Source organism: Lynx rufus, unplaced genomic scaffold (assembly GCF_022079265.1).
Source record: "Lynx rufus isolate CCGP_SWC_20201006 ecotype Redwood Valley unplaced genomic scaffold, mLynRuf1.p SCAF_6, whole genome shotgun sequence".
Taxonomy (NCBI): Eukaryota; Metazoa; Chordata; class Mammalia; order Carnivora; family Felidae; genus Lynx; species Lynx rufus.
In genome coordinates this window covers 129,444,206-129,588,384 of record NW_025814878.1, presented here as the reverse complement: position 1 = coordinate 129,588,384, position 144,179 = coordinate 129,444,206, and the positions used below count along the sequence as shown (strand labels likewise).

Here is a 144,179-nt window from a genome sequence, read left to right as displayed (position 1 = left end):
TTCACTTTTGCTTTTAATTCCCTTGCCTTTGGGGATGTGTCGAGTAAGAGATTGCTACGGCTGAGGTCAGAGAGGTCTTTTCCTGCTTTCTCCTCTAGGGTTTTGATGGTTTCCTGTCTCACATTCAGGTCCTTTATCCATTTTGAGTTTATTTTTGTGAATGGTGTGAGAAAGTGGTCTAGTTTCAATCTTCTGCATGTTGCTGTCCAGTTCTCCCAGCACCATTTGTTAAAGAGACTGTCTTTTTTCCATTGGATGTTCTTTCCTGCTTTGTCAAAGATTAGTTGGCCATATGTTTGTGGGTCTAGTTCTGGGGTTTCTATTCTATTCCATTGGTCTATGTGTCTATTTTTGTGCCAATACCATGCTGTCTTGATGATGACAGCTTTGTAGTCGAGGCTAAAGTCTGCGATTGTGATGCCTCCTGCTTTGGTCTTCTTCTTCAAAATTACTTTGGCTATTTGGGGCGTTTTGTGGTTCCATATGAATTTTAGGATTGCTTGTTCTAGTTTCGAGAAGAATGCTGGTGCAATTTTGACTGGGATTGCATTGAATGTGTAGACAGCTTTGGGTAGTATTGACATTTTGACAATATTTATTCTTCCAATCCATGAGCATGGAATGTTTTTCCATTTCTTTATATCTTCTTTAATTTCCTTTATAAGCTTTCTATAGTTTTCAGCATACAGATCTTTTACATCTTTGGTTAGATTTATTCCTAGGTATTTTATGCTTCTTGGTGCAATTGATCACCTTCGATCATTTTGCCCACATTCCTACTTCTGGCAACCACCCATCACTTCTTTTTATCTGAGTTCAGGTGTTTGTTCTTTTTGGTTTTCAGATTCCACATTCTAAGTGAGATCATACAGTATTTGTCTTTCTCTCTGACTTGTTTCACTTAGCAGAATGCCCTCTGTTTTGTTTATCTCTTGAATGGAGTTGGAAAATTTTTGTTGCTAGAACCCTTTTTAAAAAATAAAGTGTTCATGTACAACATTTTGGGGGCTTTGACTGGCATTTTTTCTTCCAAGAGGGACATTTACAGATAAGGGAACCAAACCATAGACAGAAATGCCTTTACATTTAAGCTCAAGCACAATTCATACCCCACTTCGTGAATCAGATTTAACCACTATGTCTCAAATCTTTATGAAGAAGCATATCATCTTGAAAATACTCTAGTCTCAGGTTCTTGTCCCCAGAAGGTACTCAGTAAATGCTTCTTGATGTAGTCACTGGGGATTTAGCTCACAAGAAAACAACATAACTGAATTTACCTATTATCTGATTTCCCAACAAAAAATATAAAGTCAACCTCACCTTTGTTTTCGTCTATAGATTTCAAGAGCCTATCTACTTTGGAGTTTCAGGATCAGCTCTTGCTTCAATTGCTTTTCTTTTATGCTGAATATGCATTTATGGTTTTAAAAGATACCAAGCATATTCAAGCAATCATTCGACTTGACATTATAAGAAAAGAGTTATGCTCATGGAAGTGTTTTTCCTATTCACAGGATGCGAGGGCGGATTTTCTGCTAATTGTCTGGGTAACTAAGGTCAGTGAAATACATTAACTGTGCCATTGATTTCACATCACAGAAACGTGGATACTTGGGAACCGGTGTCCTACTTCCTATCTTTCTAGGAGTAAACAACTAATTTCCCAAACGGGTGTTATTTAACAGTTATATTCCTATTTTTAGGCGGATATTTTTTACATTGTTTTATTTTCAATTAGTTTAGATTAAGTGGATCTACTCCTTGAGTGGAAGATGAACGTCTGTGAGCCAATAAGAACGATGGCTGTCGGTTTAGTTTGAGAATTTACAAGGCAATCAACCATGAATCCCATGAAAATATATGCCATTGTGCCATGAGCCCCATGTCCCCTGCTGTTGTTCTTTCAAATGTCTCTTGCGGACATGCACCTGTATGCTAGCGGGTTTATATACGCCACTTTGCAGAAGGGGATGGCTCCCAAGAAGTGCTTGGTTTTGAACAGTTAGGGAAGCTGGAATGTAGATACCATTTTCTATTTGGGCACATCCATTTAGCAGTGTTGAATAGCTGCTATGCGAGTAATACAGACCAACCAAGGACAGAGGAGGTGTTGGGAACTGTGACACATCCTTCTGTGACCTCCTGCCACACGCAGAATGCTAGGTAAGCGGGGACCTCCAAGACACTTTCCCCTTTGTGTCAGCCACACCCGACCTTGGAGTAGAGGTCCTTGTCCTAATGTCTGCCTGGATGACAGAGATCATCAGCGGGACCCGGGCAAGGATAACTCAACTCAAAGCAGTCGAAAAAATCAGTTTACTGACCTTTCCAGACCATCAGCTCATACTCCACACCACCGATTCCACTGAACTACACAAGGACAGTGTCTTGCCCAGGACTGCATCCTTAACACCTGTACAATGCCTATTGCAGAACAGGCCTTCAGTAACCACATTTCAACTGGGTGAATCGCATGAGCTGTTGGGGTAGCAGTAAGGAAACTCCAGTATCTTATTTCCACAACTGCTAAAGTTCACAGTTGTCAGGCCCTTAAGCTCCAAGGTCAGCCAGGGAAGGGCAGCTGGTAGAGGCTACAGTATTTACCCAGGCTTATGCTTAATCTTTGGTCATTCCCTCTAAACCCACTGCTGAATGGAGCTCCTTCGGTATCTTCAGTAGATACCAATGCGACTAGAACTGCCCAGAGCTTTCTGCTAAAGCTAGCGTTCCTTGGCTCATGCTGGCCTGTACCTAGGCTTGGAAGGATGTCTGTGCCTAGTGTGATAATATGGCTAAATGTGGGCTCATGTTGTTGTTGTTTTTTTTCATATTAACAATACTCAGGCCCCTCTTGGGTGTTTACTATTCTGTGACTTTGTCAAAGTCAGTTGAATTTCCTCTCTCTTTCCTGCTATGTTCAGGGTGAATAGGAGATATTTGCCATTCACATCACCCAAGCCACACTAAATGCTTTTCTTTTTAAACATTTATTTATTTTTGAGAGAAAGAGAGCGCAAAAGGCAGAAGGGCAGAGAGAGATGGGAACAGAGGACCCCAAGAAGGCTTTGTGCTGACAGCAGAGAACCCAACGCAGGGCTCGAGCTCGCAAACCGCAAGATCACGACCTGAGCCGAAGTCAAACGCTTAACCGACTGAGCCACCCAGGTGCCCCCTAAATACTCACTTTTGATAGTATGTGAAGTTATACCATTAGTACAAATCCTGAAAGCAAAGTCAAATATGTCTTTAATATTATATAAAAGTATGTATGAGGAATTTATATGAAAGATACTATGGAGAATCTACCTCATGGTAAAATCAGAAACTATTAAGCATAGAAATCAGAGAATTACTCACTATGTCTATACGTACTACAATAGCCAGTTATCTTCCGCCAATCGACCAGACTTTCTGTCACTCTGATTTGTTGCAACGGTGACAAATCATTTAATCGTCCTTCTGGTTAGTAGACTAAGAATACCCCCTGCTCACCTCGGAGCTTTGCTCTGAAGAGATGCCATTGTTCTGGGTCCCAAAAGGGCCCTATGAAGACAAGGACACATCTGTCCTGTTGATTGGTGAGAACGTGGTGCCTTGCACGATGCCTGGCCTATAACAGATGGAAGGAATATTTGTTGAATCAATTAATGAATGCTTGAGGTGTTCAATATGCCTGACAAATCTTCCCTTACCCGAGATAAGAGTTACAGATTTTGTCCCTGCTCAAACAAACAAGCTTGTTATGGCTTCTGTGGGAAGAAAAAAAAAAAAGTCAGCCCAATAGGATTTTTTTTTTCCCCTTGTATATAAGAGCCATGGTTTCTCGCTTTGAAAATGGAATGCTTCCTAACTCGGTAGTCACTTTCAATACTTCAGAACACATTACTGGGTTGACAGAAAGAATCTTAGAGAAACGCATCTGGAAATTAAATAATTAAACACCGTCATGTCAAAATGACTTGAAGAGACGACATGTCTATCCGTTCCCACACTGCGCTCATTTACTATTCTAATCGACCAACGCGTGGCATTGAGCAAATATCCAATAGCTGCATGTGTCACAGGCTTCATTTTCCCCCACATGGACCTCGGATTAACCCCTCACCTTTCACTCTACAGCTAATTAGATCCAGCGATGGTTCCGTGGCACATTCTTTGCCGAGATATTTAATGAGAGGGTCTTAAATTCCTTCATGTGTGTCCCAATCGCTCTGCCCCCCTCCCCAGAGTACATCTGCTCCAGTGCCACAATATTTTGGCAAAAATTACAGGACTGCCATGGCAACAATCATAAACTCGTCCCTTGCCCAGCTCTTCAAGGAGTTTATAAAAACCCAGCTGTAAAAATTGGCCATAGACTGTAGGGGCTGGTTGTTTTATGTGTGGCTGTTAACCTTTCTCCCCCTTTCTTTCTCCATCACTCCTACTTGCAAAACCACTCATTTGAAAATATTTGCAAAGTAATTTAACATTTATGGAGCCATCAAAGGGGAAATGGGAGTTCAGCTCAGGTTGATTTTCCTTACTACCATGTGGCTTTCTAAGGTCAAAATTGTCACTTTGTTTCCTTCCTTTTTGCCATCTGGGTGATCTCAGCTAAAAACAGTTTTTCATCCGCCTATCATGTCCTCTGACTTGGACGTCTTCACTTCCCCGAGCTCCTTTTGAATCAGGGGGGAGCCCCCTATATAGGAAAAATGCACAATTATCCATGGGGTGGGCGAGGAGACAGGTATGGGGGGAGGGGGAACAGATCGCTCCAGGGTTAATCTCCATTTTACTGGAACCCATTTAACTCCACTCGAAATGGGGTGAAGTTGTTCCTTCTATTTTTTTCTTCAAAGATACGTTACATAAGGCTTCTGTTCTTCCATTATTCCTAATGGTTAGAGGGGCTTTTCCCCCCTTTTCTTTTCACTGATTTTGGGCACTTGTGCTAAAGTCCCATTTATCCTTCTCCTAAAGTTGTAGACAAGGTTGCGTGAGGTTACATGACTCACAGCGGGTAGAGTTGACACAGTGGAGTTCTGATGTCCCTGAGGAAAGGGCCATTTTGAATTTTTTTAAAATAAAATTAACTTTATTAGGCAAAAAGAGAGAAACAAAAACACTCTAAAAACAGTCAGCCAAAATCCACGGGAACTATTTTGAGTTAGAGCCTTTGAAAGAATATAAATATTCAAGTATACCCATGTTAATTATATGACACTTCCTAAATTAAGTGCCCTTGAGCAAAATTCGGTTAGAGCTTTCGACACAATTACCACTGAAGCGAATTTACCTCAGGACAAACATAGAGTCACGTAGCGAAATAGTTCCTGGTGACAGAAGCTTAAATGGTCAGAGTGACCTATCCCAGCCCAAACTGGGGTTTGGTTGTCCCAGAACAAACATGGGTCTGGGACTGTTCCGAGGTGGGCCAGCAAAGGTGTGTGTGGCCAAGATGCATCCAGAGTGATTCTGAGACAATTGGCAAGATTGTGACACTGAGAGGCTCAGGGAGCTTGCCTTCGGGATCCTCCCATCATCCTTTCTCCTTACCTGTCTCCCTCACTTATTCTCACAATACTCCATACCTTGTACTCAGCGCATGTGTTCTTTCTGAATGATTTGATTTTCTCTTTTTGTTTCTAGTTAGTAATAGTTAATAATGTATGATCTCACGAATGTATAATTACATCTAAAATCTAAAGAGCTGTAATATCTTGAAACTGTCCACCCTAGCCCAGCAAATGAAATCCCTCAGACTAAAAAAAATTCCCCTCTTCCTCCACTGGCAGGGTGTGGTAAGAGCATCAGAGCCCTTAATCATAAAATGACAGAGCCACGGAGTGTTTTCAATGTCGATGGTTATCAGTCAACTTTTAAAAATCATTTTCATGCATCCTGCAGCTTGGAATTCCCCCCCTCACCCTGTCACCTTGATGTCAAGGGGAGCTACACATGTGGGTTCTCTGTAAAGGGTGATACAAGTTCATTTGAGATTACCCTGGAAATTCCCTCCTATGGGTGTCATGGTACAATGCAATGGGAGGTGATTTTACAGATTAAATGTGTTTCAATACAACAACCATTCCGAACAGGGAGAAAAAAAAAAATTGCACTGTGTTTTGCTCGATGCCTGTTATATTCCAGGCAGGGCAAATACATGGCAAAGCACTGGTCTAAAGATTTTTTTTAAAAAACAAGTTTTTTTGTGTCTTAGTGAAAGAGAGCCATATGGAGAGATGACCTCATGTAGAAAGTGAGTATAGAGCAGGAAGGGAAGGACTTGAAAGGGAAGTTTGAAAATGTGACTCTGAGAAGTGGTCAGAAGGACAAACTAGGAGCCCATGGGCATGCAGAAAACCAGAGAAGAAAGGGTTTTAAGAAGATATGTATGGACAATCCTCTTGAATCCTCATATTAGGTCAAGTAAAATAAGCAAATGAGGAAATTATTTAGCTTGCTATGAACGGAATTATGTTCCCCCAAATGTTGAAGTCCAATGCCTTGTGTAACTGTTTTTGGATATGGAGCCTTCGAAGAGGTCGTAAGGTTAAATGAGGACATTGGGATGGGCCCTAATCCAGTATGACTGGTATCCTAAGAGGAAGCAGAGATAATAGGGGTGAACACACACAGAGGAAAGACCCCTGAGGACACAGGGAGAGCACAGCCATCTACAAGCCAAGAGAGAGTCCTCATGAGAAACCACCCTGGCCAGCACTGTCGTTTTGGACTTTCAGCCTTCAGAACTGGAAGAAAAGAAATTTCTGTTGGTGGAAGTCATGTAGGTCATGAATTTTGTTACAGTCTCCCTAGAAGACTAATGTAAGTAACAAGGGGTCAAAGATAACCTATGGTAACATTATTTGGGGGATGATGCAGGTAGAAAACTGGACTGGAGTATGTTGAGGAATGGGCACCAGGTGAGTAAATAAATGGCAACAGGGAACAGCGCTCTTTCACGAAACTTAAATTTGAAGAGAAAGAGAAAGAAAGAAAGAAAGAAAGAAAGAAAGAAAGAAAGAAAGAGAATTTGATTAGCCATGAGAAATGTGGGCTTTTAGGATTATGAGGATTAAACCCGAAAATTCACAAATAAGGAATGAGATCATCTGTGCAAAAGCCACCTTAAAAAGACAAACTATTTCTCAGATTAAACAGCAGAATTAGAATTCGATCATAAAGTCGATAATAATAAAAATGACGTGAAATCAATATCGCCATTGATTGACCAAATAAAATAACCCAAGTTGCAAGCATCTTGCTTCATATATTTTCTCTTCATAAAATAGTGCCTGGAACATGCCAGGTATTCGATCCATATTTACTGACTGAATACTGAATATTTATTGAATGACTGACCTTACAAAATAGATATTATTAGTATTCCCAACTTATTCCTAATGTATATATGAAGAAGTTAAGGCCTGCTAGTTTAAATACCTTGTCCAAGGTTTATGCAGTCCTAAATAATCCATAATGCAGACGCATTGAAAGAAAGAATTTGCTAACCAAAGGAAAATATGCTAAGTGAAAATTTTAAAAATGAGAGGTTAGGAAGGCAAAACCTTTATTTGCTGTCCAGAGGAGAGGAAGCGAGGTACTATTAGCCTTGGAGAGTCCAAGAAGCTCTTGGAAAAAAGTACAAAAGGTTTGAGGTTTCTAGTGATTAAAGTCATCGCAACACTCACTACCACCTGGGATCCGGAGACCAGACTATGGACCTCGTAGAAGATGGGAGATGGGAAGTTATTGGACGGTTTGAAGCAGAGGAATTTTATCACCTCATATATTGGTCTGTTAGGGATGCCATAACAAAACATCACAGACTGTGGGGGGGGGGCGGTTAAACAACAGAAATTTATTTTCTCACAGTTCTGGAGGTCAGAAATTCAAGATCAGGGTGTCAGTAAGGCTATTTTTTCTTGAGGCCTTTCTCCTCGGCGTGTAGACAGCTATCTTCTCCCTGTGTCTTCATGTGGCCTTCTTCTGTACATGTCTATGTCCTAACCTCCGCTTCTTATAAAGATTCCAGTTGTATTGGCTTAGGGCTCACCTTTACTGACCTCATTTTGATTTAATTACCTCTTTAAAGAGCCCGTCTCTAAATGTCACCACTTTCTGAGGTACGGGGGATAGGCCTTCAACATATGAATTTGGGGGTACAAATTAGCTCATAACAGCTCGCCTTAGATTTTTAACACGATCACTGGGGTGCTATGATGAGAACAGACTGTAAGGTTGTAGGGACGCATGAGCGTAAGAAGGGAGAACAATTAGGATTTGCAACAATTCAAGTGGCTCTGTCCGAGGTGACAAGATGGCTGAGGTGGTAAAAAGGGGTTGCACTTGGGAAATATTTTAAAAGTTGAGCTCAAATAAATTGCTTTTAAACTGAGTGCAGGCTATGAAAGAGAAACTCAAGAATAACTCCAGGGCTTTTGGCCTGAAGAGCTGAAACAATGGAGTTGCCATTACCAGAGATGAACAGATTGTGGGACAAGGAGACTCAGTGAGAAGTTTAGGAATTGTTTTAGGACGTATTCGATTCAAGATGCCTATCAAACATCCAAACAGAGACATCTGGTGCATACTTGAAACTGAGTGAAGTTTGAGTAGGATATGGGCTGCAGGTATAAATTTTGGAGTCATTATTCTGTAGATAGTAATGAAAAACAAGAGAATGTCTGAAATTGTTGAGGGGTTGGTGGGTATCAAGAGGAAAAATAGGCCACGAGTTATGTTCTGCAGCACTGCAATGACAAAGGGTCAAATGCAGGAGGAAGAATGAGCAAAAGAGGCTAAGAATGAACGGCCAAGGAGGAAACCCAAAAAGTATGGCCCTTAGAAACCAGGTGATGACATTGTTTCTGGAGCAGAAGGAGTGTTTGCCAAGTGTTAGTTCTGTAAGATGAAGACCATTAGATTTAGCAACATGGGGGTCACCAGTGGGTGACCTTAAATATAAATTTACTTAATGTGAATCAGTCTTAAGAATGAATCAACTCTCAGGCACTGAAAAGTTGAGTTTGTGGATCAAACTGCAGAGGGAACAATGCCAAGAAATACACATCCTTCATGGCCTGCCTACGTATCCAGCTGCCCTCTCTAGGTAATCTGCTGCCTCTTTGCTGACCAAATCACAATGCTCTCTTTGTGTCTCGATGATGAGGCTTAAAATGAAGTCAACATAACTTGGTCTTTGGGCTTCTGTAGACTTCAAGTTTTTGTTTCTGATGCCTTAATTGTTTCCACAATGCTTGGGATGTAGTAGATAACCAATAATTATCAAATGAATGTTGTTGGGCAAGTAGACATCAGCCAAGAACTGGTTTTCTTCCTCTATTCGGCATTAGCCTGGATCCTCCAAGAAAGAGACCTCAAGATGAGATTAGCGATGAAAGAGATTTATTAGGGGAAATGCCTTTGCAAGAAAGATAGGGAGGAGGCCATCAGACCTTAAAGAAGATACGGAAGGAAGGAAAGTTGGTTGAGTGGAGGCATCTTACACTAGAGTACAGTGAAGAAAGTATTGGCAATGCTTATGGGGGATGCTTAAGCCATGGAAGCCCATCAGGGGAATCCTTGTCTTCCAGGAAAGGACCTGCCTTACAACCCACACTCAGCCGTCGGCTGGAGGCAGTCCTAAGGAAGCATGGCCTTGGCATCAACGTGGTGGCATTTCTCAGAGTGGAATCGCTGGGGCTGTTGGTCAATCATACGACCCGGAGCCAAGATCGGAGAGGAACTTTTAACAGCCACCTTATTTCCCATCACGTAGCTGCCTACTCAATATTTGATATAAACGATTAAATGTAAATACGAATCCCAAAGGAAATCAGAAAAACTCTCTTTTTCAGACTCTCTAGCCAATTCCCTGAATACCCACAACGCTATTCAGTTAAGCAAGTCAATAAATGGCAACAAACCATAATTCAGGCAACTTAAACTGGTAGAAGATGAATCTTTTGTCATTATCACTCTCTCATAAAATGATTTCATAGCTTCTAACAGACAAGATAAATGGAAGAGATAAAGAACACTGTCTCTGTTCTGGCTTCCATTTATCCCTTTTGGTTACTAGCCTTGAGTCAGCCCAGACCCCAGCTTGCCTTCTCCTCTTCTGTTCTAGTTCTTTCTCGACACAGAAGTTCTTATCAAAGTTAGTCCTTAGACTGCTGCTTAGTTTCTATCCCAGAACGTCCAGCAAAACCTTTTGCCCTCAATCTATGTTTCAAAGGCACCCTTCCATCCCTGAATGCACACTTGTGCTTTTATCAAGATGTGACCCAACAATCATGTACTCAGAGCACACTTTTCGCAAGATGGGTATTGATGAGTCAAAAGTTGATGATTTTTTTCATAAAGCAAAATTCTGAAGGGGAACATCCGATAGATTTTTTCCAACCCTGTGACCTAAGAGTTTTGGAATATGATGTGTTCATTTTCAAAAGAAGTAAACCGAGTCACGAGATGAAGAGTGATTTTGTCTTTACACTTCCTTGTGAATGATGCGAAAGTCAGAAATCTGAGGTTCTGATCCTGCACCATACTCGACCACTACCTTGTGGCTGCGCTATTTCTGCAGGGCTGAGCACATCAATACGGGAGACCCATGTATTGTGTGTGCCCAAGAGTAAATGACTCTACCTTTGAAACTGAATATTGATTCTTCAGTAGTGTGTCTATAATAGACATACCATTTCATTTGAATGAAGCGATGTTCTTTCAGTATTGCAGAGGAAAATAAAATAACAGCCACAGGACAGATTTGCTTGCCTCCTGGTACATTAGTTACAGTTTTTAATTTACTAGTAACCATGTTAGTCCCTGCTTTTGTCATTCCCCCCAATAATATTTATGTGTTTAGGATTTAAAGTTGAGGACGGGTAGGTGGGAGAAGATCACAGATCAGGGGGAAAACTGAGTTTCTCTTTTCTTCCCCAGGGTGAAGGGAGCCAGGAATGCATAAGTACCTAACATCTTTTGTAATTGTTCTTTTTCTTCTGGGATTGAAGGTCAACTACCCCTGTCCATGTTGCACTGATACCAGCATCTTCCACGGTTTCTAAAGACGAAACAAAAACCTTATAGAACCTCACTTACCTTCACTTAAAGCATTCAGTCATTCGGAGGTTTAATTATTCCAAGCAAAGGAGTTGAGCAATTCAGAGGAATTACAACAGTATTCTCAGGTCTCCAAAAGGCCATTCCTATTTTAGAGCCTCAAGGTTATAGACTCACAGTCCCTGGAAGATCCCTAAGATGTGTCACCTACTGTTTTGTTCAATACAGAAATGGGAAAAACACAGCTTGGCGAAAGCAGTCAGACTTTTCTCGTGCAGCCCTCTGCAACAAGGGGGAAATGGCTGCTCTCAATTGTGGTGTGAGATGTAATACGATGTTTTTTAACAGACCTAGTATGAAACTACCACACGTATATATCAATTTTATTTCACACAATAAATTACTATTTTTTTTTTTTTAAATTTTTTTTTTTTTCAACGTTTATTTATTTTTGGGACAGAGAGAGAGACAGAGCATGAACGGGCGAGGGGCAGAGAGAGAGGGAGACACAGAATCGGAAACAGACTCCAGGCTCTGAGCCATCAGCCCAGAGCCCGACGCGGGGCTCGAACTCACGGAACGCGAGATCGTGACCTGGCTGAAGTCGGACGCTTAACCGACTGCGCCACCCAGGCGCCCCTAAATTACTATTTTTTAAGTGTGGCCTTTGGTCAGGAACACTAGTGAATTCTGGTTCCCATCCTTATTTAGGTTGGCCTCACTTCCTGGAATCCTATGGACGGAATTAAACTTAGACTTCCCGTACAGATGAAAATCTGTAAAATCTTTGGTCTAGTTTACAAAGACCTCAGAAAGACAGATTATGCAAGTTTTGTTCCAGAAAATTCTTTTCCTGTTTTTTTTCTTCTCTTCGTGATTCTTACTCCCTTAAAAATCTTTGTTCTTCTGCTTAAATCTTTGTTCTTCTGTTTGTGCTCCCTTAAAAATGTTTGCTCTTCTGTTTAAAAAATATATATATACCTGTGTACCATGATCAAGGATCTTTCTACCAACTCTCCAGGATAATCATTCTTGTCTTCTAATTCATTCAAAGCTCTTTTATCCCAGGGCCCCTGGGTGGCTCAGTCAATTAAGTAGCCAACCCTTGATTTCAGCTCAGGTCATCATCTCATGGGTTCTGGAGCCTGAGCCCCGCATGGGCTCTGTGCTGACAGTGTGGAGCCTGCTTCGGATCCTCTGTCTCCCTCTCTCTGCCTCTCCCCTGCTCTCATGTGTGCACTCTCTCTCCCTCTCTCTCAAAAATAAACATTAAAAAAAAATTAAGGAAAAAAGATCTTTTATCTCAGACTTAAATAACCTGAAAGGTTGTATTTTTTTTTTTTTTTAATTTTTCATGTTATGAAGTATTTGGGTGTCTGTCTTGGGCAAGGCCAACACTGAGTGCTCTGGAGAAGGTCTGCAGACGACCTAGATCTGGAGTGTCCCAGGGCAGTAGCACATGGCCCCAAACCATGCAGGATGTTCCTTCTGCGTGGATCTTTCAGTCTGTTGCACTTTTCTGTTTGCTTCATCATCACGTTGCCAGCAAAGTAGAGAAAGAATGGATGGGATGAGGGTTGCCTCTGCCTCGTTTTTGGTCCTTCTTTTATTTATTTCTCTTTTTTAGAAGCGAGAAAATTTTCCCTAGAAATCCTTCCTAGCTTTTCCCTAACCAAGATTTGGTTATAAGATCACTGCTAAAACGATCGCTAATAAAAGGATGGGATTATTATCTTTGGCTTATTATTATCTTTGGCTTATTATTATCTAACCATTTCGGATGGGGAAGATATTGGGAAGCCAACCAGAAAAGTGACGCAGGCACGTACCCAAGCCATAAAGTACACGATAGAGTGTTGAACCATAAAAGAAACATAACTAAAGTGTCTTGGGTGTGAAACCTGGAGAAACTTATTTCCAGCTGGGGATTTAGAAAGAACCGACTTCTCCATTGAAGACCGGAGTCAGGCACAGAAAGATGAAAAGCAACACTTTCATTTGCCAGTCAAGAAATCGCAGTGGGAAGGAAGGGGACGAGTATAGAGTTATGAGTTACATTTGGCCGAGATAGAGGTCTCCGAAGGTGTACCGATTAGCTTTTGCTTTGGTAAGACCCCCCACTTCTCAGAGGTTTATTGCCCCAATTAGTTTTGTACCACTCCTAGATCTGCTGGTTGTCTGCAGCTCTGTTTGGTCCTAAACCACATGTCTTTTTATTCCAGGGAACCAGGCTAAAGGAGCACTCTTTTTCTGGGATACGCTCCTCGTGGCACAGAGCGAAACCCACACCGATGATGAAGTTTCTAGGGGCCCAGTGGTCTGGGGAATGTTGAAGTATTCCTTTGGGATGAAAGCATAGTCACATCATCTTGCCTGTCCTACCACTAAGAAAGAGGCGCAGAGGATGGTGGGATTCATTAGATTCTGGAGGCAGCGACAGTCAGTTAAGTATACACTCTTCTACTTAAATCTACCAAGTAATCGTTAAGTCAGGGAGTTTTGCGAGGGGTTGAGAGGGCAACGGGTCCAGGCTACTATATAAGTACTTTACAATGTATGTGCTTTGACCTAGCAGACCAAAGGAGCAGAGGCTCTGGGAGCAGTTGTAGTGACACCAAGTTGGCAGAGGGACATGAAATTGGAAAGACAGATTGGGACTCAATCACGGAGAACCTTAAGTGTCATACGGAGGAAAAAAGCAACGGGGGGTCATTTAAGGTTTTAGGTAGAGGAGTGGCATCGTCAGGGATTTACTCTGAAGCTCATTCAAGTTCTCTGTAGGTAGGAAGGTCGCACAGGTGGACCCAACAGAGTCACGACACTTACCCCTTAACTGTGTTCCATTATTCCTAGCCCTGAAATACGTCCTTTCATTTAATCTTGTCGCTTAAATCCTTGTGACCCGTTACAGGTAGTCCTTCATATATTATCCTTGTGAGGGAGATTTTATCATCCCTATTTTTGACATAAGAAAACTGAGACTCAAAGAGGTTAAGGAATTTGCTCAACTCCCCCCAGCTAAGAAGGTGTAGGAGCTGGTACCTAGGTGGGTTTTCCCTCTCTCAGCATCCAAACACCCACTCTGTTAGACTGCCTCTCCCCACGAACAGAGATGAAAATCCAGGAGCCCCACAGCCAGAGGAGGCCCAGGTGGCATGCCAGTCTGAGGGGATGACATCTCCTCTTTGCATTTATTCATTCCTCCATTCAACACATCACGAGGGGCTAGAAGTCAGGCAATGCCGAGGAGAATTGAAGGGCACTATTTTAGCATGCCTTAAACTGCAGATCTTTAAATGTTGTGTTTAACTTGGGTCCCGGTGAATTCAACCCAATTATAATCGCCGATATAGTTGTCATCCTCTCCATTAGTCTAAACTCCAACAAGGTAGAACTATGTGTGTTTTGTAGCCCCGGTGTCTAGCACATAGTAAGTGCTCAGTAAAGACTTGAGTAAATGCTGGAGTGACTGAGGGATGGCTGAATGAATAAGAACCACATGGAATTTACTTCGATGGTGGTAGGCTTTCTCTCAATGATGGGACTGGCTTTTCAAGCCTGGAGCATGCGCTCTCCCTCACCCGTCCTCCAGACTAAGAGCTAATAGTCTGAGAACTCTTGTCCAACCTCAGTCTGACTTCCTGCTAATCCCTTGCCACGAGGGAAAGTGTCTAAAACAAACACTCCGTACATCATGGTATTCTCCCAGTGACAAACCTCCAAAGATCCTCCATTTGGCTCCAACGTTCAGCATGGCATCGAAATTGCCACCCAGAGTCTGTCTTCAGCCTGTCCTTCCAGCTTTCTTTCCATCTCTTACCGTAAGCTCCTCCATCCAATGCCCTAGATCCTACGCTCCGTCCAGGCGAGACTGTTCGCAGTTCGGTAAATACTCTGGTTCCTCCTTCACTTCTCCACTGGGACTCCAACGAGCCCTTCAAGATACAGCAGTTCAAAAGTTGTCTCGACTGTCCCATCTCCTTCAGGGTTACTCCCATTTGTCACTGAGATCAACGACGCTTGCTTTAGAACACTGCTGTGGCTCCTCCCATAGCGCATCCTGGTTATGAATTTCGGCGTCTCGCTCTCCCCAGACTGAGAGAGGGCTCAGCAGTGAGGCTGTATTTATCTTCGCATGGGTGGCTCCTAAAGAGGGGGCCAACAGGTCATAGGTGCTCAGGGAGTCGTGGTGGATGAACGAGCCTACCAGTGAGTGGTGGACAGGCTTCCAATGGGCCATGACACTTTGATCCGGGCTCCTCTTCTGGCTGTAGATAATTCCATGTCCTGTGTGTGCCACTACAAGTGAAGGAGGAACTTTCCACCACATGTCAGCGCTACACAGGTCGTGTCTCTTCGGTCACAAAAGCGTCCTCTGCTGGAAGCAGTATTCTGGGGTGGTGTGTCCTTGATCACGGAAGGTCCCGCAAGATCTTTCTCTGGAAGAGAGGAAGAAGTTTATGTACATATGTATGTATGTATGTATTTAATTTTGAGAAAGAGAGAGAGAGAGAGAGTGAGTGAGGGAGGGGCAGAGACAGAGGGAGACACAGAATCCGAAGCAGGCTCCAGGCTCTGAATTGTCAGCACAGAGCCCGAAGCGGGGCTCGAACCCACGAACCATGAGACCATGACCTGAGCTGAAGTCAGGCGATTAACCAACTGAGCCACCCGGGGAACCCACCCAGGCGCCCCAGAGACCTAGCGGTTTACACGTGAGGTGCTGACCTTTGGATCAGCCAGACCCACTTTCTTTTTTTTAATTTTTTACAATGTTTTTATTTATTTTTGAAGGAGAGAGAGACAGAGCAGGGGCGGGGGAGGAGCAGAGAGAGAGGGAGACACAGAATCTGAAGCAGGCTCCAGGGTTCGAGCGGTCAGCACAGAGCCCGAGGTGGGGCTCGAACTCACGAGCTGTGAGACCATGACCGGAGCCAAAGTCGGACGCTCAATCGACTGAGCCACCCAGGAGCCCCCGGCCAGACCCACTTTAAACCTGGCTTTGCTGCTCTAATTTGCCTTGCAGTACAGGCTAATTTATGACAAGAGAAAACACACAGTTAGTTGATGGTTTTGTCAAACTGTTGGCTTGTGTGCTATTCATCAAGGCACGTTCTCAAAAGGGGGTAGATGTAAGGTTGCCTTTTTTTTTTTTTTTTTTAAGTCCAGTAATGTTGAGGATAGGACCAGACGTGCTCCCTTTCAGCTGAGAAATATTCCCCTCTCCTTTGTGGCCGAGTATGAGAATGACAGCCAACTTTCATCTTCCCTGACAAGATAACTCAGACATTTTCCTCAGGGAAAGGCGATTGATCATTTGGTTCTGCTCAAGGATAACATGGAGTGTATGAAAGCACTCACAGGGCTCCATTCTTTATAGCCGCCTCCTTTGAACACATACGAGGACACACAGAATGTTCTTCATTAGACAAGGAGCCCACTTGTGATTTTTATTTCTGAAGGCTCTTAAGTACTGGGAGGTATGACAGGAGGCCATTTCTGCTTTATAATGCAGACCAAAAGAGCTCTCTGCTGGCCCCCAAACATGCCCCTCACCTAACTACTCCGGTCGACGTTCATTTCTCTACTCTCTGAACTCTTAAAAGCTCTTTCTGCCTGAAGTCCATTGCGGAACGTTTATTATAGATTATATTGGGTCATGTGTTCTCCTCTCATGTTTCATATTGTTTCAGGGAGATGTAAAACTTCTGAAGGACAGAGGACCCACCATATGCTTCTTCAGTAACCCTCAGAGTACCTCCCCCAATGCTGCGTTCGTAAATTGTGCTCAGCAAGTAATGCGGTTGATAAACTCCCAAGCACAGAGTGTGACGAAGATACGTGAGAGACGATGAGTTGTATGATGTCACCTTCTCTTTGGGGAACTTCATAAGCAGCCATCGCTAACTCATAACCGAACATTATTTTTTTTTGGAACCTGGATAACAGTTCTCCACGACCAATGACGCATATAGTTCCCCGTCAACATGAAGTTGCTCCTGCCAACATGGGGATGGTTTCTAGCAATAGAATTGAGGCAACATCACAGTGTCGAACCTAATCAGGATATACCTGCCTGAAGAATTCTGTGGACCATTCTGTTGTCAGACCTTAAACATGATAACTGAGAACTGCAGAAGCCCATGGGAAGGCATCCCAAGAGTAAAGCGATTGGATGAATTCTTTTAGGAAAAACAGTTGACATACTAGAATTTTTTTTATCTGGACCACAGAGAGGCTTACAAACTTACAAGCATTAAAACTTACAAAATCATGAAGATGAAAATAGAGTGACCGGAGCATTAACTACCAAATCCTATAATTCTACCACCTAAAGACACTTGGCAAACAACAGGCTTGGAGAATCCCTCATTTAGTGATCATATAACTAAAGATATAAAGAGATCTTAGAAGGATTGGAATCAATTCATGGTGAACAGAGCCAGAACATATTATTAAGGAAATCAGGAACACTTGGGGTTCTATAAATGACTGTGCCTTCCTTCAAAAAATGTACTTGATGGCCTTTTCAGACACGTAATACTGAAGAGATGAGCATATTGGCTTTCCCTGTATGTCTCAAATCGTTATTTCCAGTCTGAAATTATTTTTCGTTTCCCTGGATTCCCACAGAATTTTACCTGTACCAACGATGCAATCTGTATGCTTTCTGCCTCCTTTTGCAACTGTGTGCAGATTATTTATCCTGCTAGATTCAGAGGTTCTTAATAATGGAAATAATGATAAGGATGATGATGATGATGATAAGAGCTAACATTTATTATACTCTTCCTGTGTGCCACCCTTTAGTGGGCAATGTTGATTCCAACTCATTGAGCCACACTGTGTATTTATCTTTGTATGTCCATTAAGCCTAATAGCACTTGGAATAACATTATCTGTGAAATCAACAAATGGTAAGCGAGTTCAGCCGTTCATTTCCCCCTTGAGTAAACTGGGAACGTGGACACATTCGATCGAGATCTAAGTACATGGTTTTTCTCTCTGTTGATCACTTTTCAGAAGCCTCTTCTATCAGGCAAGAAGGGTCATGTCTTGTGATGACATATTTCCCTCCCAGTCCCTAGTGTGGTGGTAACTACCTAATACGTTGTCAGAAAATCCCCCTTGACTTATATATTCCACAGCACCAATTATGAAAAGCAATGATGATATGCATAGCAATGATAATAGCTTGGGGATATTGCCATAGGTCATATACAGGTAACAGTCTACTGTTTCAAATTTGCAACGAATCACCATTCAGTGTCCCATAAAAATCACGAGGTGTTGGATCTATACAAACATTGAGAGGGCCTTGTGTGTTTATAACTAATTTATCTACATTTTTGAAAGTGGGTGGGCTCTAAAATGCCTGGGCTTGAAACCTTTGAATACCATGAAGATAGTCAAAGAGAAACTGCAAGTGTCATTTTCAAGCTCTAAAAGGTTTAAAAATAAGTTACAAACATCCTCGAGAAACTCCCACTCTTGGGGAAATTATTAACTTGTGAGTAATGCGAAGACATTCTCAACAGATTCCCAGTTATGTATCCCATCGTCTTCATTGTTTACTCTTGAATTACAGGGAGACTGTCTCATACTTCTTATGGACTCCCAAATGCACGGAATGGCCCAACAAAAATAATTCCTCTTGCTACTCCCCTCTCTGGCATTTTCCAAGGGCTACAGTCTCCTGAGGGAACTTACCCTGGGCCAGTGGAGGTTGAGAGGAGAAGGGCCAGGGGATGTGAAAGTGGATAGCTATGGCAGCCTCGAGCTCCCTCACTACGCTGAAAAGTTCTGCAGTGGGTAGAATTTACCCCCAAAGAGGAAGTTCGATGCTATAGAGTTTTCTCTTTTCTGATTAGGGGAGTCTTTGCTGCTGGCACTCAGACTTTGCCTGTTTCTTTTTGGTGGTGGGCAGGAAGTCAAAATGGCTGAATTCCCAAGCTTTCTGGATCTATGTGAAAGTTCTCAGCCTCTGCCCAAGCCTCTTTTTTTTTTTTTTTTTTTTTTTGCTGCCAAGTGGTGTGATAAAACTTGTGAGAACAGGTTTTCCATGCGAGGTAGCTGATGCATCTGTATCTACTGTTGGCAGAAAAACCAAGAAAGAAAGGACTTGGAGAAACCTTAAAGAACATCATAAGGGGCTTAATATGAATGCGCTTTGGGAGTTGAATGATTATTCCCAAGGGATGTGATTTTTGTCTGACCTTTATTCAAGCAGCTTCTCCCTGTCATAATACTCACGCTTAGCTATAACCCAGCGAAACTAGCTGGGACCTAGGCAAGTCACTTTTATTTGGATGAATTATAAGACTTTTCCTGTTCAACATGATCAGCATGTGGCCTAAGAGATTTTTTTCAATGAGGAAGCTGCACTGTAATAGGGCCTTTGACCTGTTATAAGTGTCAGAGGTCTCAAAGGCTTATCACTTTTGATCCTAGGATAGAATTGCTCTATCTGTCCAATAAATCCAGTGATTTGAATTTCTCAGTGAAAGCAACATTTTTTTTTGTTTGTTTTCCACCCTTTCTCTTTCATAAGAAATAGAGTCAAAAGGAACGTATGTGGCCATGGCTTTTCATCAGAAACAAAGAGGGAACGCTGTTGCGTTCTCCCGGGGCTGAGGTCTCTCTCCACTGGCCTCCGATGGTGTCACCGTGATCAGTTTTAACTTTTGTTTACCTCTCCGCTCAGACCCAAGGAAGCAGCCGTGGGGACCGAGTTCTCAGCTCTTACCACAAAAACCCAGCAGCTGTTTCATACACGCTTGATGGAGATTCCAAGCCTCAAGGTCACCAGTGTAGATTTATAAAATGCTTTACTGGTTATCTCATTGAACTCTGAAGACGAAACGTTGGGGCAGATGTTATCACCTGTCATTTTAGAGATGAGGAATCAAGATTTTATTGAGATTAAGTCGCTTGCGTAAAGTCAGGTAGAAGGTGGATTGAACCCATGTCTTTTGACTCACTGACAATGGATTAAAGTCACTGCATCCTTGCTATGTTCAAAGCGTGCTCCGTGAACAAACAGCATCTGCATCAAGTCGGGAGGGAGTTTGCTAGAAATGGAGAATCTTAGGCACTCCCCAGACCTACAGAACCTGCATGTGACCCAGATCTCAAGTAAATTGTATGTGCGTTGAGATATGAGAAGTACTGTTCTACAACCTAACTATTGCCGGCCGAAGGGAAGTTCAGCTGAGGCCCCAAACGCAGAGCGACCTAAGGAGACGGGTGTTTCCCCAGGAGGAAACTTATCGCAAGCTCACTCTGATTTTGCATTATTTATTTGTGGTTAATCCTAAAAGTTAAATCCTGCTAGCTTTTCCAAGTCCAGTGAAACAGAATCTTAGCCTTTATGGGGCAGATGGGTCTTCGCTCAATACTCTCTTGGAGGGGGAAAGGCACTGTTTTCGTGTGAATCTTTTTGAAGGTCCCCAAATGGAAACATGTTTATTGCTCTGGTTAATGTTAGGGTCGTAGGTAATATGGCTTTTTTAAAAATATTTTTTTAATTTTTAATTTATTTATTTTGAGAGAGAGACAGAGAGAGTGAGCAGGGGAGGGGCAGACAGAGAGGGAGAGAGACAATCCCAAGCAGGTCAAAGCCTGATGCGAGGCTCGAACTCATGAACGTCGAGACTATGATTGGAGCCGAAACCAAGAGTTGGGCACTTAACTGACTGAGCCACCCTCAGGTGCCCCATTATGGCTCTTCTGAAAGCCCATGTAGTTTGAATATTTTTGGAGATATTCACAGATAAGCAATATTGATATTTGCTTGAACAAAAGATAACTGGTAGTGGGAGGGGAGGAGAAGGAGTTGGGAAGGAGAGGCTTATAAAGGTCCCCACCAAGCTGCCTCTGACTTCATTCCCCTACCTGAAAAGCATCTTTTACCAAAGAAGGCTGAATAAGCCACTCAAGGTCTGTCTTTAAGACGTCCTTATCTAATCTCATGGTTCGTGGGTTCGAGCCCCGCGTCTGGCTCTGTGCTGACAGCTCAGATCCTGGAGCCTGTTTCAGATTCTGTGTCTCCCTCTCTCTTTGCCCCTCCCCTGCTCATGCTCTGTCTCTCTTTCAAAAATAAATAAACATTAAAAAATGTTTTAAAGAGATGTCCTTATCTAAATAAACATATTTCTGGATTACTTTCACCTTCTATTCTTACGAATTGCCCATAAGAGTGGTCAGGAAACCAAACAGCACGATTTCAGATATTGTGAAAGTCCAGTTGTCCAAAAGGGATCCAATACCCTTGCCGCTATCTGCTGTCCTGCACCAGGAATTTCATCAATCAGTGAATCAGGGTTTTTGCTCAAGGAATACTCATTCATATTCTAGAAATCTCAGAGTGGTTGATTAAGGAGCCATAGGTCCTGGGGCACCTGGGTGCCTCAGTCATCTAAGCATCTGACTTCAGCTCAGGTCCTGATCTCACGGTTTTGGAGTTCAAGCCCCACATTGTGCTGTCCGCTGTCAGCACAGAGCCCACTTGGGATCCTCTGAACCCCCCTTTCTCTACCCCTCCCCCACTCACTCTCTCTTTCTCTCTCTGTTTCTTAAAACTAAATAAACATTAAAGAAAGAGGAAAGAAAGAAAGAAAGAAAGAAAGAAAGAAAGAAAGAGAAAAAGAAAGGAAGGAAGAGAAAGAAAGAAAGAAAGAAGAAAGAGAAAGAAAGAAAGAAAGAGAAAGAAAGAAAGAAGAAAGAGAAAGAAAGAAAGAAAGAAAGAAAGAAAGAAAGAAGAGAAAGAAAGAAAGAAAGAAAGAAAGAAAGAGAAAGAAAGAAAAAGAGCCACAGGTCCTACTGCACAAATGTGATGATTTTGGGAAAAGGTTTCAGGCCCCAAGCTTAACGTGTTTATTTGGGGACATTAGGACTCAGAAATCCAGACTCTGTGACAAAATGACTCCTCGTTTTTCTTTCCGTCTTGAGTGTCCTGGGTCCAAGCGAAAGCTGCCTTAGTGGACAGATGTGATTCTTCCCTTTCTGGGCAGGCTGCCACATCTGGGATGCATAGCATGATTCAGGCTGCTTGGATAACTCTGTATTGTTAGAGGACAAATGTGGGACAATTTTTAGCATGATCTTTCTCAGGCTGTGGCTTTTTCATTTGATCAACCGTATACGAGCTTGAGCCCCTTGTATATTATTTCATCTTTTTCTGTTCTAGGACAAATATAGTAGCTCTAACCACAATCTGTCTAGACTCTAGTTAACCCTGGCCTCTAAGAATCCAAATCCAATGTGCCCTACCCTATAATTCAAAACTCACTTCACCCCTCAAATTCTCCATAAACCTCTAGGTATTCTGAATCTTCTATGTTAACCTAAATATTAACTCTCTTGTGCCTTTTGATTTCTAGTTCTGTTTCTGGGATCGGTGACCTCGGCATCTACACAGTGATGATAATTTTGCTCTGTCAAATCTCTACTCCAAACAGCACGACTGTATTGGAAAATTGACCTTCAATTCAACATAAAAACCATTTATCAAAGTGAAGAGTTTATTATGTAATCAATGAGGAACATTTAGTTGTTTTTCAACGAGAAACTGATATGATTTAGTCTGTATTTTGGAAAACTCGCTCGTGAAGCAATGTGAAAAGGAAAGGTTTCAACCTCAGAATGAATGACACTTCTCTCCCTACCCAAACTGAGATTTACTGGAAATTGCCATGTAAGTAGTAAATATAAAGCTTAAGATACATGCAGTGTATAAGACTGGTTTCTTTTTTAAACAGTTCACACACACACACACACACACACACACACACAAAATCTAGGCAAAAAAATGAGGTCTTACAGGACCTATTTTGGCTATCCACAGCTGAGGGGCAAATTACCCCAGTACTTTGTGGATTACAAAGGTAAGGTCTTTCATTATTCTCGCAATTTGGGCAGTTCTCCTTTGCCTGATGTTGCGGGGGTGCTGGGACAGCTGGAAGGTTCACAATGGCCTCAGCCCCATGGCGGGTCGTTGGTGCTGGTGGCTGTCTGGGAACTCAGCTGGGAGCTTCGGTTCTTCTCCGTATGAGCCAGTCCACATGTCTGCTTGGGCTTCCTCCTAGAATGGTGGTTGGATTCCAAGAAGGAGCCTCCCAAGAAGTAAAGACAAAGTTAAGGCTTTGCCTTGGAGGTACACAGCATAATTCTGCAACATTATATTAGTCAAAAGAGGTCACTGGGCTGGCTTAGATGCAAGAGGGGTAGAGAGGAAATAGGCTGTACCTGTTTATGGCAGAATGGCCAGATCCTAGTTCAAAAGACCTATAGAATGAAAGACATTGTTGTAGATACCTTTGAAAATGGAGTGCACTTGTAATGAGCACCGGGTATGGTATGGAAGTGTTGAATATACACCTGAAACTCATGTTACATTGTGCATTAACTAAATGAAACTTAAAAATTTTTTTTGAAAAGAAAAGAAAATGGAGTCCGCCACAAGGTCATTTAAAATTCCTCTTGTTGGGGCGCCTGGGTGGCGCAGTCGGTTAAGCGTCCGACTTCAGCCAGGTCACGATCTCGCGGTCCGTGAGTTCGAGCCCCGCGTCGGGCTCTGGGCTGATGGCTCAGAGCCTGGAGCCTGTTTCCGATTCTGTGTCTCCCTCTCTCTCTGCCCCTCCCCCGTTCATGCTCTGTCTCTCTCTGTCCCAAAAATAAAATAAAAACTTTGAAAAAAAAAATTTTTTTTAAAAATAAAAAAAAATAAAATTCCTCTTGCATGGCACTTGAACTGTTCAGAGTAGCAGGAAAAATATTATGGCACTTTAAGAAAATAAAGGGTAGGATGCCTGAGCTTTTGATAGACCTCCTGCTCTAGAGGTATATTCTTATTCACTGGGTCCAATACATTCCTAACCAGTGTACAGGGTAGAGAAGGACCAGAGTTCATTTTCACCACTTGAACGAAAATATTAGTTAGCACTAACTAATGCAGCATCCCAACTGTATTAACTGATTGCAGTACATTTTACGTGTTCCCTGTTGCTAGCACTATACTAGGCATGGGGAGCTGCACAGGGCGAAATAGCCAGTCCTTGCCCTCCAGCACTTGCCCCCACGTCTTGCATACTTAGATGCACGCTTGAAATGAGAATTAATTCCATCAGGATGGAGCAGCCAAAAGTCTACCCAGCCATACGCTTCCGAGAGTCCTGGGAAGTTTGGTCAAACTTATCAAGAGTTTAATGGAAACAAAACTAAGGAATCATTTCTTGACTTGCTACAACGCTTTAAGAAGAAATGGTTGGTGGAATCTGGCCTAGGGTAAGATGCAGACCACTCTTCTGGGGGAACAAGTCATAGTAGCAAGTCAAATTAAAGTCAAATTAAAACTGGAGGCTCTCTGGGGAGTGCGGGAGGTTTGGAAGAAGGCGAAATCTGGTGCACGTTATCCAGGCACGTGGCTCCCAGTTGCCTGACCCCTTGTGGTCGCAGCTTAGTGTAGGATCGGAAGCTTTGTTAGATGACCTTAACCTGGACAGAAAGTCTCTTGCTGCAGTGAACTCTGGCAAGAGAGGAACTGGGCACTCCGTAAAATAATCTGGTTGTGTTATTGGAGTAAGAGACCATAACGTGATTTGTCTGTTGGCATGATACAAAGCTTATTCGTTTTGTATGATGAACACAAAGATGGGTCTCAACTTGCCCAGAATTTGTATGATGAATACAGAGTTGGGTCCTGACTTGCTCAGAAGTAGCAGATACGTAGTAGGCATTCAGCAACTGTCGAGTGGATAATTGCACGATTCGAACAGACAGATCAATTGAATTTCCAAGTCTCCCCATCTGCCCTCAGCTCCCACCACCATACACACATGCCTACCATTTGAGTTGCCTTCAAGGACCCAAGAGACTAGAAGCTGCTCCAGATTCTGAGGCATTTCAGACCAAAAGTTTAGTACATATTTCCTAACTCAAAACCACACAGACTGCATTCATTCAGTCCTACTACTTGGGAACAGTTGCTTTCCATAGCAAGACACTCAGCAGTTGTAAGTAAGAAACAGGGCTCAAGTGGAAAATATTTGTATAGGGAACAAAAGCAAATGGTGTTGTGTTTGCCAACGACATCTTGGAAAACCAGTGGGTAGTAAGAGAGAGAAAACAAAGAAGCCTGATATTATAATATGCCTTTCTTTCAAGCACACACATACACAAAACCAAAATAAGGCAAGCCCCTGTAAGGGGGAATATTTCTGGCAGAAATAATTACTCTATACTTATTGCTGTTGGAGTTGTGGCCCAACAGGGGAATAAGAAGTGCAAGGCAATGGAGTAGAGCAGCAAGGGGGGACCAACGGGCATTGAGCAATTTATAAAGGGCTCAGTTTGTTCTACCTGGAGAAGGGAGTGTATATTTTAAAATATCACATTTAATTAACACTTGAAGAGAGGAACCTAATGGCTCACACAGTGATTCTAGGCAGCTTTTGTATGAAACAGATGAAGGGGAAAAAACCTGATTAGGCACTGGCCTTAAGCACAGTTTCCTTGGATTTCCTTTTTGCTCTTTACCATATAATAACATGGCTGAAAATTAGTTCTGACGGCTAATCAGGGTGAGTGGCTCTTTCTTTTCCTGGAGTGGTTAACAAGGACTGTGCATTGTGCCAACACACCGTACTACTGAATGGATGTGGGAAGGAAAGACCTGATTAGTTATTTCATTGTAGGCAGCTCTGTGCCTCCCTTCAGTTGAATCAGAGGGCTCCTGTGGTTACCAGGGTCTGCTATGTGTCTGAGGGCAGTCTGGGAATGTCAGAATTCACTTCTACTAATATGGTGGTTCTTCCTTTTCCCTACTGGTCCTTATGTGCCCCCCATCTGTCTCCGATGTCTCCCACTCCTAATTACTTCTGTTTCTGATGGTGTATTGGAAATCTGTACTATTAAAGATGGAGTGTGGTACTATATTTAAGCTATTGAATGATAAAGCAGGAATTAACTAAAGACAGAAGAACAAAATCAAATCCTGGTTGGCTCAGAATAGGACAAGTATTCACGTGTAAAGGTCAGATGTGAAGCAAGGTCATCCCAGGTGTGTAGGCAGGTGCTTCCCTCATAAGGGGGCGTCTTTTACTGGGTTGAAGGGAGTTTGCCTTACCAAGAGTTTTGTTTTTCCAGCTTGGGATGCTAAAAGGGCTGCAAAGAAATGGAATGGAGGTAAGGAGCCTTAAGATACTCAGAGGAAAGCTGTGCAAAGGAGTGCAATGATTGCCCCACCAATTAAAAATAATAACAGTAGCAAAGGTGGCCAAAGTGCTGGTATCTGGACCAAAAGAAGCCCGTGGGATTCCATGACACCTGCCCTGGAGTTGATCTCATTTGAAATCCTGAAGAGTATCCCTAAACTATAGTTTCTGATATGTCCCCTTCCTAGGGAAGGAGCCAAGGGAATGGGTTCTGCGTTTAATGGGAAACATAACAAGCCAAGGACTGAACTGTGGCATCTTGGACTAAGCTAAGAGTAGCCACGTCCATAGCAGGGAGCTGGGGTGCTTGGTTATGCCCAAGTGTGGTCCGGGCTGGACTCCTGAAATTTCTCCCTTTTAGATCATCCTTTGAGGGAGGAGTGGGTACTCATATTTTCCAGCCCAGTTTTCTTTGGCCTTCTGGAAGGAAGGGCCCCTGAAATAAGAGTGAGCTTTTTAAAAATTTGTGTTTATTTATTTGTATTTCTTTAGCACAAATGTCCTGGCATTTCAGGGCTCTGTTTTGCGGTGTCCATGCAAGACGTTCAAAGGAGAAAGAGAACCCAAGCCTTCAAAATTGCTTACAAAATGCACAGACTGTATTTTGCCTGGATAGACACTTGTCCTGTCCTTTTTCATAACAGAAAACTTACATTTGAATTATTTAAAAATGTACAGTTCAGTGGCATCGAGCGCATTCATAACGTGCAACCATCACCACCATCTAGTTCCGGAACTTGGCATCACCCTAAAAGGAACTTGTACCCATTATCAGTCATTTCCCATTGCCACCTCCCCCACCCCTGGAAACCACTACTCTGCTTTTTGTCTCTATGGATATTTCACGTCTTCTGGATATTTCACATAAATGGAATCGTACAATATGTGGCCTTTTGTGTCTGGCTCCTTTCACTTCATATAATGTTTTCGAGGTTCATCCGCATTGTAGCACAGATCAGTATTTCATCCCTTTCACGGGCGAATAATGTTCCATTGTATGGATATACCCTATTCAGTTTATCCGTCCATCGGTTGATAGACATTTAGATTATTTCCACCTTTTGCATCCTGTGAATAGTGTCGCTATAAACATTTGTGTGCAAGTTTTTGTTTGAACATTTCTTTCCAATTCCTTTGAGTACCTGTCTAACAGTGGAAATGCTAGGCCATATGGCAATTCTATGTTTTACTTATTGAAGGACAGCTAACCTGTTTTCCACAGAGGTTGAGCCATTTTGCGTTCCCACCAGCAATGTATAAAGGTTCTAATTTCTTCACATTTTCACCCACACTTGTTATTTTCTGTATTATTATTGCCATCTTAGTGGCAATGGAGTGATATGGAGTGATATCTTACTGTCGTTTTGATTTGCATTTTCTAATGACTAAGTATGTTGAGTGTCTTTTCATGTGGTTATTGACTATTTGTCTATCTTCTTTGGAGAAATCACTCTTCAGGTTCTTTGCCTATTTTTAAATTGGGTTGTTTTTTTTTCCTTTTTTTGAGTTGTAAGAGTTCATTGAATATTCTGAGTATTAGGCTCATAATCAAATATGAAATTTACAGGGGTGCCTGGGTGGCTCAGTCAGTTGAACGTCCAACTCTTGGTTTTGGCTCAGGTCATGATCCCAGGGTCGTGGGATCGAGCCCTGTGTTGGGTTCCATGCTTGGCATGGAGCCTGCTTAAGATACTCTCTTTCCTTCTGCCTCTCTCCCCTGTTTACGTGTTCTCCCTCTAAAAGAACATAAAAATAAAAATGCAATTTACAGATATTTTCTCCTGTTCTATCGGTTGTTGGTTTACTGTCCTGTTTTCAAAGAGAGGTATCAGGCAAAGCATTTGGATGCTTTTGAGAAAGGAGTACCAAACAGGACAGTAGCAGCCTTAAGAGTTCTGACCTAAAGGAAGCCTCCTTACTGTCATTTTTCTCTCCCTCTCCTAGCCTCTAGTGGGTAGCTCTCATCCCAAAGCCTCCCGGAAATAATTACATCCACAACAAGTGTGTAAAGATTCCATGTGCCAGGGGTGGTGCTGGATTGCATGTTCTCCCGTCTTGAGAGCTAGTCTGTAACATAAGAGTTGTTAATCCCATTTTACAGATGGGGAAAGTATGGTGCAGATATGTTTGTGAATGACTGAAGGTCTCCATGCTCCCAAGCATCAGAGTCAGGATCCCAACCCAGATCTGCCAGACCTCTTTCTACTTACCCACCAGTTTATTAAATTTTGTTCTGGGAAGCTCTGGGGCCTCTGGGGCCTACCTGCCTGTAGGAAGGAGGCTCAGGTTTGGGTCCCGGGACCAGCTCCCACTCCTAAGAAAACAACTCTGTTTTCATATTTTTTTAAAAAAATAATTCGGGGCTCTGGTGTGTGACTTAAAAAAAAAAAAAAAAAAGAGGCTTCCGGTGCTTTAGAAAAATGTTTGAAAACCACTGTGGACTCATCTCGCTTCATGGAAGAAGATCCCAGAGCCCTTAGAACTTCTTGTAATACAGAAGTTCAAAGAAAAGTCAGTTCTAAACAGGGAGCTGCTGTTCCGTGGGTACAAGGTTTCAGTTACACTGAGTGGGTAGGTTCCAGAGATCTGCTGTATCACACGGTGCCTACAGTTAACGATATGGTATGGTGCCCTTAAAATTTGTTAAGAGGGTAGATCCCACGATAAGCGTTTTTACCACAAAAAAACAAAACAAAAAACACAACAAAAACCAAAAACAACACCAAAAAAGCCCCAGAGACACAAAAACAAACACTTTGGGAGGCATCAGATACCCCTGTTCCCTTGAGTCTGTGTGTTCAAACTCATCAGATGGTAACACATTAAATACGTGCAGTTTATTCTATACCGATTATACTTCGATGAAGCTACGTTTTAAAAGGAAAAGCCATTCCTCGCTTCGTTGGTAGAAACCTGTCCTACTGTGTTTGCGCACCGCCACCCCCAACGCGCTCACACGCGCTCTCTCCGTCACCCTTTTCCTGCACTTTCTACTCCGGGTGGGCGATGCCAGTTCCGGAGTGGGTTGCCTCTGAACTCCCACTCACCAAAAAAAAAAAAAAAAAAAAAAAGTAGCTTTTGCCAGTGACCGCACCCACGCAACTTCCTGGCAACCAAGACTTTCACCATTCATCTGCCAGGTATGCGGCCGGCTCACCTCTCACAGCATTCTCTCAGCCTTACAGCCTCACAGACACCCCAAACCAGAGACACCTTTCTTGCTTTACTTTTCAATCAGCACGATGAGTTATACCGCCCATCAGCAAGGGAGCCTTTAGCTTTCCATCATCTCCAGTCACGGTGACCGGATTCAGGAAGAGAGCCGCTGTGCCAAAAAAAAACACGCAGATCTGAGGCCAGCTCTTAAGAGAAATGCTTGCAGGTGACTGTCCTCCTCGTCTGGCAACAGTTAAGTGTGTGGCCTGGTGAAAGGGTCGTTTAGATTGCCCGTTCCCACTTAACGTGTCCGATGGTCTAGACAGAGCTGGGCTCAGCTCTGCAGTGCTCTGGGCCGGGAAATCCCCTGTGCCCGGAAGTTAGGTTTGGTCTCCAGTTCTGCACTTCCCTTCTCGGGAGGCACCGGGAGCCCTGGGGGAGTTTCCCCACATGGGAATCGACATCTGAGGGTCTTTGCCGTGTGCAGATGAACACGTGAGGAGAAGGTGCCCTGTAGTGGCTGGCCAGGGACGTGGGTTTGTGGCTTCTTAGAACTGCGTGCTTCTTGGGTGTCTGAACATTTATTCTGTGTGCCAGTAGCTTGTTGCCGGATAATTTGCTCAATCACGGTTCTGGTGTGCAATCACGTGAAGAGGTTTAATGCTGTTTAACCGCTTTGGTCAGAGACGAGGAAAGGGTGATGGGAAACCTTCCTGTGCGCTGAAGAAATTGAGATCCCAAAGTGGAACACATTCGAATCCCGCACTTGGCGTTTTCCCCGACTGAAACGTAACACAGGACATCTTGTTTCCTTTTGCTCTCAGACACGACCAGCTGAGTATTTATTACCCAACTCCTATAGGGTGAATGGTGCTCCCTGGCTCCCTTAGGCGCTGACCATGATCGTTTGGGCCCGAACAACCTGCAAGCAGAAACTGGAGAGCAGGCAGGTGTCAACAGGCCGTACTTTCCAAAATGGCCCAAGGCCTTCCTCACCTCCAAACCCTCCTCCGTTGACTTACGCCATCTAGCAAAGCTTTTCTGAACTTTAAACCATCGAAGTCACTCACAGGTTAGCCAATCAATATGGCGCTGTTGCTACCAAAAGACCCCTGGTAAAGTACACGTAGTGTCGTAGACCCAGCTACAGAGCGGCCCCTTTTGGGGAACAGCCAGACCGCACGGATCCGACGAGACACAGATAAGAGCAAGCCCAGGTTTGTCCTACCACTTGCTGCTCGGGTGTGCACACCCACGCTGGGCTGTGCCCGACTCACCTAGCCACACTGCAGGTGAACATACGGTGAATCATCCCTGAAACACCGCATGTCCCGAAGGTGGGAAAGTGTCCCCTTTCCTCCATCCTCGTTCCTTTCAAAGCCTAGGAGTTCGCCTCTCATTTGTTCTCTTCTTTACAATCGGGAAAAGTTTTCCCTGTGTCCCAAGAAAGAATAAGCAAAGAGCCTGGCCTGCCTCCCTTCCCAGTGTCCCAGATATTTATACAGTGTGCTGTCTAGTTTTTGGTGGTAAAACTTCCAGCTGGGAGTGAGTGAGCAATAGAAGGAAAAGGCATTCCTCCTCTCCTCCAACCCCGCACCCCAACACACGCGCGCGCGCGCGCGCGCGCGCGCACACACACACACACACACACACTGCCAGCTGATGGGGGAATCACTGACCGCTGTGTTGTGCCATTCAGGGAAGAGCAACAGCTATCTTTAGACTCTCTATTTACCAGAGAGGAAATTAGTTGATAGGCCTTTGGGAAAACAGAAAGCCTCCCTGAAGGCATATAAGAGAGGGGGGGATGAGGTGTGGTGGAGAGGCATGGTATCCCTGGAAGGAAAACAGTACGACGAGGTGCAGATATAAACCCTCTGTACTGTGGTGTGGCCTTGCCGTTTAGGGGATCCTTTGCCTTAGGTTCTCCTGTTGAACTGAACTAGCAAATCCGAGGGATCCCGGGTCAGAAAACCCAGGGATTTGATTTAGAATAGTTCCCGGAATACTTTTCTCTCGGGACCTACTAGATTTTTCAATGGGCAAAAAATAATAGATTTATGCTCGAGGATATGTCTTATATGAAATAAAAAGCAAAACGAAACAAAAACAAACAAGCAAACAAAAGCCCCCCAAAAAACCCAAGAGAGTCTCCTTCCTCTGAAACGACATAGGCTGTGGGCAGCATTTCAAAGTAATCACAGGGCACAATTGAACACATTGGGTTAGGTACACAAAATATGGTTAGTACAAACGTGCTTTCTTTTAAACTATATAGCTTGCCAAATTAATTCCTATAAGCAATGAAGAAAGAAATTCCATTGTCTGACTAATTATTGATTTGTCAAGGTCATGCCTCAAAACAAAGAAAATGGTGAAGGTTTAAACTTGCAATAGGACTTTATGAAGAACCCGCATTTGAAACGTTTTATTTCTGTTTCAACGGTACCTATCGTTCTTCTTATCAAATGAATAGATTTAGGATCCTCCTTTCCGAACAGTGCCCTGTTTTCATGCTGGGATACAGGCGGTTCTGGATGTGTTTAGGATTTGAGAAGCAGGCACAACTATTTAGAGTCTATCTGCTGGAGCCTAAGAGGTTTCTAGGAAGCAAATTATGCATCCTTCTTCACCCTGCCAATTATATACCTGCGGCGAATAGCAGAATGTATAGTTAGAGGTCATATGATGCTTGCGGTGTTTTTGATGCCCCAGTAACAATTTTACCTTGGGACCAAGATTTATACCTGACCTCAGTCTCACTGTTAACCATGAACCAGGACATCCAATTTAAACAATTGCTTTTTCAGGGAGGGGAAATGGCACGGTTGTTAATGAGGCAAGAATTCAAAAGTAACTCTTTGGAGGTATTAGATTAAAAAGGTGTGATTTCCAAAGGATAATCTAAGGATAATAGTTTATTGAAAACAAACATACTCCAGACAAGAGAGAGAAAAAGGAAAACCAATTCTAAGTGTTTAGCTCCGTATATAAAAACCTGGTGTTAACGTCTATACGCATCTACACCCCCACCCACAACCACGCTCCTATTTCCCCATCCTCTGACCCAAGGTCATGCTCCCGAGAATGGTCACCCTGTCATAAAGCTGGGAGGTGGTTTTACCCAATTCTGTGGTTGCACTGGTGACCATCTATTCCCACTCTACCTTATTAGACGGCACAGATCTATAAATCCCTGCCATGGCAGAAAGTTCTGCTGAATGGTGCTGAGCTAGAGGATATTTCCTGCAATTACCTAGAACTGACATCTTTTAAAACAGTGCCCTAGCCCTCACCAGTTGGTTGAGCAAACATGTGATGCGCCTGCCATCTCGGTGAACGCACAGAGTGTGCTGGTTCAGCAAAGCCACAGCGAGCACTTTTGTTTCCAGAGTCCACATTTCCTGACGCATCAGGCTTCTGGAGCTATGCCCTCACTCTTCCTAGATCCCACGAATTTATAACCACTGTTGGTATCGAGTGGAAATGGGGACACGGCATAAGAAACGTCCCCCCCCCCCGCCCCCCGGCCAGGGGAAAAGCAAGTTAGAAAAAGAAACAGAAACAAACTGCCTGTCGATCTGATGATTCATTGCTGAAAGATCGAGTTGTGAGCAAAGGGATTTATTTGTTTTATAAAATAGTGAGCACCTGCTATGGTCTCTCCTCTGGAGTCCTTCACAGTCTAGTGGGGGGAGTTTAATGTGTTCACTGATTCTTTTTTTTTTATTATTTTTAAAGTTTATTTTGAGAGAGAGAGAGCACATGAGCAGGGGAGGGGCAGAGAGAGAGAGAGAGAGAGAGAAAGAGAGAGAGAGAAAATCCCTTACAGGTAACATACAATGCAATATTGGTTTCAGGAGTGGAAAGTCAGTGATTCATTATTTACATACAGCACCCAGTGCTCATCACAAGTGTACCCATCCCCTATCTAGCCCATCCCTCACCCAACAAACTCCGTCAACCCTCAGTTTGTTCTCTATTGTGAAGAGTCTCTTGTGGTTTGTGTCCCTCTCTCCTCTTTCCCCCCCTCCCATAGGTTCATCTCTGTTGTTTCTTAAATCACACATATGAGTGAAACCGTATGATTGACTTTTTTTCTTTTTCTGATTGGCTTCTTTCTCTCAGCATAATACATTCTAGCTCCACTCACGTTGCCGCAAATGGCAAGATTTCGTTCTTTTTGATGGCTGAGTATGAAACTGTATTTTTATATCTTTGGGTAAATACCGGGTAGTGCAATTGCTGGATTTCATGGTAATTCTATTTTTAGGTTTTAGGGTTTGTTTTTGTTTTGTTTTGTTTTCAGGAACCTCCATACTGTTCTCTAGAGCAGCTGCACAAATTTGCATTTCCACCAACAGTGCAAGAGGGTTCCCCTTTCTCCACATCCTCATCAACACATTGTTTCTTGTGTTGTTAACTTTAACCATTCTGACGGATGTGAGGTGGTATCTCATTGTGGCTTTGATTTGTATTTCCCTGATGATGAGTGATGTTGAGCATCTTTTCATGTATCTGTTGGCCATCTGGATGTCTTCTTTGGAAAAAGTGTCTATTCATGTCTTCTGCCCATTTCTCAACTGGATTATTCATTTTTGGGGTGTTGAGTTTGATAAGTTCTCAAGATAAGATAAGATTTTGGATAATAACCATTTATCAGATACGTCATTTGCAAATATCTTCTCCCATTGATAAGTGACAAACTCTCTCTTCTAAGTGCTTTACATGAAGAAGTACAAAATATAGATGCTAGAAGGATCCCCAGGTGAAAATATAACACACTATTTTTCAAAATTTCTGAGAAATTTAGCATATAAGCCAACCAAAACTTTTATAAGTTATTTGGAAAGATAGAATAGTAGGGCAACTTAGATAATGTGTTTTTTTTTTCCAATAACCTTTTTTATTTTGGAATGATTTTACATTTATGGAATAGCTGCAAAGAAAGTGCATGGAGTCCCCAGATGACAGTAGGTCTCTGATTCAGATAGTAATGACTTCAAGTCCCAGTTCTGCAATTTGTTATTGTATCCTTAGACACATTATTTAAACACCCATATACTTGGATATGGCTTCTTGAATTTTAAAATGGCACAAAAATACTTGCTTTAGAGGTCCGTAGGAAAGAAAAATGATAGAATATGCATGAAGTGTTTTGTACGTGCTTGGGCCATTGATGTGCTTCATAAGCATTAGCACTTATAATTTTTATGGATGATATATTTGTTTTAAGAAATTAACGCAAATCATACATTACAATAATTGTAAATGGCCAATGTTTAGCAATGATAATTTCAGCTCTTCAAAGTATAAGTTCCATTTCCTTCCTTATCTTTCTTCTTTCTTTAGGCAGCTGATGGAGCTCTTAGCTCTAACCTCCATCTAGGCTCATTCCACACCAGCCAAATGGACCCACCATCTTCTCGTCTCACATTGTCAACAAGCTCTTCCCACCTGAAGAAATGGAGGGAAGATGGAATGGGCACACCCATTTCTTAGTTCAGACTGCTATAACAAAAATACTGGGTGGCTCAACCAACAGTTCTGGAGATGAAAGTTCAAGATTAAAGTACCAACAGATCCAGTGACTGGGGAGAACTCACTTCCTGGTTTGCAGAAGGCTGTATTTTCATTGTCTCCTCACACGACAGAGAGCGGAGAGAGGAAGCAAACTCTCTCCAGCTTCTTCTTATAAGAGCTCTAATCCCATCATGAGATGTCCACCCTCATGACCTAATTACCTTTCAAAGGCTCCTGTCTCCAAATACCATTACCTGGGGCGTTGGGGTTTCAATATGCGAATGTTGACAGTCCATAACACTCATCCAGGATAGGAGGTCGGAACATTCTGCTTTGGTCTGTTCAATGGAAGCTCACCGAGGATGGTCACAGTGCTCCCTTTCAGGAACTCTGAGGATGGGATACAGGACACTATTTTCTTTGGGGCTGGTGAATGATCAGCTTCCCAATGTCTCTCTGCTGAGCTGAGAAAAGGGGTATAAGGGCAGAGAAACCAGGGGGCCCAAGCATCATCTTCCCTTTTCTTCCATGTCTGTGAACTTGGAGGTGCTGAGGGCTGTCTCTCTCCCTGACAAACACAGAGAACTCCCAGCATTCTCTGCAGGCCTCTCTGTAGTCCATTAGGGTCACGTACATTTCCCTTCACCATTGACTAACAGTCACTCCTACCATCTGATTTCCTTAGAAGAAAATAATTTTATCTACACAGTATTTGGGCTATGCTTTCAAAATCAGCTTTTTCAAGCTTCAAAATTTGGTAAACAGTCAGGCATATTTGAATTGTTTCCATATTTCTCTGTGCTGCCAGAAGACATTTCTGATTGTCACTTAGCACCCCCTTAATTAAATCAAAGACAGCAGCTCAGGGCTGAGTGTTTGCTTGTCCTCCTACCTTTCCTTGCCCACATGAATTTGCATGTGTATCTCTCTCTCTCTCTCTCTCTCTCTCTCTCTCTGTGTGTGTGTGTGTGTCTGTCTGTCTGTCTCTCTCAAGAGAGAGATAGTGATAATTTGTAAACATCAGATGTTAGGTCAATTTCAGTTGCTCTTTTCAATTCCTAACAAACTTAGCAGGGACGTTGGGAAATTACTGGTCATTGAAGTTTGAATGGAAAGCCCCAGGTCAAGGGTAACAACTTTTCTTCAGTTTAAAAGCTAATGTGGCCCTGAAGACAACTCTGAAATACATTTGAAAATTGTTCCCATCAATGTGTTTTGGAAAGAACTCAGGCTGCTTGGAATAGACAGCCTGTTAATACCATGCCATTCAGCAAAGATACATAGCAGAAGTTGCTACCGCAAACACACTTCCTGGTGCCGAGGTGCTTGTGCCTCAGATGCACATTCTGATCAGATGGTGGCTGCGAGGACAGACATTGTCCAAGGACTTTCTATAAGACCTCACGCTTATGGAATACGTACCACCTTCTAGGCTCTCTCCTTCGCATTTCACACGTACTGTTTCATGCGACCCGAGTGGAAACACTGTGACTTGTGCACCATTATTATCTCCACTTCACAGCCGCAGAAACAGAGACACAGAAAGTTCCACGAGTTTGCTCACAGACACACAGGTGGGAAGAAGTGAGACCAGGACTTGAAGTAAGGCACGCTGATTTTGGAGCTCCTGGCCATTGCATGAAGGTAGTGTGCCTTGCTTTGCTTTGGAGGCCATACTTCTTTAGAAGTAAACATTTAGCTGCAGGCTGGCAGCCTCACCGAAATGACAGAAAGCAATTCGAGAGTCTTTGAAATCACCCGGCAGCTTTCAGACATTTCCTCTGTCACCCTCTTTCTGATAACGTCCCCACAATGACGTCACCGCTGGCAGGCGGTAACAGACCAAGAGCAGTGCCAGGACTGAGGGCTGGATTTTTCTACTCGGCCCTTGATCCCAGGGCTTCTAGACCTAGCATGTTCTCTCTGAGCTCCTGGGCCAACCGATGCTCACACTAATGCCACTGAAGAGCCAAAAAAAAAAAAAAATATATATATATATATATATACACACACACACAAAAAAACTCTTTTTACGTTACTACTGTGGTGGGGGAGGATGTCATTAGGCCTTCAGTGAAGTAATCATTGTTTCCAAAAACAGGGGGAAAAAGTCAGCTTCTTGCACCTCAAGTAAGTTCATTGGCAAGGAGGCTTCATGGTCTGAGGACAGCCTTGAAGACAAGTGGCTGTACTTCATGTATTTTCCATTAGGACTTCTCCAGATGCTTTTCGCAAGATTTCCTCTGACTCTTGGAAGGTGGACAGAGAAGGGGAGCAGGTAGAATACTGTGCACAAAAGGTTTTTTTTAATTTTTTTTAATGTTTATTTATTTTTGAAGGAGAGAGAGTCAGAGCATGAGTGGGGGAGGAGCAGAGAGAGGGAGACACAGAATCTGAAGCAGGCTCCAGGCTCCGAGCCGTCAGCACAGAGCCCGACGCGGGGCTCGAACCCACAAACCGCGGGATCGTGACCTGAGCCAAAGTCGGACGCTCAACCGACTGAGCCACCCAGGCGCCCTGTGCACAAAAGTTTTGACCTCTTTGAAGACAAGTATACAAAGGGTCGGTACCAAAGCAAAGAGTCCGACAATAAATTTCATATATTGAAAAACAAAACAAAATAAAACAAAAGTCAAGAGTCCGAAGGAGACATTTCCTCCAATCAGCCGGGAACCAGCTGTACGTCTGTCTCCAGGAGCTGACAGTCTATAAAACATTCTTATCCTGAGCAGGCCACGTTTCAGAGAAATCTACCTTTGTCGAAGGTAACAGGAAGAGGCTGATTTTCTTCTGTGCTTTATTTTTGACACCACTAAAGGCTGGATTCACTTTCAGTAGCCCCAAATGCCATGAACGTTCTGGTGGAGAATGGTGCAAATTGCCTAGCGGCCGTAGAGAAACCTCCACTAACCAGATAATGTGAAGCGTTTCCAGCTAAATAATTAACATGTAATAATTTAGACTTGCTTGGCAGGGAGAAAATGCCAAGGAGGCCAACAGATTTGACCTTAAGTTTCAGCCATTTGGTTAACACGAATTCTCCGAGGTTTCATGTAATTTTCACATACTCTGAGGATGCCATTTCTATTCAGAGGGCAGCCGAGTAAATGATTAGCCAAAACAATTCTTTTTGACCAAATGAGTCAAGTCTGCAATAAACAATCTGGCATTTTTTTTTTTTTTAAGTTAAGGGGATTTTGAAAAGCACAGCAACATTTTCCTCACTTTTATGAAACACTGCCCCATGTTTCCAGGCAGAAAAGCAAAAACTTTCAAAAGGTCATGTAATGTCATTTCAGCAATGCAGAAATAAGAAGAAAACCAACTAACAAGCAAAAAGGATATAACTGATAACGATCTTTGGCAACAGGTCTTAAAGGAGAAGATATAAATATGCACACGTATATAGGTAGTGCTAAGAGGATTTCACCTTGAAACTTCACAGCTCTAATTCCATAATAAAGACCGCTTGTTTGTCTCCGGCTAGATTAGCCTTTGAGCTGGGTTATACAGGAAATCAAATCCTGTTTCATTGCAGGAAGCATTGTCAATCTCCTCCCTGAGTACAAGTTTCAACAAATGGAGTAAGAGGCAAATAAAGCCTTTTCTTCATACCAGGCTGGAGCAGTGGGTGCACACAAACGCACACTGGGATCCTGAAGTTCTCCCATGAGGCTCTGGGGAAGAATATATCCTCCCCTCCCCACAGGATCACGGCCTGTCCCACACCGGGGACATTGAATACTTCTGGCTTCTGCCAAGCAGCGCTCCTCAGCTGGGGATGTTATTCTTTCCAGGGGACTTTTGGAAATGTCTGGAGATATTTTTGGCTGTCATACTAGGAGCGAGCTGCAGTGGCACCAGATCAACAAAGCACATCAAAGTAGCATTACGAAGTCTCAAGAAATTAAGTTATCGTTGGAACCAGCGCCTACAAAAGTCAAGCCGGGCCCTGAGTGCTAAAATAAAAGATTTAAATAAGACTCAGAGTCTCTTAAGATAATAATCACAATGTCTAAGATTAAATGAAAATCACCGGCCACACCAAGAACCAGGAAAAGTACGACTTGAATGGAAAAAAGGCAATAAACTGACACCAACGGAGAAACAGATATTGGAATTATCTGACAAAGATTTTAAGGAGTTATCATCAAGATGCCTTGAAGAACAATTATGAATTCTCCTGAAACAAATGAAAAATAAAAACCATTGACAAAGAAATAGAAGTTATTAAAAAGGACCAAGTTGACATTGTGGAACTGAAAAATACAATAACAGAAATAAAAAAGCAAACAAACACCTCACTGGGTGGGCTCAGTAATAGGGTAGAGATAACAGAGGATCAAATCGATGAACTTGAGGACCAATTAATAGAATTTACTCAATACAAAAAACAGAAAGTGGACTGGAAAAATATAAACAGAGTCACAGGGAACTGTGGGGATAATAACAAAAATTCCAAAATTCATATTACCGAAGTCCCAGAAGGAGAGTAGAAAACGAGTTGGAATGAACGAGTATTTAAAAAGAATGATGGCTGAAAATTTCTCAAATTTGGTGAAGGACATAAATCTACAGATTTAAGAAATTGAACAATTCTCCAAATCTGATAGGCCCAAAGAAATCCAGGCCACAACATATCATAATTAAATGCCTAAAAACTAAAGACAAGGTCATCAAAGCAACCAGAGAGAAACAACACATCAACGATAAGGAACACAAATTCAAATAAAAACACATTTCTCGGGGCGCCTGGGTGGCTCAGTTGATTAAGCGTCTGACTTTGGCTCAGGTCATGATCTCACAGTTTGTGAGTTCGAGCCCCGCATTGGGCTCTGTGCTCACAGCTCAGAGCCTGGAGCCTGCTTCAGATTCTGTGTCTCCCTCTCTCTCTGCCCCATCCCTACTCACGCTCTGTCTCTCTCTGTCTTAAAAATAATTAAAACATTAAAAAAAATTCTCATCTGAAACCATGAAGGCCAGAGGAAGTTGTACATTTTTCTTTTTTTTTTTTTTTATAGATTTCTTTTTCTCCTTTTTAAAAATGTTTTTAAAATGTTTATTTAATTTTGAGAAAGAGAGAGAGTGCATGCACGCACAACTGTGAGAGGGGCAGGGAGAGAGGGAGCCACAGAATCGGAAGCAGGCTCCAGGCTCTGAGCTGTCAGTGCAGAGCCTGACGTGGGGTTCGAACCCATAAACCATGAGATCATGACCTAAGCCAAAGTTGGCTGCTTAACCGACTGAGCGACCCAGGTGTCCCACACATTTTGCGAGGATAAAAACAAAAAGTTGTCGATGGTAAATTCTACATCTTACAAAAGTCTTCAGGAATGAAAGGGGAATAAAGGCATTCTCAGATGAAGGAAAACTCAGATGAAGGAAAACTAAAGAATTTTGTTGCTAGTGGTCTTGCCTTCATAAAACGGTGAAAGGAAATATAATTGACCCTTGAAAACACCAGTTTGAACTGCCCAGGTTCACTTCTACGTAGAGTTTTTTTTAAGAGTTGACAGCAGAAGCCACAAAATGTTAATTTACAGCTGGGCACCCGAGTCTCCACAGGACCAGATCAAAGGCGACTGGGGCAGAGGCCCTGTCTGCTGGCCCCTGAGACACAGGGAGGCCGACCAAGGCTGTCAGAAGCCCCTGGGGGACCCTGGACCAGAGCTGCAGGTTTCCCTGTGCCAACAGGGTGGTTGGGTGAAGTGCTCGGGGCTGGCAGGAGGGAGGCTAGGCTGAGCAGGGGAATAGCACAGAGGGCAGGGACCACAGTAGGTAGGGAGCCTGAGCCCCTGATGTCTCTGTCCCGTGTTCTCCATACACTAGCTTGTGGAAGCTGCTCAGGGCAAGCTTGGAGCTTCAGGCCCCACCTGGGCTGGGCATGGACCCTTCCCCATGTGGTGCCCTGGTTCTGAGGCCTCCTTGGGCACTCACAAATGGCCACAGTTACGGGCTGATGGTATACTTGTAGGCAGAAGTGGCAACCGTACTATTCCTCTACGCTGCTCTTGCCAGCTTTGGGCCCAACCAACAGCTGATACGGCTGAGCTGGGGCCAACGGGAGAGGAAAATCACCATGCTGGGGCCAGGCCCACCGTCACTGCTGTCTTTCGGTGGCCCAGCCTATCTATATGTGGACTGTTTTCAATGAGTATATGAACGGTACTATAAAAGTATTTTCTCGTCCTTATGATTTTCTTAGTGATATTTTTCCCTCTGGCCTGCTTTATTGTAAGAGCACAATATATAACATATACATAATGCTTGTCAATTGGCAGTTATTGGTAAGGCTTCCAGTCAACAGTAGGTTATTAGCAGTTACGTTTCTAAAGAATTGACAGCTGTATGCAGACGGCTGGGGATTGGCATTCCTCACCTCAGCATTGTTCAAGGGCCAATGGTAATTCAAACCGAAAGATGATGATAAAGGAGGGAAATTGGAAGCATTGGAAAGGATGAAAGAACAATGTAAAAAGCAAAAGTATGATACATACAGTAGACTAACTCTTGTCACGATCTCTGTAAATCATATTTAATGAGTACAACAAAAATTACAATACTATCTGATGTTCAAGACTATGATATTTAAAAGTGGGAGAAGCATAGGAACTAAAATGGAAGCAAGGAGTCCATACGTCATTTGAAATGGCAAAATGTTAATAATAATAGACTCTAATAAGTCACATGTGTATATTGCCATACCCAGAGCAACCATTAAGAAAACTGTCCAAATAGATACACTCAAAACCGCTATAATTCAATCAAGATAGAATACTAAAAACATACACAATACACTGGAAGGAAAGGAGGAACAGAGGTGCAAGAAATAGAGGAAACAAGTCATAACAAGTAATTAGATGGTAGACAACTACCTTAAATGTAAATGGTCTAAATATGCCAATTAAAAAGCAGAGATTGGCACAGTGAGTTTAAAATTAAAAAAAAAAAGAAAACCACCCACAACCCATCTATGTTATTTACAAGAAATTCACTTTAGGGGCGCCTGGCTGGCTCTGTTGAAGGGGTGTGTGGCTCTTAATCTCAGGGTCATGAACTGGATGGAGCCCTGTGATGAGTGTAGAGATTACTTAAATACATAAAAACTTTAAAAAATTCACTTTAATTTCAACAAAATTGGTAGATGTTCTGTAAAAGGATCAAAAAATATAACTACGTAAACATTAACTTAAAAAAGAAGGAATGGCAATATTAATATCAGATAAGGTAGACCTTATATGAGCAAAGAAACTTATTAGAAACAAAGAAAGACATTGCATAATGATAATTCCTAATCACCAGGAAGACATAGCAATCCTAAGGATGTATGTCCCAAACAAGAGTATTAGATACCTAACGGCAAAATCTGATAGAGCTGAAAAGAGTAATACACAAATCCATAATTATTGTTAGGGATGTCAACACCCCCTTTCAGCAAATCATGTAATTATTAGATAGAAAATCAGCAAATCAAAGTGCAGGTTATGTATACGACTGTATATGACTCATACGTACTTCTATGCAGACTGCCAAAACAAGATAACCAGAGCTCAACTGCTGATCCTTTTCTGGTGAATTTCCCAGGAAAGCAGAAATTCACACGAGAAATTTCAAAAGACTGAAATTAGAGTGTGCCCAAAAGATTGAAACTAGAATGTGCCGATTGGTCAGTATTGAATATGTTTCTTAAGTATGCCAATTCATTTAGAAGGAAAAAAATCTGTCGGCAGTATCCGAGTCCTCTTATGAAAAAACTTAAGTCTGATTAACATGGTGTTTGCAAAATACATGAAATCTGACATGGAGTCTGAAAAAGGCATTTCTTTCTTTCTTTCTTTCTTTCTTTCTTTCTTTCTTTCTTTCTCCTTTCTTTCTTTTCTTCCCTCCTTCCTTTCTTTCTTTCTTTCTTTCCTTTTCTTTTTTTTTAAGATTTTATTTATTTATTTACTTTTTATTTATTTATTTAGAAGAGGTGGGGTAGGGGCAGAGAGAGAGGGAGAGAGGGAATCCTAAGCAGGTTCCATGCCCAGCACAGAGCCCAATGTGGGACTCAGTCTCACAACTGGGAGATCATGACCTGAGCCACCCAGGCACCCCTGAAAAAGGCATTTATGAGTAGATACTTTTTCTTTACTAACTTCATCAGACCTCACATAATCAAGTGACGCACAAATTCAAGCGAGAAAAATTCACCTGAAAATTCTAGAACTTGGGTACAGAACAAAGCAATTCAAAAGACAGTGAGAGCTCCCTGGCTTGATTGGGAGACATGTATTCTAGTCACTGCTCCCCTATTAATAGCTCTGTGATTTGGGGTAAGTGCCTTCACCTCTCTGGGCTTTAATTTTCTCATCTAAAAGATGAAAGAAGTTGAATTAACTGACCTCAAAAGGTTCTTTCCTGCCCTGAACTTTGAAAACAATGTGTCAATTTCACGCTTGTAAACAGGAAGCTGCTTTGGCCTCTGGACTGAAAATGCCTCTTCAAAACTGCCAACAGAGAACTTCTCTCCCTTGAGTGAGTTGGAGAAGATCACCACAGAACACTGCATTCCACTGTGAAAACAAACCTGGAGGCCAAAGTGTAAGGTGGGCCTGAAGGAGGTGTCCCAGCGCAACAGGCAGAGTAGAGTGGTGGGCCGGGAAAGTTCTACCAGACCAAAAAAAAAAAAAAAAAGGATAAGACTCTTCTGCTTTTCAGAGTTGACGTTGGTAGCTGGAAACTCACACATGTTCTCACCCAAGAGACTTCAGAAGGGGTCTCCAATGAATGTTCTAGTTTTTAAAAAGCAGAGTAGTTGCAGTGACCTCTAAGAAAACAAATGTGCCAGGATGGGGTATAAATAACCCAATGAGTGAAATGCTTCATTCTAACTCAGCTCTTAGCTGCATGTAAAGCAAATGGACAAAGGCTCGTAGGGGAGCAAAATGCACTGAAAATTAAGAGCCTGCTCCCCTGCACCTTGGCCCCAACTGCACATCACACACATTTGTTAATTTATTTCCAGAATCACTATCTTTTTACTGGGGAGAGTCCTTTAGAAGTCAATGAAGTGACACTGAGTCAGAGGCAGCAGGGTTCTAGGAAAACACAACCAGCTCTAGGTGATGAGGGTGGTAACGGTCAGGAGAACCACGGGTTCAAGACCCCCTAGGTAGATATTAAGAATATCACAATACTAGAATTGATCCTTGCAAACAAATATTCGTTAGCATCTGGAATTTGCTTACAACCACGAATAGATCTGAGGTCCCGGAGGTGTCCCAGACACCCCTGGAGGAGCTCACAGTTTGGTTGGCCCCATCAGGTAGGGTTCCGGCAGGAAACGGTCGCCTTCTCAGATGGGAATTTAAGGATGGGACTATTTACTGAAGAGTGGGTGAAGTTAAGGGAGGTTGCAAGGCGTGTGGAGGTATATCAGCTTTCAAGGGAATGAGCCATCTCAAAATGGCCGGGTGCAAGTTAAGAGGCAAGTGGAATGCAGACAAGGTCTACTGACCTTGCAGCTTAACACAACTGGGATTCGCTAGGATGTTGTTTGTTCAGCACTTGCAGTTGGAGGGGCCTCTCTCTTGTGCCGAAACGAAACCATACTTCTCAACCTTTTCACCATGACCTCGAGAATGCTGAGCTCTGCCAGCCTGATTTCCTTCTCACCGCTGTGCTACCTGTAACCAACCTGCCAACGCTGAAGAGGCTCTAGTTGGCTCCGTGGAATGAGTAAGTATATATCAGTGCGGGCTTGGGGCTTCCCAACAGTGTCTTCAGAGGCCACCCTTGGCCAGTTCCTCCTTTGGCTCAGTAAATGTCCTGGTTTTCGGAAGCAAGACAATCACCACCCTAGGTACCCCAAGTCCCATTTCACCTTCAAGGTAACTAACATCCCATTGAGGCTGATGGCCAGCCAGCCCAAGGTCACACAGTAGACTCAAGCCCAGCTTGGGTCCCTGCTTTTCGTACCTCATCGTTTTATGACTGGCCTAGGAATGGGTTATAATCTCTCCCAGGCAAAGCCGTTATCCATGCTGGCGGCCAGAGCTACTGTGTTCAGTGAAATCACTTTAATCTTTATCTTCTCCTACATAGCTTCTGGAGTTTTCCCATGATTCACTCAACGCATTTATCTTGAACTCAATCTTCTGTATATTTAGAATGATGGAAAATATGCAGGATAATTTAGGTTCCATTAGTAGGCTATGTGTGCCTCTGTTATACTACTTATCACATCATGCTATAATTTTTTTGTTTAGATATCTGTCTCTGCCACTTGACTGTGAGTTCCTCCAGAGCCCGGGATATACCTTAGTCATCTTAGTGTTCCCGCTCATCCGCAGAACTGAGCAGCTGAACGCTTTACGGTATTTAGTATATTTCTTAAGTTTTTACTGTGTGTCCAGCACTATGCTGAACTCTAAGAATCCCCAAATACCACCTCTGAACCCAGGGAGAGAACAGTTGATTAAAGAGATTCATTTCTAATTGCTATGGAGTAAATCTTTTGTTTCTCCAAAATTTTTGTGTTGAAATCTTAACCTTCAAAGTGATGGTATTAGGAGGTGAGACGCTAGAGAGGTGATTAGACCCTTAGGGTGGAGCGCTCATGAATGGGATTATTGCCCTTACATAGGAGTCCCCAGAGGGATCCCTCACCCCTCCTCACATGTGGAGTTGTAGCAAGATGACCGTCTATGAACCTGGCAGGTCTCATCAGACACTACATCTGCTGGTGCCTTGACCTTGCACTTCCCAGACTCCAGAACTGAAGGAAATACATTTTTGTTGTTTATAAGCTACTCAGACTACGTTTTTGTTTTTGTTTTTTTTTTTTTTTGGTTATAGCATCCTGAATGGACTAAGACGCTAATAATCATCATGCAATTTGCAGAGATGCACAGCATATTAAAGAAAACTAGAGGGGAATATTTAATATGGCCTGTTTTTTTTTTAAGTATGAAATTTATTGTCACATTGGTTTCCATACAACACCCAGTGCTCATCCCAACAGGTGCCCTCCTCAATGCCCATCACCCACCCACCCTTCCCTCCCACCCCCGATCAACCCTCAGTTTGTTCTTAGTTTTTAAGAGTTTCTTTGGCTCCCTCCCTCTCTAACCTTTCTTTCTTTCTTTTTTTTTTTTTTTTTCCTTCCCTTCCCCCATGGTCTTCTGGTAAGTTTCTCAGGCTCCACATAAGAGTGAAAACATATGGTATCTGTCTTTCTCTGTATGACTTATTTCACTTAGGATCACACTCTCCAGTTCCATCCAGGTTGCTACAAAAGGCCATAATATGGCCTGTTTGAGGAGATGTTCAGGGAAGGATTCCTAGAGAAGGAAAGTGCCAAGCTGCATTTTTTAGAGGATGGTATCCAGTCAAAGGCACTGGCACACGACGTAGCCAGGTGTGGCTGGAGGAACATCAAATGTAAAACCAAAATGAGGCTGGAGAGAATACCAAGTTGGGGATAAGACTAGAATCAGGAAAACCAGGTAGAAGACGGTTGTCGTGGTCCTGGAAAGAGATTGGAAAGACTTGAACCGGGGCAGTTAGAGACAGAATGGAAAGAAGAGGACCGACTTGTGCTTGGTTTAGAGATGAAGTTGTCAGGATCTGGGGAAAGAGGGAGACAGAGGAGACCAGGAAGACTCCCAGAAGGACCACGGGGCCATCCCCCCAAGACAGAGGATAAAGACAGAAAGTCAGGTTTGGGGCAAGACGGTGAGTTCATTTAAGATATCTTGAGTTTGAGGTGCATCTGACTCATTCAGGAAATATGCAACATGTACTCAAAGATCTATTTGAAGCTTTGTGAGGATGGGGAGAGGGCTGGGAGTACATATATAAAATTTGTGGTCATAAACTGGAAAGTAGTGGCAAACACTGTGATTTGTGGTGGGCGGTGTCACCAGGGTGGGTGTGTAAGGAGATGGACAGAGGGCTGGAGCAGGTCCCTGGGAAACACCAACACATAAGGAAGAGCAAAGATAGAGGAGCTCACACAAAAGACTGGGTAGAACAGTCAGAGCATGTTGGAGGCGTGGGGAGGGCAGCCGTGGTCATGTGTGGCTTCCTAGGGCCAGCTTCCCTGACCTCAGACCACTCCAGGTCTTGTGCTATTATCCTCCACAGAAGTTACCAGAATTATAAATTAACACCCAATTGTATTATTCTTTAATGTCCACACCCCCTACTAGAATAAAGATTCCATGAGGCCAGGGATTGGATCTCTCAATATTTCTCTCTCTCTCTCTCTCTCTCTCTCTCTCTCTCTTTCCCCAAGGAATCCACAGAACTTGGCAATTAGCAGTTGCTCAGTAAGCATTTGTGACATCAAAGACTGGTGTTCCAAACTCCCAGAGGGTAGAGAGTTTCAAAGAATGTTCTTTTTAGTAGTCAAGTTATCTGTTCAATTCAAAGTATAAAATATGCTTATTGTATATTTTTAGTACTTCCTATGAAAAAAAATGCATGTTCCTGTCAGTTTTTTATTAAATTAGGAAACAATTCTCTGTTGCTTCGCCTGGATATGATGTGAGGTCTCAAGATACTTGGAAAATGGAGAAAGGCAGGCTAACAGCAGATTTAGTATGTATTAGTTTATAATATCGTGTAGCAAAACAGTAACACTCATTATTCCCCAGAGCTCTACCTGTTCTCAGAGCAGGAGACAGATGGCCAAAGTGCTTCATGAAAATGTATCTGGTTATTCAACCACAGGTACAAACTGTGATGTGAACATGGTCACAGGTGGAATTTCATTTTCACAACATTTTTGTGGAAACTTTTATAAGAAAATATGCTGAATTAAAAAATTATATATTTTCTATACACAAATCCTCATATATCATCTTATCCATTCATTAAAAAGCTAACGATTGGATTCCAATGTCAAACATTGAGCAACTTACAAATTTAAATAATCGTATCAATATTTATGAAAGGCTTCATCGATGGGCATTGAGGTTAATGCAGGAACGAAAAAAAGTCCTGGTGTTAAAAGGTACCCTCAGGTTGGGTGTACGCATCGCAGACATTTGCATGTTTCTCTTCCTCTCTTTTCTCACTTTTTCCCCAAATCCTTACACAGCTGCAGATTTTTGCTTGATATTTTTGTGTAAGGGGATAAAACCCCTAAATCCATAATGGCAGGTACCGTGAAAACACCCCAGGAGACATAGCACAATAGCTTATATGTGCGCCAAGTTTCAAAACGGACCTGTCCTTTCCTGAGAGAACTTTCCCATGGGAGAGATAGAGGAATAAGAGGGGTTAGCGGGGAGTGGAGAAACGTTTGCAAAGGAAGTCATAGGTTGTGCAGAGCAAACATTGTCGCTTTGTGGTCAGGCTCGCTGGTTAGAGTGCAGACTGTAGCTCTGTCTCTTGCTGCTTTTCGAGCATCCTTTTAGCAGCCTGGCTTCCATTTCCTCATCTGAGAATGGAGTTCCTAATAGTGAGGTTCATCGTGGTACTTACTTCATAGTGGTGTTTAGAGTGTTAACCAAGCTAAGGTGTGAAGCACTCAGAACAAGGCCTGTCACGGTAAGTATTGGCAAAACATTAGCTGCTTTTGTAATTTGCCATTATTTTATTCATCTAATGTTTTGAGGATGAGAGAAAGCATGAGCAGGTGAGGGGCAGAGAGAGAAGGGGACAGGGGATCTGCAGCAGGCTCTGTGCTGACAGCAGTGAGCCGGGCGGGGGGCTCGAACTCACGAACTGCGAGATCACGATCTGAGCCGAGGGTGGACGCTCAACCGACCGAGGCACCCAGGCGCCCCTGTCATTTGCAATTTTAACCCAGGCCATGGGTGGAGTTGTGTCTAGAGTTTTATGTCCCCATTTTTGCCAGATCACCCTCTCCCTTGGCAACACTTACGAGGAAGACCCTCCATTGCTGGCTCGGGTTTGCGCTCCCCACCCTGGGCCACCATCTACCACGCTTCCTGATGTCTGGGGCCTGATGACTCTTAGGAGGTGGGTCTGTTTTTCTTTTGCAGCCCACGTGCAGCCTATGGTTCTCTCTCCCCGTACTCGCAAGCCCTGAGTAAATCATGAAGCAGCATCAACTCCAGACTTACATACTGGCACTGGGAGCCTTTCCCTTGGGGATTTGCTCAGAACCCTCTGAGTCAGTTGCCGGGGGAAACAAGCTGGTGACGTCACAAGGTATGACACTTCTGGCGCTCTCTCAGGGTCCTCCTGTTGAACCTGAGCAGGGCCCGGTTCTGCTGCCCGGCCCGAGCACATGCTCGTCCTCTCTAAGGCAATGCGGAGACCCTCACTGTCTCCCAGCAATGTCTAAACTCAGGTATGTTGGGGTCATGACTACGTATCTCTTCCTCACGCTATGCTTCTTCCCTCTCAGGGCTCAGAAATACCCATGCAAATAAATATCTGGAGGAGCCCTGGGTAACCTTTGATTCTCTTGGGCTTAGATATAAAACTTAAAAAAGAAAAAAAAAAAAAGCCTTGGAGCCGTTCCCCGGAGAGCAAAGTTTGTTGCAGGTTTCATAGGGCCCTGGAGACCTCGGGAACAAGATTACAACATCCTTTCCCATTCTCCTTACCTCCCTCTCCCTCGGTGGCATGAACATGCCCGTAATGTCTCCCTTCTGGTACATCGACCTGATCCTCATCTAGCAAGAAGTATTGTCCCAGCTTTCTTGTTCTGTCCAAACGAAAAGGAAAGAAAAGAGAATGTGGCCAGGACAGTACTTATTAGTTTATTGGCGTTTCACAATAAGGTCATTTAACCCCCACCCCAGCCAAACAGTGCAAAGGGCAGTTCTGGCCTTCCTCCCTGCCTAAGTATTTATGCAAATCTGAGGATTACTTGTTATCTAAAGGAAAGTATCTCAAAGCCACGCACGAATAATCCCGTCTCCCAAGTTTATCAGGGAGGGAGCCTATGAGAGAAGCAAAATTCAGCCCTGTTGGAACTCTCAATCCCTGAGGGGTGTATTTTACAGCTCTCTGGCCTGCCCCGGGACTCCAACTGTGACCCACAGGGGGAGAAGGACGCCGAGGAGAGCTCCCTGAGACATTCACGGCTCCGTGGTCAGAGCTAGCCATGAGGAGAACTTGCACATGCATTTACCACTTCCTTGTTTGGAGCTGGTATCTTTTTCTCAATTACTACATCTCGCAGCAAGGAGGGGACCAGCGGAAATCCAAAATCTTTCTAAATGGTGGACAGTGGAAATACTTGACCTTCCTAAATCTGGTAAGTCAGTATGACCATACCAGGAAGCGATCTGTTTGCCTAGAGTATCAGTGTTTTTGCACCTTCCTCCTGCCTAAGTATTTATGCAAATTCTTAAAATTCACCTCTGAATTTTATCGGATGCCAGATCCCATTCTTTGCCTTCCTTCTTCGTTGTCTGGAAATTTTGGCTTCTTCCTTGACAATTTGCTCTGAGAGACCCAATTCAGAAGGTACCTGTAGCTACGTGTTGGACTAGTTGCCCAGCGCTCTTTCGAAAAGGATCCTGTCATGGAGCTCTTCTCAGAGAGCCCAAATGGAAAGACTAAATGAATGGCTTCACCAGGGGACTGACTACAAACACAGGCAGGATTTTGAACTTTGCTTGGGGAAATCTGTGAGGGAAGGCAGAGTGGCGGATGTTGTGTGGGAAGCATAATTTCCAATGGGGGGAACGATGCCATTTCCCAGCGCAGACTAACAGATTTATCTAAGAAAAGCAAACACGTTTTGCCATGTTCAGATCCCACTTCAATTTTTTATAGGCTCAGGCTCCATCTTAAAGGATAAATCACCCAACCAAATGGCAAATACACATTTTCAACCATTTACAAACCAATCCAATGACTTGATTCCTTCTCGTCTCTCTAGCCCAGCTGACCACATTCTGATGAATGAAGCGAAAATGAATGGGAGAAAAATCGATTAAAACCAATGTGTTGGAAATATGTAAAAATATTTTCAGACTTAAAAGCTAAAAATAGCACATCCTTTGGGGATGCTAATGGATGTTTGAGATTTTTAACTAAAATGTAGGGTGTGGTGAAAACCTCTGATTTCAGAGAGCGGGCAAAAATATTCCAATCCTTTGGAATCACGATCCTAAGCAGAGGTTATGCGTGGTCAGAACGCGTTACGCTGTAAGGGGAGGAAATCCAGAAGGTTCGAAGCAAAGACGCCTGGATGTTCTGCTTCCCCCTCTCTGGCCATTTGCTGGCTTTTGATTTTGGCCTGGAAGACCCAAGCCCCCGTAGCTCCCCTGTCCCTGGAAATTATCAAGATGACTGCTTGTTTGAGTCATAGGATTTTATGAAATAGACACACAAATGGAAAACAACAAAGAAATGCTTTTGTGAAGCTAGAATAATTCAGTAAAAACCTCTGCTCTGTGCATCCATTGGCTTTATCTTAGAAATGGTCAACTGAAAGACAAGGGTGTCTGTAGTCGGGGTGGATAGTGGAATCTAACCCAAGTTCCAGTATGGAACCTCACACTAAGCATGGCTGAGAACAGACTTATCACCTACTCCCACAAACCAGCTCCCTGACTTCTTCGTTTTCACTCAGTTCCATGCCCCAGAGCTGTCATGTTTCCAAGTATGGAAAAAAAGCCACTTATCTTGTCAAAGACACTATCATTTCCTAGTATTAATCCCCTTTCCGCTTTCTGACTAATCAGCCACCAAATCCTATCTTTTTCCTGTTGTTAGGCTCCTTCCTTCTTCCCCAATCTTAATATCCCTCTTATTACAGGCTCTTATTAATTTGTACCTGGGTGACGAGATTATCGCTTCATTGCCCTCTCATTAGCAATTCATCTATCTACCGCTCAGATTCCAGATTAATCTTCCCAAAGCACTGTTTTTGGTTTAGTTTTGTTTTAAACATCATGCATGAGCCTGCTTGAGAAATGTGGTCTGCTACTGAAGAAACCACAGTGGCTCCCTCCTACCTGATGGAACCAATTGCAAATTCCTGACATGTGAGCTCACCTGCCTACCCAGCCTTCAGGCCCCCCTCTCCCCAGAAAAGCTGGTCTCTTCTCCAGGAAAGCCTGTGTCTTTTCCAGCATTGGTCCCTACGCTTCTTGTCGTCACTGTTCTGCCTGTATTTACATCGTCCTGGAATGAGAGGCCTACCTGCCCTTCCACCATTTTGCTGTTTTCATAGACCCCTGATATCCCATGTTTTCCTTAAAATCTCTGCTGACCAACTCCAGCCCACATGTGTTTTTTTTTTATTTCTGAGGGTTTTTTTAAACTCTTTTTAATGTTTGTTTTATCTATTTTGAGTGTGTGTGTGTGTGTGCGTGTGTGTGTGAGCAGGAGAGGGCAGAGATAGAGGGAGAGAGAGAGAATCCCAAGCAGGCTCCGTGCCACCGGTGCAGAGCCTGATGTGGGGCTTGAACTCACGAACCATGAGCCTAACTGAAGAGTCAGAAGCTTAACTGACTGAGCCACCCAGGCTCCCCTTTCCCTGAGTTTTTATGACATCTCTCAGCCCCCGCTTATTTAGGTATAGTATGATTTTCTTGTTTCCACCCACATGTGAGTCTTAACATTCCAATAAAATCATAAATCCTCTAAACCAGGAGCTTTGTCTCCTGACATTCTGGTTCTACACTGGGTTTGCTACAATGGCTGGCGTGGCGTAACCCCCGTATAAAAACCGAGCGACTTGGAATGTTGACCGCACTTGACCTTCAGTGTTTTCTGCCTCCCTGTACAATATTATCTCTTCTGACATCTTCTGGCCTTTGAAAGGAGCAGGGAGGGGCTCACCTGCAGCTGCTTCCTTTCCGGGCTCTGTTAGGTGTCACTGAAAGTGTGGCTTGATGCAAAGTTTCTCAGTTGGCGACAATGGGTTGACTGTGGTTGGCTGTGTGTCAGCGGATCGATTTAAAGAATAGATTTCACATGTGTTACCCGAGGTGAGATACTGGGCCTGAACATTGCTCTGCTTTTGAGGCCTCATGGGCTGATGAAGGGTTGCGTCTCTCAATGATTAATTGGTGTTAACTAAGGATTAATTAGTGACTAGCTAATGGCTGTGTTTATAAAGTCATAGAAGTCTCGTAACCTGCCCTAACACTCTTCAGTTTATTTTATGTAAGCCTGTGGAAGTCAGTACCCCAGCCTGCTCTCCAGGAAAATTACACCCCCTCCCTTGAAACAGCCTCAATTTTTACTTGGCTGAGTGTCGGTTATGCCTCCTTTCAAGAGCACAATCCGCTTTGGTGCGGGTCAACGTTCTGAGCGTCCCATTTCCTCTTGAAGCATCCCAGGGCGTTCAAAGGGAAGACACACAGGCTTGGTGGCGGGGGTGGGGGGCTGGGGTGGGATGGGTGTCACTGAGAGTTGGGCACCGTGACCTATTCCTGCCTGGTGCTTAAGGAGAGTAAAGGAAGGAGAGGGCAGCTGGGAGGTTTTGCCTAATGAGGGGGTCCACCCTCCCCAGGGAAGGGGCAGCCGATTCTCTGTGGGGAGGGAGAGGCTGTGTAGCCTGGTGGTTATAAGCATGAGCTCTAGGGTCATGAGTCTCTGGGATGGTACCTCAGCCTCCCCACCTCCAGGCTCCGTGACACTGGGCTAGGTATTTCTTTGTGTTTTGGGTTCCCAAAGCTGCCAAATAGAAAGAAAAGTAGTGCATCATCACAGAGTGACCATGAGGGATGCGTGGCCTGGCGTGCCAGAAGCACTCAGAATGCTGTATACACTGGATGATGAAAAGAGAAGGTAGGAGGGTGGGGATGAGCTTCTAGTCATCCCGTCTTTGAATAGAGGTCGTGCGGAGGGAAAGGCGGTTTAGTGGGACATCGGTCCCCTCACAGCACCGTGGTTGGTGGGTCCCGGCTCCGGGCAAGGGTCGCCCACCTGCCTCACTGCTCCGGTATCTCCCTCTCTGGGTGACACGCTCCAGCTTCCCAGCCAAAGGATGGCCACCGCGGAGTCCCCGCTAGAGCTGTGCAGGTGCAGCCCTCGGGATCTGGGGCCGTCCTGGGAGTAGACTTTGCAGGCTCGAGCAGGGAGCATATGATGAATGGGGAAACCCTTGAAGCTGGAGTGGAGACAAGGCAGTGCTATGGACATCCTCATGGTCCCCATGTTGGCTCTGGCTTCCAGCGCCCGGGACCTCCACAAATTTTGTGTCCCCGCCTCTGTAGCCCACTCCATTTCCATCCAGGGACTGTCTCTGACCTCAAGGAATAAAAGCTAGGAGGTGGGGGAGGGAGGGGACTTTTGGCTTCGATTTAGCTTGTTGACTTTGAACGGCTTGCTGGGTTTTCCTCTTTTTAAAAGTAAGGTTCCTTCTGAAGCCCTGTTGGAGGTGGTGCCACATAACTGGGATCTCCAGGGGAGATTCTGGGTGGGGCCCTCCCCACTTCACCAACCGAGACACGACCTTTCCCTCCATTTGTCATAAAGTTGCCCAAGCCTCAGGCAGCTCCGACCTCATTCTCTTCAAGCTGTCACCATGACAAGAGCAACCTCATCACAGAGGTCCTCAGGGACGGTAAAGCAGGGCCAGTGGAAGAGAGATCCTTGAGGAGCCTCCATGGGTCCAAACTCCAAAGCAGCTGCCGAACACTGGGAAGACAGGGACCCATTTATGCTCCGGCCCCCACTTCGATACTCGGGGCCAACCTTGGATTTCCATCATCGGGTCAATATATCAATCAGTGGAGCTCTGATGCGCAACAGAGTCAGAAGTACACTGAACTGTCCTTTCCCAAAAATGCTTAAGGCCCCCGTTGTTAGCTCTCAGGCGGCTGAAAGGAGGAGAACCGATGGCAGGAACCTGTCACCACCAGCACCCAAAACAGAATAGCTGTAGCTTACCGAGCAGCCATGACATTTTGGTAGGTTCTTTACAACACAGTATAGATAGAGGACAGGTGGCCTGGGTGTGAGTGCTGGCTCTGTCGTTCACGGGCTGTGTGATCTTGTGTGGGTTACCTAACTTCCCTGAGCCTCAGTGTCCTCATAGGTAGTGGATACTGTGGTGTGGCCCCCAGGATCCCCCCCATCTCTCTAGCATCGAGGTACTCGTTCCCCAGTTCCCGGGAAGAGTGTTGGCTGGTGATGACTCACAGCTAGGGTCCTGTCCTAGGATTGCCCTTCAGCCGAAGGGAGCTGCCTAGACAAGACTTAGGGCCCTCCCTGGAGTTGCTGCATCCAGTGACTGGCTGATTTGTGGTGCGAAGGCCGGGCTCTGGGACCACACCGAAGAGTCAGCTCGGATCCAGAGTTCCTTTGGGGACCAGACGATCTCATGCCAATGCATTGCTTTTCCTCTTTTCCTGCCGCTCAGACCTGCTGTCCCCCCTGTTCCCTCCCGCTCACAGTTGTTCCGGGGGGTACCCCTCAATGAACACTCTGCAGGCAGATCTAAGCATCTGATCCTTTCCCAGGGAACCTGACCTACATAACACAAAAGAGTAAATGTACAGGAAAGATGCCTCCTCTTGCTTCTCCTCTCTTCTTCGTCCTAATAAAGACACATTAGCACAAGGCCTGCCCTGGCCTGTACTGTATCTAATACAGGTTGTGGCACCTACACTCTGTGAATGTTGGTGGCATGAATAAATGACCAGAGCCTGGGCCTAACTGGGAAGAGTTAAACCCTGGTCTCTCGGGCCCCCCATCCCACCTGTAGGGTCGTCTCCCCACCCCCATCCTGCTGTTTCTCGAAGCCAGTTATCATCAGCACACAACACTGGCTGAGCGTTCTTAGAATTCTTCTTCCAATCCCCCGCCAGTGTTCTTGGTTTCTTCTCTGGTTTTCCTCCACTTGTTGCCAGCTTATATTCTCCATTTCTCCTATGTTTTCTATCTCATTCTCTTATCTCAGTGTTTTACTGAAGCTAACTGCACCCGAATGGTGCTTGAAACAGTATATTGCATATTCTGCAGCTAGATTTTAGCAAAGGTTTCTTCTACCTGCCCCCAAACGCCGCTACTCTCATCACTGCAATTATAGAAAATACTCACCACAGTTAGTCCCCATTTGCTGTTTTATTCTGGAATAGTCTCCCACTGTAAACCTTGCCTCATTTGGAAGGCAAGACCTAAGAAAGGTCCAGCCTGTTCAAGTCAGGCACAGAGCTGGGCTGGGCGTTGGATGACGACTCATCCAATGAGAGTTGTAATGCCTTGTTCAGAAAAACTTGTGGAATCTCCCTCTCTGGAGTTATTTCTTACATAGAAGAAATTCTCATTTCCTGAGACAGTTGAAGACAGTTCTGGCTTAAAGGCAAAGAAATGAACTTAATGACTTAGAAAGGCTAAGTTTCCATAATTTCAAGATTTTTGTGAATCTTGCGAAGACACATGAATATAAAAACGAAATTTCCTTTAGCTATGGTTTCTTAAATTGCCCTAGTTATAAAAAATGTAATTCAGCCTTCCCAGGTGGTAAATTTGTTAGCTAGCACCAAAAAAAAAAAAAAAAAGTGGAAGCCAGCTAACAAACTTAGACCAGCAACATTTCAGAATAAAAGGCACAAAGACCAAAGAGACTTAGAGCAGACCTGGTCAAAAAGATAAATCACAGGGCAGTAGCTCTCAGGCAAATGCTGGCCAAGAAGATGCCATTAGCTGTGCCTTCCTGGTGGCCAAAATAGTTGAGAAATGTAAATGACAGTGGGGCGCCTGGGTGGCTCAGTCGGCTGAGTGCCGGACTTGGGCTCAGGTCATGATCTCATGGTATGTGAGTTCGAGCCCCGCGTCGGGCTCTGTGCTGACAGCTCGGAGCCTGGAGCCAGCTTCCGATTCTGTGTCTCCCTCTCTCTCTGCCCCTCCCTCGCTTGCTCTCTGTGCCTCTCAAAAATAAACTTTAAAAAACATTAAAAAAAGAAAAGAAATGTAAATGACAGTAATCTTGTCGTAAGATTCTTAACAGGGCCCGTTGTTGCTACCTTGTTTTAATGCTCCCGTGTTGGTCTGCTCCGGCCACCATAACAAAGTATGACGGACGGGTGGCTTAGACAACAGAAATTTATTTTCTCACAGTTCCAGAGGCTAAAATCCAAGATGATCGTATCAGCAGAGTTGGTTTTTCCTGAGGCCCCTTCCTCAGCATGCTGACGTGCTCCCCGTGTCTCACTCGGTCATGCCTCACTCTGGCTGTTGTCTGTGTCCTAGAACTCCCCTTGTAAAGACACCATTGGGTGTCACCAGTCTTATTGGATCAGGACTCGCCCTTACCGACCTCATTTTAGCTCACTTACTTCTGTAAAGCCACTTTCAGAGGCACTGGGGGTTATAACTTCAATGTGAATTGGGGGGGGGGCATCATTCAGTCCCTAATAACTACCACTGTCGCCCTTGACCGTTCTTGCCGTGCTTGTTTGATAACCATTTCACTGTATTGTCCTTAGGTACTGAGCAGACCCTTGTCCCATTGGGCGAGCTGATCGAGACCTGTTCTCATGGCCCTCCAAGGAGCCTACCCATTGAATGAGCTCATGGCGCCTCCCTCTCCCTGTCCTCCAGCTCAGCTGTGTGGCTCCTCTCCGCCCTAGTTCTGGCTTACGTATTTCTCTTGGCAACATCCTAGCGCCTCCCTCCCGAGCTCCTTTGCGAGGGCTCCACAAATATTCCTTGTTGATGCAGATGATGGCATGCCAATGCAAGATGAAGATCGGCGGGGACAAGGCTGCTCTGCGCGCCCAGCTGGCATCTTCACAGCATGGCATATATACGGGAGCTGGGGGGTAGAGGTGGAGAAGTGATTGGCCAGTTTGCGGCACGGAGAAAAGTTTTATTGGTGAAGGAGAAGCCAGGGAGCCTCTGAGTAATGTGTTCTTTTCCCCAGTCCAATTTCGACATTTTTGACTGGGAAAAGCAAGAGAGAGTTAGGACCAGCTTGACTCATGGGGACTCTAGAAAGCTCTTGCTAAGGAAAGCGGTCACATGGACCTCACATGCTGGGCGGAGGCAGCCTCTCCCCGAAGACAGAAACCCTGGCAGACTCTCCGAGCCCAGGACGTGATTAATGGCTATGTTGATAGAAGAGTGTGGGCCTCCTCGCCAGGGCCCGGGCCCCATGCCTGTCCTTCCTTACTAAACCAGCTGCCTGCTGCGGCCTAAACAGCTGGAAGTGAAACCAGGGGTGAGGTGAGGGCTGCTGGAGGGGTGGGAGTGGGGAAGGGTGGAGGAGGCGACTTCCTCTAACATCCGTGTACTCCAGATTCTACAGCCTGAGGGCTGAGTGTCAAAAGTAGATGATGAGTATTGGGGTGGCCGCGGGTGTTTGACATTTAACGCTTGCTTCCCACCCCTCCCTGGAACCACCCTTCTGGCTCGAAGCTTCCTCCTCCCTTCTGGGGCTCCTGTATGTTCTGTCTTGTACCATCAGATCATTCTTTGCTACTTTGCTGACCCTCTTGGCCCTGTGCCCTTTAGACGAAGGCATTGCCCCAGCATTTGCTTTCCATCTCTCTCTCCCTCTCTCTCTCTTTGTCCGTTGCATCCCGCCTCTCTTGGGAAGGCCAGATCCAAATGTCCAAATGGAAGTTCCTCTAGGCAAGTGGTTCTCAACCTTATCTGTCCTAATTAGAAGCACTTGGGAGATTTTTTAAAAATCCTGACACCTAGGCCACACCCCCAGAAAATTAGAATCTCTGAGGGAAAGGGTGGCAATCAGGCATCAGTATTTTTCAAAGTCATTTTTCATTCTTCCACCTGGAGATAGCTTTCTTTCTTCTGACCTCTCACGGCGCTTTACCTGAACTGTTCTTCGAAACCTCTGTCTTTTAAAGTCTGACTCTTGTATGGAAACCAATCTGACAACAAATTTCATATTAAAAAAAATTAAATTAAATTAAAAAAAAATAAAGTCTGACTCAAGAACCAGACTGTGGGTTTCAAATCCCCATGTATCCACCATGAGACTTTAGGCAAGTGTGTTCATGCCTCTATGCCTCAGTTTCCTCATCTGTAAAATGGGTCGGGAGAGAGCATAATAATAGGACTTACCTCATAAGGTTGTTACGAGAAATTAAAAGCCGGGCACATAACATCAGTGAAAGTCGTCTATTAGCTTTGAGGAGTCCGTAGGATTTGTAAGTGACAAATTTATGTCTAACCCAGTGAGTGTCTCCAGAACTTCCTGGAGAGTTTGCTAACGAGTTCCTGGACCTCACTCCCAGAGATTCTGACTGCGTAGTCTGGGGTGGGGCTGAGGTCTGCATTTCTCATGAGTTTTGGGGTAACACCAGTGCTGCTGGTCTGCGGACCCAGCTATGCATATTGCTCGCCTAATTCACCTCTGTATCCTCTCCCACCTGCTTCTTCACGCTAAAGACTGGTAGGAGGCCAGCTCTGCTAGAACTCTCCTCGAGTTCAGACCTCAGAGGTCATTCTCTGACAGCTGATTGATCCCTCCTGAGTACAATGCCCTGGGGTCCAGAACTTGCCTGACTCATACTCTGAGAGAGGAGTCCAGATGGCCCCTTTTGTACCAGCCCAGAACTTTCAAGGAGTAGGATGGGGTCTAACGCAAGCACAACTCAAAACCACCCCCAACTCTGTAGTGTGACCCATGAGGTCCTAAATCAGGAGCCGTGGGTTTGTGCGAAATGGTAAGAATGGGCAAAGTTTGCCCTTGATTTGGTTTTACTTCTCTGAAGAAGGCCGTCCTTCTCTTATGTCTGGCCTCAGGGACCTCGTGGTATTTAGTGACACAGCAGAGCCCCTGGGTTGCTCTGTCCCTGTGGATTTAAGTCACTGCCTTAGCCAGATTTTCTTTGTAAGGCCTTCGCGCACCCCCTTGCAATCCGAGAAGGACATCAACTTCTCCCTCAGATAAGCAAGATGCCATTTTGTGCTTCTCCCTCATAAGAGCACAGAGCTGCTTTGTGGTGCTCTTGACCTTGATTCTGGCTTCTTTAATGCGATTGTAGCGCTAGGCATTTAAACATTTTTTGGTTCCTTCTGGAAGAGGCCAGAATATGCCCACCATTGCGTCTGGCTCTTTGCCCTCGTGTTGTTTATTTGGTTTTGCCCACCTCTGTGCAGCTAAGGTATCTATCTCATTACACTCTCCTTTTAAGCTGACTATTTTGTTTCCATTTTAGCTCAAGTCCATTACACTAAATACTGTACACATTATTATCCCCTAAACGACTTTACTCAATCAGTTTTAGCAAGCAAGGTCAGGGCCCACTGAGCTGGAAGACCAGCCCTTGAATTGGCTCTCAACCAAAACAGCCAACAGCACTCCCCCCTCCTCAAATCAACATTGCTCCCAGAGGGACGGAGCTTTACGTCGGTGAAGAATGTATTAATTAAAGCAAATGAAAATGCCCTCATTTGTTGTAATGAATTTAGCTCTTGCAGGCCATTTTCTACGGGGTCGCCTGCGCGGAAGATGTGCTGAAAAGAATTAAAGGGGAAAGAGACCTTAAGTTCGTGACCGCCTTCAGAGACCTGCTTTTTACCACGCTGGCTTTTCCAATATCCACAGTAAGTGACGAAGGTGTGTTAGTAATATAATACCCAGGTAGATTCGCAGGAACAACACACCCCCCCGGGCAGCAAGGCTGTTCAGGGCCCCTTATTGCAAACCAGAGCAACTGAGTTTGCATGAATGTCTTGCCTGAGGACTGTACCGTGTTGCCCAGTGGCACCCAGAAATAGGGCTCATTACGGACTGGAGTTAACACTGCTTTCTTATCTTGGTGAACGTTCGATACAAGATCCTTGTTGATGTCTAATGGGGAAGTTTGAAGGATCTTTCTTCATCAAACGACAGCTAAGATAACCTTGGCTCCATGGGAGTACCGGGAATGCAGGGTGCTGGGGAGACAGATGACTCATTTTCCCTTTTATACATCTTGTTTCACTTGCTACAATGAGCATATGTTACTTCTGCAAGTGGAAACCATAAAAAAAAAAAAGGGTATGAGAACTTCAGAGTTGGTACGTGGAAAAGACAATTGGGGAGAGAGCGAGACAGTCTGTCCAAAATATCTCGTGTGGGGTGCACAGTGAGAGCCTCATTCATTTTGTTGAATGAATGGACCCTGGAAAGAAGTACAACATATGCCAGTGACAGTGAGCGTATCTGCTGATACGGTCCACGTTTTGATGACGTGGCTCCTGTTTCCATTCATCGGGCAGAATGGGAATGAACTGGGATCAAGCCCGTCGGCCGCCCAGCAGAATCTGTGCTTAGAAATGGCTGCCTCTTTCCACCTATCCTTGTCCTGAATCCTCTAGCATTGAGCCTTCAAACTTAGATGGGTAAGGAAACTGTAAGACTCAAACCACCCCGTGTGGCTGCTCTCAGTATTTCTGATGAAAGCTTAGACAAGAGAGGTCATTGGTTAAAATAAAATGACTTGGGGCACCTGGGTGGCTCGGTCAGTTGGGTGTCTGACCTTGGCTCAGGTCATGATCTCACAGATCGTGAGTTTGAACCCCGGGCCGGGCTCTGTGCTGACAGCTCAGGGCCTGGAGCCTGCTTCGGATTCTGCATCTCCCTCTCTCTCTCGGCCCCTTCCCGCTCATGCTCTGTCTCGGTCTCTCAAACATAAACATTAAAAAAAAATTTTTTTTAAATGAAAATAAAATAAAATGACTTAAGAGTCGGTGAATCCTGTTTATCTGTATCCACCCTGTCTGCTACGATGACAAATAATTAATCCCCAACTCTCTGGAATCCCCAGAGTGGACCTAGCAATTCAACAGTGAGGAATTTTGTCTTCATTTTACATTTCTATAATGTGTCTGGAGGATATCTTTAAAACTGGTGTCTATTCTTATTTCGCCATGTTTCCTTGGTTAACTTAGAAAGCTCCGACTGACAAAAAAATTTAATGATGCTATTTTTGTGTTCTGTTTTCCAGTTTGTATTTTTGTCATTCTGGATCCTCTTTCTCTACGATCGAGAGCTCGTTTACCCGAAGGCCCTAGATGATATCTTTCCAGAATGGTTGAATCATGCAATGGTGAGTGAGGGGGAAATTCAGTGACTTTGGAAAGGCAACAGCCTCTGTACTAAGAACTCCACAGTGCCTTATTTATGTTTCCAAACTTCTCAGCCCCCAGCATCCTGTTAACTTCTCACTCGCCATCCCATCACTGTTTATTTCAAGAGCACAGTAAGGATACAAAATGAACAAACATGGCTGCCGTAATTGGACCCACCGCGAGCGGAGGGGATGTCGAGGCAACCTTTTTGCCAAGTTACTTCTGAAGTCATTGAAAAGACACCCAGCCATAAGGACAGGCAACCTCTTGGCGGCTGCAGTCCTGAAAGAGAGGTGACTTCAGCAAATGGCATGTAATGAAAACCTGATCTAGGAAAGAAGTCAAGCAACCTTTAAAAAAAAATCCACCCCAGCATCCAAGGAGCAGGTCACACAGCTTAGCTTTTTAGCTAATACTTGATAGGGCTATACATGGCAACTGGAATTATCATTAACACATTTCTGTGGATATGTTCCCATTTCGTTTTTTATTCGCGTGTTTATTTTTGAGGGGCTGGATAGTAAACAGAACCTGTTCTGAGATATTCAGGTCACTGGTATCTGAACGCCAGTAACAGTGAGCTGGACAAGTGGTCCTGGCACACGGCTGTTTAGGTCTTGGATGAAAGGGGAGGTCTGAGTCACTGGCATTGCATGCATGCGCTAATCATTCAAAGTCCTAGCTCAGCTCTCAATATTTACGAAGGAGGCAACATCACATGAAAGCTCTTCAAGCTCACAAACTTTCTTCTGCTCTTAATCCTTACATTGTCTTAAAGTTCAGATGATTACCAATTTGGAAAAGCAACTCATTCCATTAACTCTGCCCCTCTGTGTGCCCTACCCCTGGAAAAATATATTCTTTCACCTTTACTATGTACTCCGTGAGATACTGATGATTAATTGACAAAGATACGCAAGTTCTGATCTAACTTCGAGTTCGGGACAAAAACTACACATTAAATGAGTCCCACCTCTCGGGGATCCCTCCACCACCTTCTTTTGATGAGACCACTCCTCACCTTCCCAATTTCCCATTAACATTAATCTCAGATACCCATGTAGGGAATATTTCTGCTTTTTAATGGCACGATACACTGTGCTAAGCTTGTTCCTCAAATATGAGTTCATTTAATTCACACAACCTTCTTTAGATGACAACTGTAATCCTGATTTTTTGCACAAAAAAAAAAAAAAAGGAAGAAGAAGCTCAGAGAGGTTAAGTGATTTGCGTGGGGCTACCAAGCTCAAAAATGGGACAGCTGGATTTAAATCCAAGGCTAATTCACTGTTGCTTTTTAGTACAATAAGTGCAAAATTTGTGGCTCGATCGGGTTTCCTAATTCACCAGGCAATCAAAAAGATGTCACTCAGCTTGATTAACAGAGCAAAGTGAGAATTCTCACTTAAAAAAAAAAAAAAGTCCAGAATCCCCATCTGTATGCTCATAAGTCAAAATATGACTTAAGAAAATGAAGTGATTGGGGACAAGTGACTGAGCTAGATGTTATTAAAATATAAAGGCAGAGTCTAGGAAATATCTCTTATTTGGAGCCAAACACATATGTCAAACACCTTTTTCCTGGCTTTGTGAGTTCATGTAGGAGTTTTCCTACGATTACAGGCTTCCCTACCTCTCGCAGGTTCCATTTTCCACATAGAAGTCAAGTTGGACTTCTTCCAAATAGTTGTAATGGTGATGCCTGGCATTTGTGACCTTGCTAAGCAGCCATATGGATTTTTGATAATTTTGGAAGCAGATAGTTGGATAATGTGCATCATATCCACAAACTAATTAGCAAGGCAGATATTGTACAACAGAGGTCTTAAGATTTTTTTGTGCTTTCACAATCTAGGGGTTTCTGTTGACCCTTCTATGTGGCCTCTGGTCAATTAAGTAACTTGAATCCCTTAGAGAGAAAGGACTAGAGTCAACAGAGGAGTGACACAGGTGACAAAGAGAGGAGAGGGGGAGGCAAGCTGTCTTGGGTCAGACACAGACTCTCCTGTGTTTCTGTTCGTTTAATTGGAGAAACTCCCAACAGAGCCTTGATGGAAAAATGTCGGCATCGCAGAACCAACAGTGGGTGTCCCCGATGCGGTCACCTTCAAAGTGTCATGCTTCCTTTTGTTCTGCTCCAAATCCAGTGTCTTCAAGACTGCATCTCATCCCTCTTTCCCAGATTGTGTCCCTTACTGTCTCTAGTTTCTGTCCTAATTATTAAATTTTCCTAGTCTATTGCCTTGAGGAATGCTCTCTACTAATTTCTTAAATACCAGTATGAATGAATATGAAAATGGCTATCACTGGGTCAATTTGTCGACTCTTTCTAAATTCTAACAGTGTCCTTCCATGACAATCCAGTGGAGTGAATACCTGGAAACCACCACTGTGGCAGCCAGGGTGATAATGAGCGGTTAGGCTAGACGTTTGGTACCAGTCGTCTCCATATGAGGCCGGCCTTGTTCTGAAGGGAATCGCCCCCTTTTCTCTTCCACAAGATAAGGATTATTGTTGTCCATAGGCAGTCACAAGCTTTCCTTAAAGATTCTCTCATTTCACAACAGTCCTCATGTTTGTGATTCTAGCCTTAGCCCTGAAATATTTCCCCTGTTGCCATTTGTGATGTTGCCCTGGGCTTTATGAGTAGTATTTGTCATATTAAGAAATACCACTCTCTCCTTTGACACAGTGTGGTTATAAAACCTCCATGATTCATCAGGTCTTTGGAACCCTACCAGCCTGACCCTTCTAGCTCCTTGGAGGCGTATCATTGAAGAAGAGTCATTCAGAGTTGACTGTCGTCTCTCATGGACATTTTCGTACCCTTGTTTTTTAGTCAAACCAAATAGTAACATGAGATATTTGCATTCACCATTGCCAGGCTGCCATTCGCTGGTGCCCTAGGAACTCAAGTAGATCAACCTGACTTACTGCTGAGTGGTTCTCCAGTCTTCATGAAAGAAAGGGAAGATCAGCAAAGTATTCCTCCAGGTTTCACCGGGGAAAACACTACCTCCCTGGGTCTTATCTAAATGACTACTAAAGATAGAACCAGAGCAGACAGATTTAAATAGCAGGAAGACGACTCAGTAACTGAGGAAATCATCAGATCCTAACCTGAAGAGAGCTAGGGAACTTATTTCTCTGGAAACCAACCTACATTGTTCAGGTTGCCCCTAAGGAGAGTTGAAATAGATCAGAGAACCCCCCTCAGAGCCCCTCTACATTTGAAAATAGTACTCAGTTATTGAGAACGCATGTGCAAGCACTTTTATGAAATATCAAGGATGGCATAGATACGTGATGGTCATAGAAAACTCTCAATCCACGGTCACAGAATTTTAGAACTGAGAAGCTTTCGTTCGTGTTAACAGAGGTTTCAAAATCATCTGCTCTTAAGAGACAGGCCTTACCTTGGCTGTTTAAATTGGAGCAGGTGCCAAATATGGCTTCTTAGTTATTAAATGCCTTGCCATTTTTTCATTTGAAAAAAATAATTAAGTACCAAATATGTGTGTAGCATCACGATCAATGTTTGACAAGGGTTTTGATTTCAAGCACACTTAAATCTGATTGAGGCTAGTATATACACACAGAGGTGAAATAATAAAATAACACTTAATACGAACGTAAGACATTGACATATGAGGCGTCATACAGAAGTCAGTCATTATTACCAAATGAATGACGTAGACAGGAGGGCTTCTATGTCCCCTGTGTCCTGGCCTGGCTGTGACCGACACATGATTCATATCTAGAAGGCCAGTGGGCCCTCTCTGGGGATGTGCTGGGGAGTCAAAATGTCGTGACAGTGAAACTCTAAACCTTCCAGTTTCTTCCTCCCTCATAGCATGCAAGACGCTGTCTCGCACAAATTCAGACCCAATCTCAGATTTTTCTCTCCCACCCATAAACCTGGTGTGAAATAGTTGGGCTGCCGAGTAGGTGAGTTCTGATGAGCAACAAAGGTCAGCTGCGGACCTATCGGTACCAAATAGCCACACTTTGTTGTCAGAAATTACCAACCCATCCTCCACACCTTCCTGATTCCTCATCCCAGCCCTGCCTCTGAGCAGAGGAGACCCACAATCTAGATATCTATGGATAGCTCAGTGGTTTTCAGCCTTTAGGGAATAGACCTTTTTGTGAATCGGGAAGTCTCTGAGTCTATAAATTCCATCTATGGGACTCAGGTTAACCTTTCCTGGCATAACTGAGCATATGCCTGGAAAGAGGACCCCTAGATGATTTTGACGCTCAGTTCAAATCGAAAAGACAGAATCAAGAATTATGCATTAATTTTGTTCATTTAAATGTTTGAATGTTTATTTATTTTTGAGAGAGAGACAGAGTATAAGCAGGGGAAGGGCCGAGAGAGGGAGGGAGACACAGAATCTGAAGCAGGCTCCAGGCTCTGAGCTGTCAGCACAGAGCCCGACGCGGGGCTCGAACTCACACACCACGAGATCATGACCTGAGCCAAAGTCTAATGCTTAACCAACTGAGCCACCCAGGTTCCCCAAGGATTATTCATTTAAAATAAAAAAGCCATTATGATATACTTAGATCTGTTTTCATCTTTATGGGGTGAAATGTGAGATATGTGTCCTAACTGCAAAAAGCTTAAACTATAGATATTATATATATATATGTATACCGTACACATATATATTCCCACTCAGCCTTTTAACTTACTAAATGCAGAGGCTGTGTTTTGTAGCATCTTTGGGAGGATATTTGTGACAGTAGAAAAATACAAAAACAACCCCCACCCCAGTATTATTAACCAGAACGTCCACATCTGAGAGGAAAGAGGGACCTGGTCAAGTTCCCATGGGATACTCCACCTCCCATCCACCTCTGCGTCCCCATGATGTAAGACATCAGCCAGAGTATGTCCTGTTGGTAGAGCGCCCCAGCCCATGTCACTCTTAGGGTGGTAAGTGAGATCTGTTGGAGGATATTTGAATCACAGTCCAAAGTCACTGGAAGCCATGCACCTCTCCTACAGTGAGATAGCTGGAAATAAACTCTTCTCAAAAATACCTTTGGAAACCGTACCTTGATGGACACCATTTTTATCAAATGTTATCCCACTATAGGGAGCCTCCTTTATATTATATCTACATATTTTTATATAATATATAACCATATATATTTTTTCTAGCTAATGTATGTAATAATAAGCAAGACCTTTAACTTTAACATAAGGCAGTGCTAACAAGCATTTATAGAGTAGCTTCTATGTACCAGGCCCTCTTCTAGGCATTAAAGATGTAAAAACAAACAAACCAAAGAAATCTGTCCTTGTGGAGAATATATATAATCTTAGTGGGGGAGAGAAGCAATAAATGAATAAATAGTGAATGATGTCAAGGAGCGAAAGTATTAAAATGAAAAGTAAAGCAGGGTGAGGGGACAAAGGAGTGTGTGTGTGTGTGTGTGTGTGTGTGTGTGTATAAAACTAGTAGGTTTATAGGGTGTAGGCCAATCAGAGTGGTCAGGGATGCCTCTGTGGTGAGCTGATATTTTCAGAGAAATTTGGATAAAGTGAGGAAGGCGGCCACAGGAAATTTTGGCAAAAGGGCTCAGGCAGACAGTAGAGCAAGTACTTGGGGCTCGATCTCACAGACACGAGATCATGACCTGAGCTGAAATCGAGAGTCAGACGCTTAACTGACTGAGCCACCCAGATGCACCAAGAGAGATAAGGTTTTTAACCTAAGGCATAGGGAAAGGGTATGGATGGAGATCCTAGGGACAGTGCAAGGGTTGAGAAGGACATGTTCTGTTTGGACATGTTTGAGATGCCTGTTAGATGGCAAAATCGAGGTGCAGAACAGCAGGTTGCCATTTGAGCATTGGGGAGATTTTCGGACTGGTGCTATAAATTTGGTTGTCTACATCATGATGATTCTTTTTAAAATTAATTAAGATCACCTAAGGGGTAAGTACAGCTCATGAAGATACTCCAGGACTAAACCTTAGAACATTCCATTTCCTGTGCCTGGGAGGAAAAGCAGAGTTTTACAAAGGAGATTGTGAAGGGGCTGCCCATGAGTTAGGAGGAAACCCAATGCCTTTAGGTCTCCCAGAAGTCAAGTACACAAATGTTTCAAGAAAGAGGAAGTATTGCATGTCAGAAGCTTCCGAGAGGTCAAGTATGATGATATTGTAAGATGACCTGAGTTAGAACCTTCCATTGGCTTTGGCAATACTAAACTCTCCAGTGACTTGCACAAGAGCAATTTGATGGAGTGATAAGGGGAGGTAGAGCCTTGGTAATGCTACATGCATTAGTTTCCTGTTGCTACTTAACAAAGTAATGGAAACTTAATGACTTAAGACAACATAAATCTGTCAGCTTAGAGTTCTGGAGGTCAGAAGATCAAAATGCGTCTTGTGGGGTGAGGTCAAGACATCGGTACAGCTGCATTCCTTCTGGAGACTCCACAGGAGAATCGGTTTCCTTGCCTTTTCCACCTACAATCTGCTTACATTCCTTGGTTCGTGGCCTCTTCCCCCTTCTTCAAATCTGTTGTGCCATTACATTCTAAAATCTTCTCTGGTGATTTTCTATTCTGGACTAGGTTCACGTCAGAACGAAAATATGACTGCCCAAAAAGATCAGAAAATGGTATTGGGACATGATTCATCCTGGGACTTTAGGGAGGGTAGGGATACACTAGTTAAGTCCTTGAATGGACGGTGTGCCACTGAAGAGATCCTTTTCCAGAGCATTGTTCCAAAGCTCCTGAGCCAAGAATGAAAATGTGGTCAATGGCCACACCCTGATATTTCCGTGGATATTTTTTCCAGGTTTAATCACTATAGTGTTATTTATGGGTTGTCCTCTTGCTTAAAACCATTTCTAGGGGCGCCTGGGTGGCGCAGTCGGTTAAGCATCCGACTTCAGCCAGGTCACGATCTCGCGGTCCGGGAGTTCGAGCCCCGCGTCGGGCTCTGGGCTGATGGCTCAGAGCCTGGAGCCTGTTTCCGATTCTGTGTCTCCCTCTCTCTCTGCCCCTCCCCCGTTCATGCTCTGTCTCTCTCTGTCCCAAAAATAAATAAACGTTGAAAAAAAAATTAAAAAAAAAAAACCATTTCTAGCTATTACTTTATTCGCACTATTCCTTTCCTAATCTAAGGCGGGTTAGACTCTCCAACAGACATTCACCTGGGAAACAGGTTGAGTGAATGCTTCAGGCTCAGCAGTGAAATCAGAAGCTAAGCTGGGATTAGGGAGCAGAATTCACTGAGTAAGGACAATAAAGCCATCTTGCCCCTCAGGAAGTCTTAAGGTGAACAGCAGATTTTGATAATGAGCTGCCAAAGGAGTACCAATCCACTCACAGTTTTATATAACTACAACCAAGCGATCACAGTGCCTGCTTTTCTTTGATGTTCATTTACTTTTGAGAGAGACAGACAGAGTGTGAGTGGGGGAGGGGCCAAGAGGGAGGGAGCCACAGAATCCAAAGCAGGTTCCAGGCTCTGAGCTGTCAGCACAGAACCCCATGCAGGGCTTAAACTCACAAACTACGAGATCATGACCTGAGCTGAAGTCAGATGCTGAATCGACTGAGCCACCCAGGCGCCCCATGCTTTCTCCATCTCCTGAGAGCAGGGAGGGACCCGAGTGGTGGAAGTTTATCTTTATTTTTCTTTTTTTAAATCCCACTTTGGAGAACTTCCCAGGTGTGCTGAAGAGTGGCTCTCTTTTACGATTCCACGATCTAGTATTTCTTCGTATGTCTAAACAGAATACCCATTAGGAAATACATCCCAGTTTCAAAATGAAGGTCCAAGACTTTTATTTTATTTCTTTAATATCCAAACGATATACGTGTCTTCTAAGTAGTTACTAGGAATTTGAATAATTAAAATCATTTGGTGCCCTTGAGGCTGTGCTGCTGAGTCTGCCCTCCCATGTGATGTAATTAATCCCTACTTCCATGGCAACCGTGTGTAACACTACCAACAAGAAGAATGACTTTGTGTTGAAGAATAACCGGGACGGAGAAACTCATAACGGGAGGTCCTAAACCCCTCTGAAATACCAAGAGAAAGAGAAAAAAAAAAAAAAAAGCTAAGTGGGTAGGAAAGAGCTACTAACATCCCGTGATCTCAGAACAGAGGTGAAAATGCCCAAGAGCAGCAGTGTGGGCGGGTGGGAGAGCCTTCTCCTCCGCCAGATTCCAATGAACGTCACCTGCCTGGTTACAGAGGCAGCACAAAGTCCCCCCGTGCCTGTGGCTGCTTGGGAAACCCACTGGAAGCCACTCAGACAGTTGTGGAGCCCGGTCCTCTCCTGGAGCAGGGAGCCGCTGCGGGACTTTCAACCAGCCCCCAGCCCCCAGCCCCCTTCCCTGGTCTCTGCATCCTCTCTGCCTGTAGAGCAGTCACCTGTGCCCCGCTGGAAATTTCGAGCTTGTCTGAGTCCACCACCTCGCTCTCACCTCCAGGCGCTCGCGTTACCGAGCAGAAGAACATTTCTGCAGGACACTGTCTGCTCTCCTGGGTGGTGTCTCCACTTACCCACACGCTGCACGCCCATGGCATGGATTCCTGGCTCAGAGACGCTTCTCTGCCCTGCCAGAGTTTTTTTGAATTCTCCGCCCTGCCCTTCCTCTCCCTGTCACGATCTAATGGGCACATTCGTGTATTCGGGCGCTTGCTTTGCCGGCTCGGTCCTAAATCTCGCCCACTCTGGCACCCTAGCAGCGACCGTACTTTCTTACGAGCTGCACCCCCCCCCCACTTCTCACCTGCAGGTACTCATGAGATTCATCCATTTTCTCGAAGGTTTCACGGAAGTGAGAACATGGGGGCAAGAGAGAGCTCTTTCTCCAGGGAGGTCCTGCACGCTGAGCCGGGAGGCCTGGGGGGCCACTGGGCTCTGGGAGTGGGAGTAAAAGCTTTGCTCAAAGTGGGCATCGTGCTTTGATGCTCAGTGATTCTACACGCACGCGAGGCGTATACTTACAGCCCTTTGGTTTGTTTGAAAAATTTCTTTTTAACATTCATTTTTGGAGAGACAGAGTGAGACACAGAGTATGAGCGACAGAGGGGCAGAAAGAGAGGGAGACACAGAATCCCAAGCAGGCTCCAGGCTCTGAGCCATCAGCACAGAGCCCCACGCGGGGCTCGAACTCACGAACTGTGAGATCATGACCTGAGCCGAAGTCCGACACTTAACCCACTGAGCCACCCAGGCGCCCCCCCTTGTTCGTTTTTAGAAGTAAAATCCTTGTCCTAGTCCCGTGCTTTTGAGGGAGGGATGAATTAAGGAGCCTAAATAAGAGCAGAGCATTTTTTTTTAATTTATTTTTTAATCTTTATTTATTTTTGAGACAGACAGAGCACGAGCAGGGGAGGAGCAGAGAGAGAGGGAGACACAGACTCTGAAGCGGGTTCCAGGTTCTGAGCTGTCAGCATAGAGCCCGACGCGGGGCTCGAACCCACGAAAGCGAGTTCACGACCCGAGCCAAAGTCGGACACTTAGGCACCCCAAGAGCAGGACATTTTTGCGCCTTTGCTGGGCGTCCAGATCGTGTCTGCCGTGTGCTGTGTGTATGGGGCCGGATGACGTATGATACAGACGTAGCCCCCGTCTTCGTGGAGTGTATAGTCTAGAGAAGGGACAGATATTAAACAGTCTCCTAAAGTAATGGATAAGGACAAACTTTACGTATTCTATGAGAAAGACCCACAGCACAATGTGGGTTTGTGGGTCAGAAAAAAGGCCTCTGTGAGGATGAGTGGCCGGTAGCCGGGAGGGATCAGGGGGTAAAAAAGGAGTTCAGGCAGAGGTAAGCGCACACGAAGCCCCCAGGGTGGGAAGGAGCTCGGTGCACAGAGGAAGGGAGAGCAAGGGAGAGGTGCCGACCAGGTCGGAGAGCAGCTGGTGGGGCTGTCGGGGCCAGAGCATGAAGCCCCGTGGACACCAGGTTGAGGACTGTGCATCCTGTTTTTCTTGCCATGGGAAGGCTCTGTGGAATCATTGCCGGGGGCGTGACATGATCCGCTCTGTGTCAGGAGAGGCCCGCCCCGGCTGCCATCTACAGAACACTGTGCAGGTGACAGGACCACTGAGGACGCCTTTGCAGGCATCCAGGTGTGGGTCGTGGTGCCGGGGCCCGCGAGCCAGGTGTGGAGATGAGCAGAGACGGAGGGACTTCGGGAGTGTTCGGGCGGTAGAATTAACAAACTTGCTGATGGCTTAAAGCGTAAGGCAAAAGAAAGAAGCCAAGATTACTCCCCTGAGACTTAGCTTGAGACACTGGGGGTGACTTTGCATAGAGGGGGAAGACTGGGGAGGGGAAGACCTGGTAACTTGGCGGGCTTTCTTTCCCTTTTCTGAGGCCGTGGGCTTTTTTGTATTCTGCTTAGCGCACAGCGGACCTAATGGCCCTTCCAAATTTGAAGCTGTAATTGGCCCATGCATCCAAATGCATGCAGGCTTGGCGGCTGCCATAAAGCAGCTTTGGGGGGACCATTTGCAGTCATGACCAGGAACGTCTACAATTACCAGAGCTGCTACAGGGATCGTTTCGTACTCGATTTGCCTATGCCACGGTGTCCCAACACAGATCGTAGGGCTGGGAGGCTCTCCAAGTCCCTGAAAGGTCTCTGGTCCTGCAGTTATGAGCCACTGCTTACCTTCAAGGTCTCTTCCTCTGTGAGTACATCAGAATTAGAAATAAGGTGTTCTGGAGGGATAGCATTTAAAAAAAAAAAAAAATTGCTTTCGGTCATTATTGTTATTGTCGTAATTTCTTTCTAAATAAAAACCGAGGAGCAGATGATAGACCTGATTCCAGGCCTTCCCCTCCTTGTTGTGGAAACAGCAGGGAGTAGTCTTAGACGGCCTTAAGGGGTAGCTAGTATCTACAAAAACAAACAAACAAACAAACAAAACACACCCAAGCTGGAAATCTGCATTTTGAAAAATTGTGGAAACTACACAGTTAAGAGTACTGGCTCTTGGAGCACCTGGGTGGCTCAGTCAGTTGAGTGTCTGACTCGTGATTTCAGCTCAGATCATGGTCCCAAGGTGGTGGGATTGAGCCCTGCATAGGGCTCCATGCTGAACGTGTAGTCTGCTTGGGATTCTCTCTCTCTCACTCTCTCTCTCTCTCTCTCTCTCTCTCGGAAAAAAAAAAAAAAATGAAAGTTCTGGCTCTAACTATGATTCGTTGAATGTATTTTCCTTTTTTTTTTTTTCTATTAATCCTTTTTGAATGTTTATTTATCTTTGAGAGAGAGAGACAGAGCACAAGCCGGGGATGGCCAGAGAGAGAGAGAGGGAGGCGCAGAGTCCAAAGCAGGCTCCAGGCTCTGGGCTGTCAGCACAGAGCCCGATGCGGGACTCGAACCCACCAGCCGTGAGATCATGACCTGAGCCGAAGTCGGACGCTTAACCGACTGAGCCATCCAGGCGCCTCTGAACGCACTTTCCTTTTAATCAGACTGTTTTTCTTACTTATCACAAATGCCTCTCTCACTTATCATGACGGACAGTATCAGAAAACATAGCGGCTTCTTATTCCACTGATTTCTACCCACGAAAGTCTGCCTTGATTAAACCTGGGAGTGAGGAGTGGACAGCTGGGCCAAGCCCTGTGACTCTGTAAAACACATACTTATATAAGGAGCTAGAGTTATCAACATTTGGGTAGGACTTAGACTTTTGAAAGCTTTCGTTCATGTTTCTGTGAAATTTGTCCACCTGTTCTCATTGTTAAAGTCTACCTTTCTGCCAATTGTCTAAGGCTTTTTATAACTTATGGGCACCCTGCTTTTTTTTTTTTTTAATTTTTTTTTTCAACGTTTATTTATTTTTGGGACAGAGAGAGACAGAGCATGAACGGGGGAGGGGCAGAGAGAGAGGGAGACACAGAATCGGAAACAGGCTCCAGGCTCCGAGCCATCAGCCCAGAGCCTGACGCGGGGCTCGAGCTCACGGACCGCGAGATCGTGACCTGGCTGAAGTCGGACGCTTAACCGACTGCGCCACCCAGGCGCCCCGGCACCCTGCTTTTTGTATGATTGGAGAGAGAATGTCTTCTCTCACTTGTGGGGGTTTGCGTATTTGTACCTGCCTTTCTTGTTGTGAATATACTTGTAGTCTTTAAGCATTTACTGAAAACTAAAAATGCCCTGGATGCCATTACAAAGACCCTCCATTAACACAAAAATCTGCATCTCTCTGCTCAGAGAATCAGCTGTCTAATTATGAATGTTTAAAACCAGAATTAGGGGTGCCTGGGTGGCTCAGTGGGTTAAGCATCTGACTCAGGTCGTGATCGAATAAGAACCCCCTATTGGATTCCAAGCAGTGGAACTGCTTGTGATTCTCTCTCCCCCTCCACCACTCTTGCATGCTCTCTCTCTCTCTCTCTCTCAAAAAAAAACCAACACAAAACAAAACAGGATGAAAGCCTGATGTTAGATAAGGGGCAAAAGGGTAGGGCCACTGCTTGAAAACGCTACTTTTTGCGATTGTCTTAGTTAGGACGTGTGACTGTCATAGACAATAATACAGCGATAGTTCTCTTTTTTACCCATTTCATGCTTGGCAATAAATATTCTTTTATTCATTTTTATTCAATATGCATTTATAGCAATGATTGGCAGAGATACTAAAATACTTAACCTATCAAACAGTATTTAGTAAAAGTCTTTTGTCTCCAATCAGCCCAGGGAGGTTAGTTTAAGGCTTATATGTGGGAACATTTTAATTAATATGCATGCTTTTACTGACATATTTTAAAATACTTTGCTAACCTAATAATGTCAGAGTTAGAAGCATTGAAGTATCATGATGATCACAGAAACTGTAAGCCCGACACGAAAGGTGCTTAAGAAATATTTGTTGAATGATTTTTGACACCTGGAATATGAGTTGTATACCCAATGACAATGGGACTTAATGGTAGCCAGGGTCTTTTTGGGGGGGGGGGCGTTGACTCATGGAGTACAGTAAGGTGCAAATAATCCAAGACGTCAAGTGCAGGCCATCAGGAAATGGACCATCTGGTGAAGAATTTTCTATCTTCACCTCTGTTAAGTTTCTTCTGGGGCTGAAAAGTTGAAAGGGGTAAATTATTAGGAAAAGGGGTGCTGGAGCTTGATCCTCAAAAATCAGGTTGGGGTGAAAGGACGCAAAATTTCTTTCCTCTGTGTCTAAGTTGCACAAATGATTGAACTCAGATGTTTCCTACAAGTTAATTTTTTATTTCCTGACACGAATGGCCTTTAAGTACCAGAAAATCCCAGTTTTGGCCCCATTTCTGCCATTGTCTTGCTGTGTGATCCTGGGAACGTTAGTAAACCTCTCTGGGTACTGGGTCCCTTAAGACAGGCGTGTTTACTATTCTTCCCAGGGATGTTATTAGGAGCAAAGAAAATTATCTATGTGCAACGGGAAGCTATCAGTGATACATAATGACCCATACCAAACCGTTGTCAACTTAGAATCACCATGACTCCCTTCTCCAACCTTCTATGTGTAGCAAGGAGAAGCCTGGGACCACACACAGCTTCTAGAATCACTTTCTCCGTATGGTTCCAGGCGAGAGTCAGCCAACGAGGGGCATCCTCATGAGATGTGCAAGAGAAGAAGCCATTATTCTCTAGTGGCAGTTGAGAACAGCTTTGTGGGAAAACAGACACAAGTTTAGCCGCATCTGCTGCACAAGCATCTAGGAATCACACACTTTATACTACAGCAGCTAAATCAATGGTGGCAGCTCCCAGAGACTTATGAGGGTTGCCACGGCCTCTTGGCCAACTCCCTCAAATCCTCCCTTTGAGCAGAAGTTTCCCTGACTCTTACTGCCCTACCTTGTCCAACGGTTGCCTATCCCCCCAAGACCTTCCTCCTTGGAATCTCTCAACGGGCTTCTGTGTTCCTGCTGGGCTCCTGGCGGATACATGGCCATAAAATGCCTGCTTCCTTCTGAATCATGCCCACACCCTTCACATGAAAAAAACATCCATCCAAAGGAAACAAGGTCTCCAGTGACTTCTGTTTCTGGCTGCAGGGTGGGCATAAGTACCCTGAAACAAACATGACAAGACACCTGAGACATTTAATAAAGTATTTTTCAAAATATTTAAAAATGTTTGACTGACAAGAAAGTTATGGAAATTCCCCCAGATAACCAAAAGAGGAGGTAACAAAGAGAGGGAGGTATAGGCAACATTTGAAGAGCGGATCACTGGTTATTTCCTAGAATTTTCGAAAAATTAACTCTCCGATTCCAGAAGAACCAAAAATTGTCACGCAGGACGAAGGGCAGACATGTAGCCACTTGTATGACCCCGTGGACACCTTAGACGTGAGGAAGATCCTAGAAACAGCCAGACTAACAAGATGGGTTTCCCAAATAGAAATCTGATAGCTGATTTCTCATTAGCAACAAAGACGCCAGGAGACAGTAAAGTAACCGCTTCAAGCATTGAAGAAAGAAACAAAAACAAAAACAAAAAAACCCCACCAACCTATTTACTCTATGCAAGTGTCTTCTGAAACAAGGGCAAGAGGAAGGCATTTTCAGACACGCAGAAACAGAATTTACCACCTGTAAAGGCTAACGGGGATACTTCAGGAAGCAGGAAAATGATGTCAGAAGGGAGGTCGGCGATCCCAAAAGCAAATGGCAAGCAATTTGTTCAACTTCCGGTGATTTAAAAAAAGAATGCATTAAAATGCTGGATGGAAATAGGATGCAAATTGGGAGAGGATGGTTGGAAGGAAGGCATTCTAAGGCTGCCTTGGATTGCAGGGAGGGTGGGGGTGGGGAGGAAGGGGCGAGAGATAAGGACTTCTCTTGGCCCCTACCGAGTTAAAGGAGCACGTTGTAATGTCTACAAGGGCGACATAAAAACAGAGCGTATGGCTTCTGCATCAGTAGAAGAAGAAAAACTGAAGAGGAAAAAAAAAAAAAATACACTGATGAAAATTCGAATCCATAATCAGAGGCAGTTCCAGGGAGTAGAGAAAAGAGCGAGCACAGGACTCCCGTGGGGTAGGTTCAAACCCATGAATGCAGGTGCGCTTTATGGGGGACAGGCCTTTGAGCACCATCGAGTTACCTCCCCACCCTCACCCCGCAAGCATTTCTACTGCTTTTAAAGGCACAAATCTCTAAATTATGCAACTAACCCCTAATTGAACGACGCCAGTTATTAATGTCGTCAGACACGGGGACAGGAGTGGCAATACGGGAAGATCAGAATACATTTGAGGGAAAAACGCAAAGTTTCTAAAGTACTCGGGTGAAAGGGACTGGCAGAAAAAGAGAGCGAGTGATGAAGCAGTCCATTTGGTTCATCCGTTTATCAGGGGCAAGAGCCCAGCTCCCTAAGGCTTATTCCACAGGCCGCCATTTAATAATATTAAATTGTGATTATAGATGCATTTGGTGGAGTGTCCTCCTTTCTAATCCTGGCAGGTGTCCCTGGAGGGGAGGTCCTTAGAGGTTTCTGGCATTAAGGAGAGGCTCTTGATCATAAAGTGATCCCTTCAGGTGACCAAATTGCCTGCCTTCCATGCCGGGCAGCATCACAATTAAGCAGAAGTAGTATGTGCTTCTTTATATTCTGGCTCGTGCTGTTTAGCTGGTGTATAAGTAAAGCTTTGGTGTTGACTTTTAATGTCCTCGGGATTTCTTGATTTACTTTCCGGCTCACATCAACGTGGGGGTTCTGCACAGCCTCCGGGGCAGCCTGGGCCACCCCACCAGGGGAAGGGTGAAATGCAAGCCCTGTTTGCGATGTGGGCTGGGCCCCATGGAGAGATTTAACCAGAAACCAAACTCCTAGCTCCCCTCCAAGCCTCCACGAGCTGTGAATGCCCCAAGACCAAGACGTTGCCAACACGGGAGCTGCTTCCTCTCCCCCACACCCCCAGTTCCTTAATCCCTTCCATCCTTGTCCATCAGAGTGCTCCATCTTGTCCCTTTTGCTTAAGGCCCGGCCAGAAGCAAGATGGCAGCCTGCTGCTTAGTCCCTTTTCTGAGACCCATTCTCTGGCTTCCAATCAGCCTTTCAATCCGACCACTCTAAGACAAGATGAAAGGAAGGACACCCTTCTCTTTACCACCCAAAGCAAAAGACAGACCTCAAGTTAAAACTTCACTGTCCCGAGCCTATCCCTGATTCTCACCAGGGTTTTGGGGTGGGGGTGGGGGGTGAGGGCAGGGTAGGCTAATTAGGAGTTTCCTTCTGGGCAGACAAGCCACAATGGAAAAGAAGCAGGTGAGTCTCTCCAAACGGGACAGCGCCCAAGAGCTTACTAAGCAGCGTCTACGCTTGTTCTGCTCCTTACTATTCTGGTCACCAACGATCTCCACGTTGCCAGACCGTGCAAGACCTACCTGTGGGTGTGTCGCAGAGACCGGTGGGTCAGTGTGGCACTCACCACCAAACCTGGCCTGGGCTCCTCTCTCTCAGAAAATGGAGCCACCGTCCTCCCAGTTGCTCAACGCAGAAGCCAGCGTTGACCTTGCCACCTCCCCGCCTTCCACCACACTCACCCTGAATCCATTCTACCTCCAAAATGCTTAGCAAATCTGTTCACCTTCTAGCTCTACCGCCAACACCCTGGGTGTCCACATGCACTTCTCATCCAAAATATTCATTACCTCCCAATTGGTCTTGCTTCCATTCTTAACCTTTTCCACACAACAGCAAAAGAGATTGAAACAGAATGTTCCCTTCTTGATACTCTTCAGTGACTCTCTGTTGCACCGAGAATGACACCTAAATTCCTTTCTGCGGCCTACCATGTCTGATGAACCTGGCCTCTGCTCGGAGCCCGAAATCCTCAGAACTCTTTCCTACACCAGGACCTTTGCACATGCTGTCCCCTTTGCCAGAAATGATCTCCTTCTACTCTTCCATGGCTCGCGCTTATCATTTGGGCCCCAGCTTAAAAATGACCTCTCCAAGATGGCCTTTCCTGTCTACCCTACTTAAACGTACGTCCCTGGCCCTAATGCATAGATTCTTGTTTGTTTACTTCATAACATACATCATGATTGGTATCTCTGTGGGTTTTTTTACTTGTTTGTAGAAAATCTTGCTGATTCGACTCTAAGATCTACAAAGGCAGGGACCACATTGTTTACCATTTAATCCCAACACCTCTCACAGAGCCTGGCATGAAGTAGGCACGTAATAAAGATTGTTTCATGGAAGAATGAGTGAAATCTTCACCTCTTACTGTCTTAGCTTCTCTGTGCCCTTGACTGGCCCCAAAGTTCCCCCTTAGGGGCAGAGTGGGGTGTGCTCGGGCTAAGGGGGTGTTGGAGGCAGAGAGGAAGCCTTTAGCAGCCCTGCATTGAGAGTCTGTGGCTCACACTCTATGCTTTCAAACTGTGAGGTGTTCTTTTGTTCAGAAAGGTGTAAGTGAGGAAAATTCTAGAGGGATTACTGATAGCTTGAAATATCTATGGGAGTTTTGGTTGTTATATCTGAGATATGACGTACTACTGATTGACTTTTGTTCAAAGAGATGCACAGAGACATAACAATTCCATACGTTTTATGAAAGGAAAGATGCTGTTGTTTCCGATCAGGGCTGTGGCTCCAAAACGGACCGTTCTCTGACAGAAACACTTTCCGGCTCACGCTTTCTTCTGTTATCACCATTCTCGGATGTGAACTGGGTAACTGAGTATTCACGCAGCCCACGGGAGTTCAAAAAAGTTATTGAATCAGGGAAGAAAAATGGCAGAGGCTGAAACTAAGAACAGGAATAAAGACATGACCACATTGGAGGTAACCAGGTGGAAGAAAGGTGGTCAAAGGAAAAACGAGAATCCAAAGAGCCTCTTTCTATCTCTGTGAAAAATGTGTAAAAGGCCAATTCCCCAGCTTCTTTATTGCTGCCTTTCTTGGTTGATAATATATCCAACCAAGGGCTTCTATTGATGGGCAAAGAGGCTAGTAATGGGGTGCATTAGTATATGTAGGTGCCGAGTGAATCCATGAACGTAGAACTTACAATAGAAACAGAATAAATTCTTGGGTGGCCTGCCACAGAACCTAATGTTTGAAGTAATCAAGAGTCTTCTTAAGTTGAGGGCAGAATTAAAAAAAAAAAAAAAAAAAAAAAGCTTTGGGCCACCTGGGTGGCTCCGTTGGTTAAGCATCCAATTCCTGATTTTGGCTCAGGTCATGATCTGACAGTTCATGAGATCAAGCCCCACATCGGACCTTGTGCTGGCAGAGTGCAAAGCCTGCTTGAGATTCTCTCTCCTCGCTCTCTGCCCCTCCCCCAGCTCACGCTTGTGCATGCGCCTTCTCTCTCTCTCTCTTTCTCAAAACAGATAAATAAACTTAAAAATTTTTTTTTTTGGAAAAGCCTCATAAAGGCAGGCGAGAGTTCAGCATTTCACTTCCCTTCCTAGGAATAGATTTTACCAGTGAAAATTCAGATTTGAAGGCTAAACAAAAACAAAAAACCTTTGTGGGCTTTTTTTTTTTTTTTCCTGAGTTTGGAAACCAAAAAGTGCATGATTATTTCAGAGGGTTATTCCAGAGAGCTCTCCTAGTAAGAACTTGTGTGTTTTGGGTCTGCCTCTCCAAACACATCTAGGAACTCATAAAAGCCACATTTTACTATTCAGTGGTGCGAAGGAATTTTGTGACCTTTTGAGAAATTTTGTTTTGTTTTTCCTAAGAAAACCGCGATAAGGAAGTGAGGCAAACTTCTTGGCAACGGGAAGACTGTCTCAGCACCCCAGGTTTGTGTTCCCAGTGGCGTGGGGGGACTCTGGGCAAGCAAACTGTCACCAAGTTGTCCTGCATGTGAGTTCCCAGATCTTGCGCTCAGAAAGGTGTTCTAATTTCCGCCCACCCTTGGGATTTGTGGAACAGACATCCGTGGCAACCATGGACACATCCCCGTGCTATTTCCCCAGTGCCCAGGGGCTCCAAGGTCCAAGTCCAAGAACACCGTGAATAAAAGGTTGAAAACAAGGGGACAGGGAACCGAACAAAGAACATGGGAGTCAACCTGGAAGAAAGAACAAAACATTTGGGGAACATAAGAAATAAGCTCCTGCGTTCCCTTCTTGTCTCTGAAACCAAGGGGGTTGGGACTCAAGCCTTAATACCTTCTCAGTGTTTGACACATTTGACCATATTTATCGAAGAATTCTCTTCCCTTTGTCTTACCTCCAGACTTTCTAACTGCTCCTTGTCGACTACCTCTGCAAGATGTTCTTCCAAATCAGGCATTCTCAACTGGGATTGATTTTGCTCTCCAGGGACACTTGGCAATATCTGGAGATGGTTTTGATGGGGACACCTGGGGGAGGGTGGGTGCTCCCGGCATCTAGGAAGGAGGCGAGGGTGCTGCTAACCATCCTACAACACACAGGCAACCCTCCTCAAAGACCTATCAGTTCTACACCATCAGTAGTGCAAGTGTTCCATAGTGTTTATTCCTAGATTCTTTATTCTTTGCACTCATACGCTCTTTGGGGGGGTCATCTCATCTTCTGCTACTTAAAAAAGTTGTAGCTACACTCTAATGGCTCCCAAGTCTCTGTCTCTAGCTAGATGTCTCTTCTGAGCACAAAACTCGGATTTCAACCATTCTGTTGGACATCTTCAGTGTGATAACCTACAGACAGCCCTTTTGTTTTGCTTTTTAAAACATTCTTTATTTAAAAATGTTTTTTAATGTTTATTTACTTTTGAGAGAGACAGAGCACGAGCGGGGGAGGGGCAGAGAGAGAGGGAGACACAGAATCTGAAGGAGGCTCCGGGCTCCGAGCTGTCAGCACAGAGCCCGACGCGGGCTTCCAGCTCACAAACTGTGAGATCAAGACCTGAGTCCAACTTAGGCCACCCAGGGGCTTGGGCCACCCAGGTGCCCCCAGAATTTTTTATTTTAAAGAGAGAGAGAGAACACGCGAGTGAGCGAGAGGCTCACTTTGTGCTCAGCACAAAGCCTGATGTGAGGCTTGATCTCATGACCCTTGGGATCACGCCCTGAGCCGAAATCAAGAGTCAGATGACCAACTGACTGAGCAATTAAAAAAAAAAAAAAATTCTCGATGGAGTGCCTGGGTGGCTCATTTGGTGGAGCGTCTGACTTCCGCTCAGGTCACGATCTCGCGGTGTGTGGGTTCGAGCCCCGCGTCGGGCTCTGGGCTGACAGCTCGGAGCCCGGAGCCTGCTTCGGATTCTGTGTCTCCCTCTCTCTCTCTGCCCCTGCCCCGTTCACCCTCTGTCTCTCAAAAAATAAATACAGGTTAAAACAAATGTTTTTTTAATAATAAAAAAATAAAAGAATTCTCAGCAAGGAAAAAAAAAGACGTTTATCATTGAACAACTAGTGTGTGCTGTATCATCTTTTAATAAAAGGGGATTAAAATGAGTTTTTGTCCTGAAAGAACAAAGCACCGCTCAGTGACGCACTGTGAGAGGAGACACAGTTTGGGATGCTGCTGAGGAAGAGAAACCCTAGGGTCGCTTAGGTCAGACCGATTCACCCCTAGCGAGCCTCGCGAAAGAGAAAGGGGGTCTTTGCATTAAACAAGGACTTTCACCGTGAACTCCAGGCACTCCCCCCAGCGGTACCTCTTGTTGGCCAACACTTCCCGAAGAGTCTCCACTCCGTTATGCGTTAGAGCTCGCCGAGTCCCAGGTCGCACTGCAGGGCTCTAATAAATATGCACTGAAATTCATTAATGTTTCTTTGAGTTTGAAGCCCCTGCCCCATATACTTTCCAGTTTCCCGGAGTGCTGAAACGGAACTGCTTCTCGTGAGATAGTTGATGGATGTCGAATGAGGGTGTTTCCCAAGCAAACTTCTTCTTTTCTCCTGCCCCTGTGGCCCCCTCCCAGATGCCTTCCCTTCTGCGGGTTAGACCCCCCGCCTCCCCTGCGGTGAACACACGTGTCCCTCTTCACCTCTTCAACCAACTACTCGCATTTGGGAACGCCACCAGAGAGCAGCAAGCACCCCTCTTCAAGAACAGCTGGCGTGTCGCTTCAGGAATACCCTGATGGGTCAGCAAGGGAGAGCCGGAGGCAGGAAGGCGAGAGAGTTTGGAAACCAGTCCCTCATGGGATCAGTCATGTGGGGAATTTGGAACTTTGCCCCGGAGCGTGTGCATGCAGGGTGCTTTCCTGAATCGCTGTTATCTCCCAGGGAAACCAGCTGCCCACACATCGTGTCCTTTACTGACATCACGATGTGCTATCTGAGGGGAAGCGACGGTGGCCCGAGACACCGTGGCTCTTAAAGCAAGAGCAGATTCTCATGCTTCTGCAACTTTCTCTTTCGTGAAAAGAACAGTCTCCTCTCTCCAACTTGGAGCAGCTTTCTAGAGAGCTGCCCATCTGTCTATGTCTTAAAAACAAGTCTCCATGTGTGCTATCTGGAGCCAGGCTCAGAAGCACGGAGGAAGGGTGGATCACACTCCAATTCAGAGGAGGAGATGCAAAGAAGATACCGGACAAAACCTGGGGCTTTCCACCTGGCCCAGTCCCAGAGCGGAGGGCCAAGGCCAGCAGACCCCAAGACGAACAAAGTACAGCGTCTGCTGGTTACATAGGTTTTGACTTCCTGCAGGGCTGCTGGCTCCCGGGTGCTGACACCCCTTTAGCTGAATCTCCAGGGTAGTCGTCGTGACGTTGACACCCTGAGCTTGTTCCCAGGCGTCCCATTTTCTCACGGGTTTCCCTGTGACCACGACGTCCACTCTCAGGACCCGGGGTTCCATCTGTAGCCGTGGCAAAGGATGGTGATCACCCAAAGAAGGATTGATGTGGCCCTGCGACCGTGGACACGGCCCGCTCTGCGGCCGCCCACGTCAGCTGCACCTGGCCTTCAGCTGCTGTCTTCTCCTTCCAGAACGCTGCATGGTCTTGCCAGGAGAGGTGGAGGACGGCCCCTTGCTCTTCTGCCCCACTCCAACGTTCCACTGATCTGTGCATGAATGCCACAAACAGTCACGTGGCCGGAGAAGGGCAAGTAGTGGGTCGGGCGCTGGCGATGAAACGGGAATAGCCCTAAGCCTCGAGTCGTTTCTATCCTGGGAGGTTTGGCCAGTGTCACGTGAGCACAGTGATGTGACTCTGATGTGAAGGAGCACAGGAGGTCCAGCTGTGGCCGGGAAGGGAACGTACTGGAGGTTTCAGGATGTGGCGAAGGCTCCCCGGAGGCAGCGATATCTACGCCAAGCCCTGTAAAGTGAGAAGAAGGTGAAGGAGGCGACGGAGGGGAGGGACATGTGTGTGACGTACCACTGTGGGTGGCGGAAGAGGGGCGAAGGCTGGACGTAGGGACAGCACGGCCTAGAGGTAAGGCGGGCGAGGCGACCAGATCATCGGGAGCTCTGCAGGCTGCACGAAGGACTTAATTCTACTTTGCAACACATACGTTCAAATCGAGGAAATCGATCAGAAAGCACTTATTAAGCGGAGGAGGGAGGCGTCCTGAAAAAGTAGATGAGATCTTTGCCCTCAAAGAGTTGATAATCTGATGACACCAGGGGAAGAAAGTTGACCGTGGAAACACGAAAGTGACAGCGTAAGAAACAGAACGGAATGGAGCTGAGCACCGCAGGGCGGAGGGCAGCCCCAAAGAGCTGTGGGAGGGACAGGAGCGTGCGCACCTCGTGCAAAGGCAGGATGTGACATGGGTGTGGCGTGGCCGGGGCATGGGCCCCAGAAGTTGCAGAAAGGGCTGCGTGCTCAGCTCCGAGAGGCGGGCTGGCTTCCTCGGTGAGGCTTCTCCTTTGCAGTAAGGGGCTGTCGTTGTTACCACTGACTGAAATCCTCCAAGCATTTAGATGTCTGTGTCACCAACTGGGGTAGAATACCTCCGCTCCAGCCTCCCAGCACAGAATAAAATACGGGCTGTTGTCCGACTCATAAGGGGAACAAAACCAACCAAAAACACCCCAGGGGGGGAAAGGGTATTTATGGGAGTCGATCTACTACTCTGATCATGAGAAGCCTAATTATACAATATTATCTCCTTACGGGCAGAGTCCCCGCCTAGAGATTCTGTTTTATTATTTTGTTTTCAGATCTTATCAGTTTATGGAACCTAGATCTCTGACCTGTTCTGCGTCGGGGACACCACCTACTAGTGGAAAATGTTAGTGGAACGATTTGCTTTCCCCTAAACACAGACAAACGAGAAAAGAGACCGTTCGTTCCATCTCTCTCTTTTTACTTCGGTTGTCTGGCAACCTATTGCTGAGTTTCAATCTCAGTAAGAGCAGCCCAGCAAAGCTCCAGTTGGTAGATCTGCATTTCAGTGTCTCCTGGGTCCTGATTTTCCTTCATGTGTCCTCATGGTAAGGCGGGTGCTTTGGGTTGCAAGGCATCTCAAAGGTGTGTGGGGCTGGTCAGGAGAGAAGCATTCTAGAGCTCAGCAAATGGAGGGGGAAAAGAAAGGAAGTCTAGGGAAGGAAACAGAATGATGAGGAGATTGGTTTGAGTCAAAGGAGGGGGGGGCCTGTTGAGAAGCTGTGGAAAATCAGAGATGAGATGAGATCAGGAGTTTAAACCGTGGACCCGAGGCAGCTGGGAGCTGCAGAAGGCTTTTTGAGCAGAAGTAGCAACATGAAACTTGTTTTAGGAAGGTTAGTCTAATTGCAATGTTGAGTATGTACAAGAAAGGGTAAAACTAGGGGGGTGATGCTGGGGAAGATAAAAGGATATAGACAGCCATGGGATGAATTGGAAAGGAAAAGTGAATCAAGTTTGGGTAGAAAACATGAAGAAGTGGGTCAGTGATTACAGCAAGTGTCTAGGGTGTTGTTATTGCCAGAGAGAATTAAACGAGAGGAAGGCATTTGGGTGCTTTGGAGAGGTACTGAGAGAGAGAACAGGAAAAGGCAAATATATCCCTAGATTGTAGAGTCCTAAGATCCCAGATCTTTCTTTTCGTCCTACCCTTAACTGGATAGAGTCTAAACAGGCACCTCTTCACCAGGCTGGATGCTGTCAAAGCCAAGTAGCTTCCTATCAGAAGATCTGTTGCTCTGAGCTGTTGGCCAAACTCCATATTAACCCAAGGGACAACAGTGTAGTAAGCGAGAAATCACTTAGAAACCCTCTTCAGAAGATTTACAAATGTATCACTTAACTCTCTGTTCAAGCCATGTATGAGTTCATAAATAACACCATGCTTTTTTTTTTTGCTCAGCCCAGTGGAGCATTTACTTCTCTTTCCAGGTCAGGAAAGACTATTCACATTGCTCCCAAGCTTTTGTTATGAAAATTTTCAAACCAAGTGCAGTTGAAAGAATTTTTGCAGTGATCCGCTGTAATACCTGCCACTTGGATTCTACTATTTGTAGTTAACTGGATTTGCTTTACCCCAAATCTGTGCATCTGCCCATCCATCAACTCATCTTATTTTTGGTATATTTCAGAGTAAATTGCAAACATCACTACTCTTCCTTGGTAAATAAGACTACTGGTGTTTAACTTCTGTGTCTGGAGTTTTGCCACGCTGGGCTGTGTCAGCCCACCCAGGAAGACCACGAAGATCAAAGGCAAACCCGTGGCTCTTTCTGTGGGTGGTTTATCTTCCCAATCCCCCTCCCCAGGCATTTTAACATTGGCTCTTTAATTATAGTGGTACCTACCTTGTGCACTTGACTTTCTAGAAAGTGGGAAAGGGACTTTTTACAAATCCAATGGCAGTGTCTTCTATTCTCTGGTATTTGAGGCTGAAAAGACACCTACAGGCAGTGTAGGTGGAAAAGTTTATAAAAAAGAAAGAAAGAAAGAAAGAAAGAAAGAAAGAAAGAAAGAAAGAAAGAAAGTTTGGAAGGGAGAAAGAAAGAGAAAGAGGAAGGAAGGGAAGGGAAGGAAGGAAAGGAAGAAAGGAAGAAAGAAAGAAAGAAAGAAAGAGAGAAAGAAAAGAAAGAGGAAGGAGGAAGGAGGAAAGGAAAGGAAAGGAAAGGAAAGGAAAGGAAAGGAAAGGAAAGGAAAGATATAACCTATGTCTACGTTTCTGGATTTTCATGTATCCGATGGATTTAAAGCAAAATTGTAACTGTAACAACGTAGGGGCCAGAAAGAATACAGATGGTCTCTGCTTTTGGATACAAAATATTCCCAGGGAGACCTTCACCATTGTCCCAACCTGTGGGTGTCAGAGTCAGAAGTTACAGTGGTGAGGAAGGAGGCAAAAGTTTTTCACTGGCAAATGAATGGTAGTTATTGAAATCAGAGATGGTCTTACAAGGATTTACAAAACAATTATTACTGTGTGTTTTTACCACATGGAGTTTGCGAGCTTAAGGAACATGACCCAGCAGTGTAATAACAAGCCTGAGTATAATAGCATTCTATTAAGGTTTGTTTTGCCTCCTTTTCCATGTCTGCTGTATTTACATTTAAGTTTTAATGGATGTTTTGGCCATGTGTTTGCCCCTGAGGAGATTTTGTAAAGGCTTTTGTGTTTTTTAATACAGAAGAAGTGTTATATTTAATGCATAGTAAGCAAAAAATACCCTGAATGTCCCCAGAAATGAGATCTTGCTGGGGCAATAAAACTTCATCTTTCTTTAAGTTTATTTATTTATTTATTTTGATAGAGAGCGTGTGGGGGAGGAGCAGAGAGAGAGGGAGAGAGACAAAATCTTAAGGAGGCACAGAGCCTGACATGGGGATCTGTCTCATGAACCGTGAGATCATGACCTGAGCCGAAATCGAGAGTTGGACACTAGGGGCGCCTGGGTGGCTCAGTCAGTTAGGCGTCTGACTTTGGCTCCGGTCATGATCTCAACGCTCCCGAGTTCGAGCCCCACGTTGGGCTCTGTGCTGACAGCTCAGAGCCTGGGGCCTGCTTTGGATTCTGTGTCTCCCTCTCTCTCTGCCCCTCCCCTGCTTGTGCTCTGTCTCTGTCTTTCAAAATTAAATAAGCTTTTAAAAAAAGTTAAAAAAAAAAGAATTGGACGCTTAACTGACTGAGCCACCCCGGCACCCCTAAAACTTCATTTAAAATTCTCAATCCATTAGCACCATAAACAAACCAAAGACATTGTTTTAGAGACTTGGGGGAAAGGACCTCAGTTTAGAGTCAGTGTGAGGAACTGATTCTAAGATTTCAGCATTGCCTGAACGGAGGGAAGGAGGCGAACACTGAGAAGAACACAAAGCGGGCGATATTACGGAAGCTCATTGTGAGAAACAGCTTCTGAAGGACAAAGTCTCTCAATGACCAGTCCAAGAGGCTAGAAGCAGCCGTGTTTATCTTGATCAACTCAAATCAACACGAGAGCCAGTCCAACAAGGAAATGAAATAGAGGAAAAAGGCAGAGACCGTAGTTTTAAGCATTACCTGGTTTTCAAAATGTGGAGGCTCCCTGAATCCTTTCACTGGAGAAAATTAAGTGCTCTTGCCCCTCGAGGATCTTAGAGATAAGAGTGGGACCATCCTAGGCTTATGGATTTAGGGCTTGGAGCCTGCATGACTGTGATGGAAACCTGGGGGCTCCATGGGTTATCTCGGGGATTAAGGCTTGCTTCTTTCTCCAGACTCAGGCAAATGCATCTGATTGTACCCGTAGCCTCAAAAACAGGGAAGCTCTTGGGGCTCCGAGGTGGCTCCGTCGGTTGAGCGTTTGATTTCGGCTCGGGTCATGATCTCGAGTCAGTGAGTTTGAGCCCCGCGTTGGGCTCTGTGCTGACAGCTCAGAGCCTGGAACCTGTGTCTCCCTCTCTCTCTTCCCCTCCCTCCACTCATGCTCTCTCTCTCTGTCAAAAATAAATAAACATTAAAAATTTTTTTTTTTTAAAAACCCAACAGGATAGCTCTTTATAACAGCTCCGTAGCTCCCTGGGGGGAAGTGAGTAAAAGTAAATGCTCCTTATGTTTCACGTTCCCACTCGTGTCACCTTGTAAGAATGCTCTGTGGGCTGGTAAATTTAAGTTCTTATGTCCAAGGCTATTTTGCAACAAGGTATCTAAAATGCTTTACCAACAGGAGCGCCGGGGTGGCTCCGACGCTTGAGGGTCTGACTCTTGATTACGTCTCAGGCCATGACCTCCTGGTTTTGTGAGCTGGGCTCTGCGCTGACCGTGTGGAGCCTGCTTGGGGTTCTCTCTCTCTCCCTCTCTGCCCCTCCCCTGCTCACATTCTCTTTGTCTTTCTCTCTTTCTCTCATATGATCATTTGGGGCACCTGGGTGGCTCAGCCGGTTGGGCGTCCGACTTTGGCTCAGGTCATGATCTCACCATCTGTGGGTTTGAGCCCTGTGTCGGGCTCTGTGCTGACTGCCCGGAGCCTGGAGCCTGCTTGGGATTCTGTGTCTCCCTCGCTCTCTGCCCCTCCCCCGCTCACGCTCTGTCTCTCTCTCTCTCAAAATAAACATTCAAAAAATTTTTAAAAAGTAACCATTAACATTTTTTTTTAAAATAAAAATTGAAAGATAAAATGCTTTAATATCCTAATTCTTAAATCCCTGTCTCAGGCTTAGCATTACGTCTGCAAGAGATTCAGACCAAAGTGGGCGTTCCACTGAGGACAGGAGAAAAAGGCATAATTTGGTAGAGAAGGATGGGGAAAGAGCGACACTGTCCTTTTAACCAATGCATTTGGAACGAGATATTCAAGGAAAAGCTCTACCAAAATGATGGCTAGTTGACAAGGGAAGATCATTTCACTGCATCCTCTCCGTGAGCACGCACTATTGTTTCAGCCCATGATGTTTTTGTTTACTCTGGAAGGAAATATTTTACCCCCTCTGAGATAATTAATTTTTGTCAGTTTCACTGTTTATAAGGGAAACTGAGAAACTGTTAATTGAAATACAGAATGAGTCACTGTTTTCAGTAATTTTTGGCAGTGTTCTAATTTGTGTCAATCCCAGCCTAATTATTAGATTTTTTGGAAGCAGAAAGCATATTTGATTTTTCTCTTCCTGAGTTGCTTTTTCTTCCTCAGAGGAAAAAAAAAAATCATGCTCAGCCTGATAAAGGTTATACAATGTATACGAACGCGAGGTGAAATACCAGGACGTTTGAAACACCAGGAAGTTTATTGTATCACGCTTGTCTCCTCTCGGTAGTTCCATGTTTAGAAAGCTCTCAGACGACCTTCTTCCTCCTATCCCTCAGCTCCGGCCAAAAAATGCGATTCTTTTAAAGACCTTTTAGCTGGTATTAAGCCACAGTATATGGCCCGTCACTAATGACATCACCGAGGTAAACTTCCCAGAAGTCATCAGGGAGAAGTCATTTGGAAATCCAATTGAATGTCACTTGCAAAGGGCAGGCTTCTAGAAGAGGTGACCAGTCATGCATTCCTGAGTTATTTGTTGCAAGAGCATTAATCACTACGAACTCATTTGCTCCTAATGCGAACGCACTACATTATTCCCCGGGAATTCTGTTCCAAATGGTCGTTAATGTAGAGAATGGAAGCTGCTGACGACAGACAGGGTTAATAAAATCTGTCAGATCAATGGCCAGTATAATGGGACTGTTAATGCTTCCTAATAGAAGCCGGATCTTCCGCTGCGGCAGAGGGAGGGCGGGTGGAGAGGCAGGTGGCCGTGCTGGGCAGACAAGCCCTGTCTCTTGCCTCCCGAGGTGGCCTCTGGGTGAAAAGATCATTGACGGCAGTCACGGGGCGTTGCCAGGGCTCGGAGGTGGCCACGGCTGGGAGCGTAGGCAACCACCGTGGGCTGGGGAGGGAGCCACAGGGTGGCCACAGGGACCGCTGGGCTACCCTCTTCCAGCTGCTCACACGCCTGCATCTGAACACCTGGCGCTGTGGGCAGCCCAGAACCTCCCTTCAGCCACACTGGGCCACCAAGGGGATGAAGGACAGCGGTCACAGTGATAAAGGTGGCAATCCCAGCTAACACTCAATGGAAGCGCTCAGGGGCGGAGGACGAAGCCCGTTACACGCTCTACCCCTAATCCTCAGGGTGGTGTTCCCTGTGACGTGTGGACTGGCTATCCTCCATCGTATAGCCGAGGAAGCTGAAGTTCAGGCTCAAGTCACGAGCCCAAGGTCAGATCTGAAAGTTGGTGCCTGTAATCACGATGCTGTTTATTAGAGGGAGAGACACAGAAACTATAGCCGAAAATCAGACCAGAGAAAGATGTGGGGTATGCCAATTGGCCTGCGTGTCTTTCCCCTTGTACATGCAACCCATCAGTAAGTTCAGGACCATCCTGGGGCAAAGTCTATCAAAGCTGTAGCATGGGGATGCCGGGCGGGGGGGCTGGGGGGGCTCAGTCAGTTGAGCGTCCGACTCTTGATTTCGGCTCAGGTCATGATGGGTTGTGGGATGGAACCCTGAATGGGGCTGAGTGTGGAGCCTGCTGGAGATTCTCTCTCTCCTTCTGCCCCTCTCCCCCACTTGTGCTCTCTCTCTCTCCTCTCTCTCTCTATGATATTAAAAAAAAAAAACTGTATATATAAAAGCTATAGCTTGTCTGCAACACTGTTCCTCTAAGCTTTGCTACTAACATGAGGGACCCCAGGGCCTGGAAGAGGCCTAATTACTTTGTACCAACCAACTGCAGCCTTGTCAGGGCCCCGGGAGGCCCTCTCTACCCAGCAATGCCCTCTTATTAAGATTTGTTCCTTCTCCTTCCACCCCTACCGCATAAAAACTTGCCACGTTTCTTGTCATCTGCGGGTCTGGATCTCCTGACCGTACCCTCCCTAGTTCAGGTAGAGTGAGAAGAAACTGTGGTCTTCTGGAGATGCCTCTGAGCACGACGCAGACATGACTGAGAGCAAAGGCCACCCAGAGCCGGCACCCAGGGCCCCAGCCACACGGCTGGGCATGGGAGCACGGTGATATGGGCTCTGTGACATCTCTAAGCCCCAGCGACTATTGCCTTGGGGATCAGGAATGGGGATGAGTTGGGGTTTGCAAGCGGAGCCTGAGGACACGAGGGGCTACCAAGAGCCGAGGCAATCGGGGACCGGGGATGAAAGGGGAATGATAGCTGTACGTGTGAAAATATATATGCATAAAATACTCACACTACTAGATGTTCCCAGTAAGCAGTATTCTCCACCACCCCACCCCCAGATCTTACGAGTACACATCGTAAGTGCCAGACTGCATGGAGTGGGATACAAATGCAGTGGAATTGGGTGAGAGAAATTAGCAAGAGGAAAATTCAGAGACAGCATCGTGGAAGATTGTCTTGGCTGTGAAGAACATGAATGATTAGAATATAGGGAGAGAAGGCATTCCACACGGAGAGTTGGGGCATGAACAGAAGTGTGAGGGTGGGAACTAGCACGCTGAGTGCAAAGGGGAATGAAGGAAACAGCTTTGTTCTAGGGAAGGAGTGTGTGTGGGTGGGTGTGTAAGTGTGTGTGTGGGTGGGTGGGTGGGGGGGGTGGGAAGAGAAGAGCAGAGAGCAATAAGCAGGAGCAGAGAAGGTGCTAGAACATTACAAAGAGCCTTGGTGGCCAGACAACGGAGTTTGGACCAGTATGGCAGGCAGTAGGGAGCCATTGGAGGCTCTTGAGCATCTAAGGAGCATGATGCGAGCCAAGTTTGGGGAAGTTTCAGCTGGTAGTTGCCTAAGAAGTTAGATTGGAAAGGAAGGAGAGAACTGGGGGCATGGCAGGCCACCGGGGCTGTCTGACGTGACGATTGATATCATTTCTTCTCCTCCAGCACACATCCATACTGCCCTTCTCGCTGGTTGAAGTCCTCCTGAGGCCACATTGCTACCCACTGAAGAAGAAAGGACTCACCTTGTTGGCTGTGGCCAGCCTCGCTTACATCAGCAGGTACGCATCGCAAAGAGGAAATCTCCTTAGACTTTTCTTTCAAGACTCTGGATACCCCAGAAGAAGCACTCTGTTCTATAGGAGCGCCTCCACCTTGAGTTAACAGGGATTTAACCATCATCACATTGTTAGGCAGGAAAGATTCTTACTGTTTGATGTGGGTGCTCACGGGAACGTCCCTTGTGCCAGAGTGCACAGGTGTGAGTGCACAGGGAGCAGTTGCACACTCCTCTCTCTGTCTCGTGAAGAAGTCATCATTGCACAGCTATGCATGCTACTCCCCCCAAGAAAATATTGAGCGTTGGTTCCGTTTGCAATCAAAAAGGCATTTGATGGCTCGGGCATGCTCCTTTGGCCCGTTTCTGTTGCCTGTATTTTTAGGGGCTTATTTGCATCAACATCCGTCTCCTACAGGGCGTTGGGGCAATTTCCCAGCGCCTTGCAGACCAGCCACGCTGGAGGCACGGGAGAGCTGGCCTAGACTTCATTATTCAACTACCTGCTGCCACCAAAACTCAGGAACGCTGCCCAATGGTCTGTAATCAAGGGAAAAGGCTTGGCCTTCCACCCAATGACTAGAACCGCCCCCCTTCCCATGCTGTCGCCTTCTCATCCGCTACCGTATCTTGCTCTACAGACAGGGGCATGCCAAGCACAATCCCTGCAGATCAGAAGCTAATCTTGCTGTTCCTTCTCCAGTCTAGACTCATCTAAGCCGTTCGTGTCTGACAGTCTGGGTAATCCCCCAATCCCTCCTTATATATGGAGGTTCAATTAAGTATAGGGCTCTGCTGGAGGTAGAAGCCAGAACGAGAGCACATTCCATAGGACGCTGCTTGTTTCATTGGCTTTGCCGTCCTTTGCTTCAGAGCCCATAACCTTTGTGCCCAGAACTCAGATGATGGCTCCTCCCGTGCCTTTTGTTTCCTTCTGGAACGTATGTCCCCCCTCCCCTGCTGCACCTCTCCTTCTCTGAGTGCCCCACATCTTTCTTGCCTCTCTTCTTTTGAACAAAGAAAGTACTTGCTCAATAAATCTACCTTAGAACTCTACACTGGTCTGGTCTCCAGTCTGGGGCCTTTGTTTTTTTTTTTTGTTTTTTAGAGAGAGAGAGCATGAGCAGGGGAGGAGTAGAGAAAGAGAGAAGGAATCCCAAGCAGGCTCCACATCTATCCCAGATCCTGACACGGGGCTCAATTGTATGGCTGTCAGATCACGACCTGAGCTGAAATCAAGTCAGAGGCTTAACCGACTGAGCCACCCAGGCACTCCTGGGGTCCTTGCACTTTAACAAAGGACACTTTTAGGGAGCAGGTGATGGTTGGACACCTACTGGCAGTTGATTCTGGACCACAGTGTCGAGAAGGATTCTGAGACCCTACAAAAAAGAGTTTTGTCATCCTTAGCAATATCCATCCATAGTGTAAGAATGGCAGGTGGGAAGATACGTGCCATGTACTTACCATATCTGGCTTAACCCATAGGACTAAATCCCTAAAGATAGAATATCTGGATCCTGAGGTTGGGTAAGAGTATGTATATATCAAGATATTTTCTCGTATTATTATGTGTGGGGCCGAAGCAGGGTGGCACCTGGCAGATTATTCACACGAATTTCCATACTTTTGCCTTTTTGGGCGGACTTTCATCGGATTGAGTTCTCCTTGCTGAGTGTAACTTTTGGAGTTTATATATACGGTAGCATCTTCGGTCCGTTAACTTCTTCCACCTAACAACTTGGAAGGCGGTCACCCATGGTCACACCTGACTTTTGCCCTCTTATCTTCAGAGACCAAGAGGGTAGAAAAGCACCTAATGCCACTGGTATCTCGGGGAGTAATTGTGGCAGCCGCAAAGATGAGAAGCAGCAGTCAAGAGAGCTTAGCTTGTCGGTGGAGAGAAGACTTGCAATGAGATGGGGGTCCAGTGCGAGAGTATCATGTGTCCATTCGATTATTCATCAGTGCCAGGCACTGTGTTAACCAACTGAAGACACAGCGGTGTGCAAGGCACCATGCTGCCTTCAGCGTCTGTCTGAGAGACAGGAAACTGCCCACAGGGACAACAGGGTGAGGGGACTATAATGGGAAGAAGCACAGGGTGCTGTGGGTGCCCAGGAAGGATGTTGAGAGCTGGCTTCGGCAGGGAATTGATGTCTCAGCTGAGACCCAAAGAATGAGAAGGAATAAGTCAAGACAGACGTGGGAAAGATCTTCACGCAGAGGGAACAGCATCTGCAAAGGGCTGGAGCTGCTGAGGGTAGGGCTGAATTGGAGGACAGGAAAAGCCGGCTCATGAATTCACATCAGTGAATCTGGACCGTAGGAGGTAAGGGCTTGTCTGTGGGAAAGTTTTAAGCGGAGGAGTAAATGATTGATTGGAAAGATGACTCTGGAGGAAATTAAAGAAGAACAAGACTAATTGGGAGACCAATTAGTGGCACTTGTGGTAGCTCGAAAGAATGGATGTTAGCCAACCGATGACAATATCGGTCAATCTGCAAACGGAATCAGAGAGGGCGAGTGATGGAAGTGACTGGGAGGTCATCTAGCACCGAAGGCCTGAAGCCTCACAGATTAAATGACATGCCCCAGGTCCTGTGGCTGGGGAAAAGTTGAAGCTGGGACTTACACTCAGGGCTCCCGTTTCCAAATCCAGTTCGCTTTCCACCGTCTCCACACGGCCAGGGGTTTGCTCAGCTCCCCGTGTGAGCAAAACATACTCTGCAAAGTGAGCTGGGGGGTGAGCATGAGCCAAAGCTTAACCTCATTTCCACGGTCGAAAAACTTCGGTGATGTCGTTGTTCCCAGCTCTGTGCTCGGACTGGATGTTACAGTGATACGATGGAACGAGGGGAGGGAGGGAGGTGACGGAGACCTGTCACCAGTAGGAATGTGACTGGGTGGGCCCGGGTGAGGAGCGGAAGAGGTTTGCGATTTGGACCCCCTCATCACTGATGAAGTACCAAGGCGGCATTTGGCCCCGTTAGGCTCCACTTCTGCTGGGACAAAGAGAGGACACTTCCGCTGCTGCATTGACTACAGCTCCCCTACCTCTGCCCGCTCCCGGTGGTGGGAGCTCAGACTCGGCCGTCGGCCGCCTCCGCCCTTACGCAATGTCCCGGGGCCCGTGGGGCCCTCGCAGCGACAGATGGCCATCAACCAAGTTCCACAAAGTGTGGCTATCCACAGAGACGTTTTAGGGAAGTGGCTGGGGGCCAGCTGTTAGGCAGGCCGGTTTGGATGGTCCGATAGGAAAACGGCGTGGCAAGAATGAGGTAAAGAGTATGGGCCGGGGCCAGGGTGAGCGTGAGAAACAAACATGAGTCAGAAAAACGGCAGTAACGCTGAGCCGGGGAAGCATCGCACTGCCGAAACCGTGTCACGACGACCTAAAAATAGCCACTGGGACCGTGGGGACTGCCTCACACGTGGCCCTTGATTTTTGTCATTTTTCAGATTGCAGAATTGGAGGGCTGGCCCGTAAGTGGGAAAAGAAAGCTTTGCAAAGGAGCGATGACTGCAAACGTTTCATTTCCTTTGGCAAGCTTTACTCACCTATAAATACGGTAGCTTGCTCCCCGCTCCCTTCTCTCTCACCCCTAGACTCCTCACCCAGCTCTCTCTGAGGTCATGGCGAGGAGCGGGAAAACAGACCTGTTCCTACCGCTGGCTCTGATCCGCTCTTTTAGTGAACAAATATTCCCCCTAACACGAGGCTGGTCCTGCTGGGAAGAGCCAAGTTTTATAAGGCCCAGCCCCAGTCTACGGGGGGTTTGTGCTTCATAAGTGGGGATGAGCCGCGCATCGTCAGAGCACAAGATGGGAGGTGAGGAAATACAGCAAATACAAGGAGCCACGGGGAACACAGAGGAGGAAGCAGCTTTGCACGGGAAGCAAAACAGAATAAAATAACACCCAAACAAAAGGTGGGCGGAATATTCTTATCATTGAGTTTGATCCCAACGTCCTAGTCTTGATCCATGGTTATGTCATAGCTCCCATGTCAGCCCATGTCTGGGTGCTCTGGGCACTATTTTCCTGGCAGCAGGTGTCTCGGGTCTCCAAGATCCTCCTCCCTGAGCCTTCCAATAAGCCCATGAGTGTTCACACCTGCCCATGGTGGTCACCTCTGCCGACTGGTCATGCATACCTAGCCTCCTGGGCCCCCCATCTCCACCGGGCTCCGCATCCAAGTCAGGTTGCACTCCACCCCCCGTCTGCTGAGACCCACACTGTCATCGCCCACAGGTCCCCTGTGTCCATAGGATAACACTACCGGCCGCTACGACAGCCCCAGCTGACCTGCAGCGGGTCGCCACCTTGCTCTCGGTAGACCAGAAATCTGCAGGTGCCGCAGGTGTCTCTGCTGTCGCGTAAGGTCTTGCCAGGGACGAGCATCACACACATACGCAGCTATGACCCAGCAGCGGGGGAGGTGTCTGTAAAGTCGTCCTCAATAGCAGCTCCTGTGAGGCAAGAGAGATCATTTCTGTCTTCTATACTCGGCTCACTCAGGTGAGCTTCCCCATCAAAGGTGCCTGGGCCCTCGGGGACAACAATCCTCTAAATCTGGGCATCCATTTCCATGCACACACATTTACACATACAGATACCTCAGCGCCGGAATACATTAAAAGCTGCCAGAGCGATGCACTAAGCTGAGTTCCAAGATCAACGTCTACGTCCACTAAGGCATCATGGTAAATCGCTGCCCGGAACCACTGTTAACTTTTTCCCGGGTTTAAATACAACGCTTGTCTGGGATTGTCTAGACGCACCGGAGTTTCACACCCTTGAATCTTGAGATCAGACTCCCAGTCCCATTTTTCACAGAGGTACTCCTTTGCCCCCATGTAAATTAATATATGAAATAAATATAAAGATGCCAACACAAGGCCCCTAGTTGTCCACATTTGGAGCCCAGGCCAGCTGGGGAGCAATCTGGAGACAGGTAAAAGTGGAGGGCTGGGAGAGGGAAGGGTCGTCCACACTTGTCCCTCCCGTGCAAACCTTGGCTCTTGCTCGACCCAAATGCCTGTTTCAAAAATTAGAAGTAATACGATGCTGAAGAGTGATACTCCTGTACACGCGGGAAGGAGGGCACCCGAGACACATTGTGGAAGTAACAGAATAGGTTTGTGGCTTCATTGGCATGCCATGGGCCAACGAGAAGAAAAAGTCAAGGACGGTTCTATGAGTTTTTGGCTGATAGACCAGGAAAGATGGTGGTCGCACTAATATGTGTAGAAACGTTAGGGAAACAAAATGGCTTGGGGGTGTAAGTGAAAGACTCCATTTAAAACCCCCTATCTGTGTCCTATTCCAAAAGATTCTGGTTTAATTAGTTTAGGGTGCGTCCTGAGCATTGGGATTTTTAAAGCTCCCCATGGCAGTTCTCATCTTCAGCCAAGGCTGAGAACCACTTGCCTAGAGGAACTTCCATTTGGACATCCTTCCCAGGAGAGGTGGGACAGTGGAGATCCAGGGAGTAAACCCTCCTGGCAGAATGAGCTTCCTGGAAAAAGAGTGAGAGACTGAGAGTGGGGAGAGAGAGAGAGAGAGAGAGAGATGGAAAGTAAATGCTGGGGGGCAATGCCCTCCTCTAAGGGGCAGGAAGGACAATGGGGCAGCAGAGTAGCAAAGAATGATCCAAGGGTAGAAAATGGAGAAGGTACAAGAGCCCAACAGTCCCTGAAGGGAGGATGAGGCACCGGCCCAGAAGGGGGCAATATAGCAAGGGTGGGCAACAGTTTTAACTGTCTTGAACAGGTGGCCACCCCAAACAACTCTCATTATTGCTGATATTTTTCAACATCTAGGTAAATAATTTAGCCCTCTAGCTTCACCGTTTCTTTCTACTCCATTTAAAATTTCCTTTTCTTTTCCATTTATTTTTTTTTCTTTTCTTTTCCTTTTCTTTTTTTCTTTTCTTTATTCTTTTCTTTTCTTTTTTCCTTTCCTTTCTTTTCTTTTCTTTTCCTTTCCTTTCCTTTCCTTTTCTTTTCCTTTTCTTTTGTCTTTTCCTTTCCTTTCTTTTTTCTTTTCCTTTCTTTTCTTTTCCTTTCCTTTCCTTTCCTTTTCTTTTCCTTGTCTTTTCTTTTCTTTTCCTTTCTTTTCCTTTCCTTTTCTTTTCTCTTTTCTTCTCCTTTCCTTTCCTTTCCTTTTCTTTTCTTTTCCTTGTCTTTTCTTTTCCTTGTCTTTTCTTTTCTTTTCCTTTCCTTTTCTTTTTTCTTTTCCTTTTCTTTTCTTTTCCTTCTCTTTTCCTTTCTTTTCTTTTCCTTTCCTTTTCTTTTCTCTTTTCTTTTCCTTGTCTTTTCTTTTCTTTTCCTTTCCTTTCCTTTGCTTTTCTTTTCCTTTTCTTTTCTTTTATCTTTTCCTTTCCTTTCTTTGTTTTCCTTTTCCTTTCCTTTCCTTTCCTTTCTTTTCTTTTCTTTTCCTTTTCTTTTATCTTTTCTTTTCTTTTCTCTTTCCTCTCCTCTCCTCATTCTCTTCTCTTCTTTTCTTACATTCTTTACCTAACATGGATTTTTTTAAGACAGTGGTAGAAGAGACGTCTGGATGGCTCAGTCAGTTAAACATCTGACTCTTGATTTCCGCTCAGGTCATGATCTCATGGTTTCTGAATTCAAACCCCACATCGGATTCTGCACTGACAATGCAGAACCTGCTTGGGATTCTCTTTCTTCCTCTCTCTTTGCTCTTCTCCTGCTCTCACGCTCTCCCTCTCTCAGAATGAATAAATGAACTTAAAAAAAAAAAAAGACAGTGGTAGAAATTCACAAGTTACTATTAAAAAGCCAGAGCTGGCAGGTATCTTCGACCTTCCATTGTTTGTGTTTGGGAGCCTGGGAAGGCAGGTGAACAGAAGGGTGACACGGGGCTGCATTGCAAAGGCAGCAATAGGCTCTGTCCCCACCTTAAAGAATCACCAGGTCCCAGTTGTTCTCAAGGACATTTTCACGGTAGGAAGTCTTCTGCTAATTTGTTGAATTTGTTGACAAAATGTGAATTCAGGTTGTGCTTGCCTTCTGGTCTCAGGTGCAACTGTGACCATCTTGCATGCTTTTGTAGGAAGTCAGCATGAAAATATGGGGCCAGAGGGCCCTTTAATTCTATTATTCTACTGATACAGCATGAGTGTTCATGCTTTACGAAGTATATGCATACAAGAGCCTAGATGGCTCAGCTGGTAAAGCATCCCGCTTCAGCTCAGGTCATGATCTCATAGTTTGTGAGTTCGAGCCCCACATCAGGCTGTGCACTGGCAGTGTGGAACCTGCTTAGGATTCTCTCTCTCCCCCTCTCTCTCTCTGCCCCTCCCCCACTTGTGCTCGCTCTCCCTCAAAAAAATAAAAAATAAAAAAAAGCAAGTATATGTGTAAAGCCCACAAAACCCCTTTTTATCCACTAGTCCCTAACCCACAGACTTCCACTGTTTGTGTACCGATAAGACACAGAAAATATGAATTTTATGAGAACCATCGGATGCTGTAATATCTAGGATAAGAAAACTATAAAAGATTAATTTTTGGCTGCCAGTCTGTGCCTGCCCAGCCTGACTCATATAGATTCACTCAGCAGACAGCTCTAGAAGGACATAGAGTATTGTTCTCTGAACTGAGGGTCAGAATTATTGGCCTCTTCAAAGTATTAATAAAGTGAGCAATCAATTAACTAAAGCCTGGAAGGCCAAGGGTACATCTCCCTGGTTTTATTATTTTTTTTAATTTTTTTAACATTTATTCATTTTTGAAAAGCAGAGAGAGACAGAGTGCAAATGGGGGAGGGGCAGAGAGAGAGGGAGACACAGAATCAGAAGCAGGCTCCAGGCTCCCAGCTGTCAGCACAGAGCCCGACACGGGGCTCAAACTCACGGACCGCGAGATCATGACCTGAGCCGAAGTCGGCCGCTTAACCGACTGAGCCACCCAGGCGCCCCTCCCTGGTTTTAGAGGCTGTGATGTTCTTGATGGGTCACGCAGCTGAGAGCTGTCTGCAGAAGCTGCAGTGAACAGCGGTTAGAGAACCATAGGTGCTGGGGTACCTGGGTGGTTCAGTCGGTTGGGCATCCAACTTCGGCTCAGGTCATGATCTCACAGTCTGTGATTTCGAGCCCGCGTCGGGCTCTGTGCTGACAGCTCAGAGCCTAGAGCCTACTTTGGATTCTGTGTCTCCTTCTTTCTCTGCCCCTCCCCTGCTCATGCTCTCTCTGTGTCTCAAAAATAAACATTAATATATATATATGTTATATATATATGTTATATATATATATTATATATATGTTATATATATATGTTATATATATATGTTATATATATATGTTATATATGTGTGTGTGTTTGTATATATATATATATATATATATATATATATATATAAAGAGGGAACTATAGGTGCTAGTAGAAACACCCCAAAGAGTCATTTGCTTAAAAATATAAAGAACTTGCCATGTTCCCAGCACTTGGGAAACAGACGTACATGATAGATATAATCCTTGTCCCATTCCAGGTTGAGAAAGACAATCAAATAAACAACAAGGGTAAGTTCGTGGTAAAGGAAGTATCTGGCGTAAGACCCTAACTGAATGGGTGTTATGGGATCTTCGGGAAATCTTTTCTAGAGAAATTTTCTTACAAGCTGAAACTTGAAGTGTGAGTATGGTTCAGCCAGGCACAGAGCGAGGAGAAGTGTGTCCTAGGAAACAGAAAGGTCACAGGTGTTCCAGGCAGAGACAACAGCATGAGTGAAAGCCCAGAGCTGCAGTGCCTGGTTTATTTAAGAAACAGAAAAGCGTCTAATATGGATGGGTTCTAGATCTGAAGGTGGACAGGTGGGCAGGACAAGGCCAGGTAGGCTGGGTAAAGGAGCTTGGGTATGTTCCTAAAGCATTGGTGGGGTCCACTGGAGGCAGGGGAGTGCCCTGAACAGATTTCTCTTTTGGAAAGATTAACGGATCGCTAGTAGCTTGTGGTAAGGAAAGTGGATTGAAGGGTCCGAGAAAGCCCAGCAAGCAGACAATTACAGAAACCCTTCTGGATGAAGGAGCCTGGACCAAGATTAGGAAATGAGTGCAATAGATAAACAATTAGATGTGGTTTCGTGGCATCTTACATGGGGGCTGGGAAAGAGCTGACATTGACTAAGAAGACATTGATGAATTCCATTTTGGCCTCCATCTTCCTTCCTTCCTTCCTTCCTTCCTTCCTTCCTTCCTTCCCCCTCCTTCTCCTTCTCCTCTCTCTCTGTCTCTCTTTCTCTGACTGCCCTTCATTAAATAACTGCACTTCTACGTGCTGTTGTATTTGTATTTTCATTACTTTTCCGCTGACAGTCAATACACTTCTAACTTTCTTTGCGCTTTCTCTGTGAAACTACAGACTTCATTAACTTACCTCAGGAACTTTCCTTTATGGAACCTTATGCTGAAGGAAACAAAAATGAAGTAAATAAAGAGAAACTTTCCAGGCCTCCAGGGGAATGTCCTTATTCACAGACTATCTTACATAAATGTGCATGGAAACTAGGAAGCCCTAATTTCTGGTGTATAAAGTAAACAAAGTGAACTAATTAAAACAATCTGTTTGGAGTGCATTCAGCTCTCCCTGTTGACCCCAAATTCCAGCCCTAGCTCCTTGGGGGTTTACTTTCTGTCCTTTATACCTTCTCTGGTCTGTCATGAGAAGCAGCCATGTAAGAAAGAAGTGCTGTAGATATCCTTCTAATGCACATGCCCATGGGACGCACATCTCACAGAATCCCAATATTGATAATAATGACAACGTGGGGGAACGAAACCCACAACGTCTCTTAGGCATGAGGACTGTTTTCATTTTTTAAAAATTTTGTTATTCATTTATTTTGAGAATGGGAGAGGGGAAGAGAGAGAGAGAGGAGAGAGAACCCCAAGCAGTCTCCATCCTGTGAGCACAGAGCCCGATGAGTGGCTTGTACTCACGAACCATGAGATCATGATCTGAATCGAAATCAAGAGTTGGATGTTTAACTGACTGAGTCACCCAGGCACCCGGGCATGAGGACTATTTTATGTTGATTAGTTTTAAGAAGCAGAAGGTTGAGGAAGAAACTTTGACCTTCACCCAACTGCCTAAAAGAATTTAAATGGAGGGTCTGCTCTGGGAAGGGAGCTGTCCCCATAGATAAGCGTAGTGTAATATGAACTAGGTGAGGGGGACAGGGAGGACCCTAGCAAAGTCTGTTTATGCCCTCCTTGTGTATGGCCCAGCAAACATTCAGTTAACAAACCTCTACTCTCTCTCATCTTCCTGTGAGTTGTCTTCCTTCCCTTTGAAGACCCAGAACACCCTCCCCTATCCCTTGGTTTCAAATGACATGTAAGTTTCCATTGTCTGACTGCATATGGGCCCCATATTCTTGTGGAGCCCCCATACATACAAAATTAAATTTGGTATTCTCCTGTTTGTCACGAGTCAATATAATTCTTAGACCAGCCAAAACAACCGTGAAAGGTGGAGGAAATGTTTTCCTCCCAAACAATAATATTGTTTGTTTTGTATCTAGTAAAGTTTTAATTACGTAAAAGAAGCATCTAGATGAGTTTGGGACAGCAGAGTGGTACGAGCATGGCCAGGACTAGGCACCCAGGGCCAGCCCTAGATTGATTTCTACTACCCTAAGACAGATGCTTCCTTGAATTGTTTTTATTCTGGTAAAATACACATAACAAAAATTTACCATGTTCATTATTTTTAAACTCCGTGGCATCAAATAGTTACAATGTTGTGCAGCCATCACCAACATCCGTCTCTAGGACCTTTTTCTTCCCAAACTGAAAATCTGTACCCATGAAACAGTAATCCCCCATTCCCTCCTTCCCACAAGCCCTGACAGCCACCGTTTTGCTTTCTGTCCCTATGGATTTGATCGTATAGTAGGTATTCTCTGGGACTGGTTTGTATCCTCGAGGTTCGTTCATGATGTACCACGTGTCAGAATTTCCTTCCTTTTTTAAGGGTTAATAATATTCCACTGTGCGTCTATGCCACGTTTTACTTATCTCTTCATTCATAGATGGACACTTGGATGCTTCCATGTTTTAGCTCTTGAAAATAATACTGCTGGGGCGCCTGGGTGGCTCAGTCGGTTGGGCGTCCGACTTCAGCTCAGGTCACGATCTCGCGGTCCGTGAGTTCAAGCCCCGCGTCGGGCTCTGGGCTGATGGCTCGGAGCCTGGAGCCTGCTTCCGATTCTGTGTCTCCCTCTCTCTCTGACCCTCCCCCTTTCATGCTCTGTCTCTCTGTCTCAAAAATAAATAAACGTTAAAAAAAAAAAGAAAAAGAAAATAATACTGCTATGAACACAGGTATACAAATGTGTCTTTGAGTCCTTGCTTTCGATTTTTTGGGGGTAGGTACCAGGAAGTGGCATTGCCAGATCATATGATAATCCTATATTTACCTGTTTGAGTAACTGCCACACTGTTTTCCACAGCAGTCTCTTTGGCTGATGACGTGCTGAGTACCGTTTCATGTGTTTGTTGGCCATTTGTGTTTCTTCTTTGGAAAAAGGTCCATTTATCCTTTTGCCCATTTTTAATGGGGTTGTTTGGGGTGTTTTGTTGCTGTTGTTGAGTTGTAGGAGTACTTTGTATATCATGGATATTAATCCTCTAGCAGATACGTGATTTGAAAATATCGTTTCCCATTCCATAGGCTTCCTTTTCGCCATATTGATTGTGTTCAGGATGTACAGAGATGGCCCCTTGAATTTCATACCATAGGTGCCTCCCTTGCCTCACCCCAGTCCTGACGCTGATTTTAGTCCTTGTCTCTTCCGTAAGCATTTGAAAAATCTAAAGCATTTTAAACAACCCAGAGTACACTTGGGTTTCTGAAAGTTTAATTAAGCTCAGAATTTTATTCTTCCCTCTGAACTGATAACCTAGGGCATCAAAATTCGCCTGTTGTTTCTGAAGCATGACCCGGTCTATCCTAATTGTTACTGGAGACAGGGAACCTCAAAGAAAGGTTGCTAAGACCCCTCTGTGCCATCCCTAAGGAGAGGAAAGCTTTAAAACTCTTATTAAATGATCACCGTGGGCCAGACACTATTTTATTGTACATGGGTTAACTCCCTTAATCTTGATGACAGCTTTATAATATGGACGCTGTTTGCACCCCTCACGTTTCACATGAGGGCAGGAGGCAGAGGGGGTTCGATAAACAGCTAAAGGTAAGAGAGGTAATAGGTGTCAGAACTAGACTTTGAATCACAGAAGGCTGGTTTCAGACTCTGTCCGCTTCACCAATTATAAACTCTGCTAGATACATCATCTTCCCCATGTTTAATTTTAAAAGTTATTTCAGATTTTGGCATCGTGCGACGCAGTTGGTTTCCAGCATGCTGCCTTTGCAGGCTTCTCTTAGATATCGTGGCTCCTCTCCTAGCATTTCTTTTCCTTCTCTTGGCTTACAGAAGTGACTTCTATTTTATCCTCACGTGAGCAGGATCCGAACCTCCTGTAAATCCATCCTTTCCTACTGAACACTGTATCCATGGTTAAGATTCATGAGCTGAAAATCGGGGCCAACAACGAAACCTCTCCTACCTCTAAAAGGCTTATTGCAATAGAGCGATGATGTTCCATCTCTGTCCCTCCTACCCTAAGAGACTCAGGGCTACACCTGACTCTTAGGTACAGAAACGCAAACCCCACTTGTCTGGCTGAGAGCCAGAAAATGATGCCATCTCAGCAAGTTCAATGTCTCGGCAGGCCCTACCTCTCAGGGAAAAGAATAATTCGCGTCCTCACATACTCTCTTCGGCTGATGATGTGTTTGATGTTCTCCCATATTCTTTCACCAGCATTGAATTTTAATGGATTAGGTAGAAGAGCCCAGCACACCTTATGAAATAGGATGTCTCTTTGAATCAAGCCTATTTATCCAGAAAAGAATCACTTCTGTAGGTTTGTGGAACACCTCAGCTGTTGACAAATGATCCCCATGGCTTCTTTTCATCTGCCTGGGCTCCAGAACCCCATTGATCTTGAGGATAAAATGGCTTTACCACCACGCCACCCCCCATCGTCCTAATTATTGTGATTTGTCATTATCTGCAGGGTCCTATGGATCTACTCTGAGACCGGTACGTGGGTGTATCCTTTGTTCGCCAGACTCAGCCCGGTGGGGCTGACAGCCTTCTTCTCCCTCAGCTACATCTTTACCGCCAGCATTTATCTACTTGGAGAGAAGCTCAACCACTGGAAATGGGGTCAGTTTATTTCTCTTTTACCTGCAGAGACACGTCTTCCTTACACTCTCTCCACTCCTCCTGAAAACAGAGGGAGAATCTAGTCCAAAGCAGAAGGAAGCGGTCCTTGATGGCTCTGTCCAGAGGACTCAGGTCCTACCAAAGCAGGCAAAGGGAAAGCCTGGAAGAAGTTTGCATTTTCTTAAAGGACCCCATCACATTCTTTCCCTGCCCCCCCCCACCACCACACACACACAGCACCTCCTTTAACTTTAAGGCTAAAAATAATCTTATTTAGAGAGTTCAGGACCCAGAGCAAGAGCAAGGTGTCACTATCCCCGCGTGAAAAAATGAACTCAGAGTCTTCCTCCCTTAAGTGAGGGACTGAGTGATCCAATCTGTTAAATGTCAAGGTTTTCTTCTTGAAGGGTGTGGGTCCAGATGACCTCTTAGTTCTCACCCTCAGTAGCGCCTTCCCAGATGGCCTCCCATCCCTCTCCCATTCGGCTGCTTCTCAACCCTTAGCACAACATTTACCAGATGAAATCACCCCCTGTACTTGAGATGGGAATTGTCATTTATACAGGGTCTTAGGCCAAGTGAATAGGTCAGCAAGCTAAGCTTCCCAATTCTAGGTGGTTGGAACCATATTGCTTCTTCATTAAACAAACAAACAAACAAAAAAACTTAGCTGACTTTAAAATAGATTTTCTTTGATTCCTTGCTCCCCCCGCTGCCCCGACCCCCAGAATATTATTTTGTTGGAGAAGTAACTATCAAAAAGTCAGGCTGCAAAATAATCATGATTTTTTTTCCCTACCCAAAGGGAAGTACAGGAACTCTCCCCTGATTTTGTATATAAGGAAGACAAGAGTCACATACAGTCCCCCACATCACTCGCCCACATGCCATTCTGTTCTATCAAAATAGAAATGGCAGAAGTGGCTTCTTCCGCCCAATCTATGAACTGGTGTGAAAACATAAGCCCGTGTATGCAAAAAAGAAAAAAAAAAAAAAAGAAAAAGAAAAGAAAAACAACATGACAGTTTCAGAAGCTTCAGTACAAGAGTGTATATTTCTGAGAGGAGAATGAGACCCTAGAGAAATAAGCAGGCAACTTGGCTTTTTCACTTGTTTTCTCCTCTTGGAGAATTTAACTGGTTGGGGAAATCTGAAAGGCAATATCCTTGAAAGCAAACGCTTAAAAACCAGTTCATTCATGTTGGGTTTATTTATTCCCAAAATCAGCATTCCAAATCGCAGGAAATTATCCGGGGGGGGGGGGGGCGGGGAATTTGTTGACATTTCAGATGTGTTGACATCTAATTCTAACTGGTTTGGCAACTTGAAGTTCTTGGTAAGGATTTTTGATGTCTTCCCTAAATATATATATATATATATATATATATGAAGAAAGAAAAAAAGAACCTAATCCATTTGAAATGTGACAGAAACAAGACGTGCAGAGAAAAATATGATTACTCAGGGCTTAGAGAACGTTAACTTTTTAAAACAACTGTATTGAATTCAATAATGATGAATTTTTAAGTTCTTATTCTACAGTGGCTTTTAAATATCCGCTGAATTAAAAATTTTTTCACCAAATTTAGTAGTATTGAGATCACTATGTTCAACACAAAGCTCTTTTTTTTTTTTTTACGTTCATTTATTTTGAGAGAGACAGAGATAGTATGAGTGGGGGAGGGGCAGAGAGAGAGAGAGAGAGAGAATTCTAAGCAGGTTCTGCACTGTCAGCAAGGAGACTGACACAGGGCTTGAACCTACAAAACCGTGAGATCCTGACCTGAGCCCAAACCAAGAGTCACGCCTAACCGACTGAGCCACCCAAGTGCCCCACAACACAAAGTGCGTTTAAATAAGCTTCGTTGGTTAAGAACTACATCTAATTTTTCACTACAGTTAGGTCCCAATGAGTAACTAGGCTAGGGTCAACACGTGGACCCTCACATGCACACATGGGAATGTTCATGTGAGTGATAGAGATTACTGTGGGTGGCCACGCATCCCTCTCCTCTCTCTAGATTTTAAGAAATCTAGAGTCTCCTTAAAGAATAGACTGGGTCAAAAGTCCTATATAGCATCAGAATAAGATCATAAATGGGTTAAATTCTAAACAGATCATAATTACAAATGGTCTAATAAGAATTAAAAGAGAAATTAGAGGGGCGCCTGGGTGGCTCAGTGGGTTAAGCTTCCGACTCTTGGCTTCCGCTCGGAGCATGATCTCACAGTTCGTGAGTTCGAGCCCCGCGTCAGGCTCTGCGCTGACAGCGAGGAGCCTACTTGGGATTTCTCTCTCCCTGTTTCTCTGCCCCTCCCTGGCTTGCTTGCGCTCTCTCTCTCTTTTAAAAAAATAAACATTTTTAAAAATTTAAAAGAGAGGGAGAAATTAGATCACTTAACATTCCAATGGCAGTGAACACTTTTAAATTGCCTAAAAGTAAACAGAACTATCTACGTGAACACACTTTCTCACGTCTTAGTCTCCTTAAAACACTTTAAGCCTTCCCCAATTTACAGATGAAAATCCAAGTTCTTGGGATGACATGTGAGGGTCTCTGTGAACCAATCCCTGCCTTGGCTTCTCCTCTGCTTTTTCTAAATGTGTTCCCCAGCACCCCCAAATTGCTTGTTTTCTTTACACATTGATGCTGTTCCTCACCATCCTGGGCTTCAGTCTCTCACATTCCCCAGTCTTTGCCTGTCTCGCACCCACTGAATCATATCAACTCACCCCTTCCAGGAAGCCTTCTCTGGTGTGCACAGAGATTTGTTTTCACCCTAGACCCTGAGTTCTATAAGGGTTAGGGTATGTCTTTTCCATCTTTGAATCTCCCCTTTCCATTAGCTTATCCCATGGATGAATCAATGCAGACAAAAGATATCTGACGGTTCTTCTGTCTAGGCATTTAATGGGATTTTGTGCACAAGGATTCTGGATATAGTGGTCAAGGAGTGACTCTGATGGTTGGAGATTAAAGCACTGGACGGAGAGTTTAAGGAGTAGAGGCAGTGACGCTATGGAATCCTGGCTGGGGAGCTGTTGAAAAGAGATGCACGTTATGGCAGGCGGTGCAAAGCGGGGGGTAGAGCCCTGGGCTAGAAATCAGGAAACTAGGCTACGTCCCCCACCAAGCCACAAACGGGCCACGTAAGTAAGCTGTGTCAGTACCCTTCAACGACTCAGTGACGGGACCTCACGCCAGTTTGCCTCGGACAGTCCTGGTCAATGCCTGCCACGCCAGTGTGCATGTAGCTTAGCCTTGTCGAGGCTTGGACGATCAACCGTGTGGTTCTTCTACCTCTGGGTCCTCTCCGAACCTTCTGTTCTGGATCCAAGGAGAGACGAAGGCAGCCACCTCCTCGGTCCAAATCCAGGGCTCCCTCGATTTTGTCACCTGTTCACACCTGAGCTTCCTTGGATGAGAGCAAAACTCTAAGGAGTGCTTCGGTGACGCAAGGGGAGGTGGTGGTTAGGGGAAAAACTCTGTGCCAGACTGCCCGGGTTCCTACCTTGGTCCTACTCCTGGTAGGCCTGTGACACCGGGCAAGGCACTGAATAGTGCCTTCACAGTAGTGTTCCCGTTTTCCTTGCGCATCACAGAGACAATCCTAGTAGCCTCCTCCTAACATCCCGGAAAACCGTAAATGATGGGAGAAGTGTCAAGTGACTAGAGCAGGGCCTGGCACATAGAACCCATGACCATTGCCGTTAACGTCATTCTCCCTCCTCAGAACCCAGTCACCTTTTCTATGCGGGCGTTCCCATCCTCTCCCTCAGTTTTACGCATCAATGACCAGTTTCCCCAGCCGAAGGCCCTTGAAAAGCAACAATCACACAGCTGCGGGCAAATCGACAGAGGTGAAACAATTCTTCCAAAGCTAGAGTGATGGAGGAGGTCAGGCTAACCGAGGCCGGAATTAATCAAGAATCCCCGGTTCGGAAATCCTGAGACACAGGAGTTATCAGCCAAGCACCAAGCGGTCAAGAAAATACCAGTGAGGACCCACCGACCATGCGAGGAACTCTCTAGCAACGGTCCTTGATCTCCTCGCCACATTGTAAAATCGCTGTTGCTAAATCACTGGGGGCGTTTGAGAAACACTGATCCTCGGGTCCACCCCAGACCAATGACACCGCTGTCTCTGGTGGTGGGTCCTTGGCATCGATAGTTTTCAAAGCTTTCCAGTTACTGTGGTTTGCAGGCAACATCCGGAGCCACCGTCTCAGAGCAGCACTTCCCAGACTTGCGTGAGCCTCCCGCTCTCGCTAACACGAGGCTCTTGTTAAAATGCAGTAGATTCAGCAGATTTGAGGTATGGCAGGGCATTCTGGCCTTCCGATGCCTACACCCAAAGAAAGATACTGATGCTGCTGGCCTGTTGCAGTGACGGCCACAGTGGCTGAACGCCTACCCTCTTCCTACCTCCTCGCGTGTCACGTTGGCGGGTGACAGCAGGGAGGAGTGAGAAGGGCCGTAGGAAAAGGTGATGCCGGTGATCACATGTAAACCGGGATAGTACATGATGTCCCCCAGGAGCACGCAGACTCACGGGACCGGCCCTGTGTGCAGGGAGACAAATGCTATCAGGCCCTCAGGAAGGTCTTGCTGGTCTCCAAGGGGATGCTGTGGCCCGAAGAGCTCTCAGGCGGTGCCAGAGGGCCACCCTGCCTGACCTGTCGCCATCTCACCCCCCTTCTTGTGCTAGCTGTCATGTGTTACAGGACAGAGGACTGGACCAGCACTGGGTCACTTTGGGGGGACCAGACGTCCACCAGGAAAGATTCGATTTCTACTTTTCGGGCCGAGTGAGATGGAACATACATTTCAAACGACAGTAGAATCAGGCAGGGTGAAACAGCCTCTGGCAGATTGGTGTAAGCTTGGGCCGCCATGTCTGAGCACCTAGGGAGGCCCCAGACATACTCTTTCCACCCTGATTTGGAGAAAGGGACTGTCAAGGGATTCCGGTTCAAGCTTCCTTGTCTGCCATTTAAGTACTGAATTTTCTTTCTTTTCTTGTTTTCGCCTTGATAAGACACAAGAATGCTGACGTCCAGATGCAGGTCTCTTCCTCAGGAAGAGAAACACAACCCCCAAGACAGGTCAGGCACAGGAAGGAGCTAAGTGCCTCCAGGACATCATGGCAAAGCCTCTCATATGTAGCTGTGGCCAGAGAGGTAATCAGCTTATCTCTGGCCCCTGACCCCTCTTCTTACATTCCTGAGAGACTTGTGCCCTGAATCAGACTATCCTTTGTCAGGGCCTGAGACCACAAATCCTCTTCTTCCTAAGGAGAGTTTATAAACTGAAAATTCTAGTCTAACCAAGTGACTTTGTCTATGGCTAGGACAGAATAACGTTAAGGCCTTCCTTTAATACTATTTTCTGTAGACAGGATCTTTTTTTTTTAGTGTTTATTTACTTATTTGGAGGGAAAGAGTGAATGAGACTAGGGGCGGGAGAGGGGGAGAGAGAGAGAGAGAGAGACTCCACACTCAGCACAGAGCCCGACTCAGGGTGATACCATGAGCCTGGGGTAGTGACCTGAGCTGAAATCAAGAGCCCAGCACTTCACCGACTGAGCTGCCCACGGGCCCCCGTAGACCAGCTATTTTAAAAGGGAGATTTCATTGTTGAAGCTGCTTAGAGGCCATCTAGTCTACCTCTTTAGTTTTATACATGAAGATATTTGCTTTGCGATTTTTTTCTATCTTGCATATTGCCCCTGATCATTTCCTCACAAAAGAATCTTATCAGATGACTCCATATACATTTCTTTTTATTTTTTTAAATGTTTGTTCATTTTCAAGAGAGTGAGACAGAGCACAAGCGGGGGGAGGAGAAGAGAAACAGGGAGGCACAGACTCCAAAGCAGGCTCCAGGCTCTGAGCCGTCAGCCCAGAGCCCAGCGTGGGGCTCGAACTTGCGAGCATTAAGATCATGACCTGAGCCAAAGTCAGAGGCTTAACTGAGCCACTCAGGCGCCCCAGTCCGTATGTATTTCTAAAGCGTGGTCTCACAGGGGCAGCATTCAGTCAACAAAATTGCGTCTCCCTTTTGCCTTTCTCGCCCCGATTTCATCTCCCTCAGCTCAAACAGAGTCCAAACTGGATTACTGCTTCTCCTCCTTTCACTGCCTCTTTCCTCACGAGGGTTTCTCCAGCCAGAACCTCGAATCCATCGCCTTCCTGCTACGTCTGCACTGAAACTTTTACTCATTCATGTGCAAACCTCATTCTTCTAACACCTCCGATCTCCCCAACCATCTGCCTTCTCACCCTTTTCCAAGCCAACCCGCATAAACTAGGCAAATATTCTTCAAGTTTTCAGTTCAAAGTCTAGCAGCAGTAGCTTTTGTGATTGTAGATACATAGGTGTAAATCTTTGTGAATATAATGTTTTTCCTTACTCTGTTTTCTGACTATTGGAATAATAAGGAATATAATTACATACGGTATCCATAGTGATGTTGGTTAAAAGAATGGTTTTTTTTTTTTTTTTTTTTTTTTGCCATGACGGCAGAAAACGTTTGGATCTTGCACAAGACAAACGTTAAATGCTTGGCCTAAAATGTCTCTACTCCTTGGTACTATCTAACAGAAGATTAAGAAAGGACTAACATGAGGTAGGGGTGGACGTAGCTCCCTAACTCCCTGCCAACTCCTAGTGGGCATCCCACAGGAAGAACCGTCCTGCCACGAAGAAAAGAGCGATAACAAACACGGTTTCCCGGTCAGAATTTGGAGTCCTTGTTGTGAACTTTGCGTAAGGTAATGCTATCCGTTACTAAGTCAACGGTTCCTTTATCTCCAGCCATGTGCTGTGGAATCGTGGTCAGAGACCAATTCTGAGCATTCAAAGAAGCCTAGAGACCTCTCAGTTCCGTGAGAATTCGGGACTGAGGACCCACCCCTACCTGCCAGAAACAAAAAAAAAAATATGGCTTCTGTGATGTTCACACCACGGAGGTCACTACAGAAGAAATGATTGTTGGAAGTCCACACAGAGACATACTCGATGCCTTCTCTAATGTGTTTGTGGGTATGTGGAAATGTCTCAGTGCTCCGTCTAGCTGTTTAGTGTTAGACGTGAGAGATTCTGATCCAGGAGAAAGAGCCACCTGCGCTCCTCCCACAAAGGAACTTCCTGCCACCACTTCCGCTCCTGGGCTCTTTCGAAGTCTTCAGTTTCTGTCGTGTTTCTTAAATGGAGAAGGACTCTCCAATCATTGGCAACTGGGGTTGCAGAAGTATGGTTATGGTTACAGTTACACTTGAGGGGCTGGGGGGTTGGTAAACAGCATGGATAAAGGGAGTTTTAGGAACCTTCAAAGGGACTGCGGGGGGGAGGGGGAACCAAGGTGAGAAGCTTATGTTGCCCAAGATCTTGAACAGGAAGGAATTAATGTGTCATTTAGCTGAAAAAGGATTCATTACAGACAAAATGGGTATGCTTCCGAAAAGAGGAGGTCCTTTGTTTGTAGTCAGAGACCTGGGGAGGAGAGGATCTACATGGAAAATGAAAAATAAGTGAGATCATAAATGAAAATGACACGAAGCCTGTAAAGCTGGGTACATTAGGAAGGCTTCTCTGGAGTGACTGAGGGTATCTGGATTGATGAGTAGAAGAATAAGAGAGAGGACTGTCCTTAAGTGTTGAGAGACATGAATGCAGGATGGCCCCAAAGGCTGTGTGATTAGGAGTCTGCTGTCCTAGAAAATCAGTGTGATAAGGGGGATTTCAGGTCATCAGTCACTACAGCCCCCGAGAAGGGGACTTCTAGCAAAATAAAATTAGTAGAAGATATTTAAGGATATAATTGATGGAGGGGGCAGAATCTGAAGGGTGAAGCGTGAAACTAGGGGCATGAGGTCGCTGTGGCACAAAGCCAGAACTAACAGGGCTCTGGAATGGGCAAGGAGAGGCTGACTTGAGAAAAGTTTTCAAAGTAGGATTGTTAACATTTGGCAACGGGTGGAAAGGATAATGCATTCGTGAGGTGTTAGACATTTCAGAGCTTGTGTGAAGATGTATGATCAATAAAGACAGAGGTACCAACCTGGCTGAACGGAAGTGATTCTAGAACTCTAATGCTATAATTTCAGTAGAAGAATGCCCCTCTCAAGAGCTTACTAGAATCTAATATGCCAGTACTTTTCCGTTCTGATAAGGTGATTCGATGAGAGGTTGCGGAATGAACCCTAAATAGGTGAATAGCCACTCATCTATTTCTCCTCTAATTTGACGTCTCTTCATCTCCGTTTGCAACAATCTCCGAGTTAGTCGATGGGTGGTGTGCCGCCTGTAAAGACTTGACCAAAAGCGACATCAGTCGGTGCACATTAGACGTGCAGAAGCCTTGAAGGCAAATGGAACCATTGGTCAACAGGCTAGCTGTGAGCCAAGCACCAAACGGGGACAACAGAGTCACTTCTTGCCCTCTCTGGAGAGGTGGTAGGTTTTCAGAACTTCGTAAAGTGCATCCACTTGCCTTGGGATAATTCCCCTTGATCTTCCACTGGCCCAAGGCACAGTGAATGTCTAGTCACACAAGAATACCCATTAGGGAAACCCTGAAGTCTGACCTCTCTCTCTCTCTCTGTTCTTCATTGTGCAGGTGACATGATCCAGCCAAGGGAGAAGAGGAAGTGATCACAGGCCATTTTTTAAGAACAAAAGAGGAAGAAAACATGAGATACTTCTCTTTTCTTTTCTTTTCTTTTTTTTTCTTTTCTTTTCTTTCTGGTTGGCGGGGAGGTGATAGAGTCAGATAGGAAGGCAGAAAGGACAGAGGATGATATTAAATTTAACAGGAGGGTTTCTGAAGGTAGCTTAATTTGGGGACTCTTCGTTTTTTGAAAGGTTTTACTGGACATGTAAAGGTTTTACTGGACAGTTGTTCAAAAACAACTGCTGTCTCAGAATTCGTTCCCTTCTTCTGGCCTCTGCGGTCAAAATCTGGCCAAAGGCCAAGGAAATTTGCATAAACTTGGCGTTAGAGAATACTTAGGAGAGAGAAAGCAACTTAGGGTCATCAAAACTCTTCACTTTATAAAAAAAAAAAAAAAAAAAAGGGGCGCCTGGGTGGCGCAGTCGGTTAAGCGTCCGACTTCAGCCAGGTCATGATCTCGCGGTCCGGGAGTTCGAGCCCCACGTCAGGCTCTGGGCTGATGGCTCAGAGCCTGGAGCCTGTTTCCGATTCTGTGTCTCCCTCTCTCTCTGCCCCTCCCCCGTTCATGCTCTGTCTCTCTCTGTCTTAAAAATAAATAAACGTTGGAAAAAAAAAATTAAAAAAAAAAAAAAACTCTTCACTTTAGAGAGGAGGGTGCTGAGGACCTAGATAAAAAATAACCTGCATGAGGGCCAAAGACAATAGCATTTGTTCCCCTGATCTTCTAATTCTCAGTCCGGTGCCATTGTTAATAACCCCAACTTTCCTAAAAGCAAGTATTTTCGTAAACTAGTCATTTTCACGGATTGCTCATCTATTTTGTTTTCCACAGTCTAGACATAAATGTAGGGAGACGGGTGCTGCCGAAGTTGTCTGTCCGCCTCACAGGATAGCAAACTGATTGGTGCAATGAGACAGTTAAGTTGTAAAAAAAAATATGGGGACATCTGTCCATCTTGGGAGCGAGCATCTGGGGCAGGTCCAAAGACGGGACATAGCAATGTCATCAACATCTCTTCCATTCAAATGTGGATTACTTCATCAAATAAATGTACCTCTTACTTGGGGAGCAAGTGACGGGAAGTGACATGGCCCTGAGGAGCCCCGAGAACGCGTTGGTACAAAACACCTCGCTGAGTGAGCTCTTATGGTTTAACAAAGCTGACCGCAAGGTGACTAACATCGCACATCCCTGAACCCTACTTTGATCTTCCTAGGGGGTTTTTGTGGGTCTTTCTTTACAGGGTCTTTATTTACTGGGTCTTCATTTTGTAAAGAACATGGGTAACAAGGGTTTACATGTGGGTCAACATGTTGGAGTCTGGCAGCGTGTCACCAGGTCCCGGTGGGTTGGGTGTGGGCCCCAGAGTAGACTGTGCTTGGGCTTCCTAGCCTAACGCCGTACAGGAGAAATTTGGCAACAATCGGTAAAATTTGGTAAAAACTGTTCCTGGAATCACAGTAAGCCTTGATTGCCATTTGACCGGCCACCGTGCCGTGTCTATCCCAACACCAGAAAACCTCAGAAAGACCAAGAAGTCTTGAAGTGTCAGAGAAGGCCGCCAACTGACACAGCAGGGCGGGCGGCCCACAGGAAGCCTAGGGCAGGCACCGAGAAACCTGCTGTCTTCCTAATCCTTGATCCACTAATACATAGATATGAGCCTCCAGTCTTTTTGGGCTGAGCTGAGAACACTGACCGCCTCCTTTCCTCTACCTGCTGCTGCCTGACTGCTCCAAGCACCTGGTCTCCGCAGCAGCCCCGAAGCAGTTGTCAGGGCGGAAATTCCCCAAATGGGAAACCCGCAGGGGATCACCCACATTTTCCACACACCGAAAGTGACTCGGGCCGCATACTTCTCAGAGCGATTGAGCGCTGTTGGCCGGAAAGAGCCCGCAGAACTCTCTCTGCGGCTTCGCTGTCCCTGGAACCAAATGAAACCTTGATTTCTGCATGACTGACCAAAGTGCAGCAGCCATTCCAACACCAGAAATCCCTCAGAACCACCTCCCGGTTGGGCACGCACAGGGTGCCGCGGTAAAGGGAAAATCGGCAGAATACCTGCGATGAGCACTGAATAAACATTACGAGGTCCGCAGGGTTTGCTGCCTGCGTAAGGCTACGCCAGGCCCTGCATGGTTAGAAAACAACACCCACCAGTGAGAGAATCGGCGATAATATTTGTGCAGGGGCATGTAATTTACAAGCTGCACTCACCCCCGTGGTCTCATTTTACCCGCACAAAAATATAGGTACAAAATATATTAGGTTCTCATTTTCCAGATGAACAAACGGAGTTTCTGATATTGGTGTGCTCCGTGAATGTTTAAAAATTAACTTTCGGGGGTGCGGGGGGAGGGGTGCGGGGGGCGGGGCTGGGTGGCTAAGTCGGTTGAGCAAAGGACTCTTGATTTTGGCCCAGGTCGTGATCTCATGGTTCGTGTGATCGAGCCCCGTGTAGGGCTTCTGAGCTGACTGGGGAGCCTGCTTGGAATTCTCTTTCTCTCTCTCTCTCTCTGTCCCTCCCCTACTTGAGCACGCACACGCACATGCACACGTGACAGCGTCCTCTCTCCTTCGAAATAAATAAGCTTTAAAAGAAAACCTAAAAAAAAAAAAAAAGTCAACTCTCCAGGGAAAAGAAAGTATAAGGCCCTGATTTGTAGTGTTTTGCCCACTCCACGGCGTAAACACTCCACCACAGCCTTTTCCAAGCCACCAACCGGCCACCGAAGGCAGAGCTGGGACGAGACACGCGTAACCCCGTGGGCCTCGCAAGGCTGGAGGAGCTGGCCTGGAGGGCTCCGCTGGCCCCGGAGGAAGGAAGCGACTGGGCCAGGGCCACAGGGGCGGTTGCTTCCCGAACCCGCCTTCCCACCTCTTGGTCACACGGCAAAGCAGTAACTGGCCATCTGAAAGCTTTCACTTAAAAAAAAAAAAAAAAAAAAAGCAAAAATGTATTAGTACGTCAGCAGGGCTGGACGGAAGAAGGTGATGGTCAGGGGCCCCCAACTGGGTGGAAACTGTCATCCCCGGCGGCAGAGGGAAGAGCAACTCTGGTGCCTCATGACCCGGCCATACGTTCTGGAGTGGCTACCTTACGCACGACCCCCGTTTTCAGTTCGAGGCGAAGACTTCTCCTGTGTGCCTAAACGATCCATTAACCCCGTCCTCCCCTCAAATGGGTCATCCATTTCTCAAGCCATTTTCAGCTCCCCGCACCTACTCGCTTGCAGTGCTTGTCATAACAGGAAGTCAGTTTCATATTACTGTAATCCCCGAACACGTGGCGCCTGCACGTGGGGAGCCCAGGGGGCTAAGGGAGGAGCGGGGAGGCGGGGCTTCCAGAAGGCCTCCAGGCTGAGCGCTGAAGCCACCCGTCCCAAGCCTGGGCCTCTCCCTCCGGGGCCCGGGTGGCAGAAACCAGAATCCGTACCCAGGCATTGTTTTCCCTTCTCATGCCATTGGTGGCTCTTTTCCTTCCTTCCTTCCTTCCTTCCTTCCTTCCTTTCTTTCTTTCTTTCTTTCTTTTTTTCTTCTTCTCCTTTTTTTTTTTTTTTAATAAAGCATTTCAGTAGGCAGCAAAGCCAGTCAGAACTGTTTATTTATAGCTGTGGATTCTCAATGCTGCATAAATTAGAAATCATTGCTGAATGAGGCCTGCGCCCACTCACACACGCAGGACTGCTATCTGTGAGTCCTTTCACACAGTTTGCCTGTACACAGTCTAAAATGGGAGAAAATGACATGCTCCGAGTCAAATGACGAAGTCACAGCTCAACTGCAAAGCAGAAAACCGGCAATTATTTTTCCTCAGCACAATATGGGGAGTACGACAGGTGCAATTATCCAATATTATTTAACAGCACCGGTTTGTGGTGTAGGGAGAAAATAAAGGTTTCCGTGTCTCGGAGAAAAAAAAAAAAAGGAGAGAGAGAGAGAGAGAGAGAGAAAGAACCTGCCTCCTGGGCTCCGGTTTCTGCGGATTAAGCTGTGTTATGTAAATTGAAACTGGCCAGGATTCCAAATAGGGAATATAGCAGCACCTGGCTCCTTCAGCCTTCCTCCCCCCCCCCCACCCAAACGGGCAACCTGCGTCATCAGGGCCTTCTGAGCAAAAGCCCCTCACCTTGGAGACCCTCATCCTCCTCCTCTTGAGGCAGCAGCTCCAGATAAGACTGTGGGCAAGGCCAGGTTTGCGGAGCTCCTGTCCCTGAGACTGGGGAAACCCTCCCCTGCCCTGCCCCTCTGTCCCTCAGCTGAATTAAGAGGAGGTGAAAGACCAAGTGTCCCACAAGGAATCATCAGGGCCCCCTGTTTGGGCCTCCAGCGTGATTTTATTCCTATTTCCAAGCCTTTCCTTCAACTGGTCTCCCTACCTGGAAAGACCTCTCTCCACCCAGCTATCATCGTATAAGCCAGTTGTCCTTTGTGGCTTCCGGCTTGGGTGGGAGCCAGTGCCCAGTCTCCTAAAAAGCTCCCTCGAGCTCCCCAAGACGCAAGGCTCATTCCCTTCTCTGCACCCCAGAGTGGGACGTACCAGTCCCACCCAGTACGACATCTCTCTTCTGCATCCAGCCTCTTGGCTTCTGTCCCCATGGCGGTTGGGATGCTGGAAAGAAGGTGAGCTTCGGAACCCGGCAGACTCCACCCCACACCATGTATTTGCAATCTGGAGGAAATAGTTTACATTTCTGAGGCCTGGTTCTTTCAAGTCACACGATATTACCTACCATGAGTGAATAAGACTATTTAAGTGGTGGCGGCATCCAAGATTCTCCATCCCACTTGACTCCAAGCTCATGGAGAACTTGAGCCATGTAGGGTTGTCTGCATCCCTCACGAGGCCTCGCTCTGTGCCCTGAGAAAGTACTGGAAATATGTACAGAGGATTGACTTGAGGGTTGGTTACAGCCTCATAATCATATGGGCATCGTCACCAGGGGTCTCCCCTTTCTGCCAGAAGCTGAGACTGTTAACATGAGAGCTGCTGTTTCACTTAAGATACTCTCTCCATGTTCGATCCAAGAATCCTGTTAACAGTGATGGTCAGGTGATAGTTTCATGGGACCCGGAAGTAGAAAGCACATTACAGGATGAAGCATATTCTGTAATCAAAATATCAAGCATAATTTTTTATTTGATAAAGGGGAAAATCAGACAAGGAATGGCTTGGGGAATAAAGATTGCACACAGATGGAGCTCCAGATCGAATGACTGGATAGCCCTGATTGCCCCAAGGAGCACCTACATGGCACTGATCCAAATCGGGGAGACTTATCCCTAAGAAAGGGGACCACTGAAGACAAATCGTGTTTACCTCAGCATTTATCTTCCTTTCCTTCTCACCCCTTTCTCACAGATGATCGCTCCTATCATTGAGTCTTGGTCTAGTCTGACTCTTCGTCTTAACTGACACTTCTTCAGCTACCCCCAGGGTATGACCCTTCGGGACCGTGGAAAAGGTCTCCGGTCTTTCTGCCACTCCAAATATCTCACTAATATACAAAGCAACCCTTCACCTGGGTAAAGTATTCCACTGGACGTGGAGAGACACCTTTAACACATAACTGAGAGAGGGGACCCATGGACTTGCTCTCATTCATGTTCAATGATCAGTGAGAGATATTTGGCCATCTGAAAGAAAGTGTTCATATGGGAAAAGGTATGCTTAGCAGAATGGAAATGAGGATATTGGGAGAAAAGGAATAGGTTCAGAAAGGGTCAGCTGCAGACTCCAAGAACAAACTTGCCTAGTTCACAATGGTTTACCATGTGAGTTGCCAAGAGATGCCTGGGGGTGGGTTCCTGGCTCTCCATCCCACTCTGCAGGAGCTAATCTTTGGTTAGTGTGCCCCAAGATAGAGCTAGACAATGATCTTGGCCACTGACGGGTCAACAAAACTCTGCAAGCCTTTGGAGGAGTGGAAAGAGGAGGCACAGCTGTGACACGCCATTCCCGACGTTTCTAGTCTTGATTGTCTGGCTGGCACTACCGGAATTTAAATTTGCTTTATAGCTAGAGAGAGAAGTTAGTGCTGGATTGTCACCATTCTTAAAAAGAGAGGAGGCAGAGCAAAGAAAAAAAAAAAAAATTGGATTCCATTGGCCCTTGAAGAGCTTCAGCCTGGTTGAACTTCCCCAAGATTCCTTCTTACCCAAACATCTTCGCAACCAGTCCCAGACCTCCAGAAGTGTTCAAGATAGACTGACACCTATTAAAGGTACACTGAGTGGCGTTGAGGGCAAGGGGCATGACTTATTCATCACTGTACCTGCCCATACACAGAGTATGGTGCATCACACGCTACGATGCACTCAGATTTAAATAACATGTTCAGTTCAGTCAAGGTGGTGTGGGAATTTAAGCCCAGATCCATCCAACTCAAGGCCCCCACAGTTTCCACTTCACCAAAGGCTTTTAGTCTTTCCCGACTGATACCTCAGAAATACATTTTACATCACGACTCCGTAGAAACACATACACACACTTTTAATAGGTGTGACAGACCATTCTCTATCCTATTATTTTCTATTCTATTACCTGAAATATTGCCTGAAATTGTGACCATTAAAATTGATTTCTTTTTTTAAATGTTTATTTATTTTTTTAATTAAAATAATTTTTATCATTTATTCTTGAGAGAGAGAGAGAGAGGTGGGAAGGGGCAGAGAGAGAGAGAGAGAGATACGCAGAATCGGAAGCAGGATTCAGGCTCTGAGCTGTCAGCAGAGAACCCGACACGGGGCTTGAACCCAGCCACCGTGAGATCATGACCTGAGTTGAAATCAAGAGTTGGATGCTCGATCAGCTGAGCTATGCAGGTGTCCCCTCATTAAACTGACTTCTTGATCCAGCAATAAGGTTGCAACGAACGACATGGCACTCCACCGTTCAGTAGGATTCATTCATTCATTGAGCAAGTGCCTACTGTGCCTGGGTCATATGCACGCATGGTCTGAGGTGCTCACTGCTCGGGCCACTCGCATTGGGGTTAGGGGTTTGCAGCCTTTCTGCCTGTAGTGTCTGTGGGAATATAGAAGTGAGCCTTGCTTCTCCTGCTCGCTGTGTTAACAGCTGCTCTGCTAGACTCAGCCCCTCTGAGATGCAGACAGGAAGAAGAGAAAAAACATTTCCACTACAAGAGCTTACAAAACCTTCCGCTGAGGCTTAAGTCTGACCTGAGCTGATACATTTGGTGACACTGTGGGGATTTGTTTTCACTCAACACTTAATTTTATTAAGATTCAAATTATGAAGTTAGATGAAGTTGAGTTAAGAAAACAAATACCGTATGACTTTTACCTTGGCAGGAATCCGATATGTGATGATGAAAACTCCCAATCTAGTTGTGTTTTGTTCCATTGGAAAATTTTCCTTAAGTATCTTCTAAAATGCACTCACATTGCCATTTTATATGCACGCATTCTCTCATCTTCGCCAATTTGTAAAGTCATGTGGTTAAGTAAAATTCTTTTTTTTTTTATAAAATAGATGGCTTTGGCATTGCCTGTATTTTCCTCTGCTAGACTCTAGTCTGGCCATTTCGACCTTTTGGTGCCCTCACCTATCACCAAACAGAGACAAAGAGGCCGAGAGATATGTCTGCAGCCAATTCAATCATGGTCTCCCTGCTCAACAGTGGTGATTTCTGGCTAAACCTCCCACCATGGGGAAGAAAAGACCTGTTGCAAATGTCCTTCCAACTCACAGATGAACTCTGTTGGGCCCACCTGGGAGCCATGTTGAGCCCTGGGATAACTTACAGCGACGATAAAGAAAGATTGCTGCACATCCTGAGGGGTTTAATGAAAATGTCACATGCACGTAAATCTTGGTCCTGTGGTTCCTTATTGGGAAAGAGATTGGAAGTACAACTCTGGGATGAGGGTGGAGGGTCTCCGAGGATGAGAGCCAGCAAGGCTCTAAGCTATTCGTGAGTGAGTGTGCTTGTGTCTGTGTTACAAGGAGGTTGTGGTCATGTGCCTGAAACCTAAGGGCAGCCAGCCCCTTTTCCCCAGCTGGTGGGTGGAGATGCCCAGTATGGGCAGCTCTTGCATTTGACAGGTTGCCTTACTACCTCTCACCTTGCCCCCTTCTCCACTCGACATTTGTCATGTCACTTCATCTCTCATAGGGTCACCCTTGAAAGACCCTCCAAGGACCAGTGAACATCAGGCTAGAGTGTTTATCCAGTATATCTGGATAGCCCCAGTTAACATTTACCATCACTAAATTTAAGTATATTTATAATATAAATATATTTATAATTATATTTACAATATATATTCATTTATAGTTGCAGCAATCTAGAAGTAGTACGGCCATTATTATCTTTCTTAGTTTCCCAGGGCTAGCACAATGAAGGACCACAAACTAGGTAGCTTAAAAACAATAGTTTATCCTCTTCCAGTGCTGAAGGCTAGCAGTCTGAAATCAAGGTGGCAGCAGCATATGCTTCCTCCAAAGGCTCTAGAGAAGAACCTTTTCTTCTGATGGCTCCTGATAATCTTTGGTGTGCGGCTGCACTGCTCCGATCTCTGCCTCCGTCTTCATATGACATTCTACCTTGCATGTCTCTGTGTCTCTTACTATGGCAGGATTCTGAAATCGGTGTCCAAATCTGCCCCTCCTTTCTCTTTTAAAGACACCAGTCATTGTCTTTAGGGCTCCCCGAAGCCCAGAAGGATCTCATTCAGACCACCCCACTGCAGAGATGCCTAATGCACCCTCCCTGACTACAGGGACAGTGCCTGGGGGAGAAAGATACAGGGCCCCAGAGTTAAATCCACCTCACCATGGAGATGCCAGGCTCTCCCCCCACAATGGTGAAGCAGGAGAAGTAATGGCTTTCCAGATGAGGCTCTTCAGTTGGAGGAAGAAAAAAGAGGAAGTTTTGTTCCTAGTACACCATGTCAGCCAGGAAATATGTCCCCTCTACAAGGGCAGGAACTCAGAGTTACACAAGTCCATTTGTTTCCAGGCCTCTGTGATCTCTTTGTGTCCTCTTTGTTTTGTATACCTCTTGATTTATGAGACTAGGGGAGATGATCGCTTCTCATTTAACTTATTTTGAAGATGATCAATGACCAATCGCATCTACAGAGATGCTATTTCTAAATAAGTTTACATGCTGAGGTTCAAGCTGGACTTAAAGGCCATTCAACCCAGAACATTATCCCTATTTTGCAAATGAGGGAATTGAGGGTCAGAGGTCTTTGGATATCAAATTCCAGCTTTTTAAAAAAAATTTAACTTTATTTATTTGAGAGAGAGAGAGAGAGAGAGAACACACACACACAAGTGGGGAGGAGCAGAGAGAGGAGAGAGCGCGCTGAGCCTGATGCGGGACTTGAACTCACAAACCGTGAGATCATGACCTGAGCCAAGATCAAGAGTCGGATGCTTATCAACTGAGTGACCTAGGCACCTCTCAAATTCCAGATTTTAATTCTTCTCACTCATCTGTCTCAATTACAACCTGCTACAGATGGTCATTTGCTGTTCATTGCCTCTAGACCTCCTCACAGCCCCGAAAGGTAGACATTATTGTCCCGAATGTTAAGGATAAAGAAACCGAGGCTCAGTGAGGTTGGTGCATTTTCCCAAGGAGGAATTACCCAAGAAGAATGGAATCCAAGCCCAGTCTGGTAGCTTTGGATGCTTGGCCCCTTTCCTTTATGCCGTGTGATCTCCACCAAATCTTGCTTCTGTTTCCTTCGTAATGTCTAGATGGTTAACCTTTCTTTCTGTGTCCTCAAGGTCAAAATGTTAAACATGTTCAGTTTAAGGCTTCTGGAGCAATATGGGAAGGGTGTAGGCCCAAGAAAACCTCATTATTGTGGAAGAGCCTCTTTCCTGGGCCTCACAGCTTGAATGGCCATGAAAATGGGTTAAATGGACATTGAATAGAAATACAAAGGGCTGATGGAGGAGTAGAGCAGAACTATTCAGGCTTCAGATCCCTGGGAACTATAAACATACTTATGCCCAGATCCCTCCTCCAGAGATTTGAATCCATCTGGGCTATAGATTAGGCATTGGGAATTTAATTTTTTTTTAATGTTTTTATTTATTTTTGAAGGAGAGAGAGAGAGAGAGAATGAGCAGGGGAGGGGCAGAGAGAGAGGGAGACACAGAATCCAAAGCTGGCTCCAGGCTCTGAGCTGTCAGCGCAGAGCCCGACGTGGGGCTCGAACTCACGAACTGTGAGATCATGACCTGAGCCGAAGTCGGACGCTCAACCAACTGAGCCACCCGGGCGCACCCTAGGCATTGGGAATTTTAAAAGCACCTCTAGGTCACTCCAGTGTGCAAAGTTGGAAGCACTGATGTATGGGAATTCTCCTTGGATTTTCCTCGGACACGGCGGCAGCTGAAGTCTGATTGAACATAATAAGTTTCAGGTTGTTTTAAACATCACCCGGAAGAACCTTCTTTCCAAGCTGCCTTCTAGAGTCCAGCCATCCTAATGCTCGGCAAATCTGGTGGCGTGACTGTCTGCCTGGTTCCTTTGGATGTAACTTTGAGGCAGAGTGTGGGGCCAGGATCTGAGAACGGTTCAAAGGCCTCTGCAGGCTTTGTGGTTGGGCATCCTCATGCTTACCTCAGACCTCAACACACTTCCCTAGAAGCAAAAGAGCCTAGACTGCAAGGACACGGTGGGAGCCCCTTGTGGGAATTCTGCCAGGGGTCAGGCTTTGGACGGGAACTGCAGCATGGCCTCTCCCTTGGGTCTCTAGCCTGCTGGCCGACCCTGCAGACTTTGGACTTGCCAGCCTCTACGACTCCATGAGCCCATCACTTAAAACGCCCCCTCACGTATGTATGTACATATACATATATATGTAAACACACATATGCACACAGACACTAAACCCTATTGGTTCTGTTTCTTTGGAGAACCCTGACTAATCCACTCTACTTTTCCTCTTCCCTGCCCTGGCTTTCTTTCCCTGGGTCTGTCTTCCAGCCCTGCTTCACGCCTACCCCCACTCATTCGCCCCTCTCCAGATCATTTGCCTGCAGTGCCTGTGACTCATAGGCCTATAATAAGCCCTCAGCTTCCATTTGCCAAACGCTCTCTCCCTCTCTCTCTCTCTCTCTGTCTCTCTTCCCTTCATTCAAGAATCGCCCAAAATCCTACATCATCCAATCAAAGACACAACAGTCTGCCCTCCCTCGGATAAGCCCATTCAGTGGAACAGATTTCAGCAAGAAAACCCTAGTGTTGGAGCATTGCTTGGAAAATGAACTTGCAAGACTGTTCCACACGTGACTCTGAGGGGGCTTGGGGTTTCAAAATGCTCTGCCTCAGATAGGGATGGGCTGGACCGCCCAGGGAAGATGTCTGCCTGGTACCTCTTCACATGTGCTAATGACCCTACAGGACTGTGGTCTTGGGGTGGCTTTCTGATTGAGGTGCTAAAGGCCACTGTCCTCCACAGTTAACAGATTTTACAACCAACCTCACGTTACCATCTTGGTCCTATAGCATTGCTTTCCAGGGGAACTGGGTGAGAAGGTGTGAAGGAATCAGAGCAAACCCATAAGCATATGTCCTCTTGACTTTGGGCCACTGTGCTTTCCTCCTGGAAGCAAGTCTAATTATTATACAAGTTCAGTGCAGATGGTCAATACATAAAGTTCCCATCAGGGAGCACAGTTACGGATCTGGTGGCCCATTAACCCTACCTGTGTTTCCTGGCAGGCTGTCCCAGGGTCAAAGGTCATCAGTAGCTGGAATGGGAAGAGCGGCCATGGCCAAACCAGTTACTACAAAAGACCTTCTGGGGTCTCGTCGCTGTCTCCTATGTCCACTATGGTTGATGGACAGTTGGGGGGGGGGGACACTGGGGAGAGACCTTGTGCTGTTGCTGTAACCACCATTAGACCACACTCCCAGGAGATACTGCGGGAGACACTGCCTGAAGTCCCCACCGAAGATCCCTGAATGGCTTGAGGAGAGGGTGGTAGGCAGAGATAAAGAAAGCCCAAGGCATGAGTTCATATTTTAGGGGGGAAATGTAATGTCAGAAAGAGCACAAACACGATAGGCAGGCAAAATTCAGTTAGTCCCATTACCGCAACATTTACCATTTTGGGTGACTCATTCAGCCTTCACAGCTGGGCTTCCTCATCTATAAATTGAGGGCACAATACCTACCTTGTGCTAGAGTGACTGTAATGTATGGATGGAATGTCGTAATGGACCTAGAATACAGCCCAGTGTCTGGAAACCAATAAACATCCATGTCCTTCTCTGCTCGCTTAACTCAAAGCCTCTATTAATCCAATGAGGATATTTATAGGTTATCATTTGTGATCCTGTAGATTCAGTGTTAAGTCACAGAGGACAAAGCGGCTAATGAGGGCACCGGGGTCAGAGGATTTTAATGGAACAGACACTAATTGTCTGAATGCCTTCACAAACTCAACAAGAAGGTCCCCCAAATTCCCTGACTTCGAGTACAAATAAGAGACCATTACATAGCACCCAGCAGAATAAAAGCGGGAGAAAGCAATACACAATTGTAAATGCGTAGACTCTAGTAATCCTAGTTTTTGGAACCCTGCAAGTCTCCATAAAGCCCTAAAATTTCAACAAACATTGCTACTTTAGAGTGGTTTGCATCAGGGCATACAGTGCGTTGCAACTTCCTCCTTCTTGCCATCCCATATATGGAAAACCTTCCAAGCAGTCCTCATGTTACAGGGTCCTAGAGATAAGTTCAGTTGTAAATTCACACAAGACAATCCTTGACATTTGGAAATGTAGCCTTTAAAGCACATGTGCTGAGTTTCAATTCTCTCATCTTGTAATAAGATGACGTGGCAGGACGTCCTTACAACGGTAGTATAAATTTAATGGGGTGGGGGAGGAGATCTAGTCTCTGTGGGTCTTTGACTACATTTGTCTGTCTCATGAATAATTCTAGGCCTACAATTAAATGGAATGATGAGAGCCCTCTGGTGGCTAAATGGGCTCTTCCCCTTATATTAGAGATAGGAAAACTAATTATCTTGTGTTTTGAAAGTTCTGTGTCTTGTTCCAATTAAGCAACTTTCTGCATGAACTTCATCTTTTCTCCACCTGTGCCCCTTCACCCTCGGGGAAAGAGATGATAAGATTTTTTATTTTCAATCTCTTTGATGCTCACCCTCGGCACATATCTGGGCAATTATTTAATCTACCTTCTGAAGAGATAAAACACATTTTTACAAATTTCATCTTCAGACATTCATCTAACAAATATCTACTGTGTATCTATAACAAGTCAAACACCATATGAGATTCTGTAAGAGATACAAGGACATTTAAAGTATAATCTCCAATTGCAAGAAGCTTATGGTACAATATAGAAAAGAATAGCCTTGAATTTTTTAAAATGTGGGTTTTGTTTTACTAAACCTTGATAATTTTATCAGCTACGGAAATTTCTTCTAAGAGGTATGCTCTTGGGTTCTCTGTCTTCTATCTGCTCAGGTCCTGTACCAGGAACCTGAGCACCATTCTGAACTTTCCCTTCTCCCACTCACCGATACAGTTATCCGCCGTGCCCTGCCAATTCTGTTTCTCTTTGTTTCTATTGATGTCAGCTTAGCTTAAGGCACTATCATTTCAGTTTATCACAACATACTTTAAAAAATATATGTGGGGCTCCTGAGTGGCTCAGTCGGTTGAGTGTCTTGATTTTAACTCGAGTCATGATTCCAGGGTCGTGGGCTCGAGCCCTGTACTGGGCTCCGTGTGGAGTGTGGAGCCTGCTTGGGATTCTCTCTCTCTCTGCCTCTGCCCCTCTCCCCAAATCATGCACTCTCTTTCTCTCTCGAAAAATTATTAAAATATATATATATATATATTTAAAAATTACTTTGAGTGGTTAATACACACATTATAAAATTCAAAATATACAATAATGAATGCATTAAAAGCAAGTCTCTTTCATACCCTTATTCCTTGGCTACACAGTCCCCCTCTACAAAGGCAACTACAATTCCAGTCTCTTGCATATGCTTCCAGAGATATTGCCTTCATGTGCAATCATAAATATATGTTTTTTTCACAAGTGACAACATGCTTTTCTGCACCTTGCTTTCACATCTTTCAGTACATGATGGAGAAAATTCTGAATCAGTATAAAGAGGTCTGCTGCATTCCTTTTTAAGAAATGCATAGAATTCCATTATATGTATATTGCCATACTTTGTGTAATCAGTTCCCTTTAGATGGAAATTCAGATGGTTTCCAATCTTTTGCTATTGTAAGTCAATGCTGCAATAAAGATCTTCAAACAGACATCATTTTGCATATGTGCCAGAATATACTTGGGATAAATTTCTAGAAATGGAATTTTTGGATCAAAGGAAATGTGTATTTTTACTCCTGATAGTTATTGCCAAATTACTCTTCTTCGAGGTTTCACCAATGTCTACCTTTGCTGACAAGATATGAGACCCTGTTTCCCCAAATCTTCAAAAGTACAGTGGGTTATACAGTTTTATGGGTAGACACGGCATCTCTCTATAGTTTTAATTTATATGATTCTTACTTTGAATGAGGTTGAACCCCTTGTCATGTTTAAGATGTATCTTAATATGTATTATTTGTATGTGTTTTTAATGCACAGACTTTTGTACCTTTTCTTTCTCTCTTTGGGGTTTTTTATTTTGTATTGAACTTCAGGAGCCTATAGTGGGCAGCCTCTAAGACATTCCAGATGACCTTCACTCCCTGACATCCACATTCAGTCATAAGTACCTCCCACACTGTACCAGGTGGTCTCAGTGACCAACAGTGTAGGGCAGAAGGAATGGTGTGTCATTTTCAATATTAGTCTGTAAAACACATTTGGCTTCTCTTTTGGTGACTCTTTCTCATGAGTCACTTGTTCTGGAGTAAAACCAGCTGCAACGTCAGCCAGCGGCTGATGGAGAAGTCTACGTGGTGAGGAACTGACACCTTCAGCAAGTGACTAGGGAGGATGTGAGGTTTCCGGCCAAGATTCACATGAAAGACCTTAGAAGGGGGCCCTCAAGCCCCAGCTGAGCCTTCAGATGAGACCGCAGCCCCAGCTGACCGCAGTCTTGACTGCAATCTTATGATAGACTCTGAGCCACAATCATCCTGCAAAGCTACTCCCATATTCTTGTACCTCAGAAACTGAGAGGTACTAAATGTTTGTTGTCCTAAGCTGCTAAATTTGGGGGTAATTTGTTATGCATCAGTCAACAATAATATAGAGCTCTAAATATGTTAAGAAAATCACTCCTTTCTCTTGAGTTTGAGCTTCTTTGAGTTTCAAATACTTCTTCCTATTTGTTGAATGTCTGTTTTCCTTCGTCCTTATGATTTCTTTCCTTTTTATGTCCTTTATTTCTTCCTATGCAGAATTTTAAATTTTTACATAGTGAAATTTACCAATTTAGGTATCTTTATACCTAGAAATTATGAAAAAGGACCTATTAGAAATATTCAAAATTTTATTTTCCTCTATTTCCAATAATGAAGGGCTAGGCCATTTGAACCAACATGCTAAAATCAATGGAAAATATAATTTGCTAATCTCTTTAAAAACATGAAAAAAATAACAACAGGAAATTATCAGACCAAGTCTAAGAGGCTCCAAGAACCCATAAAGGCAAGAAAAGCAACAAAAGCCTTTTGCCCTGAAGACATATTTGGGGGACTTACATACCTGTTTTGAAGACTTTACAGAGAAAGAAGAAGTCAAAGCTCAGTGTCCACCAGGTTGAAAAGTTAATATTAGACACCTCTCTTGTGCTAACCTAGAATCCCAAAGGAAGAATCCTCAGGATAAAGATAAATCAGAAGTAAAACAAGCCACTCCTCCCCCCCCCCACACTGCCCCCATAAAAAAAAAACCTCCCAAGATAGAGATGGCATAATGTTGGATAGGGCAAAGGAGTGGGGAAACACACACACACACACACACACACACACACACACACACACACACACAATCTGTCCCTGGGTAGTTCTACCCAGAGGCTAGCCCCCTGAGAAATTATAACCTAAATTAAAAACCCAGGAGTGGTGCAGAAAACTTCAAGCCATGACTTAATTTGAATTGATAACAGAGAGATAGTGTCCCCACATGTCTGGCAGAAGCCAATGCAAAACTGAAAAAGAGCTCTTTCACTCAAGCCACGGTAACCACCAAAAATCGTGTCTCATAGATAGTGAGCAGTGCAAAGTCACGATAGCCTAGCCACAAGAAAATAAGTTATAAACAGTGGGAGAAAAAAAAACAGCAGAAAAAAGAAACCTCACTATCTAAGCAGATCCTGAAAGACTTAAGTTTCCCGAACAATCAGAAGCAAATTATAAAATAGCTATGTTTAAAGAAATGAGAATTAAAACTACCTACAGTAAACAGGAACTTAGGGTGGGGGCAGGGAGAGTGACCTAACAGATTTGAAAAATAACCAAACGGAACATCAGAAATGAAAAATACAAAAATGGAAATTAAAAACTCAAAGGAGGAGTCTGAGAGCAGAATCAACTAAGCTGCAGAGAACAAGAAGATCAAAGAAATGATCCCAACTGTAGAATAGAGAGACACAAATGGGAAACATAAGTGGGTACTTAAGGGAAATGGAAGCTTGAAGGAGGTTTACCATGTGCAGAACCTGAAGAAAATTACATAAAAAAGCCCAACTACCAGAATGAATTAGTGGATTTACCAATAGATGATACAAGGTCAATATACAAAAAGTAATTGACTTGCTATATATTAATAGTAAATATTTGGGAAAGAAGATTTTAAAAAACACCATTGATAAAAGTGTAAAAACATAAAAGACTTAAGAGTCTTTTTGTTATTAGGGTAGAATTTATACACAGTGAAATGCACACATCTTACCTGTTTGATTTGGTGACTTCGGACAAACGCATACACCTCTGAATCCTATCCCACACCCACCTCCATCAAGATAGAAAACATTTCCATCACTCCAGAAAGCTTACTTATGCCCCTTCCCAGTCAAAACCTGTTCCACCTCTGATCCCAGGCAACCATTTTGATTCCTTTCACCATAGATTAACATTATCTATTATAGAATTTCGTATCAATTGCATAGGATGTACTCTTTTGTGTCTAGCTTCTTACCCTCAGCGTGGACATGATGTTCTTGAGGTTCCCATGTCTTTGCATCCACATTTCATCCTTTTTGTTGCTTTTAATGTGTATGGGTTTATCACAATCTGGTTTTCCATAATCCTACTGTTAGACATTTCAGTCAATTACAGTTTGAGCCACTGTAAATAAAGTTGCCGTGAACAATCCTGTGCAAGTACTTTTGTGGCTACATATTGAACCATTTTCTCTTTTCTCCTAGGAAAATAATTAACAGTGGAACTGCTGAGTCAACATGCACTCACCCCACTGTACTGGGATTACCCACAAAAATGGCTGCCCCATTGGATTGTGAGCTCTTGAAAGAGGAGGCATTAACCATGTATTTCTTGAGTTCATATACTGAGGAGAAAGCACAAGAGACACAAAATACATAAGTAGACAATATATCTTCAATCCAGCTTGTCTTGGTTATGCCATGGTACGCTTCAGGGATATGAACACCTAATTAAAAAGTCCTTTTGGGGTACCTGGGTGGCTCAGTCAGTTGAGCATCCGACTCTTGACTTCAGCTTGGGTCATGATCTCACAGTTTGTGAGCTGAAGCACATCAGGATTGGGGTCTGTGCTGACAGCGCAGAGCCCGGTTGGGATTCTCTCTCTCTCCCTTCTCTCTGCCCCTCCCCCCCCATCCTGTGTGTGTGTGTCTCTCTCTCAAAATAAATACAAAATAAAAAAAAATCTTCAAAAATTTCTTGTAACAATTTTGTGAAATAAATCCCATGAAAAAGGCGCAAGGACTTTTGAATCTCTACGATAACTATTTATTTTTATTTTTTTTTAAGATTTTTTTTTCTTTTCTGAGAGAGAGAGAGAGAGAGCGAGAACAAGTGGGGAAGTGACAGGGAAGGAGAGAGAATCCCAATACTTGGGGCTCAATCTCACGATCATGACCCGAAATCATGACCTGAGCCGAAGTCAAGAGTTGGTCACCTAACCGACTGAGCCACCCAGGAGCCCCTCTAATGATGACTATTTTTAAATAGTTAATATTTATTAAGCCCTAACAATACAAAACAATTTACAATGATCATCACATTCATGCCTTATACTCTGGAAAGTTAGTGCCAGGAGACTAAGGTTTATAGAAGTTACGTCGTTTGCTTAATGTCACACAGCTAAAAATTGGCGGGCCTGCAATGAATCTGAAAGAGGGATTTTGATTCATTATTTCAATAAGTATTACGTTTCAGTACTTATTTTTAAAAAGCTGTTTTGGTCCAAATTTTCCGACACCAGAAACAAACATCATAACAAAATCTGCATCACCTGTGTACTATAGGGATCCAAGGATCTCACTTATTGAATAATAATTTATTCTGTAAGCAGAAAAGCACGATACACAGGTAGCATCTCCCCCTCATTGTCATTACCATCACCATCATCATCATTTTTTTTTAAAAGTTTTAAATGTTTATTATTGAGAAACAGAGAGAGACAGAGCGTGAGCATGGGAGGGTAGAGAGAAGGGGAGGCACAGCACCCGCAACTCAGCAGGCTGAGCCATCAGCACAGAGCCCGGTGCGGGGCTCGGACTCGCAAACTGCGAGATCATGACCTGAGCTGAAGTCACACACTTAACCGACTGAGCCACCCAGGCGCCCCACCATCATCATTTTTTGACCACCTATTAACCGTGTGTCCTTAGGTATGTGACTGTTAACTTCTAAAAAGGAGATACTAAGCCTACCATCATGTTGTGACAATCAGAAGATACAATGTATGTTATATCACCTTCCACCTGTTCCTACTACGGTGCTTTTCCTTCCTGGCCAACTGGTCAACCCCTGGTAGGGTGGAGGGCTCCCAATCAGTATTCTCCTGCTCTCAGCCTTACCAAAGCTTTTGCACAGAGCCACTATTCAGAATGTCCATTACAAAAGTATCTGGGGCCAGTTTCCAGCAACTTGTCCGAGCATTTGCAAACCCCAGCCTCCCCTGTTCTCTCACGGAAGCTTGCAAGTTTTGAGTTTAAATGCCGCACCTCTGACTTTTCGGCAACACGAATAAAGGGAACGGTGTGTATAAACTGGCGGTCGATTTTTCTAAACACAAAGTACCACGCTTACAACCATATTCATTTCTACGTAAACCAGGAAATATGATTTACACTTTGTTTTGCTATTTTGAGTTATCTTTTGAGCCTTGGAACACTGACATTATATTATCCTCAATGGAAAGCATCATTTGCAGAGGAAATTTGAAAGCTACAAGGCCTCGCTACATCACAGGCCACGTTCATAACTACAGAGCGAAGGGACAGGGTGCAACTCTTCTGACCTCATAGCCACCAAGAGGGGTTGATGGCCAGTTGATTCTGCCGCAGCAGTTGGCACACGACCCCATTCCCCGCCAAGCCTGGGACTGTCAAAGAAAGGGATCACGTAGACGCCATGGGGCTCAAAAGCTGCCAAGGCCCTGGCCGCCCTCCGCTTGTTCCTATGCCAAGGGATGGGCAATGAATGCCCAGTCAACATGAAGAACCTCAAACAGATGTGACTCTGCCCAAAGCCAGGCCGGGGCAGCCACCAGCCTGATCCCTCTACGTGCCCCCCCTGCCCAGCCCAGTCTGGCCTGATGGCCCGCGAGGTCGGTGCGCCTGCTTCCGGTCCTCGCTCTGCTCCTCCCCCAGCAGCGCCTTCTACCACGCATGCGCTCCACCCCTCCCTCTGTCACGGTGCCACTGGCTTTCTGTCACGCTCCCCATTTCTGTCCCAAGGGTTACAGGTAAACTGCCACCGAGGTTGCTAAATTTGTTCACTCTTTTTTTACAGTTTCCTCTACTGAGGTCACGTTGGCAGCTGTTTCCCTATTTAGGAACTTAAATGCAGTCCTCCGGTGGGTATCCCGGGAAGCTATTCTGTGCAGCACCACGCCGCCACCGGTGACTCCTCTTCCTCCCTCCACCTGCTCTGTGCTCTACAGACAACAGTTAGTCCCTGACTGCTTCCGGCCCCAGGTAGGCCTGCCTTTCAGTTCACCGGAGCTCTCCTGCCGGGAGTCACGGACAAACACCTCATTCCCTCCTCGCTGGGAACTGGATGCAAATATGGTGAGTGGGGAAAGTCATGGTCGGAGTCCTCTTTCTTCAAACGCAGAGGCCTTTCCGCACAAAGGGTCCCCAGGGCCCCCGCTGGCCATATGTAAATTGATCCACGGGCCCAGGGTTTAGCTGGTCAGAACAAAGTAGACCTGCTCTCAGGTGCTCTCACACTGGTTACAGCCCCAACACCCAACACGTGATCCAAGAGCATAGCCTCCAGGACTGTGCGTGGTGGCTGCCCGCCCCCACCCCTCTTGCCCAGCCGCGCCAGCAGCCCCTGAGATGACTCTGAAGAAGGCAGTGGTTTTGTGTTTGTGTGTTTGGGATTTGTTTGTTTGGGAGGGGCAGAGAGAAGGAAAGACAGAATCCCTCGGCAGGCCCCATGCCATCAAGGCAGAGCCCGATGCAGGCCTTGAACTCACCAACGGTGAGATCATGACCTACGCAGCGATCAAGAGTCGGCCTCCTAACCGACTGGGCCACCCAGGCGTCCCTGTGTGTTGGTTTTCTTCTTTTTTTTTTTTAAACTGTGCTTTGTAATCATCTGTTCTCAAAGATGATGCTTCTCTTTTCATTTGTTTCCCATTCTGTCCGTGGTGGAAATGCAGGGAGTCTGAGAAGACAACACACAGGCTTCTGGTTCATTACAGGGCAGGTGTGAACCCTAGATGTGAATTTGAGCCCGTTGGAAGGTACGTTTCTAAGGCGCAAGCCCATTCTGAAGGATCGCCCAGGACGCGTGTTCCCTGGAGACCCCCACGGTAGCAGACACTTGCCTCCTGAAGGGTTGAAGACAGGTAGGGATTGTTCCGTTTGACCTCTGAGTTTGACTGGAGGCAAGTCCTTTAAACCTACACAGGCCACTCAAGCCCCCATGGTCCCTCTCTGTGTCTCTGAGAGCCTAAATGTCCCTCAGTGTTTTTTGATAACGGCCTCTTCGTTTTCACACAGACTGCCCTATTAGTTCCATTTGTTTATTAGAATCAAGGTACCCTTATTTATTGGAATATCAATGGGCAGAATGACACCAAGAATTATAACAGCCCAGAGAGGGCCCGAGGTCATACACAGGAGCCTGAAGAAAAGCGAAGGCAGAGAAACAGTCAAAATAACATGTTACATCCATGGTATCTGTCACAGTTTACGAGGCACTTTTACATGTATGACCTATAATAATCTAAGTTCTTGGTGGCAAATCACAGAAGCAATTTCTGGCTAATGGCAACAGAAATAAATGCATCGGAAAGGCAACGTATCAGTTCACAGGATTTACACGAACACCAAACACGGAGAACAGTCAGGAACGAAGGGGACCTGGTTCCATGTGGCACGACCACATGGTCACATCCTGTCTGAAAGCTGAGCGAGGCACTGCTCCCCCTGCCTCTGACCTCAGGGGTTGACCTCTAATAGTCTCTGAGTCTTTGTGTCCCTCCCCGGAGATTCAAAGTTCCTGGGGCGCCTGGGTGGCGCAGTCGGTTAAGCGTCCGACTTCAGCCAGGTCACGATCTCGCGGTCCGGGAGTTCGAGCCCCGCGTCAGGCTCTGGGCTGATGGCTCAGAGCCTGGAGCCTGTTTCCGATTCTGTGTCTCCCTCTCTCTCTGCCCCTCCCCCGTTCATGCTCTGTGTCTCTCTGTCCCAAAAATAAATAAAAAAAGTTGAAAAAAAAAAAATTAAAAAAAAAAAAAACAACAAAGTTCCAGGTAGGCACATCTGCTTGATCTCGCCTGTGCCCCAGTGGTCGGAAAGGTGGGGGGGTGTCAGGCGAAAAGAAGGCTGCCTGAAGCCACACTCAAGTCCCTGCCAAGTTCACAGGCCCACCCTCCATAGAGAGCTCACAGCAAGACTGTTGACTTCAGAGTCAGCAGGAGCACCTCTCTGGCTTTATATCTCCCTTTAGGAAAGCTATAGTTCCTCTTTCAAGGTTCACTTGATTAGGCCAGGCCCACCCTTTTTGATGAACTCCTCGTCAACTGATTAGTAATCCTTTCATAGCAGTGAAACCCTATCATGGTCACAGGTCCTGCCCACACTCAAGGGGAGGAGATTATACAGGGTATATAAACCAGGGGATGGGAATCTTGGGGCCCATCTTTGAATTCAGCTTATCACACTGGAAAATGTCAAGCACTTCCCTACTTTTAATCTCCTTGGAGCAGGAGATCAGGTATAAACTTTACAGCTTTACAGAGGTTAAAAAAAAAAAAAAAAAAGGCTCTGAGAAGCCAGAGTGATTTGGTTCTAGCCACAGAGTTAAGAAGTAGTTGAATTGGAAGTTGTCATCAGAGCTTTCCAAAGGTAAATGGAAATAAGCAGTAACAAATATAAACATTCATGAACATAAGTTATGTGATCATACGTGGTGCTACAGGCTCTGATGGAAAGAAGAAAGAAAGAGCAAAGATGGGAAATTATGACTAATGAACCCGCGGCCTGCTGTAGGAGGCCATTCTGGAGCTATTGGAAACAATGCCAGTAAAGAACATGAGCTGTCCGTTTGATGTCAGAGAGAATAACAGGCATCTGGGACGTGATTGCTATGTTTAAAAGAGGGAATTCATAGCAACTTTCAAAGGTGAATGGACGAGTTGGCACAGGTCTCCCGAAAAGACCAAACAGGAGCTAGAGAGATCGCCACTGAGACACTGAAGTTTTCTCTAGCTCAACCCTTCCTGTTCTTCCCTTCACAGCTCAGAGACCAGCCTGTCTCCTAAGGAATTGTTCTGTGACAGGCTTATCAAAGAGACCTTGAGCTTATGTCCAGCCAACTATATTATTTCCTTTATCATCAGCCTGAAATTTTCCCCGAAGATGTTTTTTTAATTTTTTTTTTATTTTTATGAGTTTTACGTAGTTAAGTAATAATCTGTACACCCAACCTGGGGCTTGAACTCACAACCGTGAGATCAAGAGTTGTATGCTCTACCAACTGAGCCAGCCAGGCACCCCTCCTCCAAAAGATTTAGATATTTAGATTTTAAAAGGTAGGATGTCAAGGGGGCGCCTGGGTGGCTCATTCGGTCGAGCGTCCAACTCTTGATCTCGGCTCAGGGCATGATCTCACGGTTCGTGAGATTGAGCCCCAAGTCAAGGCTCTGTGCTGTCAGCATGAAGCCTGCTTGGGATTCTTTATCTCCCTTTGCCTCTGCCCCCTCCTCGCTCATTCCCACTCTCTCGAAATAAATAAATAAAATCTTAAAAAAAAAAAAAAGCTAGGATATAGAGTGGTAAAAGGGTTAAGGTTCTCAATGATATAGCTTGATATTCTGCAAATAACAAAATTTTGTTTTTCAAGAATATACAAGTAAAAGCTGGATAGGTCTTTGAACCCATGTCTGTGCATGAAAAACATACGTGTAAAGCAGTGAGAGCAGAGTTTTAAAAAATATATTCAAATGTGTCCGAACACACAATAATATATTTAACTTCTATTCACACATATGCCACATGAAATGAGTAACGGTAAGTTACAGGAAAACCTTTGTACCGATCCTGGCCATGCCACTGTCCAGCCGTGTGACCCTGGAGATATAACTTAGCCTATCTAGGCCTCAATTTTTCTCATCTACAGGGATAAAAAGTTAGAAATTTTGATTTCTTCCAACTTTAAAGTTTAGTAGTTCTTCAATAAGCTGGTTAACGTGCAACAGTCCATATTGGGAAAGAACATCCTACTTTTCCATCTTAGATGAGAGGGCTACCTCTTGATAATCACGGGAGACCGTGAACTTGATTGCACTTTGGATTACATTCAACTAAGCCTATGGTCCAGCCCTTTTGGTTATTCCAGGATACTTGCTGTCTGTAGAACTACTTTCCATAGCGATATATATCTAGCTATTTAGAATTACACACGTGTGCCCGCGTGCACGTGCACACACACACACCAAAAATACGAAGACAGCAGCGGGGTCAGCGGGTTAACAGGGAAGAGTAGCTGAGTTAGCCGAGGTCTAGAGGACGAGAGAATGGAAGAATTCCCAGGCCCTCAGAGCTTTTGCAAATTGACATCATCCATATGTATCACCATTAATTATAATAATCATCTCCTACAACAAGTGCTCTGCTTGACCCTATGCCCATGTTTTATTTATTTATTTTTTAAGCATTTCTTCCTCCTTTATCTACTCTCTGAGCTGATTAATTAACTGCAGTGAAAGATAAGAGAGGTCTCCGCCACATGGTCTTTTTGGCCTATCCCTGCTTCCTACTATCTTACAACACTTCTAACGCTTCTTAAAAAACAACAGTTATGTTTTAGCACGACCAACAAGAGAGCTGGCTCTGTTCTCTTAACCCCTCACTTTCCATTTTTATTGCAGTGGAGCAAGGCACTGGGATCAGAATCCAAATCCTGTCTGGGACAGGTAGGCTCTCTGGGACACATGCCCACTCTTTTTCCAGTCTATGCAAGGAGAGTGCATATTCTTGCTATGACCTTCTTAAAAGCCAACAGTATTCTCTTCCAGAGAGATATGGAATCTCATCTTTTTAAAAAAATTTTTTTTTTCTTCAACGTTTTTATTTATTTTTGGGACAGAGAGAGACAGAGCATGAACGGGGGAGGGGCAGAGAGAGAGGGAGACACAGAATCGGAAACAGGCTCCAGGCTCTGAGCCATCCGCCCAGAGCCTGACGCGGGGCTCGAACTCACGGACCGCGAGATTGTGACCTGGCTGAAGTCGGACGCTTAATCGACTGCGCCACCCAGGCGCCCCTGGAATCTCATCTTTTTAGAAAAAGAAAAAAAAAAAAAACAAAACCGCTGTCCACTTTGTTGCTTCACTTATCCCGCCAACCAACACAGTTGAACATCCTCTGAAGTTATCGTTGAGGTAACTTAACACGTAGTATCTCAAGTTTGTCATCCACAGTCCAAATTTCAACGATTCCTCCCTTGTCCACTACCTTAACTTACTTTCTTTACACTTAGAAATTACCTGTAAATTACCTTACTCAATGCGCATGGTGCTTTCATTACTCAACCTTTCTGAGGTCAAGTTTTTTGTTTGGTCTATTTAGAGAGACGTAGAAAGTGGGGGAGAGGCAGGGAGAGAGAGAGACAGAGAGAGGGAGAGAGAATCTTGAGTAGGCTCCCTGCCCAGTGTGGAGTCCAATTTGGGGCTCAATCTCACAACACTGAGATCATGACCTGAGCTGAAATCAAGAGTCTGACACTTAATCAGCTGAACCACTCAGGCACCCCTGAGGTCAAGTTTTTATTAAGCACTCTGTTCTACGTGAAACTCTCCCCGCCTTTGGCTTCTGTGCCTTCTCTCCTTTTTTTTTTTTTTTTTCCCTCTTACCATTCTAATCATCCCTTGTCGGTCTTCTCTGGGGCTTTCCTTTCTACCTGCCCCCGAAATGTAGCTTTGATGCAAGCTTCATAGCTTTGATGCAGGCTGGCTGGGTCCGAGGACTCAGAGGGGAGTCCTTGGCTTCAGGCGGGATAGAAACCGTGCGTAAGCCAAGGAGAAGTGAGAGCAGAGTTGACTGAAGATGTGGAGTGTAGACACAGAGTGTCTGGGAGACTCAGAAGGGAAAAGAGAGTGAGTCCCATCTTTGCTCGGGGTCTGGGGTTTCTCTTGAGGGTTGTGGTACCGTGCACGTGTCTTCTCAGGCATCCTGGAACAAATGCGAATGTGTAGGTGTCCTCCGTAAGTCACTTACGCCCTGGAACCTGGGGGTCTTGATGAGCCCGTGGTCTCTGTGCTGAAGGACTCCAAAGAAATCATCAACACCACGACCTTCACAAGGAGGACACACACGATCTGTTTCTATAAGGCCTGTGTAAGGCGGGCGTGTAGGTCCTAGCAAGAATAGAAGCAGAAAAAGGAGTGAAAAAAGCAGTTTTTCCTGGGATCTCTTTAGTTTCCCTGCCTCAGCCTCATCCCATAACCCTTTGCTCCTTTTATTCATCCCACTTTTCCAGGCAGTTTCATCTAAATTCGTGATTTCACTTCCCATCCCTTCAATGACTACTCCTTAATCTATTTCTCCCCCAAAGACCTCCCTTCTGGAGCCCAGAGTTATGGATTCAGATACTTAGTAAGAATCACCATTCACATGTTGACCAGATATCGTACGCTCAACTGGGCTATCTCCGTGTACTTGGGCTGCCATAACAAAACACCATAGAATGAGTGGCTTAAACAACAGAAACTTCTTTTCTCACAGTTCTGGGGGCTGGGAAGTCCAAGATCAAGAGACCAGACCGTTCAGTTCCTAGCGGGGGCCTTCCTCCTGGCTGACAGACGGCAACTTCTCTCTGTGCACGCACTTGACCTTTACTCAGTGCGTGCTCACGAAGAGAGAATTCTTTGTCTTCCTTTTCTTTGAAGAGCACTGACCTCATCATGAGGGTGCCACGCTCATGGCCTTATCAACCCTAGCCACCTCGCAAAGACCACATCTCTAAATACCAGCATCACTTTGGGGATTAGGGATCCAACATATGAATTGGGGGGTGGGGGGAGCCACAAACATTCAGGTCATAATATGGGCCCAAACTGAATGCCTCATCTTCCTTCCCAGACCTGCCCCACATGTGCTATGGGTCATGTCAGTGGGAGACACTACCACCCACCCAGCTGCCTGCCTGGCAACCGGGAGGGCTCTCCTTCTAGGTTCTCTGCACCTGTTTCTTCATCTGTAAAACAACAATAGTATCTCCTTCACAAAGAGATCAAATGAGCTGATACGTGTAAAATGCTAATGAAATTCAGGACACTAAGTTATCAGTAATATTGACTTAGATTCTCTCTAGAATAATGTTTTTAACCAACTCCACAAAAATGCTTCAGATCCTACCTTGCATAATACCCTTGGACTAACCACCTTCCCCCGACCTCTTCCTCTGCTACCTTGACTTCCGGTAGCTCACCTCACACACGGAATACTGGGATTGCCACCTCACGAGCTTTTCTTCATTGTCTCAGCTCGCTGTCCGATCCTTTCCTCACACAGCTACGAGAGTCATCCTTTCACATTGGAGCTCCTATCAGCACATATCTCTGGCCAAGTCTTCAAGGGCGCCATATGCTTTGGGGCAAAGCTCAAATTCCTCAGCGTCATCTAAAGTGCCCTTCGTGAGATGGCCCCTGCTTACTGTCTGGCCCCTGTTGGGAGAGGCGGCCCGCATGGGGGCCGAGTGTCTCTGCACACCCTTACCAAGCAGGCCAGACTGCAAGAATTGCCCTCTCCTGACACTGAGCAGTTCCTGCAGCCAGTCACAAAGGGACCCAAGGAGATCCAGGTGATGGCAGCATGGTCACTGTGTTTCTGCTTGCTCCCTTGGAGTGGGGGACTTGAGAGCTGCTTACTTCAAAAGGGCTGTGCCTTTGGGTCTGGGTTCCTCAGCTTCAGAGCAAACCTACTGAATGTGTAGCATGCATCCGGGTCCATCACATGACTTCTGTGTCATCTGGGGGAAAAAGGAGGCCAGTGCAAATACACTGAAGATAAAGCTGCTTGCTACCCCGTTAATAATAAAGTACTTTGTCTCTGACCCGGGAGTCTTGTGTCATCTGCCACGATCCACAAAACCATGCCAAGCTAACTTGTTAGCTTGCAAGTAGAGAAAATTCCATACCTTTCACGGTTTTTGACAGCCCCGTCTCCTCCTATCTCTTGTTCCATCTCTCATCCTATGCTCTGGTTATACTGACCTGTTTCCTGTCCCTGTGCCTTGAAAGATGCTGATCCCACTTCCCCAAATCTTATCTACTTTCTTTTTTTTTTTTAAGTTTATTTATTTATTTTGAGAGAGACAAAGAGAGAGAGTGCGTGTGTTTGTGCGAATCAGGAAGGGGCGGGGGGCAGGGAGAGAGAGAATCCCAAGCAGGCTTCGCGCTATCCACGCAGAGCCCCACGCGGGGCTCGAACTCACAAACCACGAGATCAAGCCAAAGTCAAGAGCCAGACACTTAACCGACTGAGCCGCCCAGGCATCTTCCCTTTATTTTTGACCAGCCAAAAGTACTATCCCCTCTAGGAAGCCTTCCAGACTTCCAGTAGGATTTTGGTGCCATTCATCTCTTCTCTCGCGGCACCCTGAGCACATCGCATTAATTAGAATCCTTGCCACATTGCACCATGACTTCTTTCGCTCGCGCAGCTTCTCCACTGGAAAGGAAGCTTCTTGAAGGTAGGGGTCATGTTTTGTCTTTGCGTGCCTCGTGTCTAGAGACTTTATCCTGCAGTACTTGGCACGTAAATGTTCAATACATGTTACATGTTGGAATGAATGACTAGATCCTAATGGGTTTGACCCATCCAGAAGGATGAACCTGGAATGAAATTGTCCTCTGTTTCTCTCTTTGCCTTTCACACTTCTTTTTCTCCTTACCTTCCCATTTCTTTTTTTTTTTTCTATTCTAAGCTACACTCTACTCTGTGTGCTTAGCTAGACACAAATAGACTTACGTGAGGCAAAAGTATGCCTGCAGAGCAGCGAGGTGGATTCCATGCACCATATGGGAAAATTAATCTCACCTTATGTAATCAGTGCCTAAAGGCAGAGACTCAAACTTCCTTCCTCTCCCAAATTTCCTGAGAGATTGCAAAAGAAATGGATTAAGTGGCGGGGATGGCGTGGCATTTATATTTTCAAATATTTTTAATTTTCTCTCTCTCTCTAACGCAGCCCTCCTGGCGACAGAGAAGGGACCGTGGTGAAAGATAATTGCCTAGGAGCCTGGCCAGCTTTAGATAAATTTGCTATCGCCGCAGTGGAAAACTTGGCTTTAAATGAGCCCTCTTTTCCACCTACAGAATCCCTAGGCAGTAAAGACCATGAACCCAGAAGGTACTTCCCGACATGTGTTAAATAAAGGCATGCGCTAATAAATAATGTTCAATAGCGTGCATGAGTAACCCCCCGGAGGTACCTTAAAAATCAACATTTTCATAGGGAAACTGATAGTGTTCTCTTTCCTGGGGAAGGTAAATGTCTTGCCCTGCTTCCTGAATCACTGTCCTGGCTCTAGCTGTGTCTTAGGAGTGAACTCGATGATAAAGTGGCTGAGGCTCCGTCCTTGTGGACTTTATTAGGGAGCCAGCTATGAAGTTGTTCTCTCGGCCTCCAACTCATCCTTGAGTATTCAGCTTTGTGATTCTGGCACCGATGCTGCAAACTCCGTGTTTTTTTGTTTTTTGGTGTTTTTTTTTTTTTTTTCCACCAGTTCCCTGGGAAGGGGATAGGACATAACGGGCCGAGAAGGTCCCTTACACCTTCTTGTCTGTTTGCTACGGTCGTTAGCGTCACCCCAGCCTTACTCCTTCATAGTCTTAAGGAAACTGACTCTCACGAATGGCAACCAGCCCATCTCCCGGCAGCCACACTTTGCTGGACTTTGTTTCTGGTCG

At 45.2% G+C, this 144,179-nt stretch overlaps 1 protein-coding gene across 1 annotated transcript; it reads left to right on the top strand.

Annotated features, from left to right (window-relative positions):
* The first annotated feature begins 49,734 nt into the window (after nt 1-49,734).
* Nucleotides 49,735-115,005, top strand: ADTRP (androgen dependent TFPI regulating protein). The gene is made up of 6 exons (XM_047102671.1): nt 49,735-50,172; nt 60,264-60,398; nt 61,784-61,885; nt 92,565-92,680; nt 105,782-105,933; nt 114,556-115,005. The coding sequence occupies exons 1-6, from the start codon at nt 50,020-50,022 to the stop codon at nt 114,588-114,590; spliced, it is 693 nt and encodes a 230-aa protein (XP_046958627.1). The 5' UTR covers nt 49,735-50,019; the 3' UTR covers nt 114,591-115,005.
* Nucleotides 115,006-144,179: the final 29,174 nt, after the last annotated feature.

Bases quoted from the DNA above. Each gene is read 5' to 3' on its own strand.
- ADTRP (XM_047102671.1), top strand. From the start codon at position 50,020: ATGAGGAGAACTTGCACATGCATTTACCACTTCCTTGTTTGGAGCTGG. The intron at 92,681-105,781 runs GTACGCATCGCA...CATTATCTGCAG, and splicing joins AGCCTCGCTTACATCAGCAG to GGTCCTATGGATCTACTCTG. The intron at 105,934-114,555 runs GTCAGTTTATTT...TTCATTGTGCAG, and splicing joins GCTCAACCACTGGAAATGGG to GTGACATGATCCAGCCAAGG.